General features: G+C 42.8%; 3 protein-coding genes across 6 annotated transcripts; 2 read left to right on the plus strand and 1 right to left on the minus strand.

Moving 5' to 3' along the window:
• Positions 1-8,474: 8,474 nt before the first annotated feature.
• foxo6b (forkhead box O6 b) lies at positions 8,475-56,305 on the plus strand. Its single transcript, XM_085396035.1, has 2 exons — positions 8,475-9,732; positions 52,216-56,305. Exons 1-2 carry the CDS (start codon positions 9,235-9,237, stop codon positions 53,917-53,919), a joined length of 2,202 nt encoding a protein of 733 aa, XP_085252161.1. The 5' UTR covers positions 8,475-9,234; the 3' UTR covers positions 53,920-56,305.
• Positions 56,306-126,408: 70,103 nt separating this feature from the next.
• LOC146644447 (uncharacterized) lies at positions 126,409-128,250 on the plus strand. Of its 2 annotated transcripts, XM_085396754.1 has the most exons (3): positions 126,409-126,696; positions 127,013-127,148; positions 127,431-128,250. In XM_085396754.1, the coding sequence occupies exons 2-3, from the start codon at positions 127,035-127,037 to the stop codon at positions 128,181-128,183; spliced, it is 867 nt and encodes a 288-aa protein (XP_085252880.1). In that variant the 5' UTR covers positions 126,409-126,696; positions 127,013-127,034; the 3' UTR covers positions 128,184-128,250. The 2 variants fall into 2 exon arrangements, with proteins under 2 accessions (XP_085252880.1, XP_085252879.1); XM_085396753.1 differs by lacking the exon at positions 126,409-126,696 and having other exon boundaries at positions 126,940-127,148.
• A 717-nt stretch (positions 128,251-128,967) lies between these two features.
• On the minus strand, positions 128,968-131,391 carry LOC146644448 (uncharacterized). Of its 3 annotated transcripts, XM_085396752.1 has the most exons (5): positions 131,173-131,391; positions 130,747-130,838; positions 130,174-130,368; positions 130,009-130,085; positions 128,968-129,758 (listed from the first exon to the last, which is right to left on the minus strand). In XM_085396752.1, exons 1-5 carry the CDS (start codon positions 131,321-131,323, stop codon positions 129,119-129,121), a joined length of 1,155 nt encoding a protein of 384 aa, XP_085252878.1. In that variant the 5' UTR covers positions 131,324-131,391; the 3' UTR covers positions 128,968-129,118. The 3 variants fall into 3 exon arrangements, with proteins under 3 accessions (XP_085252878.1, XP_085252876.1, XP_085252877.1); XM_085396750.1 differs by lacking the exon at positions 130,747-130,838 and having other exon boundaries at positions 128,970-129,758; positions 130,174-130,262; XM_085396751.1 differs by lacking the exon at positions 130,747-130,838 and having other exon boundaries at positions 128,972-129,758; positions 131,173-131,332.
• Positions 131,392-144,179: the final 12,788 nt, after the last annotated feature.

Raw genomic sequence — 144,179 nt, forward strand, 5'->3', positions numbered from 1 at the left:
CAGCTTAAAGCACTTGTTGCTGCTGAGTTTGCATATTTTGCTGTGAAGTACAGCCAGACTTTGACCGCTTCACCTTGGGCATTTTTAATCTGTAGCTCTGCTCTAGAAGAACATACGTACCTGGCCCCGCCTACTATCCTCGGAAATGTAAAATGATTGGCTAGAATTCAAAGTGTGTGACGTCTCAGGAAAAAAAGCACCGAAATAAAGCACCGAAATGTGCGCTGCTTTTCGGTCTGGTTACTACCGTTTATACCGGTACCCATCCCTAGTGTGGAGGAGTTATCCTTCTGGGAGGGTAAAAAGAAGAAAGAAATGAGAAGAAGAGGGGGGGTGGCTGGAGCCTATCCGAGCTGTCTCAGGGTGAGAGGCGGGGGACACTGTGGACAGGTTGCCAGTCTGTCGCAGGGCTAACACGCTGAGACAGACGGATAGCTAACAGATGATAATGATTCAATATAATGCACTGACTTCATGCTGCCAGTGTAACATAACCAGTATCGGGCTTTTTCTTTTGTTTCCCAAAGCTTAGTTAGCTTAGCGAGCAGAGCAGCGCGGTGTGTCCGTCTGTGCGACCACGATGGCACACGGTCCATTTGTAAGCATAAGCTAGCAGGGGGACTGTTGTAACTTCATGCAGCGTTGTACCAACTGCTGGTTTAATGTGGGTTGCGGTCAAAGTCAACTTTAGATCAAGCACACAGGACTGAGACGAGGCTATGGTGGAGGTCGGGTCTTTTTACTCAGCTCCCTTTCAATCACATACAATACCACAGTACCACCTACTGGTGGGAGGTAGTAATAGCTGCTGCTTATTGCAATATACCACAGGGACAGTCAGTCAGAGTGTTAGCACCTTAGAAAGAGTTTGATGTTTTTGATGTTGGCATTGTTAGTGAAAAAAACACAGTCTGTGTCGTTTCTGTTGAACTGATTATTTTGTTAATAATTTGGAGAGTGATATTACTTTTCTGTACTTGACCTATCTATGAGTTATGAAACTTAACAGCAAAGACATTCCGATGTGTATTCTATATTTGTCTCTCGCCCTTGTTCTCTGTGTGTTTTGGTTTTTGCCTCGTGGCCTTGGGCGAACTCGTCCCATGTCCCACGCTTGTTTGTGCTCACCTCGAGAGGTCCCATCTGTAGCCGATCACCTGGCTGATGACGCTGCTATTTTAGGCCGTGGTGGAGATTCTGTCTTTGCTGGATCGCTGAACGTCTAAACGTCAGTGATACCCCGCCCATTGTTTCTTCGTGCTTGCGGGTTTTTTTGTTTTGTTTTTTTGTGTGCCGTTTGGATCTTTACCATCAGAATTGGTGTCTGAAGGCCAAGAAAGATGCCAAGCGGATTTATTTTACCAAGTGGATCATCATGGCCTTGCCATATTGGTCCATTTGATTGACCTTTATTATAATTATGAATTTATTTTATTTTTGTTTTTTAAGACGGGACAGACATGACTGGGGGATAGGACAGGGAGAAAGAATGAAAGAAAGAGAGGGAGAGAAAGAAAACCAGAGGGGAGAAGAGACGGTGAGAAGGGGGGAAGAAAAAACAAACAAAACACCTGGATCACCTGTATGGAGAAAAAAAAACAGAAGAGAAAACAAACAAAAAAAGAGCAACATAATAAAAAAACAGCACCATCACAATAAACTAGCTAGCAGTAGATATCAGTAGATACTAAATATTAAACGCTATTGTGCAGCAAGCAAGATAGACAGCGCACAATGTGCTTTGAGGCAGCAGCCAAGAAAGCTGTAGTCCGCGTCTGTGAGTACCCGTGTGTACACCTGTGTGCATACCTGTGTGGATCAGCATGCTTGCATTCCAAAGGTTTCTCCATGTAACGATCTGCTAGGGAGTGTGGGGAGCCACAGCCCCGTCCACCAGGGCATGAAGCAGGCATGTGCTTGCGTTTTGAGATCTCGCTGGTCGTTGTGGATTGCCTGACCTCCCCGTCTCCCTGTGCTCAGGCTCTGGACCCTGGTGAGCCTGACCCCGACCCTTCGCACCACCAATCCCTGCACGTTCCCACACTGCTGTACGTTATTGTGTCACTGTAAATAAATGAGCTGTCTTTCTGAGTCTGCGCCTGAGTGCTGCACATTAACACTGCTAAACACTGTGCAGTGAACACTTTGTGCTAGTGGAATACTCAGAAGGATTTAGACTCATGTAAAGGCTTCTGAATTTAATGTTATTACCATGTTACTGTTGTAATGCTGCTTTATTATCTTTTCTCAGAATCATCACTGGGTTTCTGGCACCAGCAGCACTGAAGGAGGAGGACAGGTGCTCCCTGTAAATGCTGCTAATGCTAACTATAAAGTCAGAATTCAATTGTGAGTCAGCTTCAGGGTCTCGGCATGTTTATCTTCTCTGTGAGGTTGGCATGAAGCCCAGGCTCAGGCTCTGCTTTATGTTCAAGTAAAACAGGTGAATCCAGAAAGGAAGCACAAACTCAGGTAGCAACCACTTCTTTCCTCATGTTTGTCCTTATCATGAGCACAGAGGGAAACTACAAAAGAAGAACACCATCACCCTCAGCCGACATCACCCTCACCGACCGGTGCCCCTCAGGGGTGTGTTCTGAGCCCTCTGCTATACACTCTCTTCACCCATGACTGTATTTCCTCCTGCGCGTCCAATCTCATTGTTAAGTTTGCAGATGACACTACAGTGCTCGGACTTATATCCAACAATGATGAGACAAACTATAGGACAGAGGTGCAACAACTAGAGTCATGGTGCCACGACAATAACTTGGTCTTAAACACCAAAAAGACCAAGGAGATCATTGTAGATTTCCGGAGGAAGGGTCATAACAACCATCTGCCTCTCTTCATTGGCAGTGAGGCGGTGGAGAGGGTGAGCAGTTTTAAATTCTTGGGGGTAACTGTGACCGAGGACCTGTCCTGGGGCAACCATATCACCTCAGTTGCACGGAAGGCCCAACAGCGCCTCTACTACCTGAGGAGACTGCGGAGCGCACACATTCCCAGACCTCTGATGTTGAACTTCTATAACTGTGCCATCAGCAGCGTTCTGACGTATGGATTTCTAGTGTGGTTCCCCAGCTGCACCAAGGCCGATCAGCAAGCACTCCAGCGGGTGGTGAAAGAAGCTGGCAGAATTATTGGAACAAGTCTGCCAGAGATCAGTAATATCTTCCCCACTCGCTGTCTGAGGAGGGTGCACAGTATCCTACGGGACCAACATCACCCTGCGCGCCACCTTTTCCATCTGCTGCCCTCAGGGAGAAGGTACAGGTCTATACAGGCCAGAACATCCAGACTGGCCAACAGCCTGTATCCACAGGCTGTGAGGCTCCTGAACTCTCTGCCCCCCTCTCACGGACAATAACCATATCCAACTTCTTAATAGCAATGAACTGGTCTGCATTGGTGCATTATATCTTTATTCTCTTCCCCCTCCTGCCCCCCCCTCTTTCTTAAATAGATAACTATCATATCTGATATCATATCTCACAGTACAATAATATTGAATGGGTGCATTGTTGTATTTTGTCATGTTTCTCAGGTCTTTGTCTGAATTTCTACGAACATTATTGCTAAGGATTGTCTTATTGCATTGGAGTCACACTGGGTTAAATATGTACACTTGGGTTTTAAGGGGTATTTATTATTTTCTTCTTTTTTTTGGGTTGTATGGAAGCCCCAAACGCAATTTCATTGTTCTTGACAATGACAATAAATAAATAAATAAATACTAAATACTAAATACTAAACATCCCAGCTTTCCTGATTGGAGCATCAGCAGCAGCCGCCGGTGTTACTCAACAGTTGAAAGCCTCGGGGTTTCCCAAGGCAGGGAGTGGCATCCCCTCTCCACTGGTGAACACATCAATAATCCCTCAGGCTGACTGACTGGCATGAAAATAAAGCAGGAAGACCTGTGGAGAAGAGGCAATTAGTGTTCACTCTAAGGTGGATGGGTTTAAAAGGTGGCTGAAGGTTCGTGTTGCTCTCCAACGCATCCATGGGGGTATGAGCGAGTGTGAGTCTGACACAGATGCTCTGAGTGCTGAGTTGAAACTCTCTATAAGAATCAGTTCATTTACTGTTTATCTTTATGAACTAATTTGTCATTTTAATGCACTGGTTTCCAGTACACGCATGGAACAATGCCAGCTGTCTTAAAGATAAGTATAAATGTAATTCGTGTAATTCGGCTCAGAGAGCATTTAGGCTGATGTATGAACAAACACTACAACCAGGGGGAACCTGCTGATGTTTCAAATATGCCCTGCAGCAACTCCAAAGCTTTCCTCGTCATGCCGTGTAGGAAAACAATATAAAAACAAGACGTTGTGGTTTCTGTCTTTCACAACAGCTCTAAATACCTAAATGACGATGCAGGTCATGTCAGTGGTTGTGAAAATAACCTGATATGTATCCACAGACAAAGCCCAGGTGCTCTGAGGCACCGAGGCTGTTGGCCTCCTGGTACGTGTCCTTTTTTTCAAGGCAGTTTTTTTATTTGATCATTTTATGTTGTTATTTTAATTTTGGCCCATGGCATGAATTCCCCCTTAGAAGCATTTAATGCCCAACAGTTCAAAGTCACAGGAGTCGGCCCGGCACCTCACTGACTTTCTTTGCCTCCCTCAGGAGCAGCACCTGATCAGATTTCATTAGCACACGGCTGGTTTCATATGTGCTACTGTTATCAAAATAAAACATGCCAGCCGAACATAAGCAGCCATCAGTTTGTAAAAAGAGAAGCTAGTTTGGTTTAAAATGTTCAAGAGAACAAAAAGAATTACTTATTTATACGGCGCCAAATCACAACAACAGTCGCCTCAGGGCGCTTTGTAGTGTAAGGTCGACCCTACATATATATACATATAGAGTGAGTATGGTTTTACTGTCAGCTAGTGAAGGTAAAAGTGCCAGTGCACGTTTTAGGTTTGCTTAACTTTAAAACATTAAAGTCATAAGAAAATGAGCAACAAGCTTTTTACAAACTGAGCTGATTAAATGTCACGATGAAAAATCCTGAATTCTGATCTTTGTTCACTCAACCTTTCCAACTCCAAAGAGCATTTTATAAAAAGTCACACCTGTTCATAGTCTGTCGTTACTTTGGCAACAAAAAGATGTTTCTTTTAAAACATCTGGAGAAACAAGTTTGGACATTTTTCTGCTGAAAAACACAAAACTGGTGTGTTTGAACTGGGATTTGGATACATGCTGGTGTCTGTGGTAGGTAAAGCATAAAGCTCCGTTCTGACTGGGCTCAGCGCCCACGTGGAGCACAACGTTTTAATGCACCAGATAATCTTCAGCGTCATTTTAAAGAAGCCAACATGAACTTTTATCCAAATGATGCTCGTTTCCTGAGTGTCATGCATCACTCTTTCAGTACAGCCATCCAACAAGTGAAAATCAACAGGATCTCCTGGACTTAAACACCAGCACGGCCTTCTCACGCACATGTTCACTGAGACAGCACAGCAGCACCTGACACCCTGGGAGAGAGCACACCTCATCGCTGACTGTGTTGGAGCGTTGCTTTAAATGAGAGCGATGTAGGTCGTTTACCTTTCATTAGTTTGGGGATCAGTGGACTTTGAGATCAATAAGAATGGGCAGAGTGAGGGAAGTGACACACACAGTCAATATGCATATCATGAATATTAGATGGTGAGAAAACAGAAGGATAATGGATAAAAATGAATCCACCGTGTACAATCGGTTAATCTGACAAATAACAGCTGAAACGAAACAATGACATAAAATGTGTTTGTTGGACGAGCTGAGTGTTTATCCTCTACTTATAGTCTCTTCATGTTTCCCACAAGCTGCCACAGCGTCTTCAACAAATCCACTCCCCTGTCTGCCTTCACGCTGCGTCCGGCCGTGTGACTCATGTTTCTCGTGTTTACGCTGCGGCAGTACATCACCTAGTCGTGATGACGAGGACTTTGCCATAAGCCACAGCAGACCACACTATATCCACCCTGCTGGCACCGCTTCAGTGTTTTCATTCCATATGATAGGAGTCACACCGCATTCCTGTTACAACTTCTCTGTGGCACATAAAAATCTCCTCGGAAAACCGCAGAGCCATGTGTTTTGAATTTTCTCTTTGTTCCCATTTACAGCATCTCGCTCGCTCTCATTTTTCCTTTACTCTCTCACACACAAACGCTGATCGCTGGCTCTCTTTCTGTTGATAGGTCCATTTAGTTCTTGTGAAAGCATTCCATTTATGTGCATTTGAGGTTTATGGTTGTCACTGACAACCGGCTGACAGAGAGTGGCAGCCTCTATCAGCGTTGGGGGTTTCCAAAGGAGCTTACGAGACACAGAGCGGCCATTGATGGGGCGAGCTTTATGGACTCAGAGCCACCCAGAGACAGCAGTGTGTGAGAAACACACCGAGGAGACTTGGAAGCGTCCTCCTTTGGCCCTCACAAGCCTAAATTACAACACTGTGATCATCTGGACTTTGTCAACAAGAAGAATTTGCTCCTCTGTCCACTCTCTCATTGGATTTTCCGTCTACTTTTAGACAGATATATGAGGGGGAGGGTGGCTGTGATGAAACCGTTCCTTAGTTCTTCTTCTGCTCAGTCACTCACATGCACAGCGCTCTCCTGTGTTAAAATCCAGTGTTTCACCCACCTCGACCTTGCTTTACAGTAAAACTACACTCAGTGCTTTTCTTTATTTTAATCCTCTCGGGATAGAAATTGTGTCGCCTTTGCCACAATGAAAGATCTTCAGATTCCACCTTTCATTGAAGGAGACGAGGAGCACAGCACACTGTGAGGAAATGCAGGTGATGATCCTCACACAGTGAATCAGAGCGGCTCTCACACTGTGTGTTTGAGGTTAACAGATAATAAAATAACCGCTCACAGTTACATCTTAAGATTCTTGCACTGTTGTATGTGATAAATGTAATGCAGTAGAAGATACAATGAAATTAAAATGCAAAGTGTCCCAGCATCCCACAGAGCAGTAGTCAGGGTTCTTTGTGTACAGGCACTTGCAGTGCCAAAAATAAATAGACAGACCATGTTGGTGCTAACGTTGGTCATATAGACGCATGAAGGTTTCCGTGTCTGAAACCTAAAGCCAGCTCCGGATCCAGAATGACCCTCTGCCAGGACCTCTGGGAGTGGGTGGGCTCCTCTGTCACTCATCATATTCTGGTCTCAAACCCTCCTGATCTCAAAGCTTCAAGATGACAGCAAAATATCTACTTCACCGTGATGGCGTCTGTGGTTGGTCTCAGCCGCTGCCGTGGAGAAGACTGAAGACTGAATAAATAAAGTCTTTGTAGTGACTTGGAAACAAGTGCAGCCACTGTGTGCTGTTGTTTTCTGATGTTTCATGTTTCATCTGCTTCTTCCTCGCTGTGCTGATCTCCAATATCTGTTCAAATTAACTCCGCCCCCAGCCATGACTTTTTCAAATACCTGCACTTAGTGTCAGTATTGCTACTGGGCAGCATGCCACAGCCCCTCTGTGACCTGTGCAAACTGACGCCACGGCAAAGCCAAAAGTCCCAGACTGAGATACTGGGACATACTACACAACCTTTGCTGCTCTTATAATTACTGCAGGGATTTAATTACCGAACACAAACCTTGGTGTTTAATCTTTTTCTGCATTATGTTCTATTATTCTATTAACAAGCAGACTGATAACAATCTTTTAACTGTAACCAATCAACACTAATCACACAATAACAAGATGACCACGATCGTTCTTGTAGCCACATTTAAAAAATGCTAAACAATATCAGGGTTCATCAGGAAAAGATGAACATCAGCTGCGTTTTGCAAGGTGAACGCAGTATTTTATCTTCAGTTCAGACCGTGTTTAAACCGGATCAGTTCATAACATTTACACCCAGAAATGCATCCTTTGGATGGAGGTTTCATTCAGATACTTCACTGAATGAAGCTACAAAAATAATAATGCAAAACAAATGGGAGAAAATATTAATTATACGTATGATTTCAGTTCTAGTTTGTGTTCTCGTGGTAAATTATTAGTTTTGCTTTCCTAATAAGAGGCAGTTGGACTTTCAAACATTAACCTGGCAGAAGTTTCTAGACAGGCTTGTTCTGATGGACGGACTTTGTAGTGGGATTAGAAAAAAGTCCGTCAGTTCAATTGTTTCTTTAAAAAAATGTGACTATTTTAAAACACAAGTCTATAAATGAATTTGTCTGCTGTATAGAAAGGGTTGCTTTTAGAGTATTGTCGGAAATTTCACCACACACACGCACACACACGCGCACACACACGCACACGCACACACACACACACACACACACACACACACACACACACACACACACACACACACACACACTCCTCCCTCTCTGGAAACCTGTTCTAGAGGGAGTGACTTGATCCAGGCGGCGTCCAATTATATGGAAGCAGCACTTATTCCACTTTATTCCAGGCTACAGTTGAGTGGCTTGGAGCCTTCAGAGACACACAGACTTGTAGAATAAAGGCAGAGCAACAGACAGAGAGACGGTACCCATGTGACATGTGCACGGAAAGCTGAAGACAAAGGTAGAAACCACACCGAGTCAGGTTGCGCGGAGAGGAGGCAGAGGATGCTCCCAAACAAACCCACGAGAGGCTTCTTTTTTTCTCTCATCTGGAAATTTACGGCTTCACATGAATGATTCATGAGAACCTGTTTTGATTTCTAAAGGAGTAAATAGGCTCTGTTTCACTGGCCAACCTGCCAAAACGCGCCAGCAGAGCTGGGATCAGAGCCTGGAGAAAAATCTGAAGTCAATTAATTTGGGGGGAGTTTGATAAGAATTCTGGACCTCGTCTGTCAAGGATCAACTGTTGCTGCAGCCGGAGCGCGAACAGAGACATTCTCCAAGTGTGTCTGGCTTTTTTACTGGATGTTTGACCGTCACTCGGTTGTGCATGCAGCCACACAGCCAGTGTTGTGCAATTAACATGGAAGAGAGACTGATACTGCTTTTGATGCCTTGGATACACCTTCATCTGTCCTGATGTGATGCCACATTGTTGCGCTGAGGAGAATGATAATATGCCACACAGCTGCTGATAATCCCTGTGTGTGAAACTGTACAAATACATCTTTTTACCCCCGTTTGGACAGTTTGGGCATTTTCACTCACTGTCACGTCAACACTGACACGCGTTTTGTTACTGTGACCTTGCCCGGTTTTGACATCTATTCAGCGGGAGATCATGCTGATGATGATGGAGAACAGCGGCGTGGATGTGCATCAGGTTGACATCGATTCGGAATTTGAGCCTCACGCTCGGCCGCCGTCGTGCACCTGGCCGCTGCCGTGTCCGGAAGACTTCCCCGGGGGAGAGGAGGCGAGCCGAGGTCTGGCCCTGGCGGCAGTCAAAGTGGAGCAGTACAACGTGCCGGCGTGCCGGGGCGAGAGGAAAGGCGACGCGCCGGCCGAGATCAAGCATCCGGCCGGCGCCCCGGCTCCGGTCGTGGCCGCTCCCGCCTGCATGTCCGGGGCTGCCCTCGACGTGGCCGGCCAGCTACGCAAAGCCAAGTCCTCCCGACGGAACGCGTGGGGAAACCTGTCGTATGCAGATCTCATCACCCGTGCCATCGAGAGCACCCCGGAGAAGAGGCTCACCCTGTCCCAGATATACGACTGGATGGTTCGCTTTGTTCCTTATTTTAAGGATAAAGGCGACAGCAACAGTTCAGCCGGGTGGAAGGTAGGCCACATGAAAGAATGTTCTGACACCACACAGCAAAGGTTTGAGTGCAATACTAGCCTACACTATGTTTAGCCTCAAGCTGTGTCTGCAGCACACCCCCTTTCCTGCATATCTCAAAGCCACATAATTGACCCTGGTTCCAGCAATTTATGTCAGTGGCGTGTCCTCGTGTCACTCCACAGTACAGTGTGTGAGCAGGGGCAATGAGCGTGGCTGGATAAGGGTTCACTGGGTTCATTGCATTCAGGAATTCCACCGTGTGCAAACAGGAGAAGCCACACGGAGCCCAAACTCCCCTCTTCACGGTTCCTCCCGGGTAGGCGAGCCGTGACGCATTTGCGCTCGTAAGCTTGTATTTCCCCGCGGTCACATCGGGGACATAGTGAGCCTCCTGTCCGATTTCTGTCACCTATGCCGTCGGTTGCGTGACGGGGATAAACCCTTTGGAGCCACCCCGCCCCCTACTATCCATTGCGCGCACGCCGAGTTACGCACAGGCTGTGGGAAAGCATGGCACAAGGAGAGAGGCTTAAAGGGTAACAGTGGGTGTCACAGCAAACAGATGTAACTACAGATTATCATTCAAATTAATACGAGGGTAATCTCATAGACTGCTAGCTGTAATCTACTTAAGGTTATCACCTATTCTGTGTTAGGATTACTAGTCTTTTGTTTCCACGCCTCACATGTGGGTTTTTCCTTCGTAGCTACTGTTTGACACCGTTCTCGTTTACAAACCAACAGGAGACTGTCAATAAAGCATCAAAGTGGGCTTCAAGTTACATTAAACACAAAAGTAACGGAACTGCATTTTATCGTAAATAACAAGAACATTTGCATCATTAGAGACCTGATTTGCTCTGTCTCCACTTGTGTTTTATGGTCTCAGTGGGAGTTCCCTCAGTGGGATGCAAGGGTCAGTGCTGCAATTAATGAGCGTTTTAAAAAGTGAAACACACTGTTAACTGTAACAGAACACGGACGAGGCCTCAGGTTCTCCCATCTTTACTCAGGTTCACAGGCGCCGTGAAAACACACAATGTATTTATTAAACATGATGACAGTCTCCACAGAAAGAGTGGGGACTCGCAGTAGACATACAGATATAGCGAGAGCAGAAGTTTATTTTTTAAATCAAAGAGTTCATAATTAAAGCTACAGAGGATGAGACGCACAGACTTTCTTCTGTCATCGTTAAGGCTCTAACTGAAAACTCTCTACGGTGTACACGCTGACTTTATGGATACAAAATTCTGATGACATCACTATGACATCATCAGAATGATTTCTTTATAAACTTTAAAGCCCTCTCAGAGCTGCATTAATAATATACAACTGAAAAAATTATCCCCATAACAGTCAATTGACAGTCTTGTTTGTAACAGGTGGAGGAGAAATGTGGATGCTTTTTAAAGCCGCGGTTTGTTGCCATGGTGTTTTTGCTTTAGTGGGTCACCCAGAGGATACTGTATCAGGCATGCAGAAGAAGAGGAAACAGGGTCATAGTGGGATTAATCTGTGTGTGACATTTTATCCTATTCTTACAATGTTTTTGTGAGCGTCTTTCTTCTTATTTGACTAACTTTTTCCTTCAAGCTTCAACTCTATACCAGCTGAAAACTGAACATAACCGAGTTGCAGATTAATCCACGTAAAAATGTGAAAGAACAACAACAAAGAAACGTAAACCAATGATAAACAAGACTGGATATGACAGGGTTTAATTCCCTGAGTCTTGTTTTTGTTGCTGACCGGGGGATGCTCAGCGTGATCCCTGGCTGACCTCCACTGAAGCTTTGTTTGGAGGTTTTGATTGGCCGGTGTGGCAAGATAGGTGATTGGTGCAGAGACGGACTCCAAGTCCTGCGTGAAAACAACAACTTGATTCAATCACAATAAGTCTCATCAACAAAAGAGAGTAAGAGAGAGACGTGCACACTGCTTCAATGAAATTTCTAACGCAGTGTGTTTATAGGTATATAATACCTAAAAACGTACGCAGGCACTGACATTTCAGTAGAATATGTGTACACCCTCACACTGAGGGGTTGGGGCTTGTGAGTACATGACTGGCTGGATGAATGGGACGAGTGGGAAGGAAATAAGATCCAATCAAAGTCTTGCTGCTAAAAGAAGTCTTTAAGAGCTGTTGTGTAATCGCGTCTGAGAGCTGCTGCTCAGCCCTGCCACTGGGCTGTGTCTCCATATCTAGGCCAGCAGCTTCCCGTGCACCCTTCAGACAAACACTGTTGAGGTGTCACTCACTCGTTTAAGTGTGAAGTGCTAAGGCCACAGCAGCCAATCAGATGCTTTCACACACTGCTTGTCTCCAATGATACGTATGTGGATTTCTTTGATTGTTGTCTCACACACACACACACACACACACACACACACACACACACACACACTGCTGACTATGTATGGATTTCTCTGACTGTGGCTCAGTAATCGTGGTCAAGTGTTTCAGCCATGTTTGTTATTGGCTCTGAGGTGGGAGGCTGTGTTTGGCTGTATGAAGTGAGTTCAGTTCTGTGGGTGGTTTCGGTGCTGCTGGTGGTGACGGGGGAGGGGGGTGCGTTCTCTCTGTCTCACTCACACACACACACACACACACACACACACACACACACACACTGTTATGTTCATTTCACAAGTGGCTCTGCGTGGGAATGGATGTGCTGAGCTGTGGCCTGTCTGCAGGCTGTACTGCACACAGATTGGGCAGCAGGCAGGCAGGTAGGCAGCAACGATCTGACTCTACCTGAAGGCTTTACGAAGAAGCATGTTAGAGGTTCATTGTGGGTGTATGCCTGTGGTAATCAGACTGCGATAAAATGACATGAACACAAGACAAGCAGCAACTTAATATGTATTAATTTTTGTTTTCTGTCTCTCATGAGAGACTGGTCATGAGAGACTATAGTGTTTCTTTCCGTTGGTATATTCAGCACCAGAACGACTGTAGAGTTTCATTAGTGAACTCAGCTTAGGGGAGGCATATTTTCCCAGCAATCTACACATGAACGCAGATCAAATACGTGTTTAGAACTGATCTGAACCTGATGAGACACATTTTAAAAATCCTCACAAAGTTTCACCAAAGCCAAGCAGGTTTCACAGAATAACTAGTACTAGGACTAGCTATTTGAAATGGGATGCAGTTATATTTATGCTTTTCATGTTAGAACAAGCTCCAGGTCTTCTGAATTTGGAGTGGCTCTGCTAAACACCTGACGTGATGTAGGGGAAGCATCAGGTTTGTTTACTATACCAGCGTGGTTGAGCACAGGTTGTGTTTCCAGTGTTATGGTCGGGTAAAACAGTACGATGCCGAGGACAGTAACTAATATGTAAATATTACATATATATTACAGCACAATTTGGATTCTGTTTCAGTTTAAGCTCCTCAGTTCGTATCTTTCAGCCTTTGATGAAAATTGGAGATAATGTACTGGAATTTCAGGAGCAGGGCCACGCCTCCAAACACGCTCCTTCCGGGCCTCATCTGTATACGCTCCCCCAGTTCTGCGAGCTGTTCATTCTCGTTTACGTGCCCCTCCCTCTCTCCTTGTTTTCAATTCTTTAACTTCTTCACTTCTATTTAGTACACGGGGATCTGCCAGGCCCGGCAGCCGTCGCCAGTCCCCTTCGAGGCCTTCCCCAAACCGCAGCTCAATTCATGTCCAAGCTTCACCTTTACCTACTAAAACGCTATCAAACTTAAAATGAGGACATGGGCCCAGCTAGTGAATATGAAGATATAGGTATCTTAGATTTTTGTCACTGGGGACAATTGTAAAGGTGGAGTCGTATCGTTTGGCTCTTTTTATTTACATATGAACAGAATATATTTTTTAGAGAACAAATTCCAACCCATGCCGTCAACACCAAAGCAAAATCTTTTCAGTAAAATGAACACAGTGTTTGATAAAATGAGGCAAACCTGGGTTGCTTTAGACTGTACAGGTGTAACTAATAAAGTAGCTCACGATCGTGTCATCCGTCCATATGCAGCATCCTGTCTGAAAGCACGTAGACACGAGGATCATTAGGCAAGGAGGAATTTTACAGCTTATTCCAGTGACCTTCCAGTAACACAGATTAAACTGAAAAACTTTAACACGGTGACTTATGAGAGAACTCACAACAAAAGTATTGATAATGATGTTTTAACTCCTGCAGAGAAGAAAAGAAAGCAAATTACATCCATTGAATCTTTCCTCTGGGCTGCATTTTCACCTGCTGGAAATCAGTTTTAATCCAAAATGATGTCCGCATTAAAACAGTCAAACTGACTTTAGATTAGCTTATCTTCTGTGTCCCTGATTACAGAGAGCAAAACTGAATCTTTATTGCTAATCTGGATCATAAAGCACTTGCTGTATTACTGCCCGGGCTGAGGAACGTCACCGTGTTCTGCTGAGAATCCACTTGTGGGTGATAGAGAAGGACAACAAGGTGATGAGATGAGAAAGAGAAAGCAGAAAAGAGAGAAGAACAAGTATTATTTGTCTTGCCAATAAAGCCTTTTTTGAACTGGATTCCATATTGAGTGGGAGAGGAAGAGAGAGGTGGAAAGAGAAGAGATAGAGCGAGTGCGTGAGTGGTGCTGATGGCCCCTGCTGCTGAGCACATTGATAGCAGCCTTAATGCCTGTGATGCTCCAGTGCCAGCCCAGACAGAGGGGAATTGGTTGGAGATGGTGAAACAAGCTTAGAGGGTTCCCCGTGCCAGCCTGCCTGGCGCTAGCTCAACAGAAAGCCCTCTGCACCACTACACAGTTATTGTTATTATCACAAAGGCATAGCAGAAGGAGAGGCAGCTCTGGAGTTGGCAGGCCTGGGGCTGGGTTAACTGGGGGCGTGGAACGAGAAGAGGAATTTGGAAGGCGAGGGGGGTTGGTGGTTGAGTCTGAGACTGTGGTAAACTCATCTGATCAGTCTTGTGAATGGAGAGAAAACAGTTGGGAAGAGCTGGTGAGGGCCTGAATGGGAAGGAGGCTGATTTTGGTCCAAAGGGATCAGTTGCCTTGTCAGTTTCTACAAAAGGCATCTGAGTAGATATCGCTTCAATCTGGAGAAGGACTGGGATGTAAACAAGGGATGCACCAGCAGTGGAGGCGGGGTGTTCACTGCCTAAATGAGTCATAGTGGTTGGAATAGCACATAATATTCTTGCTCTCAGCCCTCACACTTCAATCAGCTGGAATAAATTGTTAAGGAACTGTCTTCAGACAGAAATTCCAGAGAGAAAACAGAGTCCAGACACAGAACAGTCAGTGAGGCAGGCGGATCTTGGGAATCGTGCCTGGTGGTGTCGTAAAATGCCGACCCAGTACACATTCCCTGTGTTGTCTACCAGACCTTCAAAATGTTCCAGTTTCTGGCTCAGATGATGAGCAGAGGCCTCGCCAGACAACAGTCCGATAACAGCAGCGTGTAAAGTCGGGGCGTTACTAACAATACCTTAGAAGATTTCCCCAAGAGATTTTACTCACTTTAGCTACTTTCATCAATGCTGCTGCATTTTTGAAATGTGGTTATATATCATCATCTGCTGCTGCAGGCAGCCATTGTTTTCAGTTCACGTGTTGTTACGATTGTTCTGACCTTTTTCACCTTCCTGCTGGTTTCCGTTGGTTTAATGATACGAGACTCAGTCATATAACTTACACATGTGCCTCATGCAAAGCTTCTCTTGCATGATAGCAGTAAGGTTTAGCTTTGTAAAGCCATTTGTTCCACTTGTTATCAAGTCTTGATGACACAGTTAATGCAGGACAGACATTTCAGGTCATCCCATAATTAAAATACATAAAATAACAATAATAATGATGATGGTGACTTGAGTCAATAAAAAAGTTTCATTAACACATCTTCATTTAAATAGATGTAAATGTACCCTGAGTGTTGCTAAGGAAAGTGAGTCCAGTGAAGATCATTCATCTTCACATTTATAATGTCTAGCACTCCAGACAGCCATTAATGTCTATGTATTATCATAAGGACAGCAGCCGTCTGGCTTGATGACCCAATACAAACATGGGTGCTTGGAAAATAAAGCACTGGTTTTTCAATAGCAGAGCAATGGCTGCCTGGGTGGCAGGAAAATCAGAGGAAAATTAAGAACAGGAAAGTGTTTAACTGTTAACTGTTACTCTTTAACTGTTACTCTTTAACTGTTACTCTTTAACTGTTACTCTTTAACTGTTACTCTTTAAATGTTGCTCTTTAAATGTTGCTCTTTAACTGTTACTCTTTAACTGTTACTCTTAAACTGTTACTCTTTAACTGTTACTCTTTAACTGTTACTCTTTAACTGTTACTCTTTAAATGTTGCTCTTTAAATGTTGCTCTTTAACTGTTGCTCTTTAACTGTTACTCTTTAACTGTTACTCTTTAACTGTTGCTCTTTAACTGTTGCTCTTTAACTGTTGCTCTTTAACTGTTACTCTTTAACTGTTACTCTTTAACTGTTACTCTTTAAATGTTGCTCTTTAAATGTTGCTCTTTAACTGTTGCTCTTTAACTGTTACTCTTTAACTGTTACTCTTTAACTGTTGCTCTTTAACTGTTACTCTTTAAATGTTACTCTTTAAATTTACTCTTTAACTGTTACTCTTTAACTGTTACTCTTTAACTGTTGCTCTTTAACTGTTACTCTTTAAATGTTACTCTTTAAATGTTACTCCTCCTGCATGAATCAAATGTTCAGATACAGAAGGAGATCTGGAGCTGGATCAGTTTGTGACATTTTCTTGCAAACATCGAGACAATGTGCCTGATTTACTAACACATGTGTGGGGGAAAAAAAATAGTTCCCACGTAGAATCACTGTCAGATTTATCAGATGCTGAATAATTTTGTTCTTTTGCAGTTGATGATAATTTAAGAGAGAAGGCTACACCAACTACACTAAAGCAAAAACACTGAAAATATCACACTGGAGAAACTTAAATAACAGTGTTGGAGGTCCACGGAGGAAACCAGGAGAGGGGCCACTTTCCAAAATATTTGATTGATCATTTTAAATAAAAAAATAAAAAATCACCATGGCTAAAGGAAAAAAAAAAATCTGAATCACAGTATGAAAAATGACAAAGAGACTACAAGAAAAGAAGAAAACAAAGAAACCCTCCTCATCCTCCAGCATCTGTGGGACAGTGGAGACAACACGCAGGACTTTTAATAAAAGATCAAATAATTCAAGATAACACAAGAAATAGTGGAATATATTTAGTATTAAATATAGTATTTGTTTTTATATTTTTACATGTTATTTAATCGTTTTTAAATTGTTTTAGGTTCTGATTCCAGGCACGTGTCTCACGATGCTTAGACAGCTGTAAACAATCAGCACAAAGCAATAATAAGTATAATTAGTAGTAGTAATATTCATATTAAAGATGTATTTCAATTTTCAGCCAGGGCTTCATTTGGTCATCAGGACTTCAAATTTTTGGAATTTCTAATTTTCATACAAATCAATTAAGGTAAGAAAATGTTGGCAAACCGCTGATGTGTGATCCATACACAGATCTGTGTATATGCACTGCGACCAATGTTCCTCCGTTTATTACAAAATGACATTTTTCTTTTTTGAAATGTGACATGAAGAGCTCTGTATTAAGACGCTAAAACACCCACAGCTGTATGAAAACGGCAGGAAATTTCCAGCCAGTCTGTGAATTATCCCATAATGACGTTAAAAACTAAAACCAGTTTTAGGTTTACCATCATAGCGAAACATAATACAGGGTGCTAGTGTGCAGTCAGTCCATCAGTTCACAGCAGCATCAAACTGATTACGATCCCACTGGAATCACCGAGAAAACGTTCTAATGTAATCATGCATCTGAAATTGAACTAAATTTTAATGTGATTAATGAGAGAGTTGCCTCATAAAGTATTCACCCCAACTTTCTGCATATTGTACTCATTATACTATGCATCAATTTTAATAAATCATTATGCACTCAGTTTATAAGAGCTTTTGATGCCTCATAATGCCTTATGAGGACCACTCCAAGTAATGTGTTGCCCTTATTTTCTTTGCAAATGGGATTAGTTTGGAGTTCCTGCACATGCCGAAATGGATTTAATAGAGGTTTGTATGGATCTGAAGATTCTGTGTGTGTACATGTGTGCATCTGCTGTTGTTGTGGTGTGGCTGGGGCTGATGGGAGTCCAGGTCCAGGGGGTACAGCTCTAGTTAATAATTCAGATGAGGCTCATTATCAAGGCAGCACAGATCTCTCTCTGATTCCACCTTAATTGCAGGCAGGATGTGCCTCTCAGACACTCTCAAAGTCACTCCCCCTCCTGTCTGCAGTACCACACACAGATGCACGCACGCCGACAGACCTCCACTGGTTCTCTTCCAGACCTCCCAGTTGCAGCAGGTCTCCTCAGTGGGATCAGACCTGGATTTCTGCATAATCACATGAACGTACATTTGGAGATGAGCAGATAAGTTGTGCTCTCGCCTTTGTTCTGTCACAGAGCATCGACTCAGAGACCGGTCGTGCGCTCCTGTTATGAGTCAGTTACATTTTTAATCAGATCTTCGTGAAGGCTTTCTCCTGTTCGAGGGCTTGGCAAACTGAGATTGATGGGAGGTAATCAGTCGGGGGACAGCGGGCTTGTGATTAATGCTTCTGGAGAGTGGAGCTCTCAGCACCACACTGGAGAACTTGGATCACAGCGTCTCCACCACAAATTTCCAGAAGCGCTGAAGAATTTCTGTTCTACCTGCATGTCAGCCCAGTCCCACAGAGCACATTTGGACTGGTTCTTATATACTGTACCTCAGAGTGCCTCGTTCACCCATACAAGTGCTTTCTATCTACATTCATACATCAATGGATGCAACCGAGAGCAACTTGGGGTCAATATCTTGCCCAATGATATTTGGCATGTAGACCAGAGCAGCTGGGGATCCAACCAGCAACCTTCCCATTAGTAGATGGCCTGCTACAGCCACAGTGAGAAGTTGGGTATTGGGTTAGGGCAGGGGTGTGTCCTGCAGCACACCAGCCCTCAAGGCCTGGAGTTGGACACCCCTGGGTTAGGGTAAGAGAATATGTATGTGTAGATCCCAGGTGGATGACAATTTCCCAACATATGTATTTGTGACTGTTTCTCATTTAACTATTGTCATAGATTTCTCCTTTCCCTAACTGCACAAAGAAAGGAGGGAAAAACCTTTTCCCACATGTAAACTGAGTATCTTGTATGGACCGGGCAGCAGAAGGCCCTTGTCTTGGCTTCTGTAACTGAACCTGGAGCATGACGGCACTGCGCCCGTTTGCTGGCGTGGAAGGAGCAAGCCAGGAGGACTTATGGGAAATCAGAAAACTACCAATTCAAAAATGGCTGAAAATTCAACAAGTTATAATAATTACATTTAGGACAGAGCTCCCAGGTCTGAAACATAGCTGCACTGAAACACAACATTTTATGTAGATGTTCTGAAAACAAGCTAAAAAACCAAAATCCGCACTCATTACCTGTTTATCGTTGGACACAGAAACTAAAGACTGGCCTTTAAATTCAAAAATGTAGCGCAACATATGCCCTTCTTAATAGGTGTACTGACAGAAATTGGCTAAAACGCAGGCTGAATTAGAGAACATATGCTGTGTGAAAATACTGAAATTATTGCAGTGACTTTTATAAAAGCTTGCAATAGTTAGCAGAATTATGAGTTTAAACATGCCTACTATCTTCCTAAAGAACTGCACTCACTATTAGTTCGGAAGGTTTCTGGTTCGAGCCCCGGCTCGGACAGTCTCGGTCGTTGTGTCCTTGGGCAAGACACTTCACCCCCGTTGCCTACTGGTGGTGGTCAGAGGGCCCGGTGGCGCCAGTGTCCGGCAGCCTCGCCTCTGTCAGTGCGCCCCAGGGTGGCTGTGGCTATAATGTAGCTGCCATCATGTGTGTGTGAATGTGTGGATGACTGGTTGTGTAAAGCGCTGTTATTAATGCAACTCAAATCCAGAACATTTGCTGAGTGCGGCGTCTTTTTGTCGTTGTTGACTAAACCAGAAGAAGTCGTTTCCCACACGTGTTTCATGTTTTTAAAGTAGGGACAAACTGGCAGTGCAGCTTTTCAGGCTGGAGAAACTGGTGAACTGATCAAACCAAGTCCCCCATCAAACCCATCAGAGGTGAACAACCATTGGCTGTGAGTCATTTCTGGACTTGGTTGGAAAAGAATTCCAAAATGAAAGTCGTGCCGTCATCGGAGTAGTTCCCTACTACTACATACTTCTTGAATGTTGCATGAATGCCATTTTAGACTTTTGAACAAGACGTGATAGAGCTGAAAATAGTAACAATTTTGAAATCATTAAGGATCATCAGAGCCATTTGTAACCATCCTCAGGTGTTGAAGGCTGTTTAGTTCAAAGATATATATTTAACTCTGACCTAAAGTAGGTGAGAGACCAGTAGGGCAATTCATCCAGCCATGTTTCTATCATGATTAAATAAAAGACTATAAGATAAATACTATTGTTTAAAAAAAAAAATCTAAACTGCTTTGTTCAGAAAACCTAAAAAAGTCTCTCCAAAATGCCACGGCCGATGGTGTAACGTGGTCTCTGCACTGTAGGAACTCGGTTTAGGAAGAAGAAACACATTTGTACTGACGGATGATGAAAAGTCTGACATTTGTGAGGCAGATTCACGCCTGCCATAGTTACAGAACAGCAGAGTAAAAAGCTCCACTCTGTCATTTTACTGTACTATCACTCACCCGTGATAATTATTGTTCTCAGTGTAGTTTAGTCACAGCGAGGTGATGTTCACCATCAATCAACTCACTTTCATTTGCAGGCAATTGAATCCATTTTCATTAAAGATGTCTGTTATTGCACTTTGATCATAGCTGATAAAAGCCTGTTGAAAATTAAAGCCATTAGTGTCTTAAGAGCAGGATCATTTGCTGTGTTTTAACCAGAATTAATTGGCCATTGTCTTTGCAAAATGTCTGTTAGAACAGTTTCTGCTCTGGGGAAGGTGTCTGTGAACAATGTCAGGCGGAGCCGAGGTGGAGAAAGAGCTAAATACCTGCTGTCAGCTCAAAGATGGGTCGAAACGAGGACGGTTTCACTGCTGAATATTCATCAGTCCAATGACATATTTGGTCAAATTGCAATAAAAGCCTTTCAATACTTGAGGCGACTGCTGTTGTTATTTAGTGCCATATAAATAAAACTGAAGTGAACTGAAAAAATCTGGGATGAGCGAGAAAAATCTTGTCATTTTGTAAAATATTCTTCAAATATCATTAAACTGCTTAAAATGAAGGCTAAGCAGATTTACATTATGCTATGTGCAAAGTGTGTGTGACGGCATGCTGGAGGTGGTCCAGGAGGCAGGCAGAGGTTAGCAGCGTAAGACAGCCTCTCGGTGGATTTCTGTGTCAGTTTGATGAAAATAGGTCAGGTTTCCGAGCTCTGCATTTAGCATTCCGGTCATGTGATGGCTGACGCTGCACGTGATGACAGCTAGCCTCAGATGAACCCCGCACCCTTTCTGGCTCTCTGTTTTCCCCTCCTGCTTCCTGTCTAATCCAGACACTCTCCCGTCTTTCTCTGTCTCTGCTGTGCCTGCTGTCGCTTCAAGCTCATGTAAAGAAATTCAGATCTGCTGGCCAAAGATTAAAAGCCTGCTCTTTCAAAGAAGCTGCACTCCACAGCAGACTCTGATACAATTTACCTGTTTAGGACGTAGTTTTGAGTATTTTTCTCTGCTTTCAACAGAAAAAACTGCTCTGCAAAGTTTCATGAACTGAGCCATGGCTGCAATAACAGGGTCTGCAGAATGTTTTGTCATCTTTATGTATGATCATCTCTCACTACTGCCATCTCATAAGTGAAGCAAATGTAAAGCTAACAGCAAAATGAAAAGACACCTATAAGTTAGATCTGATAGATGTACACTTTGAAAAAGTTACTTAAAGGCCATTAAATTAATTTCTTGTTACCAGAGAAGAGCTATACTCTAGCCTTTAGCTCAAAGCTAATACCAGCTTCTGAACATGCTTCTGTGTGTTGCTAACACTAGTTTTTCTCAGCAAGCATCACAACCATCTTTAAAGCTGAGAAAAACCACGTATGCAAACTGGCTTTTTTATTTATTCTAGCTATCCGGTCTTTAAGTGATGACATATGAATCCTGCTTCTGGGTCCAAACTGCTCTGTGCTTATTAAGGCTGTTCTGTTTTTAACATGCTTTGTATCATGCTCTATTTATTCTGAACAAGCCCCTAAAAACAGTCAGTGGTCACTGTCGACCTCTCTCGGTTTTTATTACCACTGTTCATTTTAAAGCTCGGTTTTTAAACCCTTCCGATGTAACTGCAGCCAATGCAGCAGTATATGAATGACTAACCTCGTATTGTGGATGGATTATCTCAGTTGTTCTCCTGACTGAAGTTTGGTCCTTTTACAGCATCCTGCCATGCGATTACATTTGTTCCTGACCACCGAGAACACTCACGTTAACTTTTATCGAGTGGCAAAAAAGTTAGCTTGTTTATATTATGCTAACATAGCTGTGTCGCTAGCGGTCACGTAGCACATCATTATATACCAGCTAGCCAAACTTCAGTAACCCTACAAACGTCACTGCTGTTTAGTTGTCTGTATTCATTTATGCTGGAAGTGATAACAGAGCTGTACGTTTTAATTTGTTTCCAAAACCCCGCAGTCAGGACATGCTATATTGTATTTAGATAGAAGCTAGCGAGCTAACTTCCTGCTAACTTCTAACTCCGTTAAATGTCATAAATTCCGTTTTCATGGATGCCTGGATGTTTAAGCTCAGTTTTTAAAACCTTAGGATGTAACTACAGCCCAGCCCATGCAGCAGTATATGAATGACTAACCTCGTATTGTGGATGGATTATCTCAGTTGTTCTCCTGACTGAAGTTTGGTCCGTTTACAGCATCCTGCCATGCGATTGCATTTGTCCCTAACCATCAGGAACCTTCACGTTAACTTTTATCGAGTGGAAAAAATTTAGCGTTCATCCTCCAGCTTCACTGTGTTTATGTTATGCTAACATAGCTGTGTCGCTAGCTACCACGTAGCACATCATTATATAGCAGCTAGCCCAACTTCAGTAACCCTACAAACGTCACTGCTGTTTAGTTTTCTGTCTTCATTTATGTTGGAAGTGATAGCAGAGCTGTACGTTTGAATTGTTTCAGAAATCTCTCAGTCAGAACATGCTATATAATGTTTAGGTGCAAGCTAGCGAGCTAACTTCCTGCTAACTTCTAACTGCTCTACTTTCGAGTAGAAGGTGGTCACCACAAGATGTAACGCTAAAGTTTGAGTTATGGGTCCAGCCAGCAAACAATAAAAGGACAAAATGCAAAACTGGTGATATGTAGGATAGCAGGGGATTAAACAAGGTTTTCCTTTGCACTTAACAGCAGAGGATAAATAATTACTGGTTAGATAAGATGATGAGAAATACAAACATTTAGACTTGCGCTGTCAGAGTTAGCAACAGGGTGTCACCAGGATGCTAGGTGTGGGTTAACACATCCCCGAGGCGATAGTGTGTTTGTTAGCACCCTTCTTTTTTTTCCCTTTTTGATTAAGGATGTATCATAACTGATTCTCATTTTACATTGATGAGATCACACCAGCAGCTTTCATTTCCCATCTCTTTAGGATGCTGTTAATGGATAGCTAATGAGTCTGCTGAAATATGTCTGCACTAAACATCATACGTGTTTTTTCCAGGTGTCTTTAAAGCAGTCACTTTGTGGCAGGTTGTTTTATAGCAGAGGTGGGACCAAGTCATTGTTTTGCAAGTCTCAAGTAAGTCTCAAGTCTTTATCCTCAAGTCTCAAGTCAAGTCTCAAGTAATGTCAGGCAAGTCAGAGTCGAGTCTCAAGTCACTGGTGTAAAAGTCCGAGTCAAGTCACAAGTCTGAAACTTTGAATTTCAAGTCCTTTCGAGTCTTTAAAAAAAAACAAAACGAAAAAATAATGTTGCAGTTATGCTAAATGTAAATATTAGACCATGTAATTTTAAAATCTGTGTTTTTCTCAACACATGACAAAATAGTGAACTTAGAAAATATACACAAATTGTGAAATTGCACCTCTTTAAAATGCAGCTCAATTAAACCTAGCTCCAAGAATAATTTTCACCGACAGTTCTGAGATAAGCTGCATGTTATTCTTGGATGCGGTTGTAGGACCGGCTTTAAAATCGCATGACAAAAATATCATACACATTAAAAAAACTGTATCACCAACGTAGCCTGGACAACATTTGCTAGTTAGATGAAGTCAGCTATCTCATCTTAGCATATTTATATGCATATTTATAATCATACGGTTCTTGGAGTGAGCGCATACACTCATGAAGTTTAGTAACTTCAGGTCACTGCAACAAGCCCAGGTACAGTTTACCGACGGATGGGTGCAGGACCTTGAAATGCACCGTGTAGAAAGTAAAGACCATCGTACGTATCATAAGTTTACCAGTCTCACAAATCGTCGTCATAAATACACATTCCTTAACAGTTTATTAATATAACCTTTGAGCTCAACGGTAATTAATTAGTAGTGGAAATAATTTCTGGTAGCATCACAGAAATGTAGCAGTGACAATAATATTGTATGCTGTAATCGTACTGGGCAATTAGTGATACAAAAAACCTGTTTTATCCTGTGAATAAAAGTATATGTTCTTGTCAATGTACCATAATAACAGAAGCGAAACGCAATATTGTGTCAGGACAATTCACTATTTATGCACAATAAATAAAGGAGCATAGCGCGACAATTTCTGTTCAGCGCCAGACTTGCTTGTAACCTATATCACTAATTATGTTATGAAAATGAGGTATTAACTACTAAAAAACACTGACCTTCGTGTAAATGCTTGGAGCAGACTAACCTGTGAGCTGGAGTGTTCTGGGACGTTATATTTGGTCTTTGAATGGCTGCAATCCAGGCCATCCGTCGCCTCTTTGTTACTTCGGAAACATGGCTCGAACAATTTCTCTTCAACGACATAATCCGATAACAACCGATCTCTTTACCCGTCGGCTTCCCGTGGCTGTCATGCGACCGGCTATTGCAGTTAATAATACAACAGCTTCTTGACATTTTTGTGTTTATTTTTATCGCTGTGTGACTGATTTTAATTGAAAGCCTGCGTGCGCTAGTACCGCTTGCCACGAGTTCCCAGAATCCTTTGCGGTTCTACCCGTGAATGACGTCACATTTTCAATCTCTATATAATATGCATGTTAAATTTTATATTTGGGGTAAAATATCAAGTCTTTTCAAGTAAACCGGTCCAAGTCCAATTCAAGTCCCAAGTCATTGGTGTAAAAGTCCAAGTCAAGTCACAAGTCTTAGAACATTTTTTCAAGTCAAGTCTAAAGTCATAAAATTAATGACTCGAGTCTGACTCGAGTCCAAGTCATGTGACTCGAGTCCACACCTCTGTTTTATAGCATCACAGACGACTTTGTGCCGTGTTGTTAATTGGCTGTGGTGTTGAATAAGGTTACATTAAAATGAGAGCATGATGATAATACATTTACTATACTGCTAAAAAAGCATTACTTGCTTATTACATAGAATTAAATCTGTTTCAGGGAAGTTAAGGCTTCACACAACACAATGGGTTGGATTATTGAGATTATTGGGTCAAATTTTACAAAATGCTCACAATAGCTTGTAAGAAAACGTATCGTTATGGATTGATTAGCATAGTCTTAAATGCTGTCAATTTGCAGCTTCGCCCCGGAGATATTGACAGATGTGATGTCAGTTTAAGCTCTGAGTACTGGAGCTGATAGGCGGGCAGTTAGGGGATGGTGGTGTACTGATGCGGTTGCGTGACTGAGCAGTGCTCAGGTCTGTTTGTGTAATTCTTGCACGATGGATATTGAAGACGTAACACTGAGGCCTTCCCTCCCTGCGCTCTCTCGTCTCCATTTTCCTTTTCCTTCACTTTCCCCTCTCTGTCTCTGCTAATGATCTGCTCCGCCTGTCGCTGCCTAGCTGACTGATGCCTACTGACAGCCCCACTCATGTGGAAATCTGCTCGTCTTGCTCCCCTTCTCTCTCACACACACACGCACACGCACGCGCGCACACACACACACACACACACACACACACACACACACACACACACACACACACACACACACACACACACACACACACACACAAAACAAGAAATGAACTCCTGCACATCACAATGCTACATATGTGCTGTGCATGTGTGACACACGTGCATATGCACGCCAACATGAAGAAGTGCTCACGGTGAGATCGATGGATCTACATTAACTAATCAAGCCCATTTGTTCAGTTACATGCCAGCAGATATACATGTAGAGCAGATGACAACACACAGACCATAGAGCATGTGTATGTTATCCACACACATACACAATGCTCATTGTGCAGCTGACTTGCCATCCACGCATTTTCAAATGATCTTATCCTCTTATTGGACATCACAGTGGATCATCTGCCTACACCCTATCCCAGCATCGTGTCCCGTCACACCAACCCTCTGCATGTATTCCTTCACCACATCCTCTGAGGTCTTCCTCTGTTCCTCCTGCCTGCCAGTCTCATATTCAACATGCTTTGTCCATTGTGTCCTTTGTCCCTCCTCTGGAAATGTCCAGATCATCTCGACCTTGCAGACAGAGGTTAGCAGCGTAAAACAGGTTCAGCTCAGGTTCAGCTTTCCAAAAAGCCCAACCTGAGCTTTTCTTTTGATTTCATCACAGTAGATGTCTTTCTGAAAGTGCTGTGGTTGACCTTAAAGGATATGATTCACCCATTGTTGTCTTCTTCACTGCCTTGTGCCAACACAGAGCAGAGCAGCTACCTGAACTCTACTCCCACAGAGGTCCTATGTGTTATTGTAGGGTCTACCTTACAGTATAAAGCAGTTTGAGGTGGCTGTTGTTGTGATTTGGCTCTGTATGAATAACAGATCTCATTATCATCTTGTAAACTCTTCTTCTATCACACATTACCCCAATATCCCCCAACCACTCTCCATCACCTCTCTTTGCACTTTCCATTGTTTTGCATGGTGACCCTACAGATTTTAACTCATGTACCTTCACTCTCTCTTCTCAGTCCAGTTAAATTCAGTTTTAATAATAATAATAATAATAATAATAATAATAATAATAATATTTTATAATAGTATTATTAAATAATATTATTTATTAATAATATTATTTAATAATACTTTATTATTATTGGGGGCTAAATAAATAGTTTTATTTCCCCAAATCATTTTCCTCAAGGTGCTGCAGTAATTCAATAATACTTTTCGTGTCACGTTCACCTTTCCACCCGACCTCACTGACGATCTTCCCTTCTTGGATGCTTCATGGAGATACGTCATCTGTCTACCTTTCCATCACCGTAGCCAACCAGGAGCAGCTCAGAGCTGATCCTTGATGTAATGGCACCCCCGCCTTCAACTGATCTGTCACTCCTACCGTGCACCTCACTGCTGTCAGTTCAATTCAATGAAACTTTTATATTAAATATTTTTGATTTTAATTTCTTTTTATTAATTACATTGTATTTTAAAGCTCCAAATCACAACAACAGTCACTTCAAGGGACTTTATATTGTATGGCAAAGTCCCCACAATAATACAGAGAAACCCCAACAATGAGCTGAGGCCCTGTGAACAAGCATTTGTCAACTGTGGGGAGAAAGAACTCCCTTTGAACAGGAAGGAACCGCCAGCAGAGTCAGGCTCAGCGAGGGGCGGCCATCTGCCACGACCAGTTAACTCTTGACTATCACACTTTTTCTTTTAACTTCTTCCTTTGAGTACTTCCTTGTATTTCATTATTCCACGCCCAGGTCTCCCTGTCTGCTTTCTTTCCCTCTGGACGATACACCAAAAACTTCTTGGCAGTTTCTGCAGGTGTCCTTTCCCAGTCATCTAGTAACTCTTCCCTGCCACCTACAGCCTGTTTCCCCCTTTTCCTCCTCCTGACGTCTAAAAGTCAGACGACTATCTGACAGCTAGATGTACCACGCCTAGCTGCATTCCCTGTCCCCACCTTTCAGTCTCCTCTTCCAGATCAGACCTTCTGCCAAAGATGTAGTGAAACTATGTGCAACTTCCTCCACTCTTATATGTTATATGTTATAAGCCTTCCTTCCTTCTCTCTTATCGCCTTGTCACTCTCCTCTTCCATTGTCTTTGGCCAGCAGTAGCACAGTTTCCACTGGTAAAGGCGGCTGTTGTTAACCCTGACTGATTCTTTATCCTCCGCATGTTTGGCTTGGCCAGAATGTTATGTCAGACAGCCTCTGTGATGCAGTCCTTCCCATTTACCCAGTCTTGGACTGGCACTGGTAGTACAGTGGGTTCTCGCCTCCCTTTGGCTGTTTTCATGTAGTTTTGATGTTTTTTATTTTGTATTTTGATGTGACTTGAATTCTACTGAAGCCATCTGCACGACCGACTGACTGAATTATACTGAATAGAAAGCAGCACATTTCAGTGGAATTCCCACACTTTTATCTCACCTGGGGACAAAAGATTATAAAATAATATAAATAATGTGATATAAGTAGAGATGGGAATACTTCTGTTACGTTAGAAACATGGTGAAGGTTTGACATGATTAGCCTTTCAGCAGCTGCGTTAGTCGTGGTTCAAGAGTTCATGTTTAGCACGAGAGGAGCTGAAATAGTTCATGGATCAGAAAATGACTCTAGCTTCTCAGATATGGAGGAGCAACCCCAGAGCCACATACGAGCTGCTCACCCCAGTCCTGCTCTCAGCGGCAGCTTCTTGTTGACCAAAACTACAGCAAGTCCTGTACAAGCTCAGTCAGTAGGCCCAACACAAAGAGACAGACAACAACACACAGTCACAGCCTGTGCACTGATTCAGCACAAACATGCAAACCTGATACAGAAAGGCTCCGGCTGAACAGCAGCTTTAAAACCTTCTGTTCAGACAGCGATATGAAGAAGCTGGTTAATACTCACAGTAAATGTGTAACTTTTCATTTTGTCAATTTTAATAATCGATTATAATTAATTTATCAATTAAATAAAAATCAGCTTTTTCCGACTTAATACTTAAAAACAGGAGAGGTGAAGACGTCACAGTGAGTGCTGATGGTGAAGTTTTCAGGATGTCGTATTATGGGAGCATTTATTTCAGTCATGCACTGTCATGTGTGGATAATCAAACGTAACACACTATGTTTAAATGTTTAATGTGTGAATCATCGTTCTGGTTATCCTAGCACATAAACACTACTGCTAATAATAAAATGTAGAACGGTTCTGTCAGGCTGACAAAAAGCAGCTGAAATGGATTTATTGGATTTATTTGACACACGTGAACACATGTTCATGTACAAAAACATGTAACACACAGCTCCTCGTTGTGTTTGAAGCCTGATCTGTTTATAGTCTGTTGTAGTTATAGTTGTTTACATTGACCAACAGTTGAACCAGTCTTTATGCTACCTAATGTTGAATATGGAGAGCTCAGCTGTTATCAGTCTGACAGACAAAGGGATTCAAATCTAAGGTGAATGACACTGAATTTACTGATAATGTAAAGTAATCTTAGCACTAATTTAACCTTCAGATTTTTTTAAATGTCTGCTTTTACTCAAGAATCCTCTTCAAACTGTCCCACGTGAGTCTTACATTCTCAAACCAGCCTCAGGTTTGAAACCTTCGTTATGACTTAAAAGCCTGTTGCCTGGTGGATCCCAGCATTACATATATTATTATTCACATATTAACTAACCTGCGACGAGGCAAAAACACTTCAGTGGTGCTCACAAATAAATTGTTGCCACTTCACAGATTTTGCAACACCTCCAAAGTGAAGCTTGGTGAAGTAGCCTAGTTTCTCAGTAAGATAATAACTGAATATCTTTGTGTTCTTTCATCAGTGTGTGCTCCAGCACTGACTCCGTATTCTCCTGCTGCTCTTACTCCTAATTTCTAATTGGCTCTTACTAATAATAAACAGTCATGCATATGGAAATCTGTTCAGAATAGCTCATTTGAATCAATTCAGTATAATTCACTCCCACAGACTCCCACTGTGGCATCGATCAGCTCTGCAGCCAGTCCAGTGTATACATCACTGACTGGTTCATATTTGATTTTTAATAATCTAAGCATGCTTGGCTCTCTACAGCAGCGCCCTGCCGAGCGAGTTTCAGTAAGGTGAGGAATGAGGTCAGTGAGCAAACCTGCGATGCCGTGTAACACCCGTGGGCTCCCCCTGGACCCGGCATGCACACGGCCCACAGTCCCCCAGCTCATGGCTCAGCCTTGCCATCGTGCTCAGCCAGGGCGGGGGGTGGGGTTACACAAGGCTCCGCTAGGCCTGCCAGCTCTGGCACAGATTAGAGAGGGAGACTCGGCCGGGTATTTCACTGCTTTACTGAATATCTGTGCGAGAAAGGAACATGAGGCAGTTTCTCAGGTAGAGCAGAGACTTCAGTGACCTTTCACCATGTTGTGTTTTAGCAGAATCAGCCTCCTTCTTTTATAACACATTTTAAAGTGTATAATTCTGTAGCTAATGGCATTTAATAATACTAAAAACATATAAATCAGCAATAAGCCCTGAATACAGTTTTTAGTCTGGGAAAGATTTCTTTTCACTTTTAATAAGCCGATATATGAATCCACCAAAGTGACAGCGACGGACTTTACTTCAGTGAAAGATAAATCAAGTAGAATCCACGTCGACACCACCCACAGTTTTACAAGGTGCTCCCCCCAAATATTGTAGGGGTGTAGAGCGGGGTCAGGTTGGAGCACATCCACCAAAGCTTCAAGCGCAGCAGAAGGATTTATTGTTATAATCATGATGTGCATTCTTGACGTATAGAAAATACAATACAAAAGATTTAAAATGTCATGTCACCTTTGACCTCTGACCTCTCCCTTCAGGTCAAACAGGTGGGGCTGTGTTGAGCATAGCTGATTAATTTTATATGACTTTTTTGTTTTGTACATCACAGGAACAGGTTACGTAACTTTAAATAAATGTACCAGTTTGAACACGTGTACGGGGTCACAGTATTATTCTGTTGGAAAACAGCATAAACTTAGTAAACACTTAATTTCACTTAACATCAAAACGAATGTTACTCCTGCACTATAACATGTAAATAAACACTCAGAATTATGCTGTTAAAACCTGTTTAACCAAAGCCTGCACGCTGGTTTTACTGCTCTACAAAAGAGTTTTAAAGTAACAAAAATTTACCCAACATGAATATGTACAAAACACAGAACTGTTACAGTAACTAATGCCCAGAGAAGGCTTTTTAGTTTCTACTGATTTATAACAGATTAATAATCTAAGGAGCTTGGAAAGACCGACTGAGAACCTTCACAGACATAACAGATGAATAACTTTTGGCTAAAATCATTTCTTTGTGTTACACCCAAAATGTTGCATTTTTATTAAACAGATCACACACAAACACACAAACACTACGGTTGGAAAAAAATCCAGTTCAACTCTTGAACCTATTTTCTTTTGTCCTTCAGACGCACATCCAACTCCAGCCATGAATAAAAGGAAGCCTGGCTACAAACACCCCAGTCTGGTTTTGTTTGAATTAGCAGGATGGTTTGAAACTTTGTTAGCTGTGGTGGGAGCGCTGAGAACAGCGAAGCCAAATATCAGAGAAAACACTTGGATGTGCAGCAGGAAAAACTTCAAGCCTCTAATGAAGTTTCTCGTCTGCACTTTGAAAGACTGAAAGCTCCGCTTTACTCCACCCCTCAGTTACCAACTTGACCCCCCTCCTCCCTTCACTCACACACACACACACACATGTGCACATACTCAAAGACACACAAAAAACACACATTGCAGCATCCCCATTAGCAATTCATGAGCGGCGTCTCATTAGACTTTAAGTTTTACCATAGGCCTCTGAAGTATATGGCTGGAGCAGTTATTAATATTTCATAGTCTCCCATGGAGGAACTAAAAACAAAGTCGACCCGCTTCCGCTACAAAGTGACTCGCGCGCCTCGTTTCTTCCTTTCTTTCCACTTCTCTTTCACCCCCTCTTTCCCCTGTTTGTTAGACCGTCTCTCTCTTCCCCTCTGCTTGCCGTTCGCTCCTCCGCCGTCGCTTTCTACCTTGCTCGCTTCCGATCCTTCTCTGCCACACAGACCTTAACTCAAACTGACTTAATTGGGCTGTCTTTGTTCTGGGAAATGTGGGCATACCTTCCCCTTCTCCCCAGCAGAGAGAGAAAAGAGAAGTCGAAAGTGAAGAGGAGGTGGAGAACGACAGACGAAGGGAGGGGAAACGATGTAGGATAAACCTGGGTCGCTCTACAAATAACCCATGTGCCCTGCTCGGGGTGAGGGGGACTCGGGGGTCGGGAGGTGGGGTGGGTAGGGGTGTGACAGAGGTGTGTGTGTGTGTGTGTGTGTGTGTGTGTGTGTAGACAAAGATGGGGAGGGGAGTCTCAACGGTTCACGGGTTGTCTGTCAGACTGGCAGACAGGAGTTCTGCCCCCGAAACTAACCCATGCATGAATAAGTCAATAAAACTGTGTGTGTGTGTGTGTGTGTGTGTGTGTGTGTGTGTGTGTGTGTGTGTGTGTGTGTGTGTGTGTGTGTGTGTGTGTGTGTGTGTGTGTGTGGGTATTGGTGAGAGTCAGTAAAGACAGGGAAGAGAAGAGAATCAGATGAGGGTGATGAGGCTTCTGGTTTCCCAGCATCTGTGACAAAGAGACAGACGCCGCACTGCCAATGAGAAACAGGCTGAGAGAGGCTCGCACACTCAGAGAGGAGCACGTCGCTGGGACAGTTGCAGCTTGTCTGTATGTTGTGTGGAAGTTTGTGGGAATATGTTGCACATGTGTAAGGATTCTGCAGCGCTCTCAAACTGAGATCAGAAATCAACCACTTACATGTTTTAATGCTTCTTTTTCCAAGACAAAATAAATCAAATGAGTTGATTTTGCTCATAAAAATCAGTCAAAAGTACATTTATTTGTATTTATTTGCATTTGTATTTCCAAATGCGATTGTTGAACAAACCTCTTGCTAAGGTTTGCTCACAGTTAGTGTTCAGTCTCTGCAGGTACAGCTATTTCTTTAGAAGCTGACTTTGTCCCCTTACTTTTTGTCAGATTACACATATATAGCTATAATTTGTTACATTTAAAAATGTAAACATGTCTCTTGGGCATTTTTGTTGTTGCAGGTAGTTTCATGCAGTCCATCCTGGTAGGTTTGGTGTAATCTTGATCACAAACAAACACAGAAACGTCTCTTCCCTGATCTAAACCAAACGAACATGCAGGACTGGTAGCAGCACTCCAGCGTGCAGAGCGTGTAAGGCTTTGGGTGTTAATACATGGTGGCTCCTGCAGTTCTCGTTCCCCTGGCACGCATGTATTCCTCAAAGTGACAAAGCAGTCCTGCGCAATGAAAAGAATGATTTAATAAGAAAAAGAACAGAGATGTGCTGGCGGGAGAGGGAGGAGGGGGAAACAGAGGATGGAAACAATTCACTGTCCTTGAAAACCAATAAGGCTAATTTGAATTTGAGACTGAGGACTTCTTCTCTCGTCTTTGACCTCGTACGACCTCCTCGTCGCCCTTTTCCTGCACTCCCCAATCAGTTTAATCTCTCTCTGCTCATCCCTCACACATGCTCTCCCTCTCCCTTTCTCCATCCGTCGTTCGTTACAGCACACTCTCACTAAAGCAGATTTTTCCATGATGGATGGGCTCTGTGGAAAAGCTCTGTCAGATCTTCACGCCGGGAGGCGGGCAGTTCACCTGGGGACACGTGTGACATTAAGAGGTGGAAGCTGAAGGAGGGGCTGCAAAGTGTCAGTTTGTCGTCGTTCTCAATGCTTAGAGCGAGGTGTGTTTTAGCCACGCAGCGACCTGTTAGCCATGGGAACACTGCTGCATCCACATGCCCCCCCAGGCTCTCCCTCCTTCTCTTTTCCCTCTGCATTAATGCAACGGTCTCTTTGGTTCTCCAACATGTGTGCAGCCTCACAGGCATCTTTGCAAGCTCTCTCACATCGTCAACATAACCCCCTCCAGCCTTTCTCTTCACTCCATTCTGCCCTCACTTTTTCTTCCCCGTCTCTCTTTCTCTCTCTGTCTACGATGGTCAAGTCTCCTGGGTAGAAGACAGTTGGCAGGATGCGAGCTTGCTACCATGGAAACAGGAACCCTCCCTCTCCCTCAGGTCTCCTTAGCAACTAGTAGCTTGGCATTGTAGTAATGAGCCGTCCCAGCATGCCATGCTTGCGGAGCGCGAGATGCGTGTGCGTTTGTGTGTGTGCGTGTTGGTGTGGCTTTGTGTTTGCAAGGGTGAGATTCACGCAGTCAGAGTGCTGTGATGTCAACTGATAAAGCAGAATGACAACTTTTGTAAAGTCTGACGATACGTTCATCGTCTTTCCCCGCGTCTCTTCAGTTTCCTGCCACGAAGGAGAAATGGATAACCTGGTTATTCTTTCAGTCAACATGTCCCACATATTTTAGTGTGATTTTTCCCCCTTTAAGATTGAAATATTTCCACAGAGTGTGTCTGACAGGAGACGTGCTCACTGGAGAGTGTGACAGTGTGAACTGGGAAATGGTTATCTGGGAAAAAATGATCAAGTCTTATCTGGTGGGTTTGAATCTGAATTTAAAGGACTAATTGAATCAAATTCTACTGTCAGGTACTTATTATATATAGTTATGTTATTATTATTTATTATTATTAGATAGAATTATGGAGTTATTATAATTCATGCAAATTTACTCACTCAGTAATCAGCATGTGCACGTTTACATGAGCATATTGGCTGTTTGCTGATGTGAAACGAAATCTAATAATACTGAACACATGCGCGACTAAAATCTTTTCATTGTTTCATTCTTCTGTTCTCACTAACTGTTCGCTTAGCTTTAAGCTACTGGAAGGTTTAAAAAACAACAAACAAACTGCATCTTTAGGTCAGCAGACAGGCATCATAGAAGCAACTAACCGCTAACTTATGGCGAAGGGGCGGGATTAAATATATGTAGCTGAATCAGAACGGGTGAAGCCAGATTGAAATGTTCTTTGCTAATTGAACCTTGTGTGTTGTTTACGTGATTGAAATAAATGAACAACCAAACAACAAGCACGTTGTGCGTCACAGGACGCTGTATAAATGTAACTAGGGGCCATAATGAGTGCATGAGTTTCCCTGTGGCTGGGCTGGAGGAGAGCGTCAGAAGAACTCCACTGCTGTGTCCTGTCATTGATCCATCCTGTATCAAAGCATGCACATCGGCCTGTTTACTGGTGATGCCGTGCAGCACTGCTGGGACTGAGATGAGTGTGTGATTTCAGGTGATTTGGTCCCGTAGATGAAAACTTTTAGAGCAGGTTTGGTGTCATCGCTCTTACAAAGCTGTTATTTACTGTCTAATGCTAATTTATTTGTTGATCAGGTACACGTAACAGTTTTTCTTTGCTATTTTCTCTCTCTCCTTGCCTGCTGATGTGGACAGGCCTCTGATCCACAGAAAGCCCAGACTGCACATAAAGGATGGTTATAGATATAATGCCCGGGGCTTACGGGGTGAAGTTCATCTTAATGCCTCTGTGAGGGTTTAGTGCACCTACAGGACAGTCAGCAGAGTTTCTTGCACCATCTCGTACCGGAGTACTACATTTATTTGTTAGACTTGTTGTTTTATATAAAGAGAGATCTTTATACGGCACAACTGCTTCTGGATGCACTAACACTGTTAGCAGGACTCGTACGTCATTGTCAGGTGTAATATAATAAAGCTAACATCAGCGCACATCTGACTGAATAGGAAGAAGTGCCACAAAATGGCAACTGGCCGTTATTGTGGTGATGTTGGTGAAGCAGTTAATGTTGTGTGATGCTTTATTCAAGCAGCAGTTTGGGAGCAAAGCTTGTTGGGCTCTGAATATTCAACGACACCTTCGTTTGTTCAAAGAAATAATGAATATTCGGTATAAAGTATGCAATACTCATGGTCACGATTAAGTGGCTTCTCAGCGGCACTTTGGATTGAATCAGACTAACCTGTGAGTGAACTATACGTCTCCAAAGCTCATCACCGCTTCCATACGAGTTTGTTATTCAAGGCTACAATATTGTGTTTTTCACACTCTGGATGAAAGGCGGTGAAAGCGTGTGGCGGGGTCCTCCATCTTTGTTTCTTCAAGTCGATCTTTTTTTCCCGTTAGCCTGAATCGGCTCTTCACTGTGGATCAGCACACGTGCTCAGTGCTGGGCGGAGGTGCTCTCCTGAGACCTGACTGCAGGTGTGATCAGTCCTGTTTATCAGCTCCTCCTTTGGCTCTCGTAGGTGTCACGATGTTACACCTGGTGCGTGAAACTCTCAGGGGGGAGGAGTCAGCTGTGGAGGTGATGTGGTTTTGTTACTATCATGTGGGGCATTTTCATTGTTTGTATCATTTTTTCCTCATTTTTGTCACAAGCAAAACTCCATGAAATCTGTAATGATAATGTAACTGTAGGATAATGAAACCAGAAAAGGATTCAATCATAAGTGTTTGAAGCTTTGCAAGTGATTCCCCCAAAATACAAACATTTAAAAAGTGATCAGTATAAAAATGTATACGCTGCAGAGGTGAGATACACTGTAAATAAATTGTAATATAAAAGTATTTTACAGTTTTGTTCTGTTCTTCTAGAACATCATTAAATTCACATCAATAGACTGATTTCACATTTCAAACGTAAATTTACGTAAAATCACTGTAAATGTAATAATTCTTGTTTTTTACATGTATCTGTCTGCACATATGCATATTTACATTGTTAAAATAATTCAGAAATGTGTCATGATTTCACAAATATCTGTCCGTTATTTGAAAGATTGAACTGTTAAATTCAAATGTAATGCTATGGAAAAATATATAAAATGATTCGTATAAACTTTTTTTTACATCACATAATAATTACTATTATTGTTGTTTAGGGCGATCGTGGCTCAAGAGTTGGCAGTTCGCCTTGTAATCAGAAGGTTGCCGGTTCGAGCCCCGGCTCGGACAGTCTCGGTCGTTGTGTCCTTGGGCAAGACACTTCACCTACTAGTGATGGCCAGAGGGGAATTATAAAGCGCTATATGAATGCAATCCATTATTAGTTAAATTAACTGTATGTTTCTGTACATTTAAGTATTATTATTCATATTGCTGCATTCATTGACCTTGATTATAGGTAATTTCATTGTTTAATCACATTAAAATGTTCCTAATTTAATGTTTAAAGGCACTTGAAAAAGGCAAAAGCCCATGTAAAAGTAGGGCAACAAACTGTATTGTCATTACTGAAAATAACCGTATTTTCATGAGAAAGTTATTTTCTGGTATTATTTTGGCGCCCCAGCTGCTGGAATATTACTGTTTTTTTAGGATCTTTTCTTTTACGGTGTGGCTTTCCTTATATGATATCTAAACTATCAAAATAAGAGCATTTTAGAGCAGAAAGATGACTCCTACAGTGCTTTATTTAAATGTAAGTAGCAGAACACGCTGGTTTTGCTCTCTGTGATGTAAGGACAACAGGAAGGAAGCGCCATTATGGCTGCATCAGTCTTTACAGAGCTGGCTCTGGCCCATGAACTGGGCATCTCTGGCACGCAGGGAGGATTTTCTGATCCCCTGCCCCGCTTTCAGATGCTCGTTAATCTGCCCGCTCTATTTTTATCTGCCCTCTCCTCTCGCCCCCGGGCTCTCCGCCTTCACTTGGCTCCTTATGTCCTTCTGCAGAGGGAGAGCCTCAGCAGGCCGGCAGCTCCAATTAGAGGCCTCTTCGCTGGGAATTGGGCTTGCTGTCCGCCCCCAGTCCCTCAGGCTCTTTTCTTGTCTACCTTTTCTCAGGTTAGTCCCTTCTCTCCCAGTGTACCCCACCCCCTACCAGACCCCTCTAGAGCTTGTGGAGCTCCACAGGGAGTGAGGGGGAGTGAAAGGCCTTCTGTCGCCTGAGGACTGGCTCTAGTCCCTCGGCTGCACTTTCAGAAGAAGCTAACTGGTGCACCTTTCAGAAGGCTGTCTCAGCACAACTGCAGGAGACACTAACTCTGATCCAATTGTCACAGCCACAACAGGAACATCTGAAACTGCTGCTAGCAGTGTAAACACTGTAATGCATCCTGAGCACAGAGATTCTTGTTTGATGGGCTGCTCACATCATGACCCAAAGAACATGCCAGATGAGACAGACGTGTATAAATGAAGCCAAAGCTTGCTTTGTTTCCAGCTCCTGCATTAAAACCTTTCTTAACTGTTGTTTGCACCAAAAGTGTCGTCAACGTTCAACGAGGTGGTTGTTTCACACACACTTCAATGATCTCCTATGCGATGCCATGTTTCTCACGCACTAATCTGCATTCTAGCTCCCTGCTCTGTGCTGCTTGTACACAACCACGCATTGTCTTAAACGTTAAAGTTACACTGGTTTCTCTGACCTAATATTTTCCTGCTGTAGCGGCGGATGTGTAAAGCTGGCCCACATTCACGTAATGTAACGTTTGTGCTTTTGTTTTGGTAACTTCCTGTGGGACCGGAAGTGAATGTTTTAACGGTAAACGGCTTGATGTGCAGAAAGACGGAAGAAGGTGAAAAATTAATGCTAACGGAGAAAAGGGAGAGAGGGATATAGTTAAATTGTACGAAAACGAATGGTTCTAGCTACAGTCGACAGGGGAACAAGGTTTGTAATGTACATGATTTAATTTGAGCAATCTGAAATGCATAATATGTATTATATAGTTTAATAGAAAACGGTTAGACCAGCGTAATGAGCGGTTAAGATGCTGTTACATGAATAATATGGTAATTGTTTTATTTGTTTGTCTAGCTCTTACGTTGGTTCGTTGTCTGATACACGGCAAGGAATAATAAAGGTCATTCAACAACCATCAGTTCTGGCCTTCTCAGTTCGACTGGATGCTACAGTAAGAGCTTGACCGCCGCCATTTTGCTACACCACGAGGGCTCAAGGTTTAACGGCAATTCCCACAACGTCCAGCAGATGGCAGAAGCAGGTCAGAGAACAAAACGGCGAAAGGCATAAGGAAAATAAAGTTAAAATGGAGGATTCAGAAGAAGACATTAATGAACAGTTTGCAAACAAAGAACAAATATTAAATGAGCCACAAGATAAAGCTCAAAGTAACTCTGCGATTCCAAGGCGTTCAGAAAGAGCCAAGGTGCCAACCGAAAAAATGCTAACTTATCAGAAAGAAGAGATAAGTAAAAAAGAAAAAAGACTATTAACTCTTTATGAATAATGGAAAATACGAGTGCGAGAAACAAGAGAAAGATTAAAGTTGGACATTTCAGAGAAAGAAATGGCAGATCTTGCAGATGATGTAGAGCAAAGAAAAGATGAACTGCTAAAGTTGTACACTGAAATGAGAAGTCACATTGCACCGTCATCAGACATACGAAGAAAAACCGATGCATGTGAAGCAGTTACTCATGACATCGTGAAAGTCATCCTGGAAAGAATAAGCGGTGTAGATGGAGATTTTGATGGAGAATATGAAAGAAAACGTCTACGCAGACTATTAGAACATGATTATGCCCAATCCATCTATGGTTCAACTGCAGCATCGAAACGTAGCCAACTGTCTTCAGCCTCACATCTTGCTTCAAAACGAGCAGAGGCAGCAGCAGAACTAGCAGCAAAGGAGGCAGAGTACAAGATTGTACAAGAGGAACAAAGACAGAAGGAAAAGATAAAGGCTCTAGAAGAGGAGCATAAGAAACAAATGGCAGTTCAAACATCAGAGTTGGAATGCCTGAAAGCCGAAAGGGAGGTGGAAGCCGCTCGCGCCAGGTTGGACGCCTACAACAGAGAGTTGTCGCAACTTGATGATGCATATTCAGTTAAGATGGAAAAGGTGAACCCAGAGCACACACCCAAACACACTGTACCATCATACTCCATACCGGCGCCAACAACCCCTCCTAGTGTCAGCCAGCTTGCACAGGCGGTACAAGACAGCATAAGAATAAATAGACTCCCCACGCCAGAACCAACGATGTTTAGTGGTGAGCCAATAAAATTTATTGAATGGAAATCCACTTTCATGTCACTTATTGAACAAACTGGCATGTCAGCAGCAGATAAACTGTACTATCTGAAAAGGTATGTAACTGGCTCAGCTCGCAAGTGCCTTGAAGGGACTTTCTTCAGAAATGATGAAGAAGCGTATAACGATGCTTGGGCAAAGTTAAACCAAAGGTATGGCCAGCCTTTCGTGCTACAAAGGGCATTTAGAGAGAAGTTATCTAGTTGGCCTAAAATACAGTCGAGAGATGCTGATGGGCTAAGGAACTTTGCTGATTTTGTGAATGCATGCACACTTGATATGCCTCACGTGAAAGGACTGCAAATACTCAATGACTGTGAAGAAAATCAGAAACTGTTGCATAAATTGCCAGACTGGATAAACACAAGATGGAACAGGCATGTAACAAAGATACTCATGGGCGGTGGTGAATTCCCCAGCTTTAGTGAATTTGCCTCCTTTCTCTCGCTTGAAGCAGAAGTAGCATGTAACCCAGTCACTTCCATACATGCACTTCGCTCCCCGGAAACAAATGATGACAAAAGAAACACAAAAGAAGTCAAAAGAAACAAGGCAAGTGTATTTAACATTAACACAACTGAAAGAGATGCAAAGACTAAAATATACAACAGTTCTTCATGCACACTGTGCCAAGAGTTGCATCCACTTATAAAGTGCCCAAACTTTCTGCAAATGACCCTGGAAATGAAAAAGAAACATGTAAAGGATAATAAACATTGTTATGGTTGTTTAAAGCAAGGTCATAGTGCTAAGGACTGCAAACGGCGCCTCACTTGTGAAACCTGCTCTAAGAGACACCCGACCTGTCTTCACGATGAGAACTACAGCATCAGTCTGCAAAGAGAAAAGCAAGCTCAAGTGAGTATAGACATCGCAACACAAGGGAACTCACCTGAAAGTGCAACAGCCATGGCGTTAAATGTCGCTAGAGCAGAACACACAGTCAGCACCTCCATGATAGTCCCAGTATGGGTCTCAACGGCTGCTAATCCACAAAGGGAAAAACTAGTCTATGCGCTACTAGACACGCAGAGTGACACTGTTTTTATAGATCAGGATGTAACACAGAAACTGCAAGCAAATGTGTGCCCTGTAAAACTCAGACTTACCACAATGATGGGTAAAAATGCAGTAGTAAGCAGCGGAAAGGTGTGTGATCTTCTAGTGAGAGGTTACAATTCAGCAACTGTGCTAAGGCTCCCAACTGCTTACACAAAGGACTACATACCTGCAAATAGAGAACACATACCAACATGTGACACGGCAAAACTGTGGAGTCATTTGTCATCCATTGCAGATGAGATCCCACCGCTCCTCAGTTGTGAGGTGAGTCTCCTGATAGGTTATACTTGTCCCCAAGCTCTGGCGCCTAGACAAGTACTCTTAGGTAAAGACAATGAGCCATATGCCATCCAAACTGATTTAGGATGGAGCATAGTTGGCAACTCAGTGCCATGCAGTGCATCAGAGACAACAAGGAGTCTCTGTCACAGAATAACTGTTAAAGAAATGCCTCCATGTACTCCCGCAGATGCAATACGTGCACTAGAAAGGGACTTTAAAGAAAACGAAATAAACGAAAAGACGGTGTCTCAAGACGACCTTAGGTTTCTTGAGAAACTTGAACAAGGCATAACACAAGCAGAAAAGGGACATTATGAAATGCCATTGCCATTTAAAGAAAGGCTACAAATGCCAGATAACAGACAACTCGCCGAGAGCAGACTCAATCAGCTCAAATGTAAACCAATGCGTGATGAAAAATACAAAAGAGACTATGTCACATACATGAATGACATTATACAAAGGGGTGATGCCAAAGAGATTGATGATAATGGACCTGAAGGCGAGACACAAAACAATACTACACCACAGCAATGGTTCTATGTACCGACGAGTGAAAACCCCGCTGACATAACATCAAGGAGCACATCAGTAGCGGAACTGCTATCATCAAACTGGCTCACAGGCCCTCAGTTCTTATGGGAAAAGAAGTTAAACCTTCCAACTAAAGAGTCTATTGAACTTTTGGTGGGAGATCCAGAGGTGAGAAAAGTGCAAACACTCAACAGCCAAACTACAGAACACAGAAGTCTCTGTGACCGTCTCACAAGGTTCTCATCCTGGTCACACGCTGTCAGTGCCATAGCACGTCTCAAACGTTTCCTACTCAGAGACAAATCAAAGTCACTCAGCACTGTAACTGAAAGACATAACGCTGAAATAGTGATTATCAAAAACTTACAAGGGCTAACATTTTCAGATGAGATAAAGACATTAAGCAAAGGAAAGGCACTACATGAGAGCAACAAAATGTACAACTTGGATCCTTTCTTGGACGAAGACAATGTGCTCAAGGTGGGAGGAAGGCTACAACACTCATCGCTTCCTAACACATTCAAACATCCAACTGTCATTCCAAGAGACCATCATATTACTAAACTCATAATCGCTCACTGTCATGAAAGAATAAATCATCAAGGAAAGAGCTTCACAATGAACGAAATACGGTCCAGCGGTTATTGGATTCCCAAGCTAAGTCAAACAGTATCAGACTACATCCGTCAGTGTGTGACATGTCGGAGACTAAGGAGAGCTGTGGAAGGACAAAAAATGAAAGATCTCCCCACAGAAAGAGTCGAACACTCTCCGCCTTTCACATATTGTGGTATGGATGTTTTCGGCCCGTTCCTAACCAAGCAAGCAAGAAAAGAAAACAAAAGGTACGCTCTCCTTTTCATTTGTTTCTATTTACGAGCAGTACACGTAGAAATGTTAGAAGACCTGACTACGGACGCTTTCATTAATGGACTAAGGTGCTTTATAGCTCTGAGAGGCTCTGTCAGACAAATAAAATGTGATCGAGGTACTAACTTTGTAGGTGCCAAAAATGAACTGTGTGCAGCACTGAATGAAATAGACACTGAAAAACTGACAATCTTTCTATCTGAGAAACAATGTGAATTCGTGTTTAACACACCCCATGCTAGCCACGCAGGTGGAGTATGGGAACGACAAATTCGGACTGTGAGAAACGTCCTCAACGCCACACTTGCTCTCGCAAAGAGACGACTCACCGATTCATCGCTCAGAACCTTTCTCTATGAAGCAGCTGCAATAGTAAACAGCCGCCCATTGACGACAGACAATCTCAATGATCCAAACAGTTTGAAACCAATAACTCCAAATCATCTCCTAACTATGAAGACCACAACAGCCTTGCCTCCTCCAGGACAGTTTGTTAAAGAGGATCTGTACGCCCGGAAGCAATGGCGTCAGGTGCAATACCTAACGGAGCAATTTTGGAGCAGATGGAAGGGAGAATATCTGCACAACATCAGGGTCCGGCAGAGATGGCATGTTGTTAAAAGGAATATGCAAGTAGGTGACATAGTGATGGACAAGGAAGAAATACTGCCACGATCCCAATGGAGACTTGGTAGGGTTGTGGACACCATAACAGACGAAGATGGACTTGTGAGAAAGGTCAAAGTAACCTTTGCAGACAGAAACCTTAGTAAAAAGGGTGAACGTTTGCATAAGATGTCTACAGTGGAACGCCCAGTTCATAAGTTGGTTCTACTGCTGGAAAGTTGTGAAAAACAAGATGCACTAAGCAGTTAAAATGCGATGAGAATTTGTTGTTGCATATACAAAGGTATTATCATTGTTAAGTTACATGTTTAGAAATTATTTGTGTTTTATTTGTTTGTGACAGCAAATAATTTGGTGGGAGTGTAGCAGCGGATGTGTAAAGCTGGCCCACATTCACGTAATGTAACGTTTGTGCTTTTGTTTTGGTAACTTCCTGTGGGACCGGAAGTGAATGTTTTAACGGTAAACGGCTTGATGTGCAGAAAGACGGAAGAAGGTGAAAAATTAATGCTAACGGAGAAAAGGGAGAGAGGGATATAGTTAAATTGTACGAAAACGAATGGTTCTAGCTACAGTTGACAGGGGAACAAGGTTTGTAATGTATATGATTTAATTTGAGCAATCTGAAATGCATAATATGTATTACCGTATTTCCCGGACTACAAAGCGCACCTAAATATTAGCCGCACAAGCTAAAATCAGGGGAAAATCCTGTTTTGTACATACATTAGCCGCACCTGACCAAAAGCCGCAGGTGTTTCAATGTTGACTTATCATATGTAAGAGAATATGCACAAAGGGAATTGTCAGGAAAGAGATGGCTGTTTGGAGACATCACTTTTATTAATATTTTGAAAAACAAGTTATGGGTACATATTTGCACATGTAGTACATAACAGTAACCTACAGCACACCAGAAAAATAGATTCGGACTACCTTTTAGGCTCAGGTGCAGTGACACAGCTTTAACAAGAAGAAAAGTCAGTCATTCACCACCATCTTTCTCTTCTTCCTGCGCACTAAAACCACCAAAGTCCTCTTCTCCAGTGTCGGATACAAACAGGCTCAGGATGGCTTCGTCATCCACTCTTCTTCTCTCCTTCGTTGTCACTTTCAAAACCAAAGAAATCCTCATTGTCAGTGTCAGAGTCGAACACCCTCAGAAGGGCCGTGGCGGTGTCCTCCTCTCCATCATGCAGCAGTCCAGCCCTTCAAAATCCGTTGGTGATCGTGGATGTTTTCACACTTTTCCACGCTGTCAGAATCCACCGGTGGAGTTGGGCATAACTTGCTTTTCGCAAGTTTATTGCCGCTCGTCATCCACGACTCCCGCTGAATGCGTAGCGCTACTTTGAAGTTTGTTTTTCGCGCTACTTCGTACGGCACTACGTTGCCTGGCGGACGGACATGTGACTAACATACCACTCTTGAACCCCGATCCTTCCGCCAGGCAACGTAGTGCCGTACAACAGCGGAACACACAAAACAAATCGTCTTACGATATGACAAAAATCATGGACAATCCATAGAAAAGCCGCACCTGACTAAAAGCCGCAGGGTTCAAAGCTTGTGCAAAAAGTAGCGGCTTATAGCCCGACATTTACGGTATATAGTTTAATAGAAAACGGTTAGACCAGCGTAATGAGCGGTTAAGATGCTGTTACATGAATAATATGGTAATTGTTTTATTTGTTTGTCTAGCTCTTACGTTGGTTCGTTGTCTGATACACGGCAAGGAATAATAAAGGTCATTCAACAACCATCAGTTCTGGCCTTCTCAGTTCGACTGGATGCTACACCTGCAGTCAAGAAAAGAGAGAGAAGAATGGCATCTTTTTTCCCAGCTTAGCTCCCACCCAAACTCAGCTTGCTCACACCTTCTCCAACCCCATTAATCCCTCAGCCTCCCACTTCTTTATTTCCCTTCAAAGAGACAAGCACAGCCCGTGACATCAGTCACAGGAAGTGAATCTTTAGCGTTGACTAATTTCCATCGATTGCCTCCAGACAGGCTTAGCACACAAGACCCATTCCTACACAGAGCCTGGCTGCTCTCATTTAAGTCTCCCCGCCTGCAGAAAACGCTTCACAATGAACGCAGTCTGTGCTTTTATCTTTTTCCCCACTCCTGCTTATTATCAAATAAATGCGCGGCATAGAGAGATACCCATTGACAGGACCGTGCATAATGACTCCTGGCTGTGTGAAATGGATTAATAAATAATGGTTGAGCAAACGGCTTTGCCTAGTCCTGCTACTTTTCAACACGGCGCGTAGAACAATCCACTGCTGGACCACATCTAATGGGACACTGCATGAAATGCAAAATGCAACAGTCTGCTTGAATGCGCTGTGGAATGCATTATAAATTAGAGGTGGGCTTCTTAAAATGTGTGGACTATCAAATCCACTGCATGACGTTCTGTTGAATCCTCTTCAAGATGCGTTCTGTCCTGCGAGGACGGCGAGGTAAAAGCAAAAACGTCCAGAAGCTGGACTCGTCTGTGTTCCCTCGTCTCGCCGCAGCTGAAGGTAAATCAGTTTCCTCTTTGCTGTCACGCGCATACCCACGGTTCACATCCTGCACACGGTCGAGCCTGCAAACAGCAAAGGCCTCCTTGTTTTTCCCCTGTCACCGACACATTGCTTCATTAACACTCTTGGCTTTGGGAATATTGACACTTTTCAAAGTGGCAGAGAGTAAAAGTGCTCGCACTGCCTACGCTGCACCAACGGGGCTTAAAAGAGACCAACCCGAGGCTGCCACTGTACCCGTGCGCCAGAGTAATAAGTCTGTCTGAGACACGGGGTGAAAAGGTCTCAATCTCCTTAACGCTAGATTAAGGAGCAGCTTGATCAAGTGCTTCATTATGGAATCAGGATCAATAGCCACTAAGAAGAATTGAGCTAGGAGCTTCGGTAGGTAGAGCTGATTGAATAGAGGCTAATGACTTCTCAGAAGCCTTTTATAGCAGAGGAATGGCTCATACTGTATGTGCTGCCTGTGGTACTTGTGTTAAATCACACACGGCTCACGTTTCAGTAGCAGGCAAATAACCAGCACAGACTTTTATTAGCAGGGAGACGCTAACGCGGGCTCTGGAGAAAAACATGTTTTCTACCAGGACAAATAGCACGGGGTCAATCCGGATGTGTTTGGAAGACCCGCGAAAACCTGTGCTTGTTTTTCTCGACTCCCAATAACCGTCTGACCAATTATGTCTATCAATGGTGCGCCCACCCTCAGTCGCCATGATCCGACCAATCCCCACCCTGTCTCTGTGGTTTCAGGGTGAAACCCAGCTGAGGAGTGCCCAGAATTAACCAGGATTAGCCCTGGATTGTTAGGGATTACTCAGGCTGGAGAGGGATTAAGTATGATTGCCAGTTTAGAGTGGGGTGGGGGCGCCTTGTGCAAGTCTGTGCCCACGCAAGGCGAGGCGAACGAGTTGTGAAACACCGTACGTATGGTGGTGTTTACATGTGTGGCATCTAATGTTGTTGTTGATTCGGCCGAGCTCAATTTATAGCACCTTTACAAAACGCAGCAGCGCTTCACAGAGAGGACGACCGAACAAAAGGACGACACACGAGAGGAAAACGAGAAGAGGAAAAATAAAAAAATTACAGTAGATTGAAGATAATAATAACAATTGTAGCCAGATAATGAAATAACAGGCCCTGGGGAGCAGACATGTAAAAGGTTTCCCTCGCTCCAACTTATGAGCAAGACCGAGTGAGAAAAGAGACACAAATCGCCTGCGTGTCTTACAGATGGATTGCATCACTTTGCTTCTCATTTTGCTCTCTTCTGTTCTTCTGGTGTCTTTTCCTGACTTTGTCGGACCATATTAACACTTTTTTTATATGAAGTTTGATTTAAAACAATGAGAACAACATCAAAAATATATATATAAAATATAAAGGTGCAAAAGCAAAGTGGAGAGTCCACATCACCAGCTTTTCTACTTTACAAATCAGAACTGTAAATTAGGGACAGCTTTGTCTCTGACGCCTGTTCATCATCAAAAACAATGCAGTTTAATGAAGGAGTCAGCATCCATTTGAATGACAGTAATGCTGAGAGGCCTCGTTTAATGTGCCACACTAGCAAACCACAAATGCTGGTGGGTTGGCTTTTAATAACAGATCTAAAGCACGGACAGAGTTAAAGTGCAAAGAGATGTTTAAATATGTGGAAACCGTGTTTGTTTTTTGTGTGCTGCTACTTTCTGTTCCACAGAGCTAACACACAAGGCTTTTCTCTATACGCACGTATAGCTTCATTGATAGAAATATTAGAAAGGCAACAAGAGGGAAAAGAGCAGAATGGGTTGAGTCATTTGCGTTGCTACGCAACACAAACTGGATAATTTGCAATACATGTAATTAGTGTTAGCTAGCTCACCCAGAATGAAAAAGGACAAGGGGGTTGAAAATAATAATAATCAAGAAAATTAGCCATTGCTCTGTTATTGCTTTTCTGAAAGGGAGTTTGTCGGCATGCAGCTGAAGAGGACACATGCTTTCTGAGCTTTCAAAATGCTATTTGCAGGAAAAAATGTAGGTGCATAGCAGACAAAACAGCAGCAGCATGACATGACCTACTGCAGTCTGAGAGCATCATCTGATCTATTGCACTAGACTTAAACAGACTGCAGGGATGACATCGTCTGCATGCTCACTGTGGAAGCCAAGCAGCAGTTCCAGTTTGATTTGTTCAGAATGGGATGCTCTGCTCAGCCTGTTTAAACAGATGTATAATGTCCTCTGTAGGTCAGCTTTTGATTTTGATGCTACTGTTGCATCATGGGAAACGCACTGTTAAAGCTTGGTTTGCACTGTGAAGCAAAGGTAGGCCATATCAGTTTCTTCTGCTTCAGTTGTGTCTGTTGTCGTTCCATCTTAAATACAACAGTCACAGAAATCGTAGGCGGGACTTTTCAAAACATTAATGGACAAAACAAGTCTGATCCAAAGTCACTGACTAACGTGTCTCTGATCTGTAGCACATGTTCCCCTCATGTTTTCATGCTGTATGTGAAGTTTGAACTAAGATTTTTTCCGATTCTATTTGAGCTCTTTTAATCTCACAGAGAGAAATATGAAGTACTTGTTTGGAACTGTAGCCCGATGTGTTTTTAACGGGGAAACAACAGGACATCTGTGTACGCACAGATTTGTGTGTCTATGGACCATTAGCTAACAACTGGACTGACTATTCCCTGACTCAGTGAAAGAAGTGCCAGGATCAGACTCACTCAGTATTTAGGCAGAACATACAGCTGTGCTACAGTGCAGTGCATTCCCTGTAGAGGAGCAGGGTGGATATGAGGACAGATTCAGTTATTGTTCTCTCTGCAGCAGTCCATCTCCGTCAGCATTAGCAGAAAGGCAGAGACATAGAGCAAAGGGAGCGGGCTCCTCCGCATCAGATCAGTCTTATTGGCAGCTTAATATAAACACAGCTATGGCCTACATAAGCCTAGGAATCTATTTTTACTTGTTTTTTATTCTAGCCAAAGGGTACACTTGAGGATTTCACTCCAGCTATAGAGATGTGATTACCATTATAACCTGCAGACTGTCCAAAGTCCCAGTGTAGTGTGGTCAAAGACATTTCTGACACTAAACACATTGGACAGCTAGTCCCACAGAGACAGAAGCCTTTGGTGTCAAGTAGTTTCAGTACTTCTTTTTGCTAAAGGAGAGGATTTAAAGTCTCTTGGACCCAAAATGCTTGTTGAGTTTGTCTCTATTATCGTAGGGTCTACCTTACAATATAAAGGGCTTTGAGGAGATTTGGTGCTGTATAGATAAAGTGAAATTAAATTGACACCATGCTAAAAACACATCTCAAATTGTTCTAATTTGTGGGATGAGACCACCCGTTTATGATGAGAGTTTCTGTTAAACTTTATAAAGATTAAAGGGAAATTCACCTTTACCTGCAAAATGCTGCTGAGAAAAGTCCTTCAGTTATTTAGCTCACACTGATTTAAACATAAATACCAATAAATGAATCAGTGCTGCACGTTTCAACAGCATGACAAACAGCAGACTCCAGAGTGGTCATACGGCTGAATTATCACTATTAGACCACCGCTGCACATTAGGGGAAATAATTTACAGGACAGCCTTAGTTTCAGCTCTGTGCAACTAATACAATGATGATTGAAAATAAAAAAAAAGACTTTTGTTTCAAAAGATCAACATGATACTTTATTATCTATTATCCTGTGTGCAATTATTGATGAACTGAACATACACACTTCTTTATTTGAGGTTTCATTTGATGAATTACACAAAAAAGTCTCCTCAAGTCTAAACTTGAAAATGCAGGCAGCGTGGTGCAGTGCAAGAAGCTGAAGTAAGTTTACATAATTGTTAATTTCAGGATTTAACTCTTTGTGCTGTTATTGTTTCAGAAGGACTGACAGTCAGGAATCATAATATGTAAGCAGCCACATGAACGTACACATTATAAAAGCAGGGACGGGAACAGCAGCCTGCTGTTGTGGCATAATTGTTGCTCTTGTAGGTGTTCAGAAGCCCCTCCCCCACCGCGCGCGCGCACACACACACACACACACACACACACACACACACTAATCACAGCTTGGTACAGGTAGTGAGGCTTTGGGACTACTGGTGATTGAGCCTCCCTGGTGGATTGGAGCAGGAATCTGACAGACTCAGATAAAAGGCTGTTTGGAGTTGCCTGCAGCATCAAACAGCATCAGCCTCCTCCCCCCACTTCTCCTCCTTACCATCACCTCCCCTCTCTTCACTACGCCTCTTTTGGTTTACTCTGTTGCCATGGCTACGCTCAGCCGGAGCCGTCATGTTGCGGAGGAACCTGTCAGGGTGCCGCTCTCAGATCACCTGATGCGGGTCGCCTCCACTGGTGGCCTCTTTCACATGGTGTCATCGTTCAATTTGGCTTTGATTAAGTCTGCTCTCCATAGCGAGCTGCGGCGCAGGAGTGCAGTCGCTCTATTTCTTTGGTAAATGTTGAGCTTGTGCAATTTTGTTGACCTGGTGTTTTGGAGAGAACACTTTGAAACAGCAGGAAAAAACCATAAATACAGCTCTCGTAGGAAATTTCCACATCTGTGAAGAGAGTCTAGTCAAGGCAGCGTGATGTGAGTGGAGGATAGGTAAACATTACCTGTTAGGAGTCACGCCGTGGGGATGGGTGGGCTCTTCTGCATGAATGAAAACAGTAGTAGGTGGGATACAAGACTGATCCCAAACTCACATAAACCTGAATTCTTCCTGTGAGAAACCCATTACCTGCCACTCTGGATGCTGTGCTTTTCATAATGTGCTGTCCAATTTGCAGCCAGTTAACTGTGTGTGTGTGTGTGTGTGTGTGAGTGTGTGCGTGAGTGTGAGTGTGTGTGTGTGTGTGTGAGTGTGTGTGTGTGTGTGTGTGTGTGTGTGTGTGTGTGAGTGTGTGTGTGTGTGTGTGTGTGTGTGTGTGTGAGGGGCTATACATATGCTGAATCTACAGGCAGCACTGAAATGTTTAGCCTTAGGTTTGTTTCTGGTTGATATTTGCTTTTACATGCGAATATATGCATGTATGAATAAATGAGTGAGTGAATGATAGAGGAGAGGTGGTAGCCGAAGTTTTGCGAGATGATGGGAGGATAGATAGAGAGAGAATAAGAGAGAGAGAGAAAATGAGCATTGTCAGGATCTAGAGAGGCTGGGACACAGATAGGGAGATGAATGGGGCTGAGAGCAGGAAAATTGGACAGGGGACGGGGAGTGAATGAAGATAGAGAATGGCTCGAGATATCAGGAGACAGAGATTGTGAGCTATGTGCAGGTAATAAACAAGGCAGAAATAGATAGATATCTCCTGAGAGGAAAAAGAAAAGTGTGTGATTGCGGGCATTGGGGTAGATGTTTGGAGGAATTGTTGCTCCCAAAAGACCAAAAAACCAAAGGGAAGAAAGAGAGGGCAGAATGGCGAGGAAAACTGGAAAGAGTGTGAATAATGACACAAGCCGGAAAGATTTGGATGAACATGCTGTACTTAGTCTTACTTGGCCAGCTGAGATGATGTGTATCCCTGCTAAGCTCTCCTTTAGGCAGGCTTAGATCTCATCAACTCACTCCAGGTTGGCACCAGTTTCAAATGCTGCTGCAGAGCTCTGGATTAACTATACAGCCGTCACTCAGACACTTAAACAGGGTCTGGAGAGGCTTATTGCATACTCCCCCCCCCACCACCCCACAGCGCTCCTCACCCACCCACAGTCACTGCATCCGTCTCCATTTCAAGCGACTTGCAGAAGGACTTCATTATAAAGCTGTCTGCCGTGGTCACCTACAGTCGTGCTAATTGTGCCATGATTTTTAAAAGAGGTCAGATGAGCAGGTCCCTCCCGTCCTCCCACTTACTTCCACTGTAACTTATTCCAGGCCTCTGTAGTGTTTCTTTTTTTATTCTGGTGCTCTTCCACAGCTTCTCGTGCCAAATCCCCCGCCTCCCCCCTCTTCTTCTCTGGCTGGATCTTAGGCTTTCATATTTGGAGGCCCTGCAATCGATACGGGCTGTCTGTGATTGGGTTGCCTTGTGTGATTCATTTCTGTAACCTTGGTGATGGTTTGATGTAGAGGCTGCACCCATGTCCATATTATGACTCACTGAGCGCGTGTGGAGAGGAGAGGCAGGTCAAGGGAGATATTGATTGGCCCTTCACTTTCCCTGCCCTCTCTGCTCACCCCTCCATCTGCTTTTTCTTTATCCATCTTTTTTCTCACTTGCAGTGCTGCCTCGACAGTTTAACCATAATTCGAAATGACTTTGTTTTCTCAAGAAATGATTATTTAACCCTAAATGTTCCCTTGGGTGTTAACATTTATCAATTTTCTTCTCTCTCTCTCTTCCTTTCTCCTATTTTTCTTTCTTGTTGCAGAATTCTATCAGGCACAATCTGTCGCTGCACAGTCGCTTCATCCGGGTGCAAAATGAAGGGACGGGGAAGAGTTCCTGGTGGATGCTCAACCCAGAAGGCGGGAAGATGGGAAAGGGACCGAGGCGACGTGCATCTATAGACAATGGCACCCGCTACCTGAAGACGAAGGGTCGCATCAGCCGGAAGAGAGCAGGGGCCATGGGGCTCCAACGAGGACAAGGTCAGGGAGCTGGACCAGCGATGCAAGGCTCCCCAGAGCACGGCAGTCCAGCGGCGAAAGGAGGTGTGGGCATAGGTGGAGAGGAGTATGATACTTGGACAGACCTCCATTCCCGCACGTCATCTTCTGGCTCCACGTTGAGCGGCTGCCTATCTCCAATCCTAGCTGAGGCCGAGGCTGATGAACCAGAGGAGGGTGGGCTTTCCAATTCAGCTTCCCCAAGAATATACCCAAGCCCCACTAGCACGCGTTCCCCAGCCTTGGGCACTGGAGGCCACTGTCCCACGGTGGAGTTGCCTCAGCTGACTGACCTGACTGGGGCTATCAGTCTAGATGAGAGTGGCTACCCCCAGCCACCACAAATTAAATGCAATGGTTATCCCTATGTGCCTGGACCCAAGGCAGAGGGCTCCTACTGTGCGCCAATGTACGGACAGCCTTCTATGGGCATGCTGCGCCACCACACTCCCATGGAGACCATCCAGGAGAACAAGCCAGTCAGCTTTCAGCGCCCAGTGAGGGGCTATTCAGAGAACAATGCCCTGCAGAGTTTGCTCACTGGAGGTCCTCGATATTGCAACAAAGACACAGTCCTGAGCCAAGGACGGGAACCACACACATTAATGACACAGGGAACCAATGGCATTCACAGCCAGCACAACCACAATCAGAATCGCAGCCACAATCAGAACCACAGCCAAGAGCATGCTCGCAATGCAAGTCTACACAATGACCATGACCAGAACACAACTCACCATCAGAACCACAATCAGGGTCACAAACACCAAGCCTGCCTCGACTACGCACACAGTCACAAGCCCCACCCGGCTCACGACTACGGTTCGAGTCATGATCACAATCACAGTAAAGTAAATCCTAGTCATGATCACAACCCTCACTCCACGCAGAGTCACCTGCACAACCACAATCCCCACAACCCTCATAACCCTATGCATAGCGGGCCTCACCATCAGGCTCTTTCCCCGAGAGTGAGCACTGACATCCTGCAGCCCTACAGTCTCAAGACCTCTAACCACTATGGACCCCGTCCCCACCTCCCAACATCCCCTTCTCTGCCCCCGAACCCTGCCGGCCTCATGGGTGTTCCCCAGGACCCCTGCCGCCTGGCATCCGCACCTCACCCTCGTCATCAGCCTTACCCTGGAGCTCACCATCAGGGTATCACTGACTCCTGGCATGGGTTCTACCCCAACAATCACCAGTCAGGGAATGCTGGTTTCCAACCTCAAAACTCCCAGAGTAGAATGGCTGCTGACCTGGAGATGGAGAATGTCCCTAATAGTCTAGACTGTGATGTGGACTCTATCCTGCTCAGTGATTTTATGAATACAGAAAACATGGACTTCAACTTTGACGGTTCTCTGTCCCAGGGAGTGGGGATGGGGATGGGGATGGGCATGAGTCTAGGGGCTTTTGCATGCCCCCCACCTTCACACAGCAACCAGAGCTGGGTGCCAGGGTGAACTTACGCCCATACATACAGACTCGTGACCAGAAAGCTCATTCCCTGGGCTGGGCTGCTGTTTGGCTGTAGCCTTGGACTGACTGACTGTGATTCTGTATCATCATTTTGTTTTCTGGGGACTCCCCACACTCCGATGTTGTGCTCTTTCTCTTACTTAAAAGCCTTCTGTCGCCATATCGAACCTGCCCCCAGTTAGCACAGTGCTAAAGCAACCCCCGCCCCCCCCCGCCTTTCATTTTTTATATTTTTATTCTCTAATCCCAAGCTCATTCTGCCTGTCCCTAAGCTTCCAAGCACTTTATATCCATCTTTTCATACAACAGCAGTAACACAGAGCCCAGGCAAAGTCATGTTGTGTGTTGGCTTAACTTTAATGTATGCAATCCACTTTACAGTATTAAAGGAGGCGTTGTTCTTGACTTGAGAACATGATCAAACAGCTGCATAAATGTCTTCAGTGTGGAGGTGCTCTCAAATCGGGGGTTAAAAGTCAAGGGAAGGCTTTGAAGTTTAAAGAAAAAAGGTTTTTAGAAGAAGAGGGAATTTGCAGGTATAGAAGAGGGGAACTCCAGGGTGATTGCGACTCGTCTTCTCCAGGTGGACAACGGTGTTTCGTTTCAGGCTCGGCACAGGAGGACAGGCGTCCATTAGGCAACGCTCAGCACTGAAATGCAACGTCCCTTCTTTAATCTCCAAAGTAATGCCAGAGTGATGCATCACTATTGCAAATCTAATGCGCCACTCTATAGTTTTTCAACCTCCCCCTTTCTCTTCAACTCTGGACACATTGGCTTAATGTGTTTTGGCAAAAGTGATGATTACACTCACTCTGCACTAAATGGGCGAGGGATTGAAATGGGTGATTTTTGAGGGCGGGGGTGGGGTGGCATTGAGGGGGGATGATAGGAGAGAAGAAATGCAAATATTCCCTCTGTGTCTCTTCTTCTCCATTTAGTGGATTTATGTAGCTTTCCCCATAATGAAATAAGCAACGATCGCGGCCTGCTGTGCATCCTTAGGGGCTCTCTGATTGGCCTGTGCCTCATCGCCTCGGCGTGGCACCTTCACCGACTGACCCGAGAATACCTTAGTGAGCAAGTGTGGTCAGGCCAGCATGTTGATGGAGCTGCTGTCCTCAGACCCCAGGTAACCTTGTGTAATTCACTAACACCCAGGTTCAAGCCCACTATGTGCTTTTACTCCTGTGAATTGCTCACTGATGAACACCGTCAGCAGATTACTATTTGGCGCTATCTCTTCTTCCCAGGCTCCCTCCTATCGCACCGCCCCATCCCGAGGTTACTCGGAGGGTAAACAAGAGTAATTAACCGCCAAACAAGATGGATGATTTATGCAAGTGTGTGTATTCGCTCATTGGCACAAAGTCATAATTCTCTGCACCTCCCACAAAGCACAAGCAGGGCGTATTTTGAGAGGTGGTACCCAGCGACGAGGTAGAGCGGCTGGCAAACGGTATGCTCGCTATGTCCTTCAAGAATCCTCTTTACAAGACTCCCATCCCGGCCATAGCTTTACTTTGCTGTTGTCTTTTCTTGTGCTTGTTCTGTGATCGTGCAGTTGTCTGTCCTGTTTCGGTACAGCGTGGATAGGAGCTTTTGTGTGCATTTTATTTTTTTTGTTCGCAGTGGGGAAAACAGGAAAAGGGTGGCAATTGCCAGCCCTCGTGCTGGCAACTGTCCCCTTCAAGATACAGAGAATAGGGACAAGAGAGGGAAGGAAGGTAGATGGATATCAAGAGATGCTAAGAGGGAGGAAAAGAGCTGAATGAGGAGGTAGGATCTCTAAGACCGTAAGAGATTTTCTAGCTTGGAATTGGCTGTTTCAATCAGGCCAAATGTCAAGTGCTACTCAGCTAGCTGCAGCGAGCTTTGACCAGAAAGCCACTTCTCCCTGGTGATCAAGGACAATGACGGGTATTTCCATGCACATTTCTTTTGATTTTTTCATTCCTTTTCAGGAGTTAAGATAGCCCATTGTTGTAATTCAACTGTAATTTGTTCTCTGGCCTGTGTGCAATTGTGTCAAGCTTGTCGTGGGTGTGCGAGCGTGTATCACAGTGATGTACAAGAACTGATTAAGGGAATATTATTGAGAAATAACTTGCCCTGGTGTTGTCTATGCCTGGCTGAGTGCACCAGATAATATATACAGTTTATATTTATTGGTTAGGGAGCTGGGTCTACGGAGGACCAGACCCCTCACTTCTCTGTTTCCTTGATGACGAAGAAGTGGAAAGCTATTTCAGTTTGACGACATTTCGTTATGTACATAATCTATATTGACAAAATTGTACTATAATTTTTTTGCAAATATCAATTTCTTTTCTAAAATGATGTATCTGCTCTTCTGGTGACTGTAAAATAAAAAATACAACCCTTTTTGTTTTGTGTCTCTGTGATTCGATTGGACTAGTTTTACATGTTTAGTTCTAGTTTGTGTTCATGCTTTTCCAAGATTAAAAAAATAAAATATAAAGTCATATAAGATCAAGAGTAATTCACTGGCTGGAGATTTTTGATGATGCCAACAGAACTCATATAGGAAAATCAAATTTCAGTGACTAACTGTGAATATTAACAATGTTAATACTAATAATGCAATATTAATATTATCAAGTCAACAAATAATTATGCAAAGAAAGCAGAAATTATAATGCTATAAATACTTCAGTATGTTTGAGGTATTTCTAGGTGATTATTTTATTTTCAATAAAACAAGCTGACAAAAGTAAAGAACCTCTTTTTACTCTGATTGATCCAAATAGTTAAAAATGTTATAGTGAAAGTGTATAAATGAAGGTGAATGTATAAATGGTAACTGTGTTGACTCCCACTATGGATTCCTTTGAAGTTACAAAATTAGCATTTTGGGTTTTTTGGAGCCAGAAATGACCTTAGAGTGACGAAAGAAAGTTTAAATTTATTAGCTGGCGTGGTCAGCAAGTTCCCTTTAAAAACGGTGAAATGCACAGACAACAATGTGACAGACCTGAAGCACAAATTCTTCATTTCATTTCAATTCAATTTTATTTATTTAGTGCCATACACAACAGTTTTCTCAAGGCACAAATATAATATGAAAACATGTTACTACAAAAGATGTTCACGTGATATTAAAATATGACAAATTAACGCCAATAAAACAAAAAGCGCAACTAAAAAGTGCGTTGCATTGTGCCGTGCATTATTAATGATGCACGCTGTTTGAAAATTAATGACAAAAACTTCAGTAAAAGTGACACTTATCTGAAGACGGGTGACCTCCACGAGCTTATCTGAGAAACATTGAGCGTTTCCCAGGCCAGCTGATGATCAGGTCTACGGGCTTCCTCCCAGAAGGACATGGCTGGAACACCCACGAGGTGACTGCCTCCAGTGTTACTGGAAGACAGAATAACTGTCTAGTTGTACACCATGTTTCTACGCTTTCTAGGTCAGAGCACAAAAACCTTGGTTTTACCACATAATACAGCCTTAACATTAGTCAGGTAATCTGTTAAAATAGTCCAAAAGGCAATGCACACGCTCACAACATCCAGATGTTTTTCTTTCCAAGCTCCTGATGACCTGGATGATTGAGAACCTTTGCAGACAATCCTTGGACTCATTGTCAGACCATACTGAATACCTCTGGGAATTGCTTGAATGAAAGTTCAGTAAAATTGACTAATCCACCACATCATTTTTTCAGTTTGATTTTTGGGGTATCTAAGAATTCAGCTCTCTGTAGGATAATAACCGTTGATTCTAGTGTTGAAGCCAACAAGTGGCAAAAACTGCAGTTCTGCTTTTTGCCACTTGGCAGACTCCAAAAATCCTCATACTGTAGACTCTTATCTTAAAATCTCTAAATTTAAAGGACTGAAAAATATAGTTACAGTAAAATGTGGTTTTTGCTTACGTTGGTATTTTCCTTTCCAAGGTTTCCAAAGTTTCAAGTTTTCAGGTGAACCCATTGTGAGACATCTTGATGCTCAATCATCCAGGTAAGTAAATGTCAAAAAGCTGGTTTTGTTCATCTGGATGTTTTCAGTGGGAGACTTCTTCAGTCTCAGCTGACTGCAGGTTTCCAACCTTCCAACAGTTCGTTTACACAATGACTGAAGCTAGCACCACTGAATGAACACCCAGCCCCACCCTATCATGTGACTTACTGAGAACAGGTGGCCCAGGATGTGAGTAGACGTTAAGGAAGGGATCTGAAAACTGGATTATAGATGACAGACAGTTGGTGTCGTAAGCCACCGCCTCTGTTCAAAGATGGTCGATAGGGTGGGGCAAAGTCTCCAAACGGGTTCACCTGAAGCCTTGGCTGATTGTGACCCACACTGTGATTAGGCAGAGGATCAATAGGGGGTCCAGGACCTCTTAGGGACACTCCAATTGGGCTTAAAATCTGGGGCTCTTCACCAATCGCTCCTAAAACTGAAGAAGCTTCTCAGATGAAAAGTCTTCAAGAAGCTTAAAGTCCAGACACTTTTCTTTCCAAGCTCAGGTCCAAGGATTTCATCCTAATACCCAATTGGCAGTCATTTGGCTGTTGCCTAGACTGTAGAGGTCTATTTGTCTCTCCATGGATGTGTCTCTGTAGACATCACTGACCCACCAACAGACAGGGCATGTTGAAAAATGTTACGGGCAGCATAATGTTCTCCGCAGCTTCTCCACACTCTTTTACATCTGTGACATGTGGTCAAGGTGAGCCCACTCTCATATGTGAAAAGCCAGGTGGGGGGTTCCAGTGGTAGACCTGACAATTCAGGTGTACTACAGCAAATGCTAATGGGGCTCCATGGTACTAGGCAGTGAGCACAGGGTCCACTAGAGGGCGTCTGACCCTCAGGACACCCTCATGGTGTTTATTTCTGATTGGTCAGAGACATTAACACCAGTGCCTGCTGGAGGTCACTTTGCAGGTCTCTGGTAGTGCTCCGTCTGTTCATCCTTTCACAAAGGAGCAGATACCAGTCCTGTCCAGCTCTCCCACAGTAAATCACTGTCTCCTGAAATCTCCACCATGACGTAGATACTGTGCTTGGCACCAAAAAACAGGTGGCTCTAAACTTTTTTTTCATGAGCTCAGTACCTTGGGTGGGTAGGGTAGGTATGGGTGGCTGTAGCTCAGGCGCTAGAGCAGGTCATCTACTGATCGGAAGGGGGCTTCCCCTAGTCTGCATGCAGAATATCCTTGGCCAAGATACTAACCAAGTTGCTCTCAGATGCATCCATTGGAGTATGAATGTGTGTGAATGTTAGAAAGTTAGAAAGCACTAAGAAAAATGTGCTTGAGTGAATGGGTGAATGCACAAGTTGGGTAAAGCGCTTTGAGTGCTCAAGATTGAGCAGAGCGCTACATAAGAACCAGTCCATTTACCTTCAACAGTTTCTAATGGAGAGAAGGAGAAGATGGAATGCTGAGGCAAGAATGGAGCAAGTACAAAAACCTCCTGAGAAAAGAGTGGGAGGTTACATTTAACTGTAGTTACAGACAGACTGGAAGAAGCCCAGGAACAAGAAACAAAAGCCACGTTATTCAGAGAGATTTGAGGGCATCTGACTGTTTGGGTTTTCTCTGTGATCTTTAACTTGGCCAGATGGTGGATACAAACCCAGGATCTTCTCGCTATGAGGCGGTGGTGCTAACCACCACACCAGCATGCTATAGAGCTAGTTTATAATATTTGTTTTTGTCCTTTTTGCCCTCAGTTTTAGCTGTGGTAAGAGTTGCACTATAAATACAAGCCATTGTTTCCAGATTTGGAAACAGGCAAAGGGTGACAATTGCTCTCACTTGTCTCATTAGACATGAGTGTTCAGATTATTGGCGAATTTTTAAATGAGCCGAGAGTTCACTGCTTCGTCAAAGTTATAAACTGAAAATGACTGAACCTAATACACTGGGGGGAAAATCTCTTTATCCTTGAAGAATTTACAATTTGCACAAAGTCAGTCTATGAACTATGATAATAGCAGTAAGATAATAATTTTAATATTCACTTGTTTCTTACTTCATCTCACTCAGTGTTGATGTTTTGTTTCCACAGATTAGCCATTAGCTTTGTGAATGCAAGGACTCATATAATAGGGGTGGGGAAAAAAATCGATACTGTGTAGTATCGTGATATTTTGTTTGCTAATAATGTATCGATACAGGGACAGCAGAAATCGATATTTTGTTACAAAAAAAGTTTTTGTGGACTGGAACTCTGACTTCAGAGCATGTTGATCCTTTTTCTGAGCAAGAATCCTGACATTCCTTCACTGTCCAAATGTGTTTAACTCTTTATTTGGCAGCAATAAACATGACAGTTTACTTATTTTAATTTATGTTTTATTTTAATTAAGTTTAAAACTTTTTTATTTAATGTAAAATTATATTTTGTCTTAATTTACTTTCAAATTCTTCAGTTGCTGAATGGGCTGCATAGTTTTCATATTGCATAGTTCAGAATAGCTGTAATTGTACCAGATGGTTTCAGTTAAGTTGGACTAGACTGTAATACAAACCGTTCAGTTTGTCAACAATAAAACTGACTGAAATGAGAGAAAGACTGAGTGTGAGACTTTGATATTAGATAAAATGAATATTGATAAAGTTTACCTTTATGTACAGAATCTGAATATCGCAAAATATTTAAAAAAATTGCAATAATGTCGTATCGTGCGTTAAGTATCGTGATAATATCGTATCGTGGGATGTATGGTGATTCCCACCTCTAATATATAACTGAAAGGACAATAAAAATAATTTATTAAGTTGCAGATGCAATCATATAGTGAAAGAACAATGGAGGAAATATTTACATTTATTACTTAGAGTGGGACACTTTAAAACCTCTGACATCGGTTTTGTGACTAAAAGGGAATTTGTGCACGACTCCCTCTATGCATGTGTATGCACATGTGTCTGTGTGTGTGTGTGTGTGTGTGTGTGTGTGTGTGTGTGTGTGTGTGTGTGTGTGTGTGCATAGTCTAGGGCCTGTGCGATAAGGCTCGTTAGCAACCTGATGCCGTGCCACAGCTGTGTCTGTCCCAGCGGAAGCTTTCCCACCGAGGGACCGACTGCATCTGCATCTCCATACTGTGCAGCACACACAGACGTACACATGACTATATCCAGGTTTGAGCCTGCAGAGAAAAATGCAAAGCAAGACATAGTTAGTGGCAACTCACCTGACTAGACGGCTGTTCTTTATACACCTGGGAAGATGGTGGCACCCGGCACCGAGACACAGACGGACAGATAGGTACACACACACACACACACACACACAGACACACACACACACACACACACACACACACACACACACACACACAGACACAGACACACACACACACACACACACAGACACACACACACACACAGACACAGACACACACAGACACAGACACACACACACACACACACAGACACACACACACACACACACACACACACACAGACACAGACACAGACACAGACACACACACACACACACAGACACACACACACACACACACACAGACACAGACACACACACACACACACAGACACACACACAGACACAGACACACACACACACACACACACACACACACACACACACACACACACACACACACACACAGTCAGATGCCAATAACTGCTCTCCATCATTTCCAGCTCATGCCATTCTGTAAAATATGCCTCTCTCGCTGCTAGTTAGCTCATCTGGTAGAGGAAGGTTAGTGTGAGGCAGGATGCATAATAAGGACACGCTCCTGCTGCACTCCATGCAAATGTGAAACCTGACATGTCAGAGCCTTGATGGATCTGTTCTGACAGACACGGTGACAGTGTGGTGACAGCAACTTAAAAACCTACCCTCCTCCCTCTCCCTCTCTCCATCCTCATATATATTTACAACCACAGCATCCTAATGCACTTTCCACCCTAATCTCCCAGTTTCCTTTGCAGCTAGTTTAGAAATGTCCTCATATTTCACAGAATATGGAATTTTGTGATCTGACAAAGGTTGTAGGCTGATATGGGAGCTCTGTACTAGCGTTTGATATCAACATAAAGTGTATGGTGCTGGAAAATATGCAAAGACTGTCACTAAAAACTGCAGACTAAAATTCTTCATTCACCCTGAGGAAGTACTTTGAAAATGATCACACAGTCCAGTGATGTAGTTTGTAGTTTGATGTAGTCAACTGCAAGTAAATTATGATAGAAAATAATGTTCTATTGTAATTACACTACAACGTATGCATTGAGTATATGTAAAAACAACAACAACAACAAAAGAACAAGACAGTTTTGTTTCATGAGAAAATATTTCCAAATAGATGAAAATATAAATACCACCAACATCAAAAAGCAAACACACATTTTTCTCAGATTATTATGACTACCTCTAGATCTGCAAAGCTTTAAAAAGATCCACCAATCAAATGTTACCATCTTGAAATTGACAAAAGTTGTGCCTGAAACCTGTATTCTCCAACAGCATGGTTGCAAGTATTTTCATGCTACAGATATGTCAATGGGCCTCCAGAGGACTTCAAGAGTTCAGGTATTTGTCGAGCTTTTTCAGTATTGTGATCAGTGTTGAGGTAGTTACTCAATACCCGTGTATTAAACATTACTCGTAACTTAAAAGTGATGCAGTATGGCTGGTGCAACTTTCAGTGATCGTCTAATCATACTGTCAGAAGGAACGTGGCTACTGAGGCCCGAAAACTAACTAAAAATGTAAATAAAAGTAAAACGTGCAACCAACCATAACCTGTGTCTGTTGTGCTGGGACCTGTAGTAATATTGGCTAATGTTACTGTGATGCCCAAACTTCCAGTGCGACACGCTGGACCTGAAGCCAATGTAGCTGTTGTGTTGGAGCACATGGTGGCAGAGCTGGTATGTGAGGTAGGCAACCATCAGGAGCAGGCGACCACCTACCAGCAATCACTTGAGAAGCTAGAGACACAGGCTGAGTGCCAGATGCAAGTTTTGGAGAACCTGGTTGCTCAGTCTGGGTCCTCTCCTGCACCAGCTCTCTCTCTGGCCCTCAGTTACACTGCGTGGGATCGGGGAAGGGGATGAGTCTAAGTGTTGTACAGGAAAAGAGCTCACCAAGTTGCTGGTGCCAAAAAGCCATCAGGAATTACATTTCCAGGCAGCTCATTGTAACATGACGGCTGGTCAAAGCAAATAAAAGCAAATAATGGCTCAATTCTGTTGGCCCAGAATGGCCCATTCCAAGATAGCCTTTGGATCCATCGCCATTACTGAAGGTCCTGTTTGAATGTGATGGCATAGACCTTACCGAGCAATTTCACCAGAGTGCATGTGGACATCACTTTCAATTAGTTTGAGTGGATTATGCAATGCAATATCTAAAACTGTGCCACTGAGCAGCATTTCTGCAAAGAGTGTGGCAAAGATGCTGTTTTTGGATCAATTCCTGACTTGGCGTCCCAAAAAAAGATAGTAACCAGGGGACTTTGTTTATGTTTTGCACTTTAAAAGGACCAGTGTCAATCACACAGACTAAAAGGTTAGTGATGCAACTGAATAAATCTCTAAAGTTTTTAATTTGCAAGTTCATTCACGAGGATGAATGCAACTGGGATTTGTGGTTAGACCCTTTGTTATTTGCTGTGCAGAGGAGCCCCAGACATCCACAGGATTTTGAAACTCACCCTGGTTCGGTAACTCGAACATAAGAGACAGTTAGTTAAGAAGTAATTGGCTGGTATGCTGGAGATGGTCTAATACACTTCCAAGACTAAAATGGAGGTGAGGCAGTTCATGGGGCTGGCTTGTTATTCCCACAGGTTTGTCCCCAACGTTCCCGTCCCAAACTAACTGCAGCTGAGCAATCTCTTAACCGACCTCCTGAAAGGGAGCTCCAGATCTGGTCCAGTGGATGGAGCAGTGCCAGGCGGTGTTTGCCTGACTTCTCCCTCATTTTTGTCCTCTGCCTGAATCACCCGCTGGAATCTGGCTCTCCAGCCATTTAGGTTCAAGGTGATCCATAGGGTGGGGGCACAGATGGTCATTGCCGAGTTCTTCTCCCAACCACAACCTGTATCATGCTGGAACCTGCAGTAACCTTAGCTAGTGTTACAGAACACAAAGCCAAGAACAAGGATGAAAACCAGTCCAAAGAGACCTTAAAGTGATGTCCGGAGTAATTAAACCTATGCTGTCATTATTCTCTCCCATCTCCCTTTTTTCCTTCCCACTGTTGCTCGGTTAGATTGTCTAATTGCTGGGGTTTTACAGTTTCAGGGGTTAACCTTACAATAAAAAGCACCTTGAGGCAACTCCTGGTATGACTTGGCACTGTATAAATAAAACTCAATTGAATTTAATTGAATAGTCAAACTGTGATTCGTGTCTCTGTTCAATGTGTGCCGTGGGAGCAGACACCTGCAAGACAATGGCAAGTCTGATACTTTTGTGCCAGTGAGAGATACTGCTGTCCCAAATAAGGAGACTACTCTCTAAAACCAGGGGTGGCCATTTATTTTCCCCAAGGGGCCACACGACAAACTGGCACTACTGAGGTGAACTAAATTCTCCTTAAAATGATTTTTATTATTTCTCTTTATAAGCCATTACTGGTACGAGCAGACATTGAGTTAGGCGATGAGAATGTACGGTAAAAATGCCAGGATTCAATCACGATTTCATTGACTTCCCTGAAAATACAAACTCTGAATCATCTAGTATTGCTATTCTGCTTGTAGTACTTGATCTACTGCTTTTCCAGTTTGTTTTTTCTTATTCAGTAAAAGGAATCCAGCTTGTTTTGGTCTTAAACAAGTGAATTAAAGTCAGGTTCAGTGTCACAGTTTCTCCCACTGAAAAATTTATGTCCAGATTAACAGAATCTACTTTTTGGGGTCTGAGGTGGAAATTTGAAAAGTCACAAATTGAAAAGTTATATCAACAGCAAAAGCTCTGTTTTCCATTCTCCATGTATGAGCTCTGGCATGTCCGCGTCCTTTTCACAAACCTTTAACCTTTTGAATTTCCCTTCGACCTCATGCAGGCTGGTCAGCGATGGTCACATGGGGCTGTACAAAAAAACAAAACAAACAAAACCCTTTTATCACAGTATCTTATCATCAAATTTGGCTTCATATACAGGAGATAAAATTTAACACTGGTGGTCAGCAGAGGACAACGAGTACAATAACCTGACATGATCCATTCTCACTGGCCTCCTGACCTCATGCAGCTCCCAGAGAGCCATGGGGAAGGGCTGATGGCTCTTCCTGCTGGTGAGTGTGTTGAAATGTGCTCACTGCTGTGGTTTATTACAGCAGAGCTTCCCCTGGGATTCAGCTGATGGCCAACATCAAAGCTGCGCCTGGCATATTAGAACAGCGAGAATGTGGGTGGAGGTCATCTCCAATGAATTCTGCCTCATATATGGGACAAACGCCTACAGCACGTTGCAAAAATGCTCATTATCAATTCATGGAGCCACTGAACACTCCCGTCTCTCTTCAAATTCTCTTTTTTCCATCTCTTTAAAGAGAACTGAGGGTTTTTTTCTTCTTTTTTGAGCATGAATTTCAACAATTCAAACTTCCGCTCAATGACAAGCTACGAGTCCCACGCTGGAAAAAGGTCCCATGTGTTTGAAGCATCTAGGCTGCTCCATCTTTTTGATCAGCAGCTCGGCTGTGCATTCTGCAGATCAGAAAGTGGATCAGAGGCTCCCCGGGGACTGCCATTTACGCCTGCCACCAGCGGAGGATAGAGAATGTAATTAAGAGTTTGTTAAGATGCCCAAATTCCTTCTCATTTCCACCCACCTCCCTCTATCCACCTCCCATCCTCCTTCCCCTGCTCCCAGTAGCTCTGATCTCGCCACAGATTAAACCTCTCTTTCCCTGAGAAGACGGAGCCGTGGAAAGGAGCTGCATCTCCAGCCACACGGGCTGATTATCTTTAAGAGTAATTAGTGAGTGTGACAATTCCAGAGACGGAGCCCTGTATCGACTTAATGGAGATGGATTATTGTGAATGTGGTGTAAACAGGCCCTCTGGAAGGCATAGGAAAGAAGAGTGCATGTGTGTTAATTGTCAGTGTCACTTATTCTTTATGTGTCTTTATGTGGTTGTTAGTAATTACTGTTCATGTATGTTTATGTATAAGTGTCAGTCAGTCGACAGGCGACTTTAAAGCACCGCGAGGCAATAATTATCCCCTCAATAATCTGCGGCTCAAGCTCACTGTGAGATTTGATTCTGAATGCTAATTGATGTTGAAGTTGATTGTTACGTGTGTGGGGGAGGCAGACAACTTGAAAGCTCATTTTTCATTCACAGAAATGTGTCTGGGTCGGTCAGTATAAGAATATAATTCATATTTTATTAAGTTTGCTGAGGATATTACAGGAAAATAAAAGACACATTTAGGTAAAGTGAGTTTTACACACATGTTGTTAACAAGCAATGCCCTTTGTTAGTGCTCCTTCTCCTCTTCCTGTCATCTCATATATTAAAGGTAAAACAGTTTCACAGTCTGAGGAGGAGTAATAGAAAAACCTAACAGAAGAGATGTTGCTGTGTGAGCCAGCAGAGGAAAGAGACTGGGTCCAGTCTTGCTATTGGGGTTCCTTGTAGCTGACATGAAGTTGGTAGTAAGTGATGAGAATGCAGTATATTGTACTGGTTTCCTCCTGTGGTTGTAACCTGCAGATTTCATAGTGAGATGATTGTTTTTAGTGAAAGACTGTAACAGCTTCTCACTCCTGTTATTTCCTGCCTGCCTCACTCCTTCTATTCAGCAGATGCTCTTGAACGTTGTCCTGTACTCTATCACCCCCCCCCCCGCAGTAACCTCTGATCTGTGGATTAGCTCCACCCTGTTAATTTCTATTTAAATGGTGCCACATTTGTAAAGGAAATGCATTTGTGGTTTGAGCAGCAGAGCTGAGTATGTTGGGTGCGAGTATTAAAATTTCCACTTAATAAAAAATATCTAACAAACAAAGACCAGTATGTGGTGTGTGTTATCTGGCTTCATGGACAGATAGAGCTGGGTGTCATCAGCATAGCAGTGTAAATGTATGCTATGTCTTCTAATGATGCTGCCTAAGGGAAGCATGTATAATGTAAACAGAATTGGTCCTAGCACTGAACCCTGTGGAACTCCATAATTAACCTCAGTGTGTGAAGAGGACTCTCCATTTACATGTACAAACTGGAGTCTATTAGATAGATATGATACAAACCACTGCAGCGCAGTACCTGTAATACCTACAGCATGTTCTAATCGCTCTAATAGGATATTATGGTCGACAGTATCGAACGCTGCACTGAGGTCTAGCAGGACAAGCACAGAGATGAGTCCACTGTCAGAGGCCATAAGAAGATCATTTGTAACCTTCACTAAAGCTGTTTCTGTGCTGTGATGGTCAATTCAGATCAATTGGAGAAAAATAATCTAAATAAATATCAATAGTATTAAAAGTAGCTGTACATACTATTATGTCTGTGAGGTTCTGAATCATTTGTTTCTCTAATGGTTAAAGTTAAGTCATTCCTAGTTAAGGTTAAAGGAATGGTTGGCCTGACTGCAGTGCTGAAGCGAATGGCTCCAGCTGAGTGTCGCCTGTAAGCGTAACAACAGAAATTAACTAAGGTTTCTACGATGGGAAAAACAGACACAAAAATAAGTAAATAAGCTCAGGTTTTTCTTAAACTTGAATGTATTATGTTATACAGACACACATATTTTCATGGCTTGTAATGCTCAGTGCAGTTCTGTCTGTAGCCACACTCCACTGCTGGCTGTTTTCATGTTGAGTCCATGTTGAGATGGTTAAACAAGAAAACAGATCGATGAAAACTACATCAGATGATGGAAAAGCTTTGAGTGAAAGTGTTGGTGTTGGTGGAGTGAAGATCAAACTGGGCAAACATGAGTGATGTCATAACTGCTCACAAAATACCACAAAAGTGCAGATTTTTAAAGTGATTCACTGAGATTGATATTGTAAGCACATCTCCAGCTGTGAGCCAAACCAGAGAAAAATACCGCTGTGTGATATTAAGACTGTAATCAGAATACATATTAGTTACAGGGACCGGATATTTTTCACATTTTTAAGATTTGCTGTGCTGTGATGGTCACCCAGACATCATAGTTTGAAATAATAACTAGCAAATGAAGTCATAATCACAAGTAACACACATGTAGTTGTATTATGAGTGTGTGCTCTGGCTGGTTTATCCAATTGGCATTGCCCGTTTTTGAGAAGAAGTCTCTACTTGACTCTAAAAGGAGTCCATTCTTTATTCTTTATTACATATTACTTTTAATATTCGAGTTTCTAAAAGGATTACCAGAAATAAAAACAGGCAGCATTGGTACAGATGAGCTGATATGAGAGTGAAGCAATAAACTCTTACTAACATTAGCATTTATAGCCAATTTACCTGAAAAATGTATTAGTCACATATTAAACTACTAACCATACACATATACAGACGTCCCTACATGTTCCTGCCTGGGATAAAGGAAACGCTGTGCCGAGTACAGCCTGGAAGTCCTGAGATCAAAATGGAATTGGATGCTAAGACTGAGATGTTAGATGCTAATCTGAAGGTGGGGTCTAACTAGCACCTGGTCAATGTCCACGTTTTATTACACTGGCCATGGTCAGAGCTGCTGGCCCCTCTCCACCACAGGTACTGCTTTCCTTGCTAGTGTATCATTGGAGTTACTTCTTCACGCTCCATCTTTGCCACATCACACATGTTGGCCACGGTAGTTAGCAAGAGGAAACCCCTCTGTTATGATGCCAAGTCATTAAAGTTTGTTTACTTGCTAATGCTAGCTGTGTTTCATATGAAGTGCATATCATGCAGTGCTTGCAGAGCAGCTTGCCCCACACGCTGCTCTGCAAGCACTGCTCGCCTTGATTGCCCTAATGGAATGCAACTGATGTACTACTTTCAGTGCGATTGATATTTATTTAGTTTTTATCTCTGACTGATCTTTCTGGGTTTATTTCAGTAATCACTTCCTCCAAACCATCAGCATAAATAGTAGAGCCCTTTCCTAGTCCTACTGTTAATGCTTCCATTTTATTAAAGGTAGGTTTGAGGCTACATCCACACTAATGTTCCCTCTAAGCTGTTTGCGTCTGCAATTGCGCACTGCTGGCACGGTCTCTGCGCACAGAAAATATGTGTTGCACACACAAAAAAAAATCTAACCTGAATTGAAATTAAAATTAATACTTTAACAATTCTGTTCTGCAGTGTGAGTCAGTGACTGGCTGCTCCCGTATGGGATCAGAACGATGCCACCTTATCCCAAAGTCCAGCCAATGATGTGATTCACATTCGTATATACGCAGCCAATCAACGTCGCTGACAGGCTATGACAGCGTCCTTATGTGCCGGTGTTTTAGCAAAGCGGCTGATGTGGAGTGAAGCCACGTTGATGACAACGTGCACAACCATTGGAGATGTGAGCAGGACAGACGGAACAACTGATGGACAAAGTGTGGACTTTATACCAGTTTTTAAATTGTGTTGATCGGCCACGTAAAACCAGAGTTATGATAAAATATCTGCAATGTTTGTTTTTCTTCCTGAATACTGTCGTTGTTTATATTTACTGCAGGAAGAAACGGTAAAAACTGCGTTTTATAAGGAAAACGCTCGAAAGCCTGCGAGCAAAAACACCAAAACTCCCAGCCTTTCCTATTGGTGGAAAAAATGTACCATGTGGACCAATCAAAGAATGATATGGCAACATGGCCTTTAGTTGTTTAGGACGGGGGAAGTTTTAGGAGTGACGGCGTGTTTGAGATGTGAGAGATTTGAGACGTTTAGCACAAATCTTGTGTAGTTAGTGTGTAGTTAGTGTGTAGTTAGTGTATAGTTAGTGTGTAGTTAGTGTGTAGTTAGTGTATAGTTAGTGTGTAGTCAGTGTGTAGTTAGTGTGTAGTCAGTGTGTAGTTAGTGTGTAGTCAGTGTGTAGTTAGTGTGTAGTTAGTGTGTAGTTAGTGTATAGTTAGTGTGTAGTCAGTGTGTAGTCAGTGTATAGTTAGTGTGTAGTTAGTGTATAGTTAGTGTGTAGTTAGTGTGTAGTTAGTGTATAGTGTGTAGTTAGTGTTTAGTTAGTGTGTAGTTAGTGTATAGTTAGTGTGTAGTTAGTGTGTAGTTAGTGTATAGTTAGTGTGTAGTTAGTGTGTAGTTAGTGTATAGTTAGTGTGTAGTTAGTGTATAGTTAGTGTGTAGTTAGTGTATAGTTAGTGTATAGTTAGTGTGTAGTTAGTGTATAGTTAGTGTGTAGTTAGTGTTTAGTTAGTGTGTAGTTAGTGTGTAGTTAGTGTATAGTTAGTGTGTAGTTAGTGTATAGTTAGTGTGTAGTTAGTGTGTAGTTAGTGTATAGTTAGTGTGTAGTTAGTGTATAGTTAGTGTGTAGTTATTGTATAGTTAGTGTGTAGTTAGTGTGTAGTCAGTGTGTAGTTAGTGTGTAGTTAGTGTATAGTTAGTGTGTAGTTAGTGTGTAGTTAGTGTATAGTTAGTGTGTAGTTGTGTGTGTCAGAACAATGAGGTGACTGCTGAGTGTTACAGGTGTTACAGCAGTGACACATCTGCTGCTGTCAGGCCTGCAGGTATCAGGCTGTTGTTCTCCTTCATCTCATAGTGGACAGAAATTATTTTTTGGAGCGGCACAAATAATTTGTGTGGCATCAGATTTGATGCAGAACAGCTGATTGTTCTGTAAATAGTTTGAAATGTTTGTTTAAAAAGCGCCTTGGCTGCATTTTTAGGTAAACAGCTGCAAAACACTTTGTTGTTTGCATAACTCAGTTACTTTTTTGTGAAGAAGTAACTATATAATTAATTACCCAACATTGGTCATTAATTACTGTATTTTGCAGACAGAGTTACAGACTCTCTCCCAGACCACAGACTCAGAATACAGTCAGAGCTTTATTTAATAAAAAAAAGAAAGAAAGTTGTGTTTTCAAAATTGGAGTTGAAGTTATTTTTCCTTCCAATAGTGTTAACATGCTGCACAGGACAGGAACAAGATTTTTATAATTTTCATTGTAAGTGGGCTAAAGCAGTTAATTAAAAGTAGTCTAACATAAATGCTGTAATTAGATTACTTTAATAAACATGTAACTTGGATGGATTGGATGCTGGCATGATCACAGTGCACACGTCTGCTGTTGCTCACATTGGTCCAAGGGACGCTCAGGGAGTTTGTGTTCGCTCAGACACATGAAACAATAATAATAATAATAATAATGGATTGCATTTATACAGCGCTTTTTGGGGCCCTCAAAGCGCTTAGAGGGAACACTGGTCCACACTAACGCGTTTTCGTCTGAAAACATAGTTTTCTCTCCCGTCCACACTGAGACGGCGTTTTCCCCAAGGAAAAACGCAGCATTTTGAAAACGCTCTCGAAAACGCATACATTTCAAAAACCAAGCTGTCCCGTTGCAGTGTGGACGATGACGCATGTTGGTCATGTGATGCAGTCATGTGACCAATTAAACAAAGATAGCGGAGGGCATTATACAGCTGTTGTTTTGTTTGACAGCCCTGTTAAAGATTAATCAGTCAGTCTGCACGGGCTCCAGAGAGCTTTTCTTCAAATTCGTTAATTCTCACTCGCTTTTGCAACTTTTTATTTTTATTTTTTATTTTTTATTCCTATTTATTCTATTTATCCCCTTTGTATATTTTATTTATATTTGTCTCTGTATTTATATATGTGTGTGTGTGTATATATATATATATATAACATTCTGTAACTGTAACTTCTGTCGGTGCTGTGCTTTTTTGGAAATCGAATTTCCCAGAGGAACCCACCCGAGGGATTAATAAAGTTCTATCTTATCTTTGTACTTTTGTGTTACTCGCAGCAACAACTCCACCTCATTGTGAGTCCATTTAAAAAACTTGGTGCTTTTCCTCCACATTTTGCTGAAGTTTCAAAGAACCGGAAAGTAAATAAGCGGCAGACAGAAATGAGGCAGGTCGAATCTTCTTGCGTTTCACGCATGTGCAGGACTGGAACGTCAGCGTTTTCGGCTGTGTCAATGTGGACGCACAGCTCTGTGAAAACAACTGAAAACGCTAGTGTGGACGCGGAGACGGAAACGCCGTTTTCAATTCTGTCCGGGCTAGAGTGGACGTAGTCTGACTCACAGCTAAGCACTGTGTATAACCAGAGATGTCACGATCTCAGCATTTTGAGTTTTTGCTGTGGACGTATAATTCATTCTTAGATTTTTAGATGTGGTTTATGTTCAAGCTCTTTCAGTATAATGTTTCCTTGTGCTTCTGATTTTCAGTTTGTGTTCATCTTTAGGTTATGTGACATTTAGTCTTATCCCCGTGTCCATCTAGTCCCTCTGTGCCATGTCTCGGTAGTGTGTCTGGTCTCCCCAGTCAGTCATGTCTCCAAGTCAATTTTTCTTCAAGTTCACGAGTCTTAGTCTGGGTTTCAGTGTGTATATTAGCTCCTATTTTATTTTGACAGTCTTGTGTGCTTGGGTTTGGTTCTACTTCCCCTGTGTCGTTATCCTGTGATTCCTGTCATTACCTTTTATGCCAGCTCACCTTCTGACTCATGTTATGACTTTCGTATAGTTCATTTGTGGCGGGGGTGTGGTCTCTGGCTCTGCTGTAGGGGAGGGGTGGTGCTCAAGGGGCAGCGCCGAGGACCGGAGACGAGTGTGGAGTGTGGCAGCAGATGAAAAGCTGACTGCCCTGACAGAAGTCGGTGTCAAACCACATGTCGTGACCTTCCCCAGAGGCCTGGTTATGAACTAATCATCTGATTCAGGTGTGTTGACCCAGGGTGAGATCTGAACCTGCAGGACACCGGCCATCGAGGCCTGGAGTTCCCCTGGAGTCATAATTCAAGCTCCGCTTTCGAGGATGTTAGAAGAAACCTAACATACAACAGCCACATCACAGTGTCAGACTGGACAGCAGGTAGACTGCATCTATCTCAGAGCCATCGTCTCCCCAAAACACTGTCTGCTTCCAGACTCTGCTCTCGTATTGTTTGGTAAAGGGGGCAATTTACAACAATTCCCAAAGTGTCAGCTGAGGCTTTTATTTTGAAATCTTACGATGCAGCTGTGGCTAACTCGAAGCAGTGTGGGTGATGTTGAACCAGGTGACAGACATCACATTTTTATATGCAACTAACTTCCGTGGGTTGACCAGCTGATCCAAGGGAACACAGCTTTATTGACTCAGATAGCTTCTTTGCTACTTTTGGGGTATTCATTAATTTCCTGATGTGCCACTCTTCATCATTTCCTTCGGACACACACACTACTCTATGTCAGTGGTGGTGTTCAGTATAATGACAGTGTGTCATTTTTTCCATGCCTCACTCCCTGCAGCCCGGGCATATGGCTGAAATATACTGCCCGGGGTTTTGCCCGGACACTGCTGTCCCTTCTCTGTAGGCCTTAGTTCCCTGGAGAAACAGGTGGTGTTGGAGAGCAGATGCTGGAAGCAGCAGAAATGGTCTTTCCTCACATGCAACCTTAATCGACCATCTCCTGCGTCCAGTCAGTCCAGTATACACACCAGTGCTTACGACGAGTCCTCTGAGGCCTTTCTTAGTTTCTACTCTTGCTCTTTGACACAGTGCTTTGCATGTTCGACGTAGCTGTGAGGTTATGGTCACAGTTTTATATGAATGGCCCACTGCTGAAGCATTCAGTAGAAATGCTCTGATCCTTCCAGTGCTGCACAATCTTTCAACAGCGACCAGACCTATGCCTGCCTTTCAACTCCGGCTCTTTCATGTGGCATTCAAATGCTGAAAATGATTCGGTATTTTTAACTCCACTACCAGCAGCATGATTTCACAGATGTCACGTTTCAGATCTGAAAGAAATATCAGCTGCTAATATTAGGACAGTTGCTATACTTTTCATGCTCCACAGATGATGCATTCTTCTGACTGTATTTCGATTTTTTGTGCATGAATTGACATCTGGTACAGATATTTGTGGTCCCCAGAGGTTATAATGTTCTGCCCGTTCCTCCGGTGCAGGGGTTCAGTACAGAGCTCTAGACCTTGAACAGAAGACGTCTCTGTGGTCTCCTTCTCTCACACATCTTCTGATTTTTTAAAAAGAATCGTGAGCTGACAACTGCACATAAAAATGAATAGAGGTCATTGGGGTAGGCATTGTTCATATACCAAACATAATATAAATCTATGATACGTCTTACATATCTCACATTTCAACCCTCATTTCTCGACATGCTGTAATGTTTGCTTAGAATATCAAACTGAAGAGTTTATTTTTATTCAGGAGTTTATGATTCTGAAGATATGAAGTTTTGCAACACTTTTCTGACATGCTCTCTGTCCTCATCCTTCCCTCCAGCCTCAGGACAGCCTTCATTTTCCTTCCTCTCACTTCCATCATCCTCTGTCTGCAGACAGACTCCTGCTTACAGCCTGATGCTGTTTGCAGCCTGTTTGATGGTTCGAGGCTGAAGAGGAACGCCATCATTTGAAATAATGGAGTAATTTTGATAACTGCTACCAGACTATGTTCAGCGTCTGTTATCATAATAGATCAATAATCTGCTGTGTCTCTTGTTAGCAGTATAAATGTTTGCATCTCCGTATAGCTCTGTACCTCTCTGCAGTCATTTTTATTTCATTTGTCATTTTTTGGTATTTTGGTTGTATTTATTATAGTTTATTTTATTTTATTTTATTTTTGTTGAGTCTGCCAAACCTCCCAGTAACACTTTCATCAGCTTGCATGTCTTTCATATTCAGTATGATTAGATTTTATTTTTGTAATTACCAACTAATAATGAGAGTTTTATATATTCATGCACCCAGGAACTGTAAATGTTTTAGTTAACTGTGTTACTGACACAAAACTTTAATAAAGAGTGAAAAGTTTTATTTCAAAGTTCAAATAAAACTTGATTTAAAAAATCTGGTTTTTAACACATTCTTAAACACTTTCTTTCCTCTTTGGTTCTCATTTATAAATAAAAAACAGAGATCTGCATAATTTATTTTGAAAAATAAAAATTTAAATGAGCTCTAAATATAACTCAAAGAGCCTGATGAAGGTTGGACTGAAGGTGAACTCAAGATGCTAAAAGCACAAACCAAACATTCATTATATAATTAAAACCTGTCATCCAACTATCTGAAAACTTTTTTTCTCTTAATTGATTAGACACCATCGAATGTGGCATTTGGTCTTGGTTTGTTAAGAGGTCTGTGCTGAAGGGTTGATCTGAGCGGAGCAAACGACTGAATCTGAGGAAAAGTTGGGGTAGCAAAGCAAACCACACAGATACATGGGCTGGTCAGTGTGAGAACTCACATGCTGAAACACGCCAATGTTGTCTTTTACAGTTAATGTTGACTGATTAATGATAATAGTCTAATAATTAGAAAAACATTAACGGTCAGGTGACAGCTGATAATTAAAGCTAAGCTAGTCGAAGCGCCCTCCTCCTTTAGCTCTAACATGTAGACAGGACCGCTGTCAGGCTTCCTGTATAACTTTGCTAATAATTCTCTTGGCCAGTTCAAAAACTTTCACAACTTGAAAATTTTGAGGTCTAAATGAAATTTGATGTCTACAGAGTTTGAGGGGATTTGGGGTATAAAATCTTTTTACTATCAGTTAAAAACAGTTTCCGGATCTATTTTCAATTAAATTCCCACCGTGTCGCTCTTACATAGAGAGAATTTTGTTTGTACTTTGAACTTCTCCCACACCGACTGGGATGTGCAAGGAGCAAGTTTCCCCAACGCCAAAAGATCTTGTGAATGAAAAGGCTGCTCCATGTGGCTTCTCTTGATAAATTACAGCATGCTGCAAGTTATGCCACATTAAAAATAACCTGAGCAATATACAGACGTAACAAACCAAGAGCTTTGCTTCAGGCCAAAGTAAACAGACTTTATGTTTGCAAACACCTTTAAGGGAAGAGAGCGGGAGACAGGCCATTACCAGGGCCACCGTGACCTGGAGCAAACCTCGCTCTCTCCCCATCGCTCTCTTTATCTCTCTGGGCCGCACTGCAGCCACACTGGTTCTAATTGAAAGTGCTGTGAAATATAGATGAACACAGGAAGCAGACAGGCTGTTCCTTCCCCTTGCCTTCTTGCATCCTCCATCTCGTCTCTCATCCCTCTTTATCCTTTTATCTCTTTATCTGCCTCTTCTCTTGAGGTCAGACTAGTCTCGCACTCTCTCGTATTTCCTCCTCTAGTCTCTCTCACTTTGTCACAACTCTGGACAGGTTAGGAGTCAAAAAAGAGTCACAACAACCAATCAATTATCATTTATATTAATGCTATGTAGACGAGCGTATGTGGGTGTCCGACCCCAGGAGTTTGGATTATATTGGCCTTTATGTATTTTTCTGGGTTGTCCCTTTTGTTTCGTATCAGTTGCCCTGTATTTTTGTAGTTTTCTGACTATAAGGCGCACTTAAAATCCTTTAATTTTCTCAAAAATCGACAGTGCACCTTATGTATGAATTGTGGTTGTGCTTACTGACCTCGGACCAATTTTATGTGCTACACGGCGCTCAGCAATCTGTCAAAAATGTTTTAGTTCACTTGATGGATTGTTGGAGCAATATGGCTACGATAGTCAGGAGCCTCACGGAGGAATCTGGGTCCTAAACTCCGCTACAGGTCCCAAAGTCAAACGAACACTGCGGCATCACTGAGAGTTAAAAACTGTCTAAATCAGCGGTCCCCAACCTTTTTTGTGCTATGGACCGGTTTAATGTCAGACAATATTTTCACTGACCGGCCTTTAAGGTGTCGCAGATAAATACAACAAAATGATACGACCAATGACTCTGCCCCTTAATGCTCTCTTGTCGCTATGGTAAGGCATAAATATTTATTTTATAATAAGACACACAACTACAACACGGGAAAAGACCCAGGGAAACCGAGTTAATGATAAAAATCCTGAAAGCCACAAATTTCACACCGAAGCGTCAACTCTCACAGCCCAGTACCAAACGACTCACAGACTGGTACCAGTCCATGGCCCGGGGGTTGGGGACCGCTGCTCTAAATTCTTTCATCTTTAATAAAATGATCAGAGTTGCTGCTTTACCAGGTGTAACTATTAAAATCCAGGCATCCATGAAAACAGAATTTATCAAATTTAACAGAGATAGAAGTGAGCAGGAAGTTAGCTCGCTAGTTATCACCTAAACATGATATTATCACTGCTGGGGCAGCAGTCGTGTGGTGTAGTGAGAAAAGGATCCAAAATGCAGGTACTGGCTGGGGTGCGAGTGAGTGTTTATTTGTAATGAAAGTGAAGTACAAAACAGGAAATAAACAGGGAGCAACTAAATCCTAAACTGGGAAAACTAATACACAAACCTGAAAACATGAGGACATGTTGCAAGGAATACCAAAATACACAGAGTAAAGCAGACGACGCTACAAGGAGCATAGGCAGACATGCACTATAGATACATACACGGTAATGAGGGGAAATAACATGCAGGGGTGGACACAGGTGGAACTAATGGGCATAACGAGACACAGACCTTCAAAGTAAAACAGGAAACTTACAGACTGTTTTACAACACAAACTTGGGGACAAGAACAGAACACAGAGGAAAGACACAGATAGGGATGATAAAACGCTAAACACCAGAACCAACCCTAAGAACCAATGCAAAATCAGGATTAACACAAAACACAAAGCGATACCAAAAATGAAACAAAACGACCCAGGACCACGGCAGATATAGCATCAAACGTACAGCTCTGCTATCACTTCCAACATAAATGAAGACAGGAAACTAAACAGCAGTGACATTTGTAGGGTTACTGAAGTTGGGCTAGCTCAGGCGTTCCCAAAGTGTGGGGTGTGCCCCCTAGGGGTCATGCAGAGCCATTGCAGTAAGGGTGCAGTATGAATTTTTTTTTTTTTTTTGCCTGTCCCGTTTGGCTCTTTTGCCATCAGAATTGTTGTCTAAAGGCAAAGAAAGATGCCCAACGGATTTACTTTACCAAATTGACCATCCCAGCCTTGCCGTAATGGTCCATTTGATTCACCTTTTATTGTTCATTTTATTTTCACTTACTGAATACGGGACAGACTTGACTGGGGGAAAGAAGGGGAGAAAGAAAGAGGGAAAGAGAAACAGCTGAGAAGAGGGACGGGGGAGAAGGGCAAAAAACAAAAACCAACAGAATGGGCAGAAAAAAAAAGAAAAAAAATGCATCTATCGATCACCTGGATCACCTGCTGAGAAAGAAAAAAGAGAACAAGCAGAAGAGAACAAGAGTAATAGAATAAACAACATCACAATGATATGCACGGTGGCACAGTAGTTAGCACTGTTGCCGCACAGCAAGAAGGTCCTGAGTTCAATTCCACCATCAGGCCGGGGTCTTTCTGTGTGGAGTTTGCATGTTCTCCCCGTGTTTGCGTGGGTTCCCTCCGGGTACTCCGGCTTCCTCCCACCGTCCAAAGACATGCAGCTTGTGGGGATAGGTTAATTGGATAATCCAAATTGTCACTAGGTGTGAATGTGAGTGCGAATGGTTGTCTGTCCTTGTGTGTTAGCCCTGCGACAGACTGGCGACCTGTCCAGGGTGTACCCCGCCTTTCGCCCTATGACAGCTGGGATAGGCTCCAGCGCCCCCCCGCGACCCTGAAAAGGATAAGCGGAAGCGAATGGATGGACAATGATATATGGGAATATGACAGTAAATACTAAATATTAAACATTATTGTGCAGCACGTAAGATCGACAGCACACAGTGTGCTTTGAGGTAGGAGCCAAAAAGGGTGTAGTTTGTGGGTGTGATCACCCGTGTGTACACCTGTGAGCATGGACGCGCTTGTTTTTAAAAGGTTCCTTCATGTAATGATCTGCTAGAGGGTGTGGGGGGGCCACAGCCCCGTCCTCCAGGGTATGAAGCAGGTATGGAGGAGATCAAAACTCCAGACATCCAGAGGCCCCCAGAACACAAGAGACCAAGGAAGACCAACAGAGGGGCAGCCGCGCCACTGTCCCAGAAAGAGCTGAGGAGAGTCCCAGATGAGGGCTCACTCAGCAGCCGCGGAGCAGAAGCCAGGGGGGGTTGCAGTGACGCGCCCGTGAGCTCCGCCGGCAGCCAGCTGTGCCTGAGTGACCGAGCCCCAGGCCGAGAGGCCGAGGGCACCCCACCTCCGAAGTAGCCCGAGCGAGCCCCAGGCTCCAGGCCCCGATAAGCGGCCGCCAAGGAGTGAACCGGTGGGTACCTGAATGCCCATCCCCAGACACAAAGAACCACCAATGCACCGATGTCTGAGGGCATCTGCCACTAGCAGGGGAAGTGGTGGTGGTGGGAGATAGGCCTCCATACCTTGGAGGGCCTGAGATGTCCCCAGAGAGGTGACGTCTGATACCCAGCCTGACATATAGACACAGACATACAGGCACACACAGACACAAACATCCATTCCCACCCTCATGCTCTCATATGCACTTACTCCACACTCAACCAACGTGGAGACAGACATAAAGAGATGCTGTACACACGATCACACAAGTTCCCCCGCTGACCCCAGTAGGCACCCCCATACTCTGCAACCCGCCAGGGAAAGGGGGCCCAGGCCCATCCAGACCGGGGCCCAGTGCAGCAGCGCCTCCCGGCCCCACAGAGCCCGGGACAGTCCACCCAACCCCACCACAGAGAAAACTGCACCCACCCCACCATCCACTCATCTTCCAGACTACATAAGACAATAGACGCCCAGGCTGAGATCTTCCTCCACCTCTCCTGTATCTCCCCCTCCTGCAGAGAGAGTTCCTGAAGAAAGGAAAGCTCCTGCAAGATGTGACAATCTCCCCCACCAGTTGAAGAGCCCCCCAGGTGGCTCGACGCACCGGCGTGGGTGCGGTATGAATTAAAAAAAACAAAACAACGCTTGGACACTGCTAGCATAATGGACAGGTTTTTTGACGGGGCTCCCACACAAACGAAAAGAGAAAGATGTAAAATAATTACACCATAAAGATGGTTTGTTTAGTGGTTTATTTTATTGCAATCTGTAATTTGTTTCAGTTAACTTTTATTTAACGGTTTACAAAAGGTTTGAGGGGTGGAATAAACTGCAATGGAGTTTAAAAACAAAATATGGGTGTGTGTGATTGGAAGATGTGTTGGTGCAGGGGAGGGGTTCTTGTAAAACCACCCAGCCAACATGTATATATGGTCCCCACCTGGTTTTTGCTCGTGCTGGATGGGTACCATCTGGGCATGGGCTCAAACTGGGCTTTTTGTATGGGGCCTACGTGGGTTTCTCATATTAAACCCATATGGGCAATCCCAAGTGGGCACTTTTAGTAGCTCCTTGCTGGGTCAAACATGGGAAACACTTAACTTGGTTCAAAATGGGAAACACACGTAGGACCCACTTGGGTTTTTCACCTGGGTTAGACATGGGCAAACACAGTCATTTAAAGAAAAGCTGTTGTTGTGGGCCCCAGGTGGGGCAAAGTTAGGTAATCAATATTTTTTTTTTTGTACTGATGAGACAGGTGGGGCCCACCTGGTTAAACTATATGGGTCACACATAGGCAAATGCAAGTCAGACCCTGTCTGACATGTCTACATGTCTATGTGGGCCCCAAATGGTTAAGTTAATATGGGCATATATTTTACATGGCCTCAAAATTGTTTAGTATATATGGGACCCATTTGGGTTTCTAACATTAAATCCATATGGATAAACCTGGGTGGGCATCCAATGCAGGTCCTACTTAGGTCATTGATGGTCAATATTGTGCATTGGTTCAAAACCGTTGCACATGGTTATGTGAGGATTCTTCTTCTGTGAAGACCCTGAGAAAGTGTTATTTGAATAAATTATTCCAAACAAGCCCATTACAGATTGCACACAGTCCAGGGAGACTTCTGGAAGTCAAATTATAGAAAGAATCTCAAAAGTATGAACATAAATCTCTTTTATATCCTGCAGACGGCACCCATGGGGTACCATTTTTGGCATTCTCTAACAAATCACCCTAATATTTGGCACAACCTCAGTCTATCACTTTTGCTATCCTTAGGTACAGTCAGATGTTCTTTACCTTTCATTTTTGACCCTCTCAGTATTTAGCCTTGGCTAGGGAGTATGTTCAAAGTCCATGTTGCACACTATTCCAAACAACTGGTTTGCAATGGGTTACTTTTTAAGTTTAGATTTCATTTTAAGTACTTAACTTGAACTTTCAGCGCTCCGCATGGTGAGGCTCAGATAAGATAAAATAAGGACTTCATTGATTCTATCCATCCATTTTCTTCCGCTTATCCGGGGCACGGTCGCGGGGGCAGCAGCCCAGGCAGAGAAACCCAGATCTCCCTCTACCCAGCCACCTCCTCCAGCTTATCTGGGGGAACACCAAGGCGTTCCCAGGCCAGCCGAGAGATATAATCGCTCCAGCGTGTCCTGGATCTGCCGGGTCTGCCCCGGGGCCTCCTCCCGGTGGGACATGCCCGGAAAACCTCGCCCAGGAGGCATCCTTGTCAGATGCCTGAACCACCTCAACTGGCTCCTTTTGCTGTGGAGGAGCAGCGGCGCTACTCTGAGCCCCTCCTGAATGGCCGAACTTCTGACCCTATCTCTAAGGGAGAGGCCAGCCACCCTTCAGAGGATGCCCATTTCCGCGGCTTGTATTTGCGATCTCGTTCTTTCGGTCACTACCCACAGCTCGTGGCCATAGGTGAGGGTAGGGACGTAGATCGACCGGGAAATTGAGAGCTTCGCTTTTACACTCAGCTCTCTCTTCACCACGACGGACCGGTACCTCGTCCACATCACTGCAGCCGCTGCACCAATCCGTCTGTCGATCTCTCGCTCCCTTCTCCCATCACTCGTGAACAAGACCCCGAGATACTTAAACTCCTTCACTTGGGGCAGGGTCACGTCCCTGACCCGGAGTGGGCACTCCACCCTTTTCCAGCTGAGGACCATGGCCTCAGATTTCTCATTCCCACCGCTTCACACTCGGCTGCGAACCGTTCCAAGGCGAGCTGGAGGCCATCACCTGATGAAGCCAATAGGACCACATTATCCACAAAAAGCAGAGATGAGATTCTGAGGCCACCGAAGTGAAAGCCCTCCGCCACTTGGCTGCGCCTAGAAATTCTGTCCATGAAAATTATGAACAGAATCGGTGACAAAGGGCAGCCCTGGCGGAGCCCATCACCCACCGGGAACGAGTCCGACTTATTGCTGGCAATGCGAACCAAGCTCTTGCAACGGTTGTATAGGGATCGAATGGCCCGTAGCAATGGGCCAGACACCCCATACTCCCGCAACACCTCCCACAGGACACCCCGAGGGACACAGTCGAATGCCTTCTCCAAGTTCACAAAACACATGTAGACTGGTTGGGCAAACTCCCATGCACCCTCAAGTATCCTTGAGAGGATAAAGAGCTGGTCCAGTGTTCCACGACCAGGACGAAAACCGGATTGTTCCTCCTGTATCCGAGTTTCAACTAACGGACGGACTCTCCTCTCCAGCACCCTGGCATAGACTTTCCCAGGGAGGCTAAGGAGTGTGATCCCTCTGTAGTTGGAACACATCCTCCGGTCCCCTTTCTTAAAGATGGGGACCACCACCCCGGTCTGCCAGTCCAGGGGTACTGCCCCTGTTCTCCATGCAACATTGCAGAGACGTGTCAACCAGGACAGCCCTACAACGTCCAGAGCCTTCAGGAACTCGGGGCACACCTCGTCCACCCCAGGGGCTCTGCCACCAAGGAGTTGTTTAACTGCCTCAGTGACCTTGCCCCCAGAGATTGGCGGGTCATCCCCTTCATCCCCAGACTCTGCTTTCACCAAGGAAGATGTGTCAGTGGGATTGAGGAGGTCCTCAAGGTATTCCTTCCACCGCCTGACCCGGTAAGGACTCCTTCTTCAGCTTGGTGGCTCCCTTCACCTCTGGTGTCCACCATTTGGTTCGGGGATTACCACCATGGCAGGCACCAACTACCTTGCGGCTGCAGCTCAGTGCAGCGGCTTCAGCAATAGAGGTGCTGAACATGGTCCATTCAGAATCTCAATGTCCCCAGTCTCCCTCAGAATGCTGTTGAAGCTCTGCCGGAGGTGTGTGTTGAAGATCTCGCAGACTGGGGTCTCTGCTAGACGTTCCCAGCACACCCTCACTGTACGTTTGGGCGCGCCAGGTCTGTCCAGCGTCCTCCCCCGCCACCTGATCCAGCTCACCACCAGGTGGTGATCAGTTAACAGCTCAGCCCCTTTCTTTACCCGAGTGTCCAAAACATATGGCCTCAGGTCTGGTGATACGATTACAAAATCGATAATCGACCTGTGGCCTAGAGTGTCCTGGTGCCACGTGCACTTATGGACACTCTTATGGTCGAACATGGTGTTCGTTATGTCCAAACTGTGGTTTGCATTGAAGTCCAATAACGAAACACCGCTCGGGTTCAGATCCGGGGGGCTGTTCCTCCCAATCACTGCTGTGCCCACCCGGGCCCCATTATTATCCTCCTCCTAACATTATAGTTAGGGCTGGACCAGGTGACCCTGAATCCTCCCTTAGTTATGCTGCAATTTCAATTTTCAATTTCAATTTTATTTCTATAGCACATTTAAAAGTCACAGGTACAACAAAGTGCTTCACAGACGAGCAATAGACGTAGGCTGCCGGGGGATTCCCATGATGCATTGAGTTTTTCCTTTCCAGTCACCTTTCTCGCTCACTATGTGTTAACAGACCTCTCTGCATTGAATCATACCTGTTATTAACCTCTGTCTCTCTTCCACAGCATGTCTTCATCCTGTCTTCCTTCTCTCACCCCAACCGATCGCAGCAGATGGCCCCGCCCCTCCCTGAGCCTGGTTCTGCCGGAGGTTTCTTCCTGTTAAAAGGGAGTTTTCCCTTCCCACTGTCGCCAAAGTGCTTGCTCATAGGGGGTCATATGATTGTTGGGTTTTTCTCTGTATCTATGAAGCGCCTTGAGGCAACATTTGTTGTGATTTGGCGCTAAATAAATAAAATTGAAATTGAATTGAATCTCCCCCACCTGCAGAGTGAACTCCTGGAGACCAGAGAACTTCTGCAAGGATGTAACAACCTCCCCACCAGTTGAAGAGCCCCCCCCAGTTGGCTCAATGCACCGTAGGGCCCCCGCGCCAGGGCATGCACCCACCCGCCCACAACCTCGGCGACACACCAACCAGAATCCAAGCCCCCAAGGCCCAGCCAGAGCCCCAGCCCAGACACTTTCTCAAACACCATCTTTGACATGTAAGTAACTTTTATATTATTTGTATTACTTATTAGCCACATTCAATAACTTGCACAGATTATTTTGAAAAGTGATAGTCTATGGGGCTTCCTGGAAAGGAGTGCATTGCTTCATTTTATTTATTTATTTATTTTTACTGGTAATCAGTGTATATATATTTACTTAGGCACAGGAGGCAAAGATCAATTTTAAAATTTAACATTTATTTACATTTCAATCTTTTATGCTAACAATAATGCCAACGGTGTTCTCTTCACTTGTCCCACAACTCTGACAGTTTTAGTCCTCTGCTCCTCTCACAATTGGCTGATTTCCATCTGAGCTGCTACTGTCAACTGCATCAAACTGATTTTTCATTGCCTTGTTATTCTAATCTTTATCTGCGTTTGGGGCTCCAAACATTCACACCTGCTGTTAGTAACCAGAGCTCACAAGAGTGTAAGGGTTAGGGTTAGGGTTAGGGGTTAGTTCAATAAAGCGATTAATGTGTTCACTACTTGACTTCAATGAACCGGTAACTCATCAAATCTATATTTCATAGGAAGTACATTACTGATTAAAGTGGTAATAAAAATAGCATCCAATGAAAATCTTTATTTCCTGCTTTAAAAAAAACACTGCTGTGAGCTCGGTTTTCTAACAGCAGGTGTGAACATCTATAGTCTTTAAGCTCTGGTAAAGATTTTAACACTAAATGAGTTTGATGGTGTTGACTGCAGCAGCTCAATGTTAATCAATCACAAATTTAACAATCCAATCAGAGAACAGACAGGTTTGGCTGTTGTAGCGGTGCTTTACAGAGCTTCAGGTCCTGGAAGAATAAATTCCCTTTTACATACCAGCCCAGCATTTTCTTTCATCACTACAAAGGAAAACTGTGTGTGTCCGAGTTCGGTGGTTTTTGTGTCACAGGGCTTATAATACGTGTAAAACTCTGGCCAGGGACCATCACATCACACAGCTACCATATTTTTCTGTTGCTATGATGTTTCTTTACTGAGATGTTGTTACTTTTATGCCAGATGTAAGGAGAAACCGTCCAGAAAGTTACATTTTTTATCCTAATCAAATATTTGATTCTGATAATTGATAAAGATTTTTTTAATTTTTGTTCTGCTATGATAGATTATACAAATTTTGGCCAATTCCTATTTATTTTAACCCTTTAGCCCCCAACAAGTCGCCAGCGACAGGTTTTTCCAAACCTGAGCTCTACCAGGGGCCCAACACGCCTGGACTTATTTAAAGGAAAGAGATGCCCGAAAATAAACCACAGGGTCAAGTACTTGATTAATTTACTAGTTAATTCAAATTGGCTATTCTAAATCTTTTATTCATGTACATTTTGATTGCCTTTTTCAGTAAAAACAGCTCAATTTCAATTTCGTTTTTTTTTCTGTTAATAATCCCTGATTACACTCTTATAGTAAGAGTAGTAGTAATCCTGAAAAACGGGACAAGAGCACACACACTCACAGGTGATTTTATGACACTTTTACAGCTAAAACAATACAGTGGAACCCCGACTGACGAATACCCCATTTAACGAAAAATTCAAGTTACAAAGGCGCTTAACGGCAATATTTCTGCCCGAGTTATGGCAAAATGCCGCGTAACAAAATCCGCTGGCTCTGATTGGCTGAGCCGACAATGCCCACAATACCTTCCGAATCATGTGACAACCAGAGATGGGCAGTAACTGTAATCTGATTACCTTTTTCAGGTAACGAGTAAAGTAAGGGATTACTATTGCAAAATCGGTAATTAGATTACCGTTACTTTCCCGTAGGAACGCTGCGTTACTGCGTTACTAAAACCGTGATGTTTTTGCGAGAATGTCTCATGACAGTGACGTAAGCGAGTGCGACGTTAGTGACAACAGCTGTGTGCAGATCAACAATGGATCATATATCGAGAGCAGGAGAGAGTATGAGCGTGCAGCGTTTAATATGAGGTGCCGTAAGGGACATTATTACTGAAACGCTCTCACACACACTACTGAAACGCTCTCACACACACAACTGAAACGCTCTCACACACACTACTGAAACGCTCTCATACACACTACTGAAACGCTCTCACACACACAACTGAAACGCTCTCACACACACAACTGAAATTTTAGCTCTCACACACACAACTGAAACGCTCTCACACACACTACTGAAACGCTCTCACACACACTACTGAAACGCTCTCACACACACAACTGAAACGCTCTCACACACACAACTGAAATTTTAGCTCTCACACACACTACTGAAACGCTCTCACACACACTACTGAAACGCTCTCATACACACTACTGAAACGCTCTCATACACACAACTGAAATTTTAGCTCTCACACACACTACTGAAACGCTCTCACACACACTACTGAAACGCTCTCACACACACAACTGAAATTTTAGCTCTCACACACACTACTGAAACGCTCTCACACACACAACTGAAACGCTCTCACACACACAACTGAAACGCTCTCACACACACCACTGAAACGCTCTCACACACACTACTGAAACGCTCTCACACACACAACTGAAATTTTAGCTCTCACACACACTACTGAAACGCTCTCACACACACTACTGAAACGCTCTCACACACACAACTGAAACGCTCTCACACACACAACTGAAATTTTAGCTCTCACACACACAACTGAAACGCTCTCACACACACCACTGAAACGCTCTCACACACACAACTGAAATTTTAGCTCTCACACACACTACTGAAACGCTCTCACACACACCACTGAAACGCTCTCACACACACAACTGAAATTTTAGCTCTCACACACACTACTGAAACGCTCTCACACACACTACTGAAACGCTCTCACACACACAACTGAAATTTTAGCTCTCACACACACTACTGAAACGCTCTCACACACACCACTGAAACGCTCTCACACACACAACTGAAACGCTCTCACACACACTACTGAAACGCTCTCACACACACTACTGAAACGCTCTCATACACACTACTGAAACGCTCTCACACACACAACTGAAACGCTCTCACACACACTACTGAAACGCTCTCACACACACTACTGAAACGCTCTCACACACACAACTGAAACACTCTCACACACACAACTGAAACGCTCTCACACACACACAACTGAAATTTTAGCTCTCACACACACCACTGAAACGCTCTCATACACACTACTGAAACGCTCTCACACACACCACTGAAACGCTCTCACACACACTACTGAAACGCTCTCACACACACAACTGAAACGCTCTCACACACACAACTGAAACGCTCTCACACACACTACTGAAACGCTCTCATACACACTACTGAAACGCTCTCACACACACCACTGAAACGCTCTCACACACACTACTGAAACGCTCTCACACACACAACTGAAACGCTCTCACACACACAACTGAAACGCTCTCACACACACTACTGAAACGCTCTCACACACACCACTGAAACGCTCTCATACACACTACTGAAACGCTCTCACACACACCACTGAAACGCTCTCACACACACTACTGAAACGCTCTCACACACACAACTGAAACGCTCTCATACACACAACTGAAACGCTCTCACACACACTACTGAAACGCTCTCACACACACAACTGAAACGCTCTCACACACACAACTGAAACGCTCTCACACACACAACTGAAACGCTCTCATACACACTACTGAAACGCTCTCACACACACAACTGAAATTTTAGCTCTCACACACACAACTGAAACGCTCTCATACACACTACTGAAACGCTCTCACACACACAACTGAAATTTTAGCTCTCACACACACTACTGAAACGCTCTCACACACACTACTGAAACGCTCTCATACACACTACTGAAACGCTCTCACACACACAACTGAAATTTTACCTCTCACACACACAACTGAAACGCTCTCACACACACTACTGAAACGCTCTCACACACACAACTGAAATTTTAGCTCTCACACACACTACTGAAACACTCTCACACACACAACTGAAACGCTCTCATACACACTACTGAAACGCTCTCACACACACAACTGAAACGCTCTCATACACACTACTGAAACGCTCTCACACACACTACTGAAACGCTCTCACACACACAACTGAAATTTTAGCTCTCACACACACTACTGAAACACTCTCACACACACAACTGAAACGCTCTCATACACACTACTGAAACGCTCTCACACACACAACTGAAACGCTCTCATACACACTACTGAAACGCTCTCACACACACTACTGAAACGCTCTCACACACACAACTGAAATTTTAGCTCTCACACACACTACTGAAACGCTCTCACACACACAACTGAAATTTTAGCTCTCACACACACTACTGAAACGCTCTCACACACACAACTGAAACGCTCTCATACACACTACTGAAACGCTCTCACACACACAACTGAAACGCTCTCATACACACTACTGAAACGCTCTCACACACACAACTGAAATTTTAGCTCTCACACACACTACTGAAACGCTCTCACACACACAACTGAAACGCTCTCATACACACTACTGAAACGCTCTCACACACACTACTGAAACGCTCTCACACACACAACTGAAACGCTCTCACACACACTACTGAAACGCTCTCACACACACAACTGAAACGCTCTCACACACACTACTGAAACGCTCTCATACACACTACTGAAACGCTCTCATACACACAACTGAAACGCTCTCACACACACTACTGAAACGCTCTCATACACACAACTGAAACGCTCTCACACACACTACTGAAACGCTCTCACACACACAACTGAAACGCTCTCACACACACTACTGAAACGCTCTCACACACACAACTGAAACGCTCTCACACACACACTACTGAAATTTTAGCTCTCACACACACAACTGAAACGCTCTCACACACACTACTGAAACGCTCTCTCACACACACTACTGAAACGCTCTCTCACACACACTACTGAAACGCTCTCACACACACCACTGAAACGCTCTCACACACACTACTGAAACGCTCTCACACACACCACTGAAACGCTCTCATACACACTACTGAAACGCTCTCACACACACTACTGAAACGCTCTCACACACACAACTGAAAAACCAAGTCATTTCAGTTGAACAGGAAGGCATTTCAGTTAAACAGGAAGGTGTTTCAGTTGAACAGGAAGGCATTTCAGTTGAACAGGAAGGCATTTCAGTTGAACAGGAAGGCATTTCAGTTAAACAGGAAGTTAATTCTTGACAAGGAAACTGAAGGAAAAAGTGTTAGATTTCAAACAAACCACTACACAGATGTCTACTCAGCAACCTGTTAGTTAGGGGTGGGTTTTTATAATCGATTTATTGATTTAAATCGATTCTGGCTTGGATAACGTGAAATCGATTCATTAAAATCCTGAATCGATTTTTTAATATAAATTTATTTTACCCGAAATGCCAGAATCTCTGGTGAAACCTCACAAAATTTCAACAACCACCAAACAGCTAAGACAGTAAATGAGAGCAGGTACACGGCTTCTGCACAAAGACGTAAACACACAGCGCGGACCCGCGGATCAGAATCAGTGAGATGTCGCCTTTCTCACCCGACAGCACGGACACGGTCGGGGCTGAAAGCCGACAGCTCGCTGACTCTGATCTGTCGGCAGGTCCGCGCTTTGTGTTCACGCCGTTTTTGCGCCGATTCTAAAGCTGTTAGTTTGATCTCTCTCCAAACAATATTGACTGAACCAGCAGCAAAAGAAGATCCAAACTACGCTTCACATAAACATCGTCATGAATTCACTCACTGTTTTGCTTCCACCACGATAAAATCGCACGTCATGCACAGCCCTCTCTTTCTCTCTCTCTGTACTTCAAGAACAGTTTCCCGTCTAAAAATCTGTTTTCTGTATTATTCGCTTGCTTGTTAGGCACAAGTCTACTGTTGTTTACAGCGCAGTTGGCCGCTGTTTTTTTTTTTTCATTTTACATACTTCCGAAAAGAAAACCTAATTTCTGCCGTTCAATACTGAATAAATTTAAACTTTTTAAAATTATGCAAAATGCAAAACGTTAGCCGTGTCTCTAATAAAACCGCTGTAACGTCAGAGGTAACGTTCATATGTTGATTAATGGTTTTCTTTCGTTTTTGATGTACTGCAGAATATTTTTTATAAAATCCCAGGCCAGGAAAACCACCTTCATGTTTTTCTGTTTTATCTTCAGCTACTTTGACACAAAGGCATCTGCTGTGCTGTGTCAGCTTCCTTTTTTTTAAATACAAAAATATGTAAATGTACTGATCTGAATTATAATATTTCTGACTGTCAAAATTCCCCATAATCAAATCGAATTGAATTGAATCGAATCGTGGAACAAATCGATTCTGGACCTTAGTGAGACAGCTGCATTACTTAACAATATATTAGCCTCAGCATAAGTCAAAATTTAGAATAGCGGGAGACGTGCATTATCCTGGTTATTTTTTTGGCATATGTACTTTTTGTCTTTTTTAGCAAAGAAAAATATCTTAAAATCATCAATAAAACCAGGGAGAGAAGGCTTAGCGTTCCTCCATTTAACACAATGGATATGATATTTACTCAAAAGTATGATGATGTTAATAATGTCTGAGACATCCAATGCTAGATGATCCATATAAAAAAAATTATGATGTAATTCAAACAGTGGCACATCATTAATATTTAGGGAAATCCAATTTTTTAAGTTGCACCAAATACATTGTGTGATAGGGCATAGGAAAAAAAGATGTTCTAGGGTTTCATTTTCATCAGTTCAAAAAGAACACTGATCCACCTCAAAGCCAAATCTCTTTTTTTAGAAATTCTGCCACAGTATTAGTTTTGTTTAAAGTGTTTCTTTAACTTTAGGTAGAATAGGCTATTTCATAAATTTTTAGTATGCTTTATCCAGTGTATATGAAATAACTAAATTAGAACCATGCCATGTAACCATTCTGTTGTAACTATGAAATATTTTGTCTTTGAAGAAACTACTAACAAATTTCTTATTGCATTTTTATCAAACAGCTGACATTGCCCTAGCAATAAATTTGGGAGCACTGATGAGAAATTATTGTATATCATAAAAATTTTAATCAAATGAAGCAGAGGCAGTGGGACCAGTTCACAAAATTTGTTATATTCTCTTTGAGAACAGTTTAGACAATATTTTTCTGAAAAGTCTGTGTAACTTAGAATGACACCGTTATCATCCAACAAATCTGTTATGAATATAATATTTTTGTTCAAACCAGTCACTCTTGAAAATTGATTTTTGATTAAGTGTTATTACCCTATTATTCCATAAGGTTGAATTATGGGGAGAAGTTGTGGGTAAATCTCATTTTCCCAAAAATGCAACGTCTGTTTTGGAAAGTTTGATATCTTTATGGGGATTTTATTTGCCGCAAAATCACATTTCAAAATAAAGTCTAATCCTGTATACTATTTTATTAAACAAGAATCATGGGATGTGGAGCTAAGTAGAGTCTGGCTGTGACAGACAAGATTTTAACCATTTAATTCTAAGGGTGCCAACCATAAATTCCAATTCTGGAGTTTTGATACCACCTTTATTGTATCCCTTCACAAGCTGAGATCTTTCTATGTAATGGGTTTTATTCCTCCACAAAAATTCGAACACATTTCTATTTATGGTTTTCATGGTATTTATCGTTTTTTTATTTTTATATCGTTTACGTGGCGCAAAAAAGGTTGGGGACTGCTGTACTAGCAGGTTGCTGAGTAGACATCCTTGTAGTGTTTTGAAATATACCACTTTTTCCATCAGTTTCCTTGTCAGGAAACAACTTCCTGTTCAGCGGAAATGCCTCTGGTTTCAGTGGTGTGTGTGAGAGCGTTTCAGTAGTGTGTGTGAGAGCGTTTCAGTAGTGTGTGTGAGAGCGTTTCAGTAATAATGTCCCTTACGGCACCTCATAGTTTAAAGCGTGGAAGTACTGACCTTACTTTGAGTTTGATTCCATAAAAAGTGACAAAAACATTAGTGTCCGCTGTGCGTGGGAAGAAAACTTCTTTTTACAGCGAAAAAACCCCTAAACTTCCAAGCAAGCACCGAGTAGCTACGACATAATGGGAAACTCACAGAGAAACTCGCGGATTCTTCAACTGACCGCGGCACACCTGCACCAGGGTAAACCTCCGCCTACCCCACTCCTGCTTTACAGGTGAAAATAGAGCAACAGGACCGCTGAGTCTTTCACTTTATTTATTTTCTGCTGTGTTTTACTTGCATCTATTTGAAAGACTGAGTGTAAACACAAAAAATATTTTATTTTATGTGCTGGAATGTGCAGAAAATAGGTTTTTTTTTTTTGTTTTGTTTTTTTTGGAAGAAAATAGGTTTAAATGTTAAACTAATTTCTTCCAGTCAGAGAATGTTGCATATAATTAAATTTTTGCTTGATGCATAAAGTTAAAAGGTTAAAACTGATAAAACAAGTTTTAAAAAGAGACTTTTTCATTTGATTACATTTTGTATGATGGATTATGCAGAAAAAGTAGAATTGGGCTGAAAGATCTATCGCTTTATCACCTCTTCAGGTTGTAAATCGTGTTTTTAAAAAGTAACTAAGTAACTAAGTAATTAATTACTTTTGAAAATAAGTAATCAGTAAAGTAACGGGATTACTTTTTGGGGGAAGTAATCAGTAATTAGTTACTGATTACATTTTTCAAGTAACTTGACCAACACTGGTGACAACTCCCTTGGCTTTCGTACTTGCGCTTCGCTTGAACGACGTATTGTTGTTGCAGTTAGCAATTAGCCTATCGTTCACTCAAAAGCCGCGATGGGTACCTCGACTTACGAAAATTTTCGACTTACGAAAGACCCTCGGGAACGAATTAATTTCGTAAGTCGGGGTTCCACTGTATATAATTCCGGTTATCCTGCTTAACACTATAAGGGATAAAGGGTTAAGGAACTACGATTACATTTTTTACAGTTTAGCTTGTGTTTACTACCATTTTTTTTGTCACCACACAGTAAACATTAAGTAATATATAAAGTGTCCATTTATCCTCCATTCCTGGTCCATTATCTTAAGCTGAGGCTGCTTCCCCTCGCAACCCAATCCGGTACTAAGTAGAGAGGCCCAGTTTCTCTGGGTCTCATCCTGGTGGGACGTGCCCAAAACACCTCACCAGGGAGGCATCCTAACCAGAGGCACTGAAGAAGAATTCTTTAACCTTCAAGAAGCAGAGTTACTCTGTCCAAGTGGTTCACTGGAGCTAAAGAAATAGGACTGAGGGCTGCAAGGGTACAAAGTAGAGCTTACAGCTCTGTAAAAACAAAACAAAAAAGAAACCCTGCTGATTCAAGATAAGCTTTTGAGTTTTCCATCTGACTTTCCCATGTTGCTACAGTTCCAAATATCTAAGGAATTTTGCTGTAGTTTGACATTTCTAGTTTTTAAACGTTTACGCACTTTGGAATACAGTTACGTAAAATCACAGTTTTTGGACAAAATAAATGTGAAAAATATTGTTTTGTGTCCCCTCGTGATTTTTGTAATGGTTATATTTACAAACTAGTTTTTGTTTGCGGTCAGCTTTAATATATTTGGTGTCTTTGTGTCACAGAACCCGTATTGGCCGTCTGTTAAATTGATTTTGTTGCTGTTTTCCTACACGGGGCCCATCCAGTGCCAGAAATTAGCCAATTCAAACAAGAAGTAAGTTGCAACTACAGAAGTAAGTAAGTAAGTAAAATTTATTTATATAGCACTTTTTAAGACAAAAACGCTGTTACAAAGTGCTTCACATAAAAACATGTCAAACGAACAATATTAGAAGAAATATAAAAGCATATCAAACAGGCAATAGTACAATATAAATATAAAATAAGACAACATATTACCCAAATGCCTGTCTAAACAGATGAGTTTTAAGCTGTTTTTTAAAAGAGGCCACCGTGTCGATGGTGCGTAGTGAGGAGGGTAAACCGTTCCACAGTATTGGAGCCAGGGTTTGAAAAGCGTGATCCCCCTTTGTTTTCAGACGAGTCCGTGGAGTAGATAGACGACCACTATCAGTGGATCTAAGAGTTGACTTTGGAGAATAGGGTTTGAGAAGCTCCGAGATATAGATGGGGGCCTCACCTTGTAGAGACATAAACGTAAAGGTGAGGATTTTAAACTTATATCTATACCCAATCGGAAGCCAATGCAAGGATTTTAGTATAGGAGTGATATGGGAAAATTTATTGCTGTGGGTTAAAAGCCTTGCTGCAGCATTTTGAACCGCTTGGAGCCGATTTAGTGAGGCCTTAGATACACAGGAGAAAAGTGCATTACAATAGTCTAGCCGGTGTGGACCAGCATCTCCAGTTCGGTTGTGGAGACAATAGTCCTGAGTTTGGCAATATTTCTTAAGTGGAAAAAGCAGGAACGGGTCACGGATTTAATATGAACGTCAAAGGACAAAGATTGGTCAAAAATTATCCCAAGATTCCGAGCAGTGGCTTTTATCGACGATGAAAAAGCACCCAGATGTTGACTAATCTGGGGCTTGATATTCTCTGGGGCAAGGATTAAGCACTCTGTCTTATCTGCGTTCAGTTGCAGGAAATTGTTTGTCATCCAAAGATTAATTTCCTTAAGACAGTCCATAAGAGTGGATAGCTTGTCTAATTCCCAAGATTTAAAAGAAATGTATAATTGGATGTCGTCCGCATATAAATGATAGGAAATATTTTTGAAACCGCTAATGATCCGGCCTAAGGGAAGAATATATAGTGAAAATAACAGGGGGCTTAAAACCGAACCTTGTGGAACTCCACATAGGAACTTCGCCACGTCTGATTGGAAGTTTCCCACTGAAACTAGAAGCGTCCTATCTTCCAGAAATGAGGTGAACCACTTTAGAACAGATCCTGATATCCCTACCATGCAATTTAAGCGATGGATTAAGATCTGATGGTCAACGGTATCAAAGGCTGAACTAAGGTCCAGAAGAACCAGGACTGAGCAATCACCCCTGTCTGCAGCCATCAAGAGGTCATTTGTGACTTTCAGCAGAGCTGTTTCTGTAGAGTGTAACTTTCTAAAACCCGATTGGAATTTATCAAGAATGTTATGCTTCTCCAGCGCTTTCTTTACTTGTAGCCAAACAACTTTTTCTAAGATTTTAGAGATAAAAGGAAGTTTTGAGATGGGTCTGTAGCTTGACTGAAGTGTTGGATCCAGGTTAGGCTTTTTCAGCAGAGGTTGAATAACCCCCTGTTTAAAGCACCTGGGGACAGAGCCAGATAGCAATGAATGGTTTATCAGCGTGACCACAGAGGGCCCGATGGTCTCAAAAACTTTACAAAATAGATGAGTAGGTAAGACATCAGCTAAACTCGTTGAAGGATTCAATTGAGTCAGTGTTTCCAATAAATCCTCTAAAGAAACTGGGAGGAAAGATTCCATAATTATGGAGTGTGGACGATCATAGTTGGTGGGGTTACCTGAGGGAGTTATGTTATGTCTTAGGCAACTAATCTTATCTTGAAAAAATTTTAAAAATTCATTACAGTCTTTATCTGAAAAGACAGGTATACATGGCGTTGGGGGGGAGACAATGCTACTCACTGTATCAAAGACAACTTTTGGATTTCTTTTTCCTACTGCAAGTAGTTGAGAGAAGTAAGTGGCTCTTGAGTCTGTCACCATGTCATTAAAGGTAGATAATAGTTCTTTTAAATGGAGCTTGTGAACCTCGAGTTTTGTGATTTTCCACAGGCGCTCGGTTTTTCGGCATATTCGCCTAAAGCTGCGGATAGCTTCTGTAAACCAGGGCGGGCATTTAACAGTACTGCCTTTCCTGATTTTAAGAGGAGCCACTTTATCTAGAATTTTTTGACATTGTGAATTGAAGGAGGCCATCTGCTGATCTATATCATCTGTTTCAGATAAATTGTTATCAAACAATTCCATAAATTCTTCTACCGCTGAGTCGTTAATTAATCGTGAACGCTTCTCATAAACAGAGGGTAGAGTGTCATAAGTAAAAGAAAGGTCAAATAAAAGGTATTTATGATCACTAATAAAAATGTCTCTGCAATGGACTGGGCCGATATCCAAACCCAGTGATAATATCAGGTCCAGGGTGTGGCCACCACTGTGTGTTGGCCCAGTCACATGTTGGACAAGGTTAAAAGAGTCTAAGAGAGTGAGAAAATCCGAAGCAGCGTGACATGAACTGTCATCAACATGAAGATTAAAATCCCCCAGCAGAAGAATTCTTTCCAGCTTAATGGTGGAGGATAGAAAATCCCCAAACTCCACTAAGAAACTCCTAGCTAGTCCCGGTGGCCTATAGATTAAAATCACATAGAAGGGGTGAGTCCTATTGATCTTCATCATCTGGATTTCAAAGGAGTTAAAGGAGGGGGTCTTTACCAGCCGACAGAAAAAGGAGTTTCTAGAAATAACTGCCAACCCACCACCACGTCCTGAGAGACGCGGTGTGGTTAAGCACTTACAGTCTGCTGGACACAGTTCATTAAAATGGACAAATTCCATATTCCGCTGCCAGGTTTCAGTTAGGAACATAAAGTCCAAATTATTCCTAATGAAAAGGTCGAACCCACTGATAAGGCCTTTCCAACTTTTTAGCTCATGTTGTCCTCATGTTGTACCCACTAAGAACATGAAAAATGGGGCCTGGGTGGGTTTCTGTGTGCTTTGCCCCGTTGGGGCCCATTTAGTTCCCAGATTTTACCAATATACCACCAAGATGGGCTTATAAAATGGGGCCATTATGGAACCCGCAGACAATCCCACTTTAAACCCACGTTTTAGCTTATGTGGTACCCACATGGTTAGTGATGTGCGATACCACTGATTTCCTTTCCGATCCGATACCAAGTAATATTCAGGGTGGTATCGACAATACTGATCCGATACCGATACTTTGTACAAAAACTTATTTTATTTATTGTATCTCAAATTATAGCATCATAATGATTACAGGACATCAGATTACTTGTTCTTATCACTTAATAATGCAGAGTTCATCACATAGAAATAAAAAAACTGAAGTTGTGCGCATTTTGAACACGTTGCCTGCCTGCAGCAGTAAAGGACTCCGTGAGAGACGTCTGTCTCGCCCTGGCAGCACCTGTCCCTCTCCTCCTCTTCAGTTCACCTCAACATACGCTCGTCATATTCTGTGATATGATTTACTCTGAGGTGTTTGACAGGGTTAGTGATGTTGCCACAACATACATGCCAACCCTGCCGATTTTCCACCCGGACAACAAAATTGAAAAACCATATTGCAGAATTCATAGCGCGGCCCAGCCAATTCCAGTTTCCAACAATGGCGGCAGCGACTTAGTTTTAATATCACTCTTATTTCTCTTTCTGGGTCGCAAGAAAACTTTTAACATATTTTCAGGTGAGAATGTAGCTGTGTAAACTTCAAATATCTGAGCCGACACATCGTCTTCAAACCCCCGCGGTCTTTCACTACTCGGGTCAAACATGATATATAAGTCACTTTGATAACTTCAAAATGTTATTGTTTGGCTTTTTCAGTGTTTTATTTGTTCGTGAGTAAATCGGTTTGGCTGAGATTAAAGTTATTAGATTAGATTAAATTAAATTAAACTTTATTATTCCCTCGGGAGGGTTCCTCCGGGGTTTTCACACAGCTGAATAAACGTCAAACAGAAAATTAATTAAACAAAGTGTGAGATGGTCGAGAGTTTATGCCAGCGCCCGGTTATATTTTAGATAGCAAGGAGCAGACGGCAGTTTCACTCCACCAAGGGAGCTCGTGACGTACTACCCGGCTTTCTTTAGACCACGAAAGCCGGTCCTCAGGTGGAAGCAGCCTCTGAATTTGGACACCCCCGCTGTTTCCGGGCCGGCCAATAATAACGGTGACATTTAACATATTTTACCCGATAAATAAACCCTGTAAAATGCATTTTGAATGTCTCCCTAATTCTAAGGTCTCAAGGTTGGCAAGTATGGCCACAACACCTCACTTTTTTGCCACATGTATTGCAAACCACGTCTCAGCTGTTTGTGGAGGTAAAATACGTCCGCACATGACTCCAATTACACTCAGCCATTGTTGTGAGTGCGCACGCCAAGGGGCTGCGAGACTTTTATACAGCCGTATTTCGCACATGACTATGAAAGGCGGAAGAGGAAGTAGTTCCTTTGAATGTAGACAATCTGAATTTTATAGTTTCTTTCCACTGTGTTTCTGTTAATGATAAACTACAAATTTACCCTAAATTACTAAAATATCGATATTTTAATGTGAGAATCGATTCTAGAAGATAAATGTTTGGTATCGGAGGAATCGATATTTCAGGATCGATCCGCACATCACTACACATGGTACCCACAAAAAACTTGAAAGGTGGGGCCCGGGTGTGTTTCTGTCACGGTTCTGGGTCATTTTGACCCAGCTTTTTCTGCTTCTGTTTTGGTGTTTTCTAAATTATGATTTGTTTGGGTTTTTGAGTTGTGCTGGTTTGATTTTGTATTAAGGGTTATTCTTGGTTTTGTTCTCCTTACGTTATTTGGTGTTCTGGCCTCTAGTTTAAGTCACTGTCTTCTCTGTTTATGTTTTATATTCCTTCTGTCAATCTCTCAGTGTCAAGTTTGCGTTTTTGTGATTTATTTCTTATTTCCTGTTTTATTTTGATAGTCCCAGTCCTATGTCAGTGTATTCACTTTTACCTGCCCCTGTCTCGTTAATCCTAATCTCTCCCAGCTGTGTCTCCCTCCTGTTTCCCTTTCCCTGATTACTCCCTGTGTATATAAGCCCTGTGTTTGAATTCAACATTAATGAATTAATGGAAGTGGAGGAAGCAAGAAGAATGAGTTTAGTAAAGTTTGACTTGCCTGACTGTTTTCATTTTGCTTAAGGCGCCTTATAATCTGCTGCACCTTATGGTCCGAAAAATACGGTAACTACATTCATGTTTCTCTGTTTAGTTATCATGTTTCACTTCCTGTTTTATTCTGGTAGTTATTTGTCCTGACTAGCTTGCGTTCGTCTGTTTCTCTGACTGCAGCTGTCCTCAACACTGCTGCTTACTCTGTCCCAGAGTAATAACCAAGCACAGACATGAACATTCTTACACACTGTTACAGGAGCCTAATCGTTCTTTGTGCTAACGGTTTCCGAGCTAGCACGTCTGTTCTTTCCTTTCAGTGTTTTTGTTGATGTTTCCTTTCATGTCACAGTCAGTTACAGACAGACCACCTCAGACCACTCTTAAGTGCAACTTAACATGAAACATTTTATGTTTCCACTATATTTTTAACTGTAATACCTTTTGATGACTCACACCATATTACATCCACATAACATCATCGTGTTATTATCGGGTCCTACATGTCAGAATGAAACAAGGAGAACCTGATCAAGCATAAGTATATGACGAGGCCTGAGGAAAGTATTTTTGACTTCATCGCCTAATCCTGAACATAGTTGGGTTTAGGTACCTGCAGCTCCACAAGCACATCACGAGGTGACAGATCTTAAACTCCAAATCACAAAAACTAATGCTGGTAGAGGGGTAGAATAAAAATGCAGACAGAAGTGCTCATTACATCTTCCCACTTTCCCACTGCAGCTGTGAATATATTCTCAGAGTTGAGAGTAAATGGTGTAGCACATACACAGGGCACAGTTATCCAGGGTTGGGCTCAGGGTTTAGATCTGAAGGTTAATAACTAACATTGCAAAGCCAAGGTTAAGTTATTGGTAGAAACATCGTATGGCATCACACCATAACAGCAGACTCCACTAACAACCCTCTGTGCACACCAACATTCACTACAACACTTTCACGAAGATTCAAAACTGTGTCGACTCTGATTGCATGAAGAAACAGATTTAGTTTTAAATGATCTGCGTCCACCAAGCTCTGTGGATAATGATCAGTTTCCCTGCGACTGGTGCTGCAGCAAAGAGTGTTTTCTAATGCTGGGGACTGAATGAAGATAATGGCAGGCAGAACTCTGTATACGCTTTCATCTGATTCAGACATTTTTAGACTTTATATAACAATTAAAGTGTTTGGCACACAGCGCACAGGAGACTGAGAGTCTAAAAATGATCCTGACTTCATGTAGGAAAAACATTTGGGTCAAAGTACCGAAGCCTGAACAGGATCAAGACAGACAAAAAGCAACTGTGTGGACATAGATATAATTCTTCTGGAATAATTTAAAATCATTTATAACTAAAAGTGCCAGACTATAGTTTAAAGTAGAGATGATCTTTTCCCATATAATTGTCTAAAAAAGTAACAGAAGTGTCATACATTAACACTACATAAAATCAGCTTTCAGTAGGTTTTAGTGATATTTGCCTTCTTTTACCACAGTAGTCTTAAAGCAGACTAGTAGGTATGCTGTTGTAAGCCTGCACAGGTGAGAGGTTTGTAAAAACAGGGAGCTTACATCTGTACCTCAGAATCACGATTTCTTCATGGCTGATTCCTTTTGGACTCTTTGAGTTTCAAGTATAACATTATAAACAGCTGTATCAGAAATACACAGTATCATAAGTAAGCTGTTAAAGGTGACAGTCTAGCAGTTTGGACAGATGCTATCAATCTATCTAAAAGATCAAGCATAGCACCCAGCAAACAAATCAAGTGCAGTAGCAGCATGTAGAGCAGCGGTCCCCAACCCCCGCCCCACGGCCCGGCACCGTTCTGTGAGTCGTTCGGTACCGGGCCGTGAGGCTCGGGTGTGAAATTGATGGTTTTCAGGGTTTTTATCGTTAACTCGGTTCCCCTGGGTCTTTCCCGTATTTTGAAAGAAATGCGTTACCATAGCGACCAGAGAGCATTAAGGGGCAGAGAGGAGGATGTTACTCCCAATGTTGTTGGCGCATTTTAGGAGGACGCTGCTAATAAAGCTACACAATGAATTCACGTTTATTATTATACCTCAGTTTTTGTCTCGGTCTTTTATTTTGTTGTATTTATCCGTGTGGTGTGAATAAGGCACGGTGAGTCCACGGGTCACAGTTTTGAGCCATCTTTATTGACATGCATCCCACCACAACTACACCAACCCTTGAGTCCCCGTGTTGTAACACGGCGGGCATGATTGTGGATGCCGTGCAGGTGCGTCCGCGCGGCAGACCACGCCCCACCACGCCCCACCACAATCCGCCACACCTTAAAGGCCGGTCCGTGAAAATACTGTCTGACATTAAACCGTCTGTGGAGCAGGTTGGGGACCGCTGCTGTAGACCACCTGTCAGGTAAGGACAGCCTGGAAAGCCCTAAACAATTCTTTGTGGGCTTCAAACTGATACCCGCCGCATATTTGTACCTAACAGTGTCTGAATTTGGTCCCTGAACTTGACCAAAAGCCTGATCCTTTTTTTAAACGGAGGGTAGACATTACATCCTCTGGTGCTCTCAGATCCATTCGCATGTCTTTGTAGTACAGTTGCCAGTGATTTTAAACATATAAACAGAGAGAGAGAAATAAAGTCATGTTACGTTCACTGTGTTGCTCAGGGTTCACGCAGCTTGGAGCTCAAGGTTAGCAGGCCTGCAGGGGCTCACTCAGCTCCAAGAAAACGTCTCTTAGAATCAGCACATTCAACTTCACGACTGCCTCATGCAGTCACACACACACACCCTCAAAGCTTGTTGCTGCATGATCATTTGATACGGTTATCTGTAGAAGCTAATGTCCTGAGTCTGTGACTGTTATGGTGGGTGGGTGGGAGTGGGGGAGCTTGTTTGTGTTTTTGTGTGCAAGTGTTTTGAGTTGATCCCACTGAAAGTCACCTCTGATAGCCATTATACACCCACACGCTGAAATATCCCTCAATTTCTCTTACCCCCTACCAACTAACTCCCCCACAAAGCACACTAAACAGCCACGGTCTGTTGCTGTGTTTCTCTGATTTACAGAGGATTTACAGCAATGCCACAACCATATTAATATTTTGGCATATGCTTCAAGGACTATTTGGTGGATCTTAAGCACAGCAGTAGATCTGTGACACGCTGCCGAGGTTTGGGAATCAAACATGTTTCTGAATCCGTTGTTTTCCATCATATATCACAGCTAGCCTGTAATAATTGTGTGTTTGAATAAATATACGTGGCCATCGCTCTTTTCTTTCAGCACCTGCATCTGTAATTTGAGCGTACCGGTGCACAATTATGCAGGGGGGCTCTGTCCTTTATTTGTATGTTGTGAGTCGTATGTGGCTATAAATCACCCGTGTTCCTTTGTTGTACTGCTGCCTGCCTCTCAGTCTGTGTTCGGTGATAGATCCTGACACGCTGCTGTCTGAATTATTGATTGTCTGATCTGAAAGTTTGATGCTTAGCCTCAGGGCTGGATTAACCTGCTGCCAGCGCGGCCATCTCCACCTCTAAGGTAACCGCAGCGCTGACACATGAATACACATGCAAACTCATATATTCATATATACAGGGTGGGCCATTTATATGGATACACCGTAATAACATGGGAATGGTTGGTGATATGTTAAAGTCCTGTTTGTGGCACATTAGTATATGTGAGGGGGCAAACTCCTCAAGATGGGTGGTGACCATGGTGGCCATTTAGAAGTCGGCCATCTTGGATACAACTTTTGTTTTTTCAATAGGAAGAGGGCCATGTGACACATCAAACTTATTGGTAATGTCACAAGAAAAACAATGGTGTGCTTGGTTTCAACGTAACTTTATTCTTTCATGAGTTATTTACAAGTTTCTGACCATCAATGTGCTGCCCATTGTGTTGGATTGTCAATGCAACCCTCTTCTCCCACTCTTCACACACTGATAGCAACACCGCAGGAGAAATGCCAGCACAGGCATCCAGTATCCGTAGTTTCAGGTGCTGCACATCTCGTATCTTCACACCATAGACAATTGCCTTCAGATGACCCCAAAGATAAAAGTCTAAGGGGGTCAGATCGGGAGACCTTGGGGGCCATTCAACTGGCCCACGACGACCAATCCACTTTCCAGGAAACTGTTCATCTAGGAATGCTCGGACCTGGCACCCATAATGTGGTGGTGCACCATCTTGCTGGAAAAACTCAGGGAACGTGCCAGCTTCAGCGCATAAAGAGGGAAACACATCATCATGTAGCAATTTCAAATATCCAGTGGCCTTGAGGTTTCCATTGATGAAGAATGGACCCACTATCGTTGTACCCCATATACCACACCAAACCATCACTTTTGTAGTTCCAACAGTCTTGGAGGGATCCATCCAATGTGGGTTAGTGTCAGACCAATAGCGGTGGTTTTGTTTGTTAACTTCACCATTCACATAAAAGTTTGCCTCATCACTGAACAAAATCTTCTGCGTGAACTGAGGGTCCTGTTCCAATTTTTGTTTTGCCCATTCTGCAAATTCTGTGCGCCGACCTGGGTCATCCTCGCTGAGATGCTGCAGTAGCTGGAGTTTGTAAGGGTGCCATTTGTGAGTAGCTAATATTCGTCGAAGGGATGTTCGACTAATGCCACTCTCCAGTGACATGTGGCGAGTGCTACGCTGTGGGCTCTTGCTGAATGAAGCTAGGACAGCCACTGATGTTTCTTCTTTACTGACAGTTTTCTTGCGTCCACATTTTGGCAAATCCAAAACTGAACCAGTTTCACGAAACTTAGCAAGCAGTTTGCTGACTGTAGCATGGGAGATGGGTGGTCTCGTAGGGTGTCTGGCATTGAAATCTGCTGCAATGACCCGGTTACTGCGTTCACCAGATATCAACACAATTTCGATCCGCTCCTCACGTGTTAACCTCTTCGACATGTCAATGGCTGTGAACAAAGAGAAACTTGTAAATAACTCATGAAAGAATAAAGTTACGTTGAAGGGAAGCATAGGAGATAAAAACTTTCCATACTGTATAATTCTTCTAGAGGTTCAAGTCCCTTTAGGTGATGTGAACAGCACATTTATTCAGGACTACTTTTAAGTTAAAAAGGTAATTCAAATCAAATATTAGAGAACAACAATAATTGGTCTGGTAAAGCGAGAGAGGAGGCTGACATGGTGGTGAGAAGAATGGTAGCATTCACACTGTTCCATCATGGTGTCGATAGGAAGAGAAATCTTGACAGTAGAATGTGGAGTGAAGAGAGTGCTTGACAGGATCATAAGTTTGATCCTGGAAATCAAGCTGGAAATCTGTGGATAATGTTGGAAGCTGTGAGTGCACATGCTCCACAAGTTGGATGTCTGAAGAAAAAATCTGGAGTAAGCTGGATGAAGTGGTAGTGTCCCCAAAGGGTTAGACCGGTGATTGGAACAGACTTCAGTGGACATAGGTGGACATAAGGAGACAGAGATGATGAGGTGTTGGCAGGTATGGTGTTAATGAGAGAAATGACAGATGGTGGTGAAATTCACAAAAAGGATGGAAATGGCTGTGGTGAGCATATATTTCAGGAACAGGGAGAAGTGGACGGTGACATATAAGAACAAGATGCACAAAGGTGAACTACATGTAGTGCAGCATCTGTAATCTGAGAGAGAGACTGTTAGATGGTGGCTAGGCAACGTTGGACGGTCATTTGTAGGATGACTTTCAAAATCACGAAGAGAAAACAAGTGAAGGCAGAGGTCAGCAGGTAGTAGTGGAAGTTAAAGAAGGAAACATATTGTACAGCGTTCAAGGAGGAGTTGAAACAGGCTGCGGTTGGTAGAGGAGAGGATGCATGAGAAAGTCAGGAGCGGCACAGAAGTACACAAACGTTTTAGAACAACCCAGTGTTTCCATTTTATATTGAAAATTATGCAGTTTAATGTCTCGTTGCACTCGGAAATGAAAGCATGGTACAAATAAGGAGTTGGAGTTAAAACAGAAATCATGGAATCAGTTTATAGACCAAAGTGAGTCTAACCTTTGACTCATCAGAGTCGCCTCCTTTGCAGATATAACAGCTGAACACAGCCGTGGCTTCTGGCTACAGCAGAAATCTAATCTTCTCCCATATCTGTAGCAGAAGTTCCCATAAACGTGGACCTTGTAGCTGCTTTGCTTTCACTCTTCTGTGCAGTTCATCCCAAACCAGCTCGATGGGGTTTAAGTCTGGAGACTGTGCTGGACCTCCATGTTTTCAAGCTCACCATCTTGTTCTTTGTTCCTGAGGTAGTTCTGGCACAGCTTGGATTTATGTTTGGGGTCTTTATCCTGCTGTATGATGAAGCCCTGACCAACTAGGTGCATACCAGAGGGTCCTGCATGGATGCTGTGGTAGCATACTGGCTTTGGCATTAATGGCTTGTCCTAAAATCAAACTGATATCAGTATCTCTCGCTCGCCCTGCTGTATTTGGATGCAAACATTGCAGCTTTTGACACTAACAGCACCAAAGCAGCATTTGTGATTTGAAATAATGCTCTCATGAGCACTAACTGACTGATAACATGCATAATACTGTAGATCAACTGTGTGATTTAGCACATCATCCCCATATCAGCATAAAGTCTGGAGAATAACTTGGTTAAACAACATTTTAGAAGGATATTAAAATGGTGCTTTACATGTTTTATGACACAAGTATTGTTTTCCCCGGAAAAACTAAAATCTAATTCTAGCACCTGTCCCCTCCTGAAACTGTAGGGTGCCATTTATTTTATCAAATACATTTGGGTCAATGATTACGTGCAAGATGAAATTATAAATGTTTTCACAGATTTTCTGTTATATTCTACCTTCAGATGGAAACTATGAGCAGGTTAGCATAAGGGAAATGTTTGTTGGTACAAATAAAGAAACATGTTTTAGGCATAACTCCAAAACTCTGACATGAAATGTAGCCAGTGGATATAATGTCTGACCTGTTGCTGAGATCAGTCAAATTCTAACAGCTATTTGAACACAAAATCAAATGACACAATTTCAGCTTGTAGTCGCCAATGGCGAGTACCTGCTTTTAACAAAGTCATTAACAAGTCAAATGGTGTCACAGCGTTAGTCAGGGTTTTGGATGATTTAGGCTACGTCCACACTAATACGTTTTCATTTGAAAACGCATCGTTTTCTGTCATATGCTGTGGGAGTGTCGGGTCGGGTGTGGTCCAGGTTCCTGTTGTCCGTCCCCTGGGGAGGAGTTGGCCAGCTCATCACCTGCTTCCAATTTCCGGGGCTCCATCTAGAGGGTTTTTAAGCCAGCACTGCCTGCCACTCCTCGCCAGTTCGTCCTGCTACCACCCGTGGTAAACTTGGCCTCCTCTGTGCTCAGACTCTGTGTGCCTGGATCGTGGGTTGTTCTCCGTCTCCTGTATTCTCCAGATTCATCACCCGTCGTACTCACCAGCAGCGCTGGTTCTGTTTCCGTCCTGTTTTCCAGTCTGCCCAGAACCCTAGGGCCACACACTTATCTTCTCCTCAGCCTGCCCTCCAGCCCGTACTTCAACTTCCCTGGACACCTTGGAACCTGGACCAGCCTCCCCACACTCTCAACCATCCCTGGAACGCTCCCACGGCAACCCCTTCCCCGCCTAATAGCCGGTGTCCACTAGTACCACTCACCTCTGCCCTTTACTTGTTTCCCATTCAGTAAAACCCTTCTCCTGTGTTTGCAGAAGTTCCCGCCCGTGTTCTCCCTGTGTTCTACGTCCGTTTCTCCGCCCTCGGGCCTCCCTCAGTTCCTGCGAATGATTTCTGTTAGACCCAGTCTTGTTTAAGTTCCTTTTCCTTTCAATAAATTGTACTTAGTTCGAGCAATTGAGTCTGCTCTTGAGTCCACTGCATCCTTGTTTGTGACAGTTTTCTCTCCGTGGCCTCCCGTCCACACTGAGACGGCGTTTTCGGTCAAGGAAAACACAGCGTTTTGAAAACGCTCTCCAAAGCAGAGACATTAGAAAACGCCACTTGCACGTTGCAGTGTGGACAGAGAACCTGGAGCTTTTTCGAAAACGATGATGCATTTGAGTCATGTGATGCAGTCATGTGACCAATTAAACAAAGATAGTGGAGGGCATTATACAGCTGTTGTTGTGCTTGACAGCCCTGTTAAAGATTAATCAGTCTGCACGGGCTCCAGAGAGCTTTTCTTCAAATTCTTTAATTCTCAATCGCTTTTGCAACTTTGTACTTTTGTGTTACTCGCAGCAACAACTCCACCTCATTGTGAGTCCATTTAAAAAACTCGCTGCTTTTCCTCCACATTTTGCCGACGTTTCAAAGAGCCGGAAAATAAATAAGTGGCAGACAGAAATGAGGCAGGTCGAATCTTCTTGCGTTTCTCGCATTTTCGGCCTTTTCAATGTGGACGCACAACTCTGTGAAAACCACTGAAAACGCTAGTGTTTTTGGACAAAAGCGCCATTTTCAAACGTATTCGTGTATACGTAGCCTTAATGAAGAAAGAATCCACAAACGTCAGCACAGATAGAGCACAGCAGGCTCAAAGTCTGAAGGCTTTATCTTCAACACCATCGTGCTGTGGACGTTTGTGTCATACTTCGTATTCTGTGAGATAATAAGTCAGAGTTTGGAATAATGGAGGCAAACTGCAGTTTAGTTGTATAGACAATTACAGAACTAACACGTCTTCGGCACCATGCGTCATTCATCATCTGTGTTCCTTCCTGATCTCAAAGCTGACAGGTTTGAATGAATTCTTGCCCTTTCTCATAGTCTGGCTGCACTGCTCTCCTGCATCGTTCGGTGTTGTTCAGTAACTACATGACAAATAGACAAATTGTCAATCTGTGTTGATGTTACAACTGAGTGATTTCTTACAAATGAAGCTCCCATTGTGAACACGTCTCCTGTTTGTTAACCGTCATAAAGAACCTTCTCCAGTGCTCAGGTAACAGATGCACATATGTGGTAGATTTAGCAGTAAAGTAATTACAGCCTTGTTGGGTAAAGCCATAAACTAATGGCCTCCATCAAACAGTGCTGCTGGCTGTATTGTTAAAATGCAAGTGGCTTTATTTATTGGTCTTTCCTCTGCCAGTCCCGAGCCTTTTCCTCTCTCCATCTTTTTGTCTCCTCCTGTGTGCTGTTTCTCTTTGCTTATCTGTCACATTGCTGAGGTGAGTCCTCTGTCTCCTGATTTATTCATGATACGACTTTTAATATCATTCACTATGACACCAGAGTCTGCATCTCAAATTAAAATCCTTCAGGCAGTGTGTGTGCCCTGTAGTGTACATTGTGTAGTTCGCAGTTTGTGTGTGTGTATTTGGGAGCAAAAAGAGAAAATCTATGAGAGCGCATGCTCAAATAATTTGGTGATTATATGAGGACATTACAGAACCGTAACATCAACCAGAAGAATGAATTATAAGTGTATACGAGGGCAATCCCAAAAGTAAGGTCTCCTATTTCTTTAGAAATACAAACCACCTTTTACTTTCTATAATATTTACGTCATTTTAAAGGTTGAAGAATTATTTATTTTTCTACATAATTGGTTGATACATTTTTGTCGGCGCTGTGGCAGTTTTAGGATGCCCGAGTCATACCAGCTCGCCGCCAGGTCTGTCAGGGAGCGTCGAACCTCGTCTTTCACCTCTTCGTCGGAGCAGAATCACCTTCTGACCGCTCTAAGCTCTCTGCCACACTTGCAAACGTTTTTACACCTACGTAATTGGCGTTGAATTTCAACCGGTTTAAGGCTTTTTGTGTTCAAAAATCGAAAAACTGCACAAGCCTCACACTTGCCAAGCCAGGATTGAGCATCCCAGTGAAGACGTGCACGCTAGTTTGGGAGAGCAGGAAGCACCAATCGCATCAGTGTGGCCAACAGCCGCACGAACAGTTTCCCTCCGTCCCCACCCCACTTGGGATTGACCTCGTGTGTATATATATATATTCATCCTTTATTACATATGCGACTCATCACTGAAAATCTCTATGGTAATATGGCATCTCAACAATTAGCCAGGTGTAATTGAGTGAGGTGCATGATTGTCACCAGCAATTGCAGTGATGGAAAGCCATGCCATTCACGAGTGTGTGGGTGTCGACTACGAGCATGGCTCCATGTGTGTCTCCGTGTTTTAATGGGCGCTATAAGCTTTGATGGAACATTACCAGTTTGTTCATGAGTGTGTGTCAACATATGTGGGTGGAAAGGTGCGCTTCTGAAGAGCTTTCTCTGTGTGAACGCGTGGGCGGGATTTTGTATGTGTTTATCAGTATATAGGAGAATTTGTCAGAAGCAGCTGAAAGTGACAAAGAAGGGAAAAGCCACGTGATGACTTGAAGAAGTGTGCTTTTACACAGTCCGTGCTGCCTCCAACACTTCTGCCCTTTCTTAAATAGAGACATGCTAAGACTTTGCACTTGTAGTTGCTGTGTGCTTGCTGTCATCCTCGTGGAGCTCATTGCATACGCTGAGCGCTGCATACCAGTGATGTGGTTCACAAGTGTGGAACCATTTAGATAATATAAGAAGTCTTTAAAGACGCATATAGAGTAAATGGCAAACTGAGTGAAGGAGATCTATTATGCTTTTTGTTATTTTATATCATATATATTATAAATGTGTACACTCATTATAAACAAGGCTAGCTAGTTGTGTGTTCACACCACATCACAGAGGAATCTTTTGTTATGGGCCTGGGTTAGTGACCCAGTGTTTTTTGAGTTTTATACTTTTGGTTTTTGGTTTCTTCTCATGTTGTCAAGTTTTTTAGTGTTTCTTGAGTTCAGTTTTAGGGTTTGTTATGTGTCCCTGTGTTCTACGTTTCCTGTTTTATTGTGAAAGTCTGTGTCTTATGCCAGTTGTTCAGTTTGTATTTCCCCTGTCTCGTCTTGTCAATCAGAATAAGCTGTGCCTCCCTCCTGTGTGTCGTGTCCTCGTTCCCCTCTGTGTATTTATAGTGTGAGTTCCCTCGTGTTCGTTGCTGGTTCCTCTGTGTCGTCTCTCCTGTGTCTTCCTGCTTCCTCGTCTCCCTTCCGCAGCCGTGACATCTGCAAAAGTTTGCAGAACATTTTGTCCTGCGTTAGCTGCTTTGCACAGTCAGGAATGTAAACATTTAATATGAACAAAATAAGCTCAGATCTGATTCAATGGGCAAGACCAGAAGTGCTTGTTTCAGATGCTGAGTGAACTGAGGAGCAGTATCAGATAAAGTAAATCATACGTTTCGAGTGGGGCTCCATACTAAAAATATGCAACTAGAAAGAAGCATTAAATGTCTATTTTAAAGAAGAACCTGGTGATTATCAGCAATATTAACTGAACTGCAAATAATCAAAGATATGAGCAGTGATTCAGTTTTACATTTCACTTCTTTATAATGCTACCCATCACCTCGGGGGTTACTGTGTTTTCTCAGCCAAATTCTGACATAGTTCAACAACTAAGTTAAACTAAGTAATGGTAGTAACTTCACTAGACGCAACTGCAATAAGTCCCTCAAGCTGCAACTAAGCTTAAGGAAGTGCTTCATTTAACAGCAGCTTAATGCTCCAGCAGCAATAGAGGTAACTTGTAGTAATGAGGACACTGGGAGTGTGAATGGTTGCCTGTTCTTCTGTGTTAGACCTGCAATAGACGGGTGACTTGTGCAGTGTGTACCCTGCCTTTAAACCAGTGGGACAGGCTCCCAGTAAACAGAAGAAAACTGATGGTAAGTCAGAGTTTCGGGAAATATCTGTCGTATCTTTTCATTCGTCAGCTTGTACAGCTAGCTTTAAAGTATGTCTCCCGTGCTTTGTACACTGTGCTTTCTAACACATTACTGTGGCATTTCCCTGCTACATGCATGTAGCTGTATGTGCATACTGGTCTGTGATGTCTAAAGCAGGCTCTTTCTATTTGTTGTACAGTGTGTAAAGGTGGCTGGAGGTTTAAATATTACATAAGGTTCCCTCTTGCTGCACTGTTTTAAATAAAAAGTTCACACAGTCCCAGCTGTTCACCAAAGTTTATAACCTCTGTTTTGTTTTCTATCACAATGTATTTATTTTATGACACAGCAGTGTGTATGCTGAGCAGCTTAGCAAAGGAAAAGATGTTATCAAAGCAAAATGACACTAACTCTTATATATATATAATATATATATATATCATAATAATCTGACAATACTATAATATTGGCCATATTATATTTACATTACCACAGGCTTTAGTCTCATGAACAACATTAACTAATTGTTATTTACTAACTAATCTTAAATGACTGTTCAGCACAGAAATGAAGCCCAACAATCATGTTTTACAGTCCCGTGGTCTCAGCCTCAGATACTCAACTAATCAAAGTGATGTCATGACGAAAATGAATGACCAACAAAACATTTTTCTCCTTCATTTCTGTCAAACAAAGCTGTGTAACGTGTGTCGCGGTTAGTATCATGGTTGCTAGGCAACCTGAACAGTGCGACGAAGCGTATACCGTCCCATTTTACAAGCCTCTCACTTCCGCACTTCTCGTACGCACCGTACGTAGTACGCGTAGTGCGCGTTCTTCAAGCATGCAGACCCTGAATTGGGACACAGCCCAGGAAAGCTACAGAGGCACAGAAAGGCCCCAGGTGACCTCCTCATCGTGAAGCAGCAGTGCTAACCACAGCATGAGGCACCGGAGTACAAACCAGTCAGAAAGATGTTTTAAAATCACAGGCCAATGGTATCATAGAGACAAACAAACTAATCAGATTAAACAACAACTGAGCAGAAGTGGCTGCTGCTGTTTGTGGTGTTTAATTCCACAGCGTCTCAGATTTAACTTCAGACTTTCATACTAATACTCTGACACTGCATTTGTTGATTGTACCAATCATCATCCTGTCTCATACTGGCAACACAATGATTCTTACTATAATTTATTTGTCTCTTTGAGATTTTCCTGAAACATTAAAAGTATTTTCCTCTCTGCAAAAGTTGGTTCTGTTGGTACTCATGACCACGATTAGTGGTTGTTGATCAATGGTCATGAGGATTTGCATTTACTTCTTGGTTCTGTGCAAACAGCTGGTTTATTCTCCTGCCTTCGGTCTCTCTGGTGTATCTCTTCAAGTGGCTGGCCAAGGCCGTGAGTCGTTGCTTCCAAGTTTCCAAGGACTCAGGTATGGACAGCTTGCTGTACGCCTTTCTTCATCACAACAGTCTGCAGCTCCAGTGATTGGCTTATTTCCTCTGCACTGCCTTGATCTTGGCCTCTAGTCTTCTTCTCCATGTACTGCTCCATGTGGCCATTCATTTTGTAGCCAAGCATCTCAGTGATCACTGCTGCTTGGTATAGATCAGCTGATTAGTTGTGGTGATGGTTACAGTAGGTTGTAATGCTGCATTCACACCTTCTAGCAGACCTTCACAGGGTGCTTCATGTAGTCTTGTAATCGGCCACGGAGGTTCCAGGTTTGTAGCCCTGCCATGATCCTGTCTTTCAGGTCAGCTGCTCTCACACTCAACGCACCTTCAGTTGGACTTGGGTCCCAATCCTTAGTGGTTGTGATTTCCTCTCTGACCTGACTTCCTGCTTCCCCGTTGCCATACCTTTACTGTTTTACCTCATCAACATCCTGTTGTGATAGCAATTCCTTGTTCTGAATGTTGGAATACTGAGCTATTAATTGCTTTGATGTTGGGTATCAAAGTTTCAATAGGACATCTAACCGCTGGGGTTACTTGCATAGTAGTGTTAAATGGTAAAATGGTGAAGAAGGAGTCAAGATGGTCGTTTTAAAGGTTTAAAAGGTTTATTTTCTGCTAGTGTTAAAGTTCTGGTTCAGACTGTAGGTTAACTTCAGGGAGAGCCAAGGCCAGCATAACAAACAAAACATCCCTGATATGACAATAAAAGGAACTTACCTAACTCCGAAGAAAACAAAATATACAACCTATAACCATAACCTGCCTAACAACACAGAAACAGGAGAAAACAGGGGATCAAAACAAAAGGCAGCTGTCCCCTACAGGCAGTCTGAACACAGACACATAAAATGCACATACACATCACAAGCCATGTAAGTCTGCACAAGTATGGCAGTCAAAAATGGCTGGACGGCCCAGACACACAGCTGCATTACATAGGGCTCTGCTGCTTGGCAGTTAGGTGGAGTCAGTGAGCAGCATTCAATCAGAACAGAGGAGGTGGAGCCTGGACAGAACACAAGGGATTATTTAGCAAGAGGGAAACAGCCTCCTTCTTGGTAGTATTCAAAGAGTGCTTGTTCTCATCCATTTACGCCTTCTTGGTCCAGCCGCCCACATCTCACCTGTGTCCTGGTTCCTCAACACTTGACATGGACCTGATTAATCAAGCAGATATGGTTTCAGTTATCTCTTTCTCACTCATATCCAAAGTAGCTTTTGGGCTTCTAGCCTAGGGAACCTAACTCTGGATACAGATGCTCCCAAGGCATCTAAACATGCATACATGGAGGATGAAGATTGTAATAATGCCAATAGAAAGATAAAGGACATGGGACAGTTCTATAAACTCTTTTGAACAACTTTCAGCTGTGCATTACTTCCCCTAAAGCACTGTGAAGATTAGGAACGTCAATCAGATTTCAAATAGCACAGTGAGTGTACAATATCCTGTGTGCCACGCACAATACATATCATCTTAGCACTTGTTTAAAATCATTAATCACTATTGTTAAATGACAGTTTAAAAAGAGCACATCTAAACGGGCAATGAGTGACAAACAGGAACTGCTGTGTCGTCGGTCTTTTTCAGGCTCTCATGCACAAACAGAGAAATATGTATGTGTGTGGACTAAAAGGCATCCTGGTGGAATGAATTCAGAGGATCTCCACATTCTCTTGGCCTGCCTTTGGGTCATTATGTGTGCTACCACCTGGCCCTCCTCTTACCCATAAAGCTGCATTGCGTTGCATCAACAAATACCCGAAGGACAATAGCAAGGAATGACAAAGGATGAAGATGAAGAGGAGGGTGGGTGCATGCTGTGCCTCAGAGTGAGGGCATGGCCCAGCAGACTCAGCAGTGTCCCAGCGATGCGGGCTGGTTTTTGATGTTTCGAGCTTGGAGTGGGCTTGCTTTTTTAATGTTATGCAACTTTGAAGACGGAGTGTTTGAAGTTATGCATGAATTGCACTCATTTCCAGCTTCTTCCTGATTTGCTTTTGTTTTTTTCTACCATCTCCTTTTTTCCTTTGAGTTTTTTTTATTATTTTTTTTTCTGAGAAGCACAAGTTATGTGTTTGAAGTGAAGGAGTGTTTCAAGGGTACCCATTGTGCTCGTGGTCTTTCCACATATACGTTTTAATTACACTTAAGTGCTGCTGTGTTTTATACTGTCCTTCCTCTTGAAGCATCTACACTCGTTGATTCATTCAGAGCCTGCTCAAAGGTAGATTACAAGGGGAAAGTATCAAAGTGTCAAACTGGACTGGTATAAAGCAGCGGTCCCCAACCCCCGGGCCTCGGACCGGTACCGGTCCGTGAGTCGTTTGGTACCGGGCCACAAGAGTTGAGGCTCAGGTGTGAAATGTCTGGTTTTCAGGGTTTTTATCAGTTTTCAGCGTTATTTTGTTATCGTTTTTATCGTTAACTTGGTTTTCCTGGGTCTTTTCACGTGTGTTATGAATAAATTTTCTTTTTTTCGGTACCGGTACTAGTTTTATTTTGTTGTATTTATCCGCGACACCTTAAAGGCCGGTCCGTGAAAATATTGTCGGGCATAAACCGGTCCGTGGCGCAAAAAAGGTTGGAGACCGCTGGTATAAAGCACTCTACCTGAGCACCCAACACACAGAGCATCTTGGGGTTGGTATCTTGCCCAAGGATATTTGGCATGCAGACCGGAGCAGCAGGGATCAAATCACCAACCTTACTTGCTCTACCTTGTGAGCTACAGCAACCCCAGTGATTGGCTTATTCTTCAACTCATATTTGATTTTTTGTGAAAAATCCAATTAATTTTCAATATTTGACTTGATTTAACACATTACGTTTGCTGCAGTGACCTTAGTTGGTTTGACAAGACCAATTTCTCAAGGTGGGTGAGTTTTCTATTGGCAGATACATGTGTAATGTATGCAGCAAACTAGCGGAGCCAGTTTACTTCACTTTTATTATTTAAGGATTTATGAAGTATGTACAGTATGAGGGCTACTGCTAAGCTGTGGGGCCAAGTGGGGGCCTTGGAAGATATTGTAACCACAGGGGGAAACAAACAGTGCTTGCACAGTTTCACACATAAATCTGGAAGCTGTGGAACCTGATACAGCTTCCAGGTTAAATTGCATGTTTGACTGGAACAGTGGAAAATGACTTTCATTCCTGTTGGTTTGGTGAGTTTCATTGTATCAATGAATAGCAATGCTTGGGTAACACTACAGGGCGTTCAGGGTGCTACTTTAGGACTTCGAATTTTTTTTAATACTCTGCAAACACTCACTCTTAAATCCTTAACACAGTGAGACCACATTCCCTTAAAAAAACAAAAACACCTAATTTCCCACTCATGGATGTTACGTCATGGACCCTGGGTCTTGAACTTTGACAGTCTCTTCTATATTCTGAGTTTTATATTTTCTCATAGCAGCATTTGCTGCTTGGTTTCATTATATTTATATTATAATGTCACATCTACTTCTGTGTTTGTGTTTTATTCCTTGAGTCTGTGTTTATTTCCACCTCCCATGTCTGACAGCCTTCGTGTCTCTGCTTCTCTTTGTGATTTGTGTCAAGTTGGTCATGCTTCCCCTGTGCTGCTGTTGCACTTCCTGTTTTATTTTGGTGGGTGATGTTCTCTGTCTTGAGTCAGTTTACTTTTCCCAAGACTCATTATTAACTATCCCCACCTGTGTTCCCACTGGTACCCACACCCTCATTGTCCTGTGTTTTGTCCCAGTCTCCCCTTGTCCGTTGTTGAGTTGGCCCTCATGGTTGTGTTTCTTTGTTCTGCATTCAGTCTTCTATGTTTTGGATTCTGTGCTCTACATATTATTTGTTTTTCTCTGTATTGTTAATTACCTGCATTCAAGCTTTGTTTCGAATTCACTCCTGGTTTCTGATCCCGGTCCACATCCTGCCTTCCACACTGCCGAACACTGACGTGTAATAACTGCAGTGAGTTTCCTTTCTCTGGCCACAGATCAGGTGGTTGTTGTCGTCCACCTGCTTCAGTCATAAATGACTGAATGTAAATGTGTCGTTGCATATTTAGTTCAACACGTAAGTAGATACTGCCTGATATGGAGCTACAGTGCTGTGAAAACATATTTGCCCTATTTCCTCCTTTCTTATCACTTTTCTTGGTTCAGATCAAACCAGTGTTAATGTCAAAGATGACCTTAGCCAATCAGAGGTGGCTTTACTGGTGTGTTTCAGATCATCATCCTGCTCCATAGCCCAGGTGTGCTTGAGCTCCAGAGATCAAACTAAAGACCAAACATCGTCCTTATCATATCATTAGAATTCAAGGTCTCAGTTACAGATTAACCAGTATTTACAAACTGGACTTTGTATTTACTCTGATATTAAAATAAAATGTAGCTAATGACCTGAAACATGTAAGAATAACAAAGTAACAAAAGACTAACCAAAGCAAATCAGGCAAAAACCAGGAGAAGTGAGATCACTAAATAACAGCACACTCATTTTTTATAAATCCTTATATGTCACCTTAAATGGGGCCATTGATATATGCAAAAATGTCGTGGATTACAGTTATTTGTATCAAATCCATGTAAACAGTATCAACATGTATCTGATCTCTTCGCATCAGAAGAAACTCATCTAAAGTTTGAAGGAGTGCAGTAAACCAGTGTTTCAGCTTTGTATTGGATCTATTCTCATTCGACTCCAGGGTTTTTTTTTTTTAAATGCTTCTAATAAACAACAGAGAGCTGCTCGGCACCATCTATCCCTTCTCTCTTCTCCTTGTCAAAAAAGACAAATGATGTGAATACTTCCTTTTAAGAATGCTGCAGCCCATTTTGGTTCCTTCCGCTGGAGCAATAGTACTGTTCAATATTTAGGATCAGGCTTTGACAGCATGGAGGAGGAACCATTATCCCATTGTCTTGTGAAGTTGCACAGAGTGGTTTGGATCTCTGTGATGTGCACTTTTAATGAGGCCCATTAAATGAAGTGGCAGCTCCTCACAAGGAAAAGTTGGTTGGTGTTTAATAGTTTCACCGCAAGCTTACATAAACTCCTTTAATTCGGTGCTCGGGCACTCTTTCTGGGCAGCGCCGGGAGAAGGTTCCCTTGCTTTGCCGTGAGGCACGCAACAGCAATTAGCCATCCTCTGGAGTCTTAATTAGGGAGCCACTTCGACCTGAAGATGAGTGCGTGAGAGGACCACACGTCGGTCAACAGCCAAACAAAAATAGATGGAAAAATAGAGCTTCCAATTAATTACAGACTCCAAATGAGCATCCAAGTAGTCGTGGGCCTTAAAGGCAAGAGGAAAAAAGTCAGCCAGGGCTGGTTTGACTCGAGTGATGGAAGGCTGCCACCAATTTACAGGCGTGCTTTTACATATATTGAAGAACGCTCATCCGCCAGCTTGCAGCACCTGGGGGCTCGCAGATCTGAATGATCTGAGCATGTGCGTTAATATGTTCTGTAATTAACTTATAACTGACTGAGAGGCGATTGTCTTCACCAGCTTATCCCTCATTTGGTTAATTGGCATTCAGTGCATGCGTGTTTGCTTGCATGTGTGTGTAGCAGGTTATACCTGCTTTTGTTCTCCCTCTCTGCCTCACTGTGAAGCAGGTAACGCTGCTGTGACTATGGTGATGAGAACAGCAGAGACAAAAGACAATTGCCATGGTGACGATGTACAATATTTAGCACTCGACGGTAAAGATGATAAGGTAACACGTGAATGTTGAAGACTTAGAATTAGTATTATGACTGCGATCAGCATTAAGGTGCAGCAGTGACATCAGTCACAGGCTGGGTGATGAGTGCGATGGTGGCGATGAGTGCTGCGGTGCAGGTTGTGACAGCTCCGAGGCCCGAAGCCCACAGCACGGCTCCGTATCAGATTACTGCTGGTCTGCAGGCAGAGGACAGAAGCGTCTCGTTAACTTTAATGAGATGAAGCCCTGCTCTTTGTCTGGGGAGTTCACTTTCTATATTCGAGTGTGTGTGAGGAAATGCACTAGAGTTGTTCTGCCTCCACCACAGTAACCTCAAAAGCAGACACAGAATCACGAGTAGGATGAGAATGCCAATTATGATCAGCAGCCATTTGTATTTCTTTGATTCCTCGTGTGCTCACTTCTGCATTAACCATGTTTGTGCTATATATGATTCATGATTGGCTTATTTGCAAATGAGCAATACTCCTGCTTCAACAGACCCTGACAGCTGACATTATACAAATAGTATTTTGCCTCTGTATAAACGACTGCATGTGTGTGCGCCTGTAAAATGAATATATCTTTGCGTAGGTCTGTTTGTGTGCTGGTAAAAGCGCGTGGCTGGGCGCCGCGCCAGCCTCTAAGTGACAGCACCCCCTCTCATTGGCGCATCTTTGTCTCAGAGACTAATGGCACAGAGAGAATCAATTACCGCCATAACATTGGTGATATGCCAGAGCTGCTGGGCGGCGGAGGAGAGAATGAGCCATTCCCATGCACCCTCTGTCTTCACCCACCTCCCATCCGCCTTTTCTTTCTCCTTTTCGTCCTCTCGTGTCAGCCAATGGCTGATTTGAATCTTTGACTTGTCCCCTCTCTTCCCATCGTCAGGCCTTTGTGGAGCACCGCAAAGAGATGGTACCCATTCCAGACACTCCCCAGAAGCCACAGTCACACCCCGTCATCAGAGAAGCTCAGGATCCTGGTGCTGAGGTAGAAAACATAGTTCTGCTCCACCAGTCACCGTGGCGATACTTTATTATTTGTAGTGTCTTCTGTTGCTCTTCCACGACACCACTGCGCTCATACTGGATGGTTAAAATAACCGACTGGACCTGTTGCTGCTGATCCCTGCATCCTTCTTCCAGCCCTCAGTGAATTTACATAACAATGAGCATATCGCTGTAAGTCCATGAACACACATCCAGAAGACTCAGCAGCCCATGTCTCAAGGCTGAGTGCAGCTTTGCTCCCTATCAGACTTTAAATGCTGCTGCTGGAAGAAAAAAAATACAATAATATTAGAAACTGAGGACACAGCTCAATATATAATATTAGGATAAAACTTTTTAATTTCAGAGGTGTGTTTGTTTTGTGTATTTGAACATGTGTGTATAATAGATGGAAATAGTTTAGTTGCCACGCTGAGCAGCCGGTGTGTTTGTGGTGTGGACCCAAAAGCAGACACAGGAGTGAAAACTAAAGTGTGACAAAAAGTGAGCCGCTTACTTAGGCTGCTGGTGAAAAAGAAATCAAGCTGAGGCAAAACTACACCAAAACCTAAACTGGGATAAGCTTTGGTTCATCTGGTTTATTTCAAGAAGCCAACAGTGAACTGTGTTACTGGGTTGTAGAACAGTTACATTAAACTTCATCAGGTCTAATTTAATCCCGTACAGTTAGTTCATTGGTGACCACAGGAGGTTTAGTGCTGCCCTGTCTGCCCCTGTCCACACCCGAGTGGGTGAGTGGGTACAGCTGGAGGAAGAACTATTTGAGCTCCTGCTGAAGTTTTCTCACTTACAAAGAAATAAGATAAGATAAGATAAGATAGAACTTTATTAATCCCTCGGGTGGGTTCCTCTGGGAAATTCGACTTCCAAAAAAAGCACAGCAACGACCGAAGTTACAGTTACAGAATTGTTATATACACACACACACACACACACACACACACACACACACACACACACACACACACACACACACACACACACACACACACACACAGACACACACACACACACACACACACACACACACACACACACATATATAAATACAGAGACAAATATAAATAAAATATACAAAGGGGATAAATAGAATAAATAGGAATAAAAAATAAAAATACAAGTGAATTGCACATTTCAAGTATTGAGTCTATTGCACTGTTGACTATTTACAAAAGTATTGCACAAGGTATTGTACAGTGAGGTGAAGAGGCACTACAGCTTAGTTGTTCCCCCCTCCTTTGTCCTCCTGTCTCCCCTCCCTCTCCCCTCCAGAGAGGAGTTAAACAGTTTGATGGCGTGTGGGACAAAGGAGTTTTTAAGTCTGTTAGTTCTTGTCTTTGGGAGAAGCAACCTGTCACTGAACAGACTCTTCTGGTTGTTAATGGCCGTGTGCAGAGGATGCCCAGCATTGTCCATAATGTCCATCAGTTTCTTTAATGTCCTTTTCTCTGCCACTGAAATGAAGGGACTCTGATGTTTATGACAGGTCTGTATAAATCAGCCTGCATGTCATTGAGTCATATTATGATGCCCTACAAGCCAGCCAGAATTCTGGCTCCAACACATTTGTTGTGTGCCCATGTGACACACAGATTACAACCGATCAATCAATTACAGTCACTCAACTTACGTATGTAAAAGCACGCCTATACAGAATTAATTTGTCCTGTTCCAGCCTCTCCACCAACACCAAACTCTGATGTACAATCTCAGAAATGTTGTTATGGCAGCAGCACACATACTGGCCTGTGTGTACGTTATTATTGAAAGTCTTCTTTGAAAAGTCTTCATAAAGCTTTGAGTTGTCACAACTAGCACAGACATAAAGTTTTATCTTGGCTAAAAAGTCACTGACGTACACTTTGACTGTGACTGATGGTTACAGTCTGTTTGCTGGTAAAACTGGTTTAAGTGAAAATTTTGTAGCTCTTTGTGACGATTGCTAACAAAAGGAAGACAGTCTGCGCTCGTTGCTGTCACTGGGTGCAGTCAGCTACAAAGAAGCCTTCTCCTGTCTTTGTGATGTCTTACACACTTTCAGTGACTGAATTCATTCTCTCAGGGGAACTAAACTGGGATTGGCTCTCCTCTCCATCTGATTACATTGAGGAACTGTGTGATTCATCAGCTCTCACACAATGTACTAGTGCTCAACTCAGTGGATCCAAGTCAGTCTATGTTCTTATCCTTCTTAAAAATGCACTAATTTGTAATTATGTCAGCTATTATTTTGCTGTTGCCTTTAAACCTTGTAATAAAAAGAAGAATGGACGTTTCTTTGGCCGCTCTGTTGCATGAGCACTAAAATACATGTAAGTTTACAGTAACCTTCCCCAAAGGAAAGCTGCTGTGCTGGTGCTGCGTGAACACACTCACTGACAGTAGAAGGCCGTCATAGCTGTGAACAAAGTAGAAATCCAAGTCACACCATTACTGGACTCAACTGAAATGAAGAGCAATGGTAATATTGTTGGAAAGCTTGATGAACATTTCTATATTGTGGGTCTGTTGTTGATAGACACCGCAGAGTCATCAGAAAACTTCTGAAGAAGTTTTCTGATGACTCTGCGGTGGTTGGATGCATCAGCAGGGATGATGAGACAGAGTACCGGGCTGTGGTCGACTCCTTTGTCACGTGGTGTGAGCAGAATCATCTGCAGCTCAACGTGGCAAAGACCAAGGAACTGATCGTGGACTTCAGGAAGACCAGGAAACACTTGACCCCTGTTTCAATTCAGGGGGTCAGTGTTGACATTGTGGAGGACTATAAATACCTTGGAGTACACATTGACAATAAACTGGACTGGGCTAAAAACACCACAGCACTTTACAGGAAGGGCCAGAGTTGTCTCTATTTTTTGAGGCGACTGAGGTCCTTCAACATCTGCCAGAAAATGCTGAGGATTTTCTATGAGTCTGTGGTGGCCAGTGCGATCCTCTATGCTGTTGCATGCTGGGGGAGCAGGCTGAGGGTCGCAGATGCCAACAGACTTAATAAACTGATCCGTAAGGCCAGCAATGTTGTGGGGATGGAGCTGGACTCCCTCAAGGTGGTGTCGGAGAGGCGGATGCTGTCCAAGATAAAGACAATGTTGGATAACACCTCCCACCCACTCCATGACATGCTGGTCAGTCACAGGAGCTCGTTCAGTGAGAGACTGAGATTACCGAAAAGCACCACTGAACGACACAGGAAATCATTCCTGCCTGTGGCCATCTCCCTGTACAACGCATCCACTTAACACACTGTTTGCTGCTACAGCTACACATGTTTCTTTTCCAAATATTTATTTATAAGTGACTTATGTATGTATGTATGTATATATATGTATATATTGTACTATTCTTAGTTAGCGTATTGTCTGTCTTGTCTTAATGTTGGTTTAAAATGGAGCACTGTAACAAAAAATAATTTCCCCCAGGGATCAATAAAGTATTCTGATTCTGATAGAAAGCAAACAGCGTCTCAGAGGAAACTTCTGCTGTGCTGTTGTTAGCCATCGCTGTGTGTGTGTGTTTGTCAGAATCACCACACCGATGCCATCCCTAACCCTTTAAAACCTGAAGTAACTGCCAGAAATCTTTATTTTTTTTATAATGGTGTTTGTTGAACCTTTACACAAAATATATAAAAATGTATCAAATTTTAATTTGTATCACATTTGCTACATTAGCCATGTTTTTGCAATTTAGTCATTAAAAATGGGTTGATCTGATATCCTCGTGTTGGTGTTGTTCCCAGATCATCATACTAAATGTTGTTCCAGGATCAACATTGCAAGTGACCAATCAGAATGTTGTGACGTCATACTTTTGCGACTTCGGGAAAAAGTGGCGTAAAACAAAAAACTGTTCTAAAGCTGCGTGAAACCGCCTCTGTCCGCCGATCAACGGACCCTGACCCTAACCCTAACTGTAACCCTTTAATAAACAGTAAGCAGAATTGATATTGTCCTTGCAACATTGGAATTTCATAAATGCATGAATGGCAAAAGAATAACGTCACAACAATGTGATTGGTCACTTGCAATGTTGAACCTGGAACAACATTTTCATGATGGTCTGGGAACAACACCAACACGACGATATCAGATCATCCTTAAAAATGTGTCATGCAATTAATTTCATTTTTTGAGGGTAAAAAAGTCACCTGATGATGTAGAAGTCTGAGACAAAAGCATCAAATACAATACGCTGGGCTAAAGTCTGCAGAGCTGATCGGTCCATCCCTCCGTGTCCTCCTCTTCCTCCCCACAGCTGCCCAAATCTCCCTCTTTCCAACATGTTTCCGGCTCTTGTTGACACAGAGACGCTTTGTCCCGATGTCCAAACGTTCTACCTCTGGAATCTTAAGTAAATCTCCAATTAAAGCAACTCCATGCTGACAATAACTTGAGCTACACCAGTAAACAATTTAATTTTCAATTTAGGCCTCGCTGTTATTTCCATTTTGTCTTTTTTTAATAGAACAATAGGATGAACATGCTTACAGTCTGGACTGGTCCTGTAATAAAGATTGATTGATTCCATTGTCTAAACCAGGCTGTGGAGGAGCTCTCATCTTAATGCTAACAAAATCAAATTTGCCCTTTTGCTCCGTCTCATGTGTGATATAATCTTTGTATTCACACCTTAGGAGGGACAAACTGTGCTACAAATATGTGACATCTGAATGGACTCTTTCAAGTGCATGCTGAATATCCAGTGCATAAATGTTAAGGGACTGCATGCATAGTCCAGAAGAGAACTTGAGGAACCTGATTTTGTATTGTACTACAATATTTTATTTATACAGCACCAAATCCCAAAGCACTTTATATTGTAATTCGGTCAGTTTACACCTGGAGATGTCAAATATTTGAAGTACAGAACTCTTCACCACATCTTTTCATACCAGCTTTGTTAAAAATAAATCAGAGGTGCCTGCAGTGATTGTAGTTAGAGTACATAAAGGATCTTAACAAGCTGACTATCACATTTAAAGGGTAGCAGAAAGCGAGCAGCACATTCTCTTAAGCCCAGCCTTCAATAAGCGAACATCGCCTCAGCCCTGATCTCGCATGCAGAGGTTTTTTTCCAAATTATCCATCAAATGGAATCAGGCTGCTGCAGTTTTTCACAGCTTCAAACAGACTCCTGGAAGAGGGTTACACTAAGAGAAAGAGAGGTGGGCCGGAGCGTATGACAAACTCATCTGCAGCGTAGAGGAGAAGCAGAGCGTCTGTGGTAGGAAAACTAAAAGACATGTCTGTCTTCTGCTGTTACAATAAATAGCTTTTATATAGTCGGGTAAAAAAAAAAAGCTTTGAAAGCTGTCTGGTCTAGACGTGGTAAACGGGCGACATTTGAAGTGTTGCCAAATAAAAGATGAGCTGTTACTCAAAAGCCCCTTCACTTCCTTTATCTCCTTCAGTCTCTTTCCCCTCTGAAGTTTGAACCATTCGTTTCTGACGGCACCTGTTTGAAAGAGGACAAGCAAAAAGTTAGAATCACAGTGGAACAAATACTCTTTTATGAGGTTGTATCCATTATACAGTTCTGCTCGACCAGATTATTAATAAGTCCAGTGGGAAGAAGTGACGGGGTCACACTGGTCTGCTCTGTATATGGGAGAATTTAAAACAATGTCTTTAATCTTTTCTGTAAAACAACTTGCCCTCTCTGGCTTTACCAGGCACAATCGTTTGTTTGGGAATCCTATAAACTCTCTATAAGCTTCTGTTCCTGTTTCTTTTCACATGTATTTCTATTCTATTTGATTAGCAGCAAGAAAAGAGACGTGAGACTGATTAAAAGAAGGAAAAAAGAAAAAGGGAGGAAAAAGTACAACAAGCCTCGTCTGTAACAAAACACGTTCAGAGACCAAACACGTGATATGGTTACATATGTGTGGGATTAAACATGAGAGGGAGAAACACAGAAGACCTGGGTCATCAACACGGTGGGTCAGGTTACTTGAAAATAGTAATTAGTTACTGATTAATTCTCCAAGAAAGTAATCCCATTATTTTACCGATTCCTTATTTTCAAAGGTAATTAGTTACTTTATTAACTAGTTACTTTTTAAAAACCTGAATGTGTAATAAAGCAACAGACATTTTTCTGCATAATCCATCATATGAAACTGAATGAAAGTCTTTTGCGAGGCCACAGGTCACCGCGCCCATTAATCAGCACTAATCAGTGGAAATGATCAGTGGGCACCAGACAGTCACATTCTGTCTCTGGCAGGGAGGTCAGGGCTCTGCTGGGTTCTTCTACAGCAAACTCACTCATCCATGTCTTCATGCTTTGTGCACAGGAAGTAGTGTTCTTCTGGCCAAATGGAGACATGTGAGTCATTACTCAAGAGAACACACTGGCTCTTAGTGATGTAAGGCATGGATGCAGCTGCTCGGCCATGGAAGCCCACCCCATCAAACTCTCTGTTCTGATGAAGTTTGGAGGTCTGTGGTGACTCTGCAGAAAGCTGGAAACCTCAGCATCCACCGACCCTCCTCTGTGATTTCACATGGCCTGGCCCTGTGTGGCTGTTGTTTCTAATCAGCTCCACTTTTTTTTATAATTGTTCACTGTGGAATATTTAGTGTGGAAATGTCACAACTGGACTGGTGCACAGGTGGCATCCTATCACAATCCCACGCTGGAATTCACTGAGCTTGTGAGAGCGACTCATTCTTTTACAAACGTTTGTAGATGCGCTCTGCATACCTGGGGACTTCATACACCTGTGACCCTGGAAGTGACCGGAACACCTGAGTGCACGTGAGACAGGTGAGTGAATCCTTTAACTCATTTAAGGCAGGACCATGCTTTAATGGAGGGGAATCTTCCCATGAGTGATAAAACTTTCCAGTCTGTCAGTAGTAAGATATTAGTTTTTCCTGCATTTCTATCTTTCCAGCTTCCCCAAACACATGTAGTGATGTTTCTTTGTTTTAACTTTCCAAATGTGTGTGTACAGTGGGGCAAAAAAGTATTTAGTCAGCCACCGATTGTGCAAGTTCCCCCACTTAAAATGATGACAGAGGTCAGTAATTTGCACCAGAGGTACACTTCAACTGTGAGAGACAGAATGTGAAAAAAAAATCCATGAATTCACATGGTAGGATTTGTAAAGAATTTATTCGTAAATCAGGGTGGAAAATAAGTATTTGGTCACCTCAAACAAGGAAAATCTCTGGCTCTCACAGACCTGTAACGTCTTCTGTAAGAAGCTTTTCTGTCCCCCACTCGTTACCTGTATGAATGGCACCTGTTTGAACTCATCATCTGTATAAAAGACACCTGTCCACAGCCTCAAACAGTCAGACTCCAAACTCCGCCATGGCCAAGTCCAAAGAGCTTTCGAAGGACACCAGGAAAAGTATTGTAGACACTTTTTGAGTGGAATGGCTATAAAGTTGAACCACCGCGGCGTAGTGTTTGGGAGAGAACGGAGCGACGCCCTGAACTAGTTCCTCCTGACGATCAAGAAGAGCACAGTCTTACAAGAGATCATGACTACTGCTCAGTCCCTGAGCCGTCTGCATTGGACATATCAGCATCAGCTGCAGAAGACCTGTCCGAAGACGTGGAGACTCTGAGGAAGGAAATACAGGAGTTACGTGTCCAGCGAGAATTTGGGTTACAGCGTTTTGCTGGCTCCGACACTGACATCCGATTCTATACCAGGTACATCTAAGTTCTATTCAAGCTAACTGTTTAAAATATACCAAGGTCACCATCAGTTAAATTTAGAAAGTTTTTCCAGTCTTAATGAAAACAAAATAGATATTTACTTTTTCTCTGCTGATTGTATGTTTTATGTAGATGCTTTAGTATTTAAACGATATCCTAATGCTACAGGTAAAATACAACACCAAATACTCTTAATCAGACTATTTTATACAGCATTTCATTAGCATATTTGTCACAGTTCACATTATTTTTATGTCAGTGTGTAATGTTAATTAATGATTGACACGATGTATGGCTCTCTCGTGAATAGATTTCCAAGCTATGATCATTTGATGGCATTCTGGGTTTTGATTGAGCCTTGCATCTATAAAATGATCCGGGTTTCAAGAGCCAAGTCAGCTGCCAATCGGAACGAAGAAGTGTTGACACCTGCACGCACATCAACAGTAGGTTATGGGTTTGTTGGTAGTTAGAACTAGAGGTGTAATGTTATTGTATTTATGTACAATAACATTACATTATGTACAGTAGCATACATACACAGGTGTATGTATGCTAGACTCAGTATCCTTTACATACATACACCTGTGCACTACAGCACCTCATTGTTTACCCCATGGTACAGTATGGTATGCCTAACCATTACAAAACATTTAGCCAAGAAAAGAATAATTTTACTAGTTCATAGCTTAAGGAGTAACATTTTCCCTTTTGTTTTCACCTTCCAGAGGCAGCTGCTACAGCCAATTGATGAGTTTTTTCTTTTCCTGGTTTTCCTGTCAGTTGGTTTGAAGGAGAGGGACCTGGCACACCGATTTAACATACACCAGTCCACAGTGAGCCGCATTATTGCAACATGGACAAATTTTCTTGCCACTGCACTGGGGTCTCAGTGCATCTGGCTTACACGTGAAGAAGTGCAAGCTTACCTCCCTGAGGAATTCAAAGATTTCTCAGACACCCAGATGATCCTTGACTGTACAGAGCTGAGGTGTCAGACACCATCCTCACCACTTCTCCAAAGTGAAATGTACTCTTTGTACAAATCCCACTGTACGATGAAAGCCCTGGTTGGCATAGCTCCACATGGTCCAGTGACATTCATCTCTAATCTGTATGCTGGTTCGGTTAGTGACAAGGAACTATTCAAACAATCAGGCATTGCTGAGAAGTTGACTGAAGACATGGCAGTGATGGTAGATAAGGGCTTCCTAATCACTGATTGTTGTAAATGCAAAGTGTACTGCCCACCTTTTCTATCTAAGCAGAAGCAGATGCCAGCATACCAGGTTAAGGAGACGCAGGCCATAGCCAGACTCAGGGTACATGTGGAGCGAGTCATTAGGAGGATCAAACAGAACAAACTTTTTGATAGCATCATTACCATGTCACATGTTTATAATATCAACCAACTGTTTGCAGTGGCATGTATGCTGTCAAATTACCAGAACACAGCATTAGTTAAAAAATGGGTTAAGTGAGACAAGATGGATTTTTCCCAAGACACCAGTGCCAGTACAAGTAACTTATGGAAAATGACCTGCAGCTGAGGCCACTACAGTTGAATTTCTTCCTTCTCAGCTGACAATACTTGATTACAGAACTGGTACTTGAGTGCTGATAGTTGAGTTTCAGTTATTGATAATTCAAATTCATTGCAAATGTTTAATGTTAATAATACTGTTTAATTATACTACTATTATTACTATTCAGATTCAACAAAACTATTTATCAAAATTATAAAGTAAATCACTAAATCGTTTTAAAACCATAAGTGACATTGAACTTTTGTAACATCAAAAATACCATTTGTCATTTTCTACAGTTCAGTTATTGTCTAAATGTATATCAGTATGCTAGGCATGGAGTTTTAAATACTTACCATGTAAATACGTTCTGCACAAATTCAATGTTTTAATGTGTGTTTTTAAAAATTAAATTGATGCCATTGCTTAAATAACAGTTTATTGATGTCACATAAAAGTAACATGTAACAACAAAAGAATTCATGAAATATATTGAAAATAAAACATCAGTTATTTTGTTCCAGCCTGAAGGATCTGTTTTTCTTTTTGCTGTTTTCACTGTTCATTTTTTCAAACAAAGGTATCTTGGCATATATATGTAAAAAAAGAAATAGTCTGCCTTTTCTCTGATTGCATTGTGCACATCTGTATCCATGTATATTCTTTGCACTAGGTAGTCCTCTTGTGCCCACACAACAAAGTCACACCACTGCATCCCACTGATGAGCAGTTGTCCTTGCACCTGCCAGTAATATGCGTGGCTCTTTTTTAGTTTAGGGGTACCACATTCCATCTGCACATATTTGCAGTCAATAAAGTTTTGTACATTGGGACATTTGAATTCGACGAAGCCAAACTGGGGGTATTCATTGGGGTCAAAAACAACACCATCAGGAGATGCAGCAAGCAATGGGGTGAATGACCAGACCACAGGGTGAGTAGTTAACATTCATTAGCCTACTATACTCTGCTGCTATTGCAGGCTCCATCTCAGTTCCTCTCCTCATGTCTGCTGTCTGCCTTGTTCCCTTCAATATACGCTCTGCTAGTGACTCGGCCGAGCTCTGGCCTCTGACGTGACACACCTCCCGAAACCTAGAGGCAGTCACTCTGGGCCTTCGGAGCTGATGCCACTCAGACGAAGAGCTTTGCTCACGTGTAGCTTCCTCTATTTTGTGAGCCATTTCCAGAGTTACAGACAAGCTTTTCAGATGCAGAAGCTCTTCTTCTGAGCACACAAACACACAATCTGATGGCAAGATGTCATACCCCTCCAGAGGCAAGTGCGGTGTTGGTGGTGCATCGCGGTGTAGTGTGATGTACCAGGTTGTCAAAACCGGCTGCTGATATGACAGAACACTGCCCTCCTGCACCAGCCCAAAGGCACTTTCCACAAGGGGCTTGTCAGGTCTCATGTTCATTGTGGTCACAAGTGGCCTGTCCTCAATATTAAATTTTGCATATGCCTCCGTTATTCTGAACAAGCAGGGATCTGGTAACGGACCCACCATGCCTCTGTAGAAGCCACTCCTAAAGAAAACATCAATGACAATAATGTAAGGGAGAAGGTTGTTATACTGAACAACAACTAAACTAAAAACTAAAAGGTGTAAAACAGTGGTGCATAAGTTAGAGACTGGGATGTACATGACTGAGTTAGCCGTCTTCAGAAAGTGTAATGTTGTATGTAAATTAATACCTATTCTGACACATGTATGTATGAAAAAAATAGCAACATACATTTGTAACACGTGAAACCAAATTTTACAAATGTAATTACCGTACTCCAGTCTGGGCCATCCTATTTGGTACTGGCTTAGTGAAGATCATGGAGTTGATGGGTCCTGGCCTCACACCCTAACAGAAGACACATTTACTATGGATGGTGTTGCTGTTCATATGTAAACATGGACTAATTCAAAAACTTTAACCTCATTTAAATTACCACTGTCCGTGGCTTGTGCCATTGCTGTTCAGATTCCGTGCAGCTATGCACAGGGGGGACAACCGGCACTCTGAGTTGTGAGTAGTGTGCTGTTTGGAAGAGCAATGCCACTGTGTGATTGCACATAACAGCGCCTGCCACACAGGAGCACTGGCTATGTGTCAGTATCACCGGCGATGAATCCAGAAGCTTAATCTAAGAAGAAAGAACGAAAATTAAAAATGTAACATCTTCATGGAAGAGCTGAACAGGAACATAGTTCAGTGTTATGGTTACGTACCCTCCTGAATGCTTAGTGTTTCCTTCTCTCCCTATTAAAACAACTTAACCATGCTTGATAACTGTAATAACTTAGATTGTGTATATTTGCAGTATTAACTTGTTGTCAAATGTTTCTGATCACCCAAACACACGTTGATTTAACTATCTGACTAGTCAAATTAGGAGTGATAAAGCAGGGAGACAAGGAAAACATTCAAGTTGATGGGCCTTTAGGAATGAACTTAACTAATGCTTAAATGAACTGAACCCCACTGAACGGGGATTAACAACTTTACACAGCTTCCTGCCTACACTTAGTCTGTGTGGTGCCTCACTCTTCCTCATCGACCTGTAGCACAGGGCTCTCACACCGACCTCCCCTGACAACCTGTCTTTATTGGACACTGAATAAAGATACAAGTACCATTAGCATTATTTCTGTATTACTCATTTCAGCATGTCTTAAACATATATATTTTACACTTAGCAAGAGTAGCATTAGGTAGTTAACTACCTCCATAGTTAGCCAACTACCTAACGCCATTATAACAGTGTCTAACTACAAAAGTGACATTAGTTAAGAAAACCTCAACTATAGTTTAGGACGACATAAAACACCGTTTAAGAAAACATGTAATGTAGAGAACTGACATCAAATGAAGGACATAGCGGAGTAACGTAGTGTTTGCATTTGACGTTAGCTAGCGTTTCTTTGTCGGTTAATTTACGTTTTCTTACCTTCGTAGTTGTGTATATATGATGCAGCATATAACTTAAATCCTTTATCTAATTTGCTGGCGGGGGTAGTCGTCACTCTGCAAATCCGATGAACATCGGTGATGTTCAATTTTGGGAGCTCTTGTAGGCAGCGAGTGTAGAACGTCGCCATGGTTTAACCGCACCGGAAGCACTGGGGCAGGACTACATAGAACGCGGAAGTGTTAGTGCAAGTAGTCCATTAACGCTTTGTTTGAAAACATAATTCCCAGCCCCTCTCCTGCTTTGTGACCAATGAGCTGACAGCACACTTACGAGTATGACAATTCAGATTACCGCTCATCTCATTGGTCGAGGAAAGGTCGCTTACGGAGAAAATACCAGAAGACAACAGATGACCACAACAAGAAGCATGGCCAACAGGGAAACAAACGCCGACACTGCGGTGCAAGTCTCGGACGACAGTACACCTAAAGCTGGGCAAACACTGTGCGATTTTTTCAGTCGCGTTATTCAGCTCCTGCTCAAACTGCACGATTGACTCGCAGGGGTTAGAAGTTCATAGGTCACGATGCAGGTCTCACACTATACCGCCCGATGCTCTGATGCGACCTGAGTGCTCACACTGTGCCTCCATAACATGAAGGTTATAACAGAAAATCTGTCGCGCTCTCTGTCTTTCACTCACACAGACACACCACCACCATCAACTTTGCTAAATTGCTAATGAAAAACATTGATCGGGCAGCTGTGACTGAGCAGCAGTGTCGATCCAACTATTTTCACGGTTGTGTGCCTCCATTGCTTGTGTCCAGATCACACGCTGCACAGCCGTGCTGCTCCATCTTTTACACCAACGTTTACGTGTTTGCGCGTGAGCAGTGTGAGCGGCTGTGGTGAGACCCTCACGAGCGATTGATGATCGGGAGCTGGTCGTGAGGTGTTAATCACTTCTCTTTACCCCACGTATACTACACGACGCACGATGAAGATCACTCAAAAATCGGCTCAAAATGGGCCTAAAACCGCACAGTGTGAGCCCAGCGTTAGAGCAGCAATGTTTGTTCCCCTCAGAGAAAGGGAAGAATGGGAAAAGGAAAACACCTGGCTGGAAAAAGTTAATATGGGCATGTGCAGTGAATATCAGCGCTATGTGGCCAGAAGTGTGATAATATAATTTATTTTGTGTAATAAACAACTGCAAGGATAGATGATTACAACAAATAGATGACTAATACATAAAAGTAATACATAGATGAATAATGATGATGAGTTATGATGCGTAATCATGGGAACAAGCGGGTTTACAAACAGGAGCAGCTGATTAGCATTAAGCCAATTGTACTAAATGCACTAAATGTGCACTGTTACAAGAATGTTTTTCTTTCTATTGTTTTCTATTATTTTAAGTTAAGCAGGACAGAGTTCTTTTAAAGAAAGATTTACTTATATTCTCAAAAGTTAAGCATGACAGGCTTCTGTTTAAGAAAGAGACCTGTTTTACTGTGTTAATGTTGTCATTTTGAGCTAAAAAATAAATGGCTAAATGATCATTTGTTTCACATGTGTTCATATCACAAAGAATACACATCTACTTAAATCAAATTCAAGTGAAATGGTTAAAAAAATAATTTCACACACAAAAAAAGAGCTAGAAAATTCACCACACTGGGAAGGGTGAAGACAACTGGGTCGCCCGGCCCTGGCCACGAGGTGTCCCTTATTTATTTTTCAGGGAGTTGGCAACCCTATGTCCTGATAAAACTGGACCTTTAGCTGCAACACACTGTGCAACAAGCAGCACACAAACAGTTTGTGTGTTTGCTGATGTTTGTTGAGCTGATAGAAACCTGTATTTGAAAAAACCTGCCACTCAAAAAGTATGTTTGCTCTTCTTCTTTAGGGCTGGATGCTGAAGTACGACGACCGCAACTTATGCACACCTGCAGTCGCTGCAGTCGTTCAGCTCAAACAAACACATTTATACCTGGAAGCCTGGAAAATGCAAACTATGATGAAGGCTGCTGTTGGATTTTGACCACAGACTTACAGGAATGGTTCATGTTCAGCTTTATTATTCCTCCTTTAGTTTCTTTTTTTCCCATCAATTTATAGTATGTGTTGGTTTTTGAGTTTTTGTTTGTTGTTGTGGAGATTAGAGATGGACCGATCCGATATTACGTATCGGTATCGGTCCGATACTGACCTAAATTACTGGATCGGATATCGGAGAAAAATAAAAAATGTAATCCGATCCATTAAATATCACGAAAGCACCTCACAAAACTTGCAACACGCCGTAACTCACCTCAGAACGTTAGCACGTCGGAGCAGTATGCATCACGTGATAGAGCGGCTGTGGCATGCGGGACCTGTCGGTGGTCTGGATAGCATGTGGAGCTTCGCTAGCAACCCGGCATTTCATCTCCGACAAAGTTATCCCGAGAGAAGTAAAGCAAGTGTGTAAGTCCATCTCTGAATGTTTGTAAAGCATTCCTGCATTAAGCTTAACAAGCGATATATGGAGCGACTGCCTCTCCGGCTGCTACTTCAATCATGAAACTGCTTAATGATCAGCTGATCGGCTTTTCTGTCGCGAGTCCGTCTCTCTTGTTTGCTTTTGGCCCACTTTGCACCAGAAAGAGGAAACCAGCGGCTGAACAACAGCAGCACGTTTAAGCTTGATCAGCTGTTGTTAGAATTTATTTAATATTACTTTCTACTCCAGGATCTTTTTCTACGTAGCTGACGTAACTGTGCAGGGGCGGATCTAGCAAAGTTTAACCAGGGGGGCCGATAGGGCATTAACAGGGAAAAGGGGGCACAAAGACATACTTTTCTTTCTTATTCTCATTTAAAATGTCTCGCTTTTAATTATTTAATATTTATCTGAATCTTACACCCAAAGTTTTAATCTGATGTAAAATGAATAGAAGTCAATTACTGCATATAGTGACTATTAAGTCTAATATACCCTAGTAAGCTATAGTACTTTTTCCTTTGGGAAGGTACCATCTGTGCAGTCTGCAATTTTGTTGAAGAAAGATGTTGAATCTATTTAATATTTCTTGAAAAATAATTGATTTCTGTGCATTTTTTTTCACACTGCATCAAATTAAGGTTGATTACGTCGATTAAGCATCATGAGGTGGAGCGTGAGGGGTGGTTCCCTATTTTTTATTTATTTATTTTTGTTGTTGCTGGGAGTTGGAACCCTATTAGTTAGGTTGCTTAATATTTACGCTAAGTACTCTTTAAAATACCAGAATAGGGAGGACGGTGTAGGTTTAAGTTTATTAGATTGATCAGTATTGCTGAACTATGAAATATTTTTTTTGGATACAGGTATAACAGAATAGCTTTAGTGTAGTTGTTGTTTTAAACTTGAGTATGAACTTATACAAAATGCAGCAAGATATTTAAAAAACAGTTTTGTTGATTAAAAAACACTATATCGGATTCATATCGGTATCGGCAGATATCCAAATTTATGATATCGGTATCGGTATCGGACATAAAAAAGTGGTATCGTGCCATCTCTAGTGGAGATATCATCTGAATTTCAGGAGCAGGACCTCCTTCAGGTCCTCCTTCATGCCCCCTCCGGCCTCAGGCTATAAAACCCCCCCGCCCCCTTGTTCTTTCCTCTCTTCTCCTCTTCTCCTCGCTTCCTTTCCCCCTTTATTTCTCGTTAGTACAGGGGGTTCTGCCCGGCCCGAGAGCCGTCACCAGTCCCCTTCAAGGCCTTCCCCAAACCGCAGCACTATTCACACTTCCTCATCCCTCATCGCCCATCGTTACCAAGGAAGTGGTATTTAAACTAAAACAAGACAATAAAACTTCCAATCATCAGTGACAGCAGTAACAGTAGTTGTATCATTGGAGACATAATGCAGGTTTCCCCTGTGTTACCTGTTGCTGTTCAGTGCAACTGGTTACAAAACATTTCTGTAGCAGTTTCTTTTTAATACGACTTACTGTTTTTTATCGCCCTCTCCCAAATGTTTGTGCATGGAGCCACTGTGCTGCAAACAGAATGTGAACAAATGTAAATACATGCAGGCTGTTTGTGACTTCACATGATGCTGACCTAAACCACAGTGCTGTGGGTTGGGATAAGCTGGGTCACAGACTGAAGGGGAGAAGCCAACAAGTGCTCAGCATATGTTGGAAGTCCCTCTACAGGCTGCTGGAAAAGCTCCAGCTGACACTTCGTGATGCTGGCTGAGGGACTGAGGAGTGTGCAAAATGATCAAAGTAGATGAAGAATCCAAAGTTTGAATTACTTCCTCAGTTCATCCTGCTTCAGTTTGTTTTAGAGTGGTGAAAATCGCTGGTTTAAACTTGTTGTGGGTTCATTTGAGCTTACAGGATTTATCTCTCTGTTCTCTTTTTAAAGACGCTGCACGTTATTGTCTGAGACCAAACACGCTCATTTACCAGAAGTGCAGAGGAAGAGCCCGAGCCTGGGCTTCGGCCTTCAGCCCACAGGGTGGAGAGTCTGGTGGTGGGATAGGAATGCGTTTGGCCAGACAGCCTCAGCGCGCAGACTTTCAGATCAGCCTGCCGGTAGGCTTGTGGGAAGGTGGCCACATTATCACGAGCCCTGGTATGAGCTGGGGTTTGATGAGGTGAATGACCGGCGGTTGAATCACTTCAAAGCGTAGGTTTCAACTTCCTTTTTTATTCCGCTGGTGGTGACTGTCATGACAGTATTTTCAGGCTGCGGTTAAAAATTCCAATAGTGTGAGATGTCTGTGTGTTCATCCCTCATGAGGCAGCTGCATCAGCACACAGTAAACACAGTACAGCCACATTCACATGCATGTTCTCATTTTCACACGACTCTTCTATCCATCGGCATGCGATAGCTCTCTCATGCTTTGGAAAGTGAAGATAACTGCACCCAAACGCAGAGACGCCACGAAGCAGAGTCTCAAAAAACGTATTATAGTTGAATAAATGTAAAAAAGAACAAGCAAACAAAGGCAACAGGAAACTAAGGTGCTGAAACTAACAAGGTTGACAAGACAAAGGGAAGTAAAACCACAAACACGGCGCAGACGACAGCAGGTTCGTGTAAATACACGTGAAAGTTACATGTGAATGAGAAACAAAAGAAAAATTAGATTACAAAAGGTAGCAAAAATTTAAAAAAAATGGACAATGAATCAACATTACAACAAACCTGTAATGATTTTTCCCCCAAGTCGTCATAAAAAGACAGAAACGCAACATAATTCAATCTAAATATGTACGAGGTTTTAAATATACAAACTAAAGTGAAAGTTTAGTCAAAACATCCCTTAAATGCCACAGTGAATACAAATCAATGAGCAGCAGCAGGTTAGGGCGGGTTAGGAGGCCACGCCCACACCTGAAGCCACTCAGCTGTTTGATGGCGAGGGTGACCGCTGTCACGAGTAAAACAAGTAAAAGCACCTGTACATTTACACATGTGTCCCTCACCATTGGCTGCATTGTTGTTCAACAGTTCCTTTCAGTATCCAACATCGCATAAACCACAAAACACTGTCTGGTCCGACAACACGTGATGGTAATTAAATGTGACAGCATCGTTTACAGACACAAAACGTCATAATGTGACAAAAGTGACTCCTACAACAGGTTTAGGAGATTTTTACACAAGTTACATTAAGTTTTACTTGTTCAATCAATCAATTTATTTATCAGCACATTTAAAAACCACACAGGAAGTGCTGTACATAGTAAAAAAAAAAAAGTAGATCAAACCCACGCAAAGAACAAAACAAAAATCTGTCACAATTCAAAGCTAGAGAGTAAAAATGTGTTTTCAAAAGTCAAGTGTTGGAGAGATCCTACCTACCAGCGTCACCAGTGGCTGGAAACATCTCATCGCAGGACTATAGAGTAACCTCGGTTGTAAGCTCCAGAGTGCTGGTTTCTAGTTGTCTTTTCACGTTGCTGCTTCGTTAGATTAACGGCTTGTTTCCTGTGAACAGGAATCTCTTTCCCTTGGAGCCCTGGATGTGCTAAGTTGCTGGTGTGCTGTGTTTCTGGAACTGTGTGAAGATTTCCTCATGTGTGAAGAGCCCTTTTCCGGACTCCCCTGTGCCCTGGATTCCCCTCGCCCTCTCACCTGTATATAGTCGCACCTGAGTCCATCCCACCTGTGACAGTTTTAGCCTGCTGCTAGGGACAACTAGAAGCAACTTATCAGCTACCTGAGAGTTCTGTTTGGAGTATTTTTAGTTAACAGATCAGAGAGGTATGACGGAGCTAATCCATTTAGAGATTTAAAAACCATCAATAAAATCTTAAAATCAACTCCACAACATACTGGAAGCCAGTGTAAACGAGCCAAGACTGGGGAAATGTGGTCATGCTTACGAGCGCCTGTCAAGAGTCGGCTGCAGCGTTCTGAACAAGCTGAAGACGAGAGAGCAGAGCCCGGCTGATACCAAAATAAAGACTATTACAGTCGTCAAGCCTGGATGAAATAAATGCATGGATCACTTTCTCGAAGTCAGCAAATGACAGAATGTTCTTAGTTTTTGCCTGAGCTGGAAGAAGCTGGCTCTAACAACAGACTTTATTTGTTTCTCAAATAAAAAGCTGCTGTCAAAGAAAACTCCCAGATTCTTTGCAAAGGGATTTCTGGACTTTTCCAGAGGACCAAGGTCAACCTTAAGAGAAGAGCGAGGGTCAGAAGGTCCAAATTGTACGATCTCAGTTTTTTGGTTTACATTCAAAAACTTTAATGCAAACCACGATTTAATGTCATCAAGGCCATCTAGCAAATCTTTTAGACAGTCCAGAGAGAGATGTGGGGGCCTCATGGTTATGTGTAAGCAGGCCTACGATGCACATGAGCAGCCTGCTGGATGTGTTTTTCTGGCATTACCTTTACAGTTGACCCCTACTGAATGCCTGTTTGTGGTTCAATATTCATGGTTTCACTTACTGGAGGATTTTCCTGTGGCAAGGAACTTATTATTCATGGAAAATCTGCGTATTTGTGGATTTTGGACGTGCTGTGGAAGCCCACATCTCTGCCAGTTGTCTGCTGTACGAGTGTTTCACTATGAAATTTTGAAATGATATTAAAGTTTTGTAGGATGATAATTTAAGGTACATATGGTGTTTGAACTATTAAAATAAAAGGGGTCTCGTGGATTTCAGCTATTTTTGAGCAGCTGTGGCCCCTAGCCCTTTGACACTGCAGGGCTCTCATGGTACTAGTGATAACAAGGACACTGGCAAAAAGCAAAACTTGGGAACAATAAGTAAGGATGGATAAAATAAGAAAGCAGGGGTCTACCCATGAAATGGACTGTTTTACTCTGTAAACTGTAACTGCTGTCAGCTGTATGTAGACTGAGATAAACGTTTAATAGCTGCTCTGTGACATTGTGGTAGGACTTGACTTAAGCGGTCAAAGAAGTGCAGGAGACTGATGCTGTCCAGTGTAGCAAGTGATTTATTCACCATTTAGTGACCCAAACAATATTTACAAAGAAACAAATAAGAAACTCAACTCTATAATTAACTCAGTTCAAATAAACATAACTGAACTTAAATCAACGGAAATTGAGGTCAAACTGCACACAGCTACACTGACCTGAACCTTTCTCCTCAAACACCCGAGTTCTTCTGCTTAAATCGTCCACTTAATCAAACACTTTCTCCTCTGGACTATTTCACTCAGTAGGTAAGATGAACATGATTATATTCAAACCTCTGCTACTCCTCTTTACTCGCAACATAAACTCTGTGGTGTAATCAATACATATTACAACAATAAATCTATTTCTTCATAAACCCTCTAAAATCAACTTTATTAAATTATAAGAGTTCTTCCCCTTCTGCACTTGGTCTCTTCCTGTGACCTCAGATGAACCCAGAAGCTATAAAGCAGGAAGTAAAACTACATTTCCTCCTTTTGTTTCTGGAAGACAGGTAGGTAAGGTAAGTCCTAAACAATACAACAGTTGAAATAAAGAACATGTTAACTTAACAGACTTGTAGGAATTGATTTAATCCAAGATGTTATATTATATAATCTGTAAAAGTGCAAAACAAACAAACCCGGGATAGTAGATGTTTGCATATTGCAGATTACATGTGAAATATGGTTAAATCAAAACAAGAATGTTAATTAAGAATATAGACAAATGGTCTTCTCACCCACTTTGTCACAGACATAAACAAATAAATCAAACCAAAATGTATTTCTATAGCACATAATAATGCAACAAAGTTGACCAAAGTGCTCCACAGTCGGTCAGAGCGATAAATCCAAAACAACTTGTTAGAAATTCTGTGCAATCTCAAATGTTGCTATCGTGAGGTTTTTAAAATGGATGATAGTTGTATTGGTTAACAGAATTCAGTGTTGGGAACAGAAAGTAAGTTGCAGAGTTGTCAGTGTCAAACTAAATGTCATCATTCTATAACTGTCACTCAGCCACAGTGTCACGGGTGGCTCTGTCGTGCAATGGTCCATGTGTTCATGTAAAAGAGCAAAAGATCTCATGTTATCCTGGGAGAAGTCTTTGTGACTCTGAGTACAACGAGCGCTGAGTTAGAATAAACCTGCTAAATCCAGCATGCAGAGCGAGCTGCTGTGGCGTGAATAAAGCAGCTGAAAGCAGGTTGCGTAGTTCCAACTACGGGCCAGAGGTTTCCTCGTAGTTTGAAATAACTGCACGAGCTTTGCTTTGTATAATAATGGAGTAGTGCTGCTGTAATACAACATGAACCCAGTTCACTTTGCTGTATTTGTCCTTAAAACCATTTCTAAGTGAAAAACCATCTACTGCTACTGTCAGGCCACTTTATCACTTTATGTCACTTCATTCAACAGCACTGTGCTTGAATGACGTGAATCAGAGAACGCTGAGATTTGGACTTACAGTGACAACTCTCAGACAGTCAGGACACACTCACTTCCTGTGCCTAAACATCACAAAGAGACCAAAACAGAAGACTTCTAACAATCTGTTGTACAAACAGAAAGGCTCTGTTCACATGGCTTTCAATGAGCCAAAAACCATCTAACAATTAAACTCAGAGTCACGCTGAACGTGGCGAGTTTCCCTGGTGCTGCAGAAACCTAAAGATGTTCGACGTGTGTAGACGGCAGAGTTGTGTTTCAGTCCTGGTGCAGGTGACAACAGGTAGTTTAGCTCTGCCAGGACAACAGGAGGAGCAGAACCAGCGCTGCCAGAGCCTCAGTGAGACTCACATCCAGCACCATGCAAATCCATCTGTTACTGTTACACCATCTACACCTGTCACTGCTACTAATGATCATAATCATCGTCATAATAATATATCTGCTGTCATACTAAGGAGGAGTAATGTTCTTAAATGAGTAATCAAGCACTTGCCAATACTTTCCTAATGTGTAATATTGTAACATTTTGCACTATTGAACATATAACTATTCTTTAAAAACATTATGTATAAAATAATATAAAATAATACTGATTATGTGTCTGTAATTTCACATTTATTGTTCACAGTCATTAAATTCGTGCATCTCAAGAGTAATACACAGGGTGGGCCATTTCTATGGATACAGCGTAATAACATGGGAATGGTTGGTGATACTAAAGTCCTGTTTGTGGCACATTAGTATATGTGAGGGGGCAAACTCCTCAAGATGGGTGGAGACCATTTAGAAGTCGGCCATCTTGGATACAACTTTTGTTTTTCCAATAGGAAGAGGGCCATGTGACACATCAAACTTATTGGTAATGTCACAAGAACAACAATGGTGTGCTTGGTTTCAACGTAACTTTAAAGTTCTGTAACTTTTACATGAAATATTTGGTTAAATTAGTTCTGTTTCCACAGTGTTAGTAAATCTTAACAGAAATGTTCCCGTGCTCTGTTAAAAGCTAAAGGTAAAAACTGAAGTGTAACTTTTCCATTTACATTTATGTCCATTGAATTGTACCTGATATAATCTGGAATTAAAAAATATTGCAACTTTCCTGGGGAAATTAATTCTGGGTGTGGGAACACTGGGAACACACCAGCATAGATCAGTAACAGTAAAGGATACTTATACAAATATGCTTTGTAAAGTTACACATTAAAACTATAACTGATATAATCAGAAATGAAGAGACTGTTGTTATGTGTGTAATCATGTTGTTTTCTTTTAAAGGCAAATCCAGTCATTTAATATTTGAGGATAATTTTTAACATTACAAATCCATTAAATATATGATTACTATATAAAGAACTGGCTGCAAAAATGAAATTTATTACTTAATATAATCAAAATTAATAATTTTCCATTATTTTACGGAGTTTTTTTTACAGTGTAGTTAGCGGTTATTCCTCAGGTCAGGTCTGGTCCTGCTGGAGGTTTCTTTCTGGTAAGAAGCTCTTTTTCTCAGTTTTGGCAAGCGCTCACTCAAAAGCTTTCTTTTCAAACATATTATGGTGTCATTTTAGTGATCAGAGAGGACACGTGCTGTAAGTTAAACCTACATAAATAAAACTGAACAGAAGAGAAACTTTGTAAATACCGAAATACGACCCTGAACAGAATCTAATAAAACTTCTCTCATTAATTATTTGGGAAAAAATGTAATTTGCGTTTAGAGACAATGCTCAATACATTTTATTTTATTTATTTATTTTATTTTTTTATGTTTTTTGCCTGTCCCATTTGGCTCTTTTGCCATCAGAATTATTGTCTAAAGGCGAAGAAAGATGCCCAGTGGATTTACTTTACCAAATGGACCATCCCAGCCTTGCCGTAATGATTGATAATTGATTCACCTTTTATTGTTTATTTTATTTTAACCTGCTAGATACGGGACAGACTTGACTGGGGAAAAGAAAGAGGGAAAGAAAAACAGCGGGGAAGAGGGACGGAGATAAAGGGCAAAAAACAAAAACCAACAAAACAAACAGACAAAAAATAAATCAATCACCTGTTGAGAAAGAAAAAAGAAAACAAGCAGAAAAAAGGAGCAACATAATAAACAACATCACGATGATCTATGTGAATGTAACAGTAAATACTAAATATTACACATTATTGTGCAGCACATAAGATCAACAGAACACAGTGTGCTTTGAGGTAGGAGCCAAAAAGGGTGTAGTTTGTGGGTGTGATCACCCGTGTGTACACCTGTGAGCATGGACGCGCTTGTTTTTTTAAAAGGTTCCTTCATGTTCCTTCTGCTAGAGGGTGTGGGGGGGCCACAGCCCCGTCCTCCAGGGCATGAAGCAGGTATGGAGGAGATCAAAACTCCAGACATCCAGAGGCCCCCAGAACACAAGAGACCAAGGAAGACTAACAGAGGGGCAGCCGCGCCACTGTCCCAGAAAGAGCTGAGGAGAGTCCCAGATGAGGGCTCACTCAGCAGCCGCGGAGCAGAAGCCAGGGGGGGGGTTGCAGTGACGCGCCCGTGAGCTCCGCCGGCAGCCAGCCGTGCCTGAGTGACCGAGCCCCAGGCCGAGAGGCCGGGGGCACCCCACCTCCGAAGTGGCCCGAGCGAGCCCCAGGCTCCAGGCCCCGATAAGCGGCCGCCAAGGAGTGAGCCGGTGTGTACCTGGACGCCCACCCCCAGACACAAAGAACCACCAACGCACCGATGTCTGAGGGAGTCCGCCACTGGCAGGGGAAGTGGTGGTGGGGGGAGATAGGCCTCCAAACCTTGGAGGGCCTGAGATGTCCCCAGAGAGGTGGCGCCTGACACCCAACCTGACATATAGACACAGACATACAGGCACACACAGATACAAACATCCATTCCCACCCTCATGCTCTCATATGCACTTACTCCACACTCAACCAACGTGGAGACAGACATAAAGAGACGTTGTACACACGATCACACTCCCCAAGCGTACTCTACGAACCGGGTCTAGGTGCCCCCGCCCCTGGAGGGGGAACTGCACCCAGACCCAGGTGGTGTTACCCTTTTCCCTGCGTTGGGGAGAAGCAGACCGCCCCGACTCCGCAGCAGCAAGGAGGTCCCACACTCCAGACCGCAGACGGACGGCCAACTCCTCCTCCTAGCCCCCCCGCTCCAGCAGGCCGCAGAGAACGGGGGTGAGAGAAGACTCCAAACCTCCCTCCACCCGCTCATTGTAGTGTTGATGCATGTGTGTTCTAAGGTGCATTTAAAACCCAGGAGGGCATGGAGCTACCTGCCAGAGAGCAGCAGGTAAGCGCATAGTCCCTCCTGCTAGCCCTCAATGTCTACGTGTATTTAACATTGAGAGGTGGGCAACGACGCCAGGGGTGAGGTGTACACCCTGATGGTCTTTTGGAGTCCGTGTAGCGTGCCCACCCCCAAGATCCTACATGTATGTGTAATGAGAGTGTGAGTAATGTGAATGTCTAAGTTGTGGGATAAAATTGAGGCACAAGAAGCCAGAAGGGGACGGGGGGGGGGGGGGGGGGGGGGGGGTAGCCTCCTCTGCACCCTGGTGACATACCCCTACTCCAAGGCCCTGCATGTGTGGGTAATTGTGGTGGAGCAGGAAGAGGGAGGCAGCTGGAGATGGGGAGGGAAGGAAGGGAGGGGCAAGTGACCCCTCCCTGGGGCCAGCTCCCCCACTGACCCCAGTAGGCACCCCCATACTCCGCGACCCGCCAGGGAAAGGGGGCCCAGGCCCATCCAGACCGGGGCCCAGTTCAGCAGCACCGCCCGGCCCCACAGAGCCTGGGACTGCCCACCCGACCCCACCACAGAGAAAACTGCACCCACCCCACCATCCACTCTTCTTCCACTCAATACATTTTAAATGATTTTAAAACAAATTATTTTCTTCTGAAAAAGGAATAATTTCTCAAAAGTGGCAGAATTGTGCTACACTGCCAGGTTGCTTATAAAACAATGTGTTCTATGTTAAACTCCCAGTGACAAGAAAAACTTAAAATCATGAACTGAAGTACTAACTGAAGCATCTCCTTCACTCGTTATCCAAATCAGGAGGTTTTTCCCATGTTGTGCTAACGCTCAGCAGTTAACTGCGTCAAACAGACCCTGTAAACATTTTCAGATCACATA

This window comes from Rhamphochromis longiceps, linkage group LG22 (genome assembly GCF_057381845.1).
Source record: "Rhamphochromis longiceps isolate RC_006_pf linkage group LG22, R_longiceps_female_GT1.1, whole genome shotgun sequence".
Taxonomy (NCBI): domain Eukaryota; kingdom Metazoa; phylum Chordata; class Actinopteri; order Cichliformes; family Cichlidae; genus Rhamphochromis; species Rhamphochromis longiceps.

Coding starts and splice junctions, on each gene's coding strand:
- foxo6b (XM_085396035.1), top strand. CDS start 9,235: ATGCTGATGATGATGGAGAACAGCGGCGTGGATGTGCATCAGGTTGAC. Junction 9,733..52,215: donor ACAGTTCAGCCGGGTGGAAG/GTAGGCCACATG, acceptor TTCTTGTTGCAG/AATTCTATCAGGCACAATCT.
- LOC146644447 (XM_085396753.1), top strand. CDS start 126,978: ATGATTGACACGATGTATGGCTCTCTCGTGAATAGATTTCCAAGCTAT. Junction 127,149..127,430: donor CACCTGCACGCACATCAACA/GTAGGTTATGGG, acceptor TTCACCTTCCAG/AGGCAGCTGCTACAGCCAAT.
- LOC146644448 (XM_085396752.1), bottom strand. CDS start 131,323: ATGGCGACGTTCTACACTCGCTGCCTACAAGAGCTCCCAAAATTGAAC. Junction 130,369..130,746: donor AGGCACCACACAGACTAAGT/GTAGGCAGGAAG, acceptor CTTTCTTCTTAG/ATTAAGCTTCTGGATTCATC. Junction 129,759..130,008: donor ATGGCCCAGACTGGAGTACG/GTAATTACATTT, acceptor TGTTTTCTTTAG/GAGTGGCTTCTACAGAGGCA.